At 42.9% G+C, this 132,625-nt stretch overlaps 1 protein-coding gene and 1 pseudogene across 7 annotated transcripts; both read left to right on the forward strand.

Moving 5' to 3' along the window:
• Window positions 1-3,403: 3,403 nt before the first annotated feature.
• Window positions 3,404-12,163, forward strand: LOC117072171 (annotated as a pseudogene).
• An 18,435-nt stretch (window positions 12,164-30,598) lies between these two features.
• SNX10 (sorting nexin 10) lies at window positions 30,599-116,757 on the forward strand. Of its 7 annotated transcripts, none has more exons than XM_033192487.1 (8): window positions 30,599-30,826; window positions 45,780-45,978; window positions 88,342-88,388; window positions 102,739-102,825; window positions 106,236-106,336; window positions 106,748-106,846; window positions 114,187-114,399; window positions 114,857-116,757. In XM_033192487.1, the coding sequence occupies exons 3-8, from the start codon at window positions 88,365-88,367 to the stop codon at window positions 114,936-114,938; spliced, it is 606 nt and encodes a 201-aa protein (XP_033048378.1). In that variant the 5' UTR covers window positions 30,599-30,826; window positions 45,780-45,978; window positions 88,342-88,364; the 3' UTR covers window positions 114,939-116,757. The 7 variants fall into 7 exon arrangements, with proteins under 7 accessions (XP_033048378.1, XP_033048376.1, XP_033048381.1 ...); XM_033192485.1 differs by lacking the exon at window positions 45,780-45,978 and adding an exon at window positions 99,583-99,703; XM_033192488.1 differs by lacking the exons at window positions 30,599-30,826; window positions 45,780-45,978 and adding exons at window positions 72,319-72,328; window positions 83,783-83,785.
• Window positions 116,758-132,625: the final 15,868 nt, after the last annotated feature.

Here is a 132,625-nt window from a genome sequence, read left to right on the forward strand (position 1 = left end):
CATGAGGACAGGGATAATGTCTATTGAAAAAGCTGGCTTGTGGGCTGACACAAAATAGATGCTCAGTAAGTACCTGTTGAATGAATGAACAAACCTTAAGAAGATAAACATAAATAAAAGCAGGGGCTGAGATTATGGTGGTCTATGGTTCTGGATTTACTTTTGTGAACCTCAGAAAATCTGAGATAGGTCTCAGTTAATTTAGAAAGTTTATTTTGCCAAGGTTGAGGATGCGCCTGTGACACAGCCGCAGGAGGTCCTGGCAACATGTGCCCGAGGTGGTTTGGGTGCAGCTTGGTTTTATACATTTTTGGGAGACATGAGTCTTCAATCAAGTACATTTAAGAAATACATTGGTCTGGTCCAGAGAGGCGGGACAACTCAAAGTGAGGTGGGTGGGGGCTTCCAGGCTAAGGTAAATTTCAACATTTTCTGGTTGACAATTAGTTGAGTTTGTCTAAAGCCCTGGGATCAATAGAAAGAAATGTTTGGGTTACAATAAGAAGTTGTGGAGACAGATGAAGCTTTTAGCTAGCAGGCTTCAGAGAGAACAGGCTGTAAAAAGCTTCTTATCAGACTGAAAGTCTGTGTTGATCTTAATGGCGGAGGTATAATGAGGCATGTCTGACCCCCACTTCCCTTCATGGCCTGAACCAGTCTTTCATGTTACATTTTAACAGCCCTGGCTGAGGAGCAAGTTCATTTAGATGGTTGGGAGGCCTTAGAATTTTATTTTTGGTTTATGCTTTGATGGCTTTTCTTACACAGAAATAATTGTGGAGAAAAAATAACAAGCCGTTTCAATTATTGATTTAAAAACAAGTAGGTATGGATGCTTTAAAAACAAGTAGGTTTTGTTATACAGCTGAAGTACATTCATTCCTGTACAGAAAACATACTCCAGGGCAGCTCATGACTGGCTTCGTTTGGTTCACACTAACTTCCAAGAAAAGTGAATCACAGATAGTGAGACTGTCCAGATGAGCCACGGGAACAGGATGGACTGTAATTCACTTTGTCTTATTGTTGCCTCACACAATTAAATGCTACTTGGTATTGATTACAAAGGAATGGAATGTTTCCTTTTTGTTGTTATTATTGTTGTTTTTGTTTTTGAGACAGGATCTCCCTTTGTCACCCAGATTGGAATGCAGTGGTGTGAACATGGCTCACTGCAGCCTTGAGCCCCTCCTGGGCCCAAGTGATCCTCCCACCCCTCCCACCTCAGTCTCCTGAGTAGCTGGGATTACAAGCACAGGACACCACACCCAGTTAATCTTTGTAGTTTTTGTAGAGACGGGGTTTCGCCATGTTGCCTGGACTGGTCTCTGTAAGAGTTTAAGAAAGAGGAAAGAAACACGAAAAGTGGCTCAATAGTTAAAGACAGGTTTATTTTGGAGAATAAACCTGAGAGGGGTTTCTGGTCGATTTCAGTCAGGAGCACTCTCTCTTACAGACTAAGAGTATTTAAGGGTTTTAAGGTGAGAGAGTTTATTACAGGCTTGGAATGTTTCTGTGTGGAGGAGAAGTTTATTGGGAGGTTGGAATGTCTCTGGTTGGAGGGGAGGTTACCTTGGGGGTGGCACATCTCTGGTTGGGGAGGGGGTTTATCTTAGGGTTGGAATGTTTCTGGTCAGAGATGTCATTTGTGGTTTATGCTTATGCTGACATTGGCTATTAGGCTGATGCCCTTTGGATTTAGGCAGTTTTTGATCAAGGGGAACTTTAAAATGGCGGTGCTTGTCCAAGATGGCGATGCTCTTGCTATGTCACTCTTGAACTCCTGGGCTCAAGTGATCCATCTGCCTCTGCCTCCCAAAGTGCTGGGACTGCAGGTGTAAGCAACCGCACCTAGCCTAGGAATGGAATGTTTCTATTGTTAATTTCATTGTCACCTGGAAACTGAAAGTCTCTCTTGATAGTAAAATTTTAAAAATTTCAGAATCAAGGTATAATCTCTTTAGGGCTTCACCAAGCTGTATCTAGGGAAAAAAAGAAGAGATACCTCTATTCGGATGCTTGAAGCAAAGATATGGGCTGTTTTTTTCTCCTAATATTTGTCTTTGCAAGTTTCCTTTTGCTTTATGAAATAGATATTACAGGGGAAATCTATGTATCCTCTTTCTCTTCTCCACACAATTTTGTTATTTAGTTGGGGATTTATTTCTACAGAGGAAAAGTTGGAGCCAGGTGTGGTGGCTCACACTTGTAATCCCAGCACTTTGAGAGGCTGAGGCAGGGAGATCGCTTGAGCCCAGGAGTTTGAGACCAGCCTGGGCAACATGGTGAAACTACGTCTCTACAAAAAATATGAAAATTAGCTGGATGTGGTGGCATGTGCCTGTAGTCCCAGCTGCTAGCAAGGCTAAGGTGGGAGGATTGCTTGAGCCTAGGAGGTCAAGGCTTCGGTGAGCTGTGATTGGGCCACTGCACTCCAGCCTGGGCAACAGGGCAAGACCCTGTCTTAAAAAAAGAAGGAAAGGAAAAGAAAAAAGTTGCCCTTAGGATTAGCCAATAGGGACATTTTGGTAAGGGTTTTTTCAAGAATGTTCTTTTCAGTTTGCTTTCTGCTTTCTTTCCTTCCCCTCCCATCCTTATGACTTTATTGAGGACCTAGAGCCTGTGTTCGGGTCCGTATCTGGAACTTCAGGAGTCTACAGGCAGCACAGTTCCTGCCTTCAGGAAGCCCATAGTCTGATGAGGAAGATGGACATCAGCCTTGCAGTGGTGTTGGGATTTAGGGGATCTTTTCAGACTTGCTTTTCAAAAAGTTTTTCTCTTTCATTTCCGATATCATGATGCCTACCCTGAACATGTCCTGTCCCCCTTCTGTTTTATGGCCTACCAGAAAGTCCAGAATTGCAGTAAATAAGAGGAAAAGAGGTCTAACTATGAGTTTTAAGGGTCTTCCTACATGTGAAGTGTTGGATTTTAGTAATGGGTTTTAGTGTTGGGTCTTATAATAATCATGACTATGAACTTTGTTGTAGACAGTCATACTGGCTAGAATCCTCTAGGTGAGCAGGAGTGTTATTCTTTTTTTTTTTTTTAATCTTTTTTTTTTTTTTTTTTGGAGGCGGAGTCTCGCTCTGTCGCCCGGACTGGAGTGCAGTGGCCGGATCTCAGCTCACTGCAAGCTCCGCCTCCCGGGTTCACACCATTCTCCTGCCTCAGCCTCCCGAGCAGCTGGACTACAGGCGCCCGGCACCTCGCCCGGCTAGTTTTTTTTTTGTATTTTTAGTAGAGACGGGGTTTCACCGTGTTAGCCAGGATGGTCTCGATCTCCTGACCTCGTGATCCGCCCGTCTCGGCCTCCCAAAGTGCTGGGATTACAGGCTTGAGCCACCGCGCCCGGCCTTTTTTTAATCTTATCTAAAAATGTGTAACATTTTATTCTCCAACGATGTCAAACAAATGGGTTATGGCAGGGGTAAAGTAACATATAACAAGGAATGCCTATATTTTCCCCTACTAAATATTTTGTACTTTGGTCCCTTGCATGGCAGGGGTATTGAAGGATTAAGTAAGATGATAAGAATAATGCCTGGGACATGGGACATGACAGCTGTTATCAGAACTGATGCATTTTCTCAGCAACACCTTCTCTCACTGTGGGCCAGACCTGTGGCTACCTGAAGAATCCTCTGAGGCTGGGCGTGATGGCTCACACCTATAATCCCAACACTCTGGGAAGCTGAGGTGGGAAGATTGCTTGAGCCCAGGTTTTTGAGGTCAGTTTGGGCAACATAGTGAGATCCCATCTCTACCAAAAAAACCCAAAAACAAACAAAATATACATTTAGCTGGGCATAGTGGCACATACCTGTGATCCCAGCTACTTGGGAGGCTGAGGTAGGAAGATTGCTGGAGCCCAGGAATTTGAGGCCGCAGGCAGCTATGATTGTGCCACTGCCCTCCAACCTGGTCAAAAAAGCGAGACCCTGTCTCTAAATAAATAAATGAATAAATAAATGGAATCCTTTGAGAGGAACTTGTTGCTTCCAGTTTTCATATTTTTATGGTTCCTGCTTTACCAGATTTCTGGGTTCGTTTGTTTGTTTGTCTGTCTGTTTCTTTGTAGAGACTGGTTCTGGCTCTGTCCCCAGGCTGGAGTGCAGTGGCCATCAGAGCTTACTTCAGCCTCAAACTCTTGGGCTGAAATGATCCTTCTGTCTCAGCCTCCTGAGTAGCTGGGACTACAGGCACGCAACACCACACTTGGCTAATTTTTAAAATATTTTGTAGGGACAGAGTCTCACTATGGTGCCCACGCTGGCAGATTTCTGGTTTTTATCCTTTGAATATATATGCTACACAAATTCAACTAACGTCATTGTGAAAAACATGGGAAGAAAAGTTTAGCACCTGATAACATCTCTATGCACTTGCCTTTTCTAGACATTTTATATAGATTGAATCATATAATATGTGGTCTTTGTGACTGGCTTCTTTCATTTAGCATAATGTTTTTATTTTTGTTTTTTTGAGATGGAGTCTCACTCTGTGGCCCAGGCTGGAGTGCAGTGGTATGATCTCGGCTCACTGCAAGCTCCGCCTCCCAGGTTCACGCCATTCTCCTGCCTCAGCCTCCCGAGTAGCTGGGACTATAGGCGCCCACCACCACGCCCGGCTAATTTTTTTTTTTTGTATTTTTAGTAGAGACAGGGTTTCACCGTGTTAGCCAGGATGATCTTGATCTCCTGACCTGTTGATCTGCCCGCCTTGGCCTCCCAAAGTGCTGGGATTACAGGCCTGAGCCACCGCGCCCAGCGGAAGAATTTTTTTTTTTAATTGGAGTCAATTCTTTCAAACCTTGCCACTGCTTTATCACGTTGATGGAATATTCTAAATCTTTTGTTGTCATTTCAGCAATATTCACGTCATCTTCACCAGGAGTACATTCCTGGTTTCTCAAAACACCACTTTCTTTGCTCATCCATAAGAAGCAACTGCACATCCATTCAAGTTTGATCATGAGATTACAGCAATTCAATCACATCTCCAGGCTCCATTTCTAATTCCAGTTCTCTTGCTATTTCCACCACGTCTGCAGTGACTTCCTCACTGAAATCTTGAGCCCTTCCAAGTCAGCCATGAGGGTTGGAATCAACTCATTCCAAACTCCTGTGAATGTTGGCATTTTTACTTCCTCCACAAATGTTCTTAATGGCATTCAGAATGGTGGATCCTTTCCAGAAGGTTTTCAGTGTATTTTGCCCAGATCCATCAGAGGAACCATCTACAGCAACTATAGCTTTACAAAGTGTATTTCTTTTTCTTTCTTTCTTTCTTCCTTCCTTCCTTCCTTCCTTCCTTCCTTCCTTCCTTCCTTCCTCCCTCCCTCCCTCCCTTCCTTCCTTTCTCTCTCTCTCTCTTTCTTTCTTTTCCTTCCTTCTTCCTTCCTTCCTTCCTTCCTTCCTTCTTTATTTGAGAAGGAGTCTTGCTCTGTCACCCAGGCTGGAGTGCAGTGGCACCATCTAGGCTAACTGTAACCTCCACCTCCCAGGTTCATGCAATTCTCTTGCCTCAGCCTCCCAAGTAGCTGGGATTACAGGTGCCTACCACCATGCCTAGCTAATTTTTTTGTATTTTTAATAAAGGTGGGGTTTCACCATGTTGGCCAGGCTGGTCTTGAACTCCCGACCGCAGATGATCCACCCATTTCGGCCTCGCAAAGTACTGGGATTATAGGCGTGAGCCACCGTACCCTGCTGTACCTTACCTTTTCATTTTACAATCATGAAAATTCCTCAAGTCAACTGATAGAGTGCTAATTAATTAGTCTGAATGGCTGTAAAATATTTCATGGTGTGGATAAAATGCAACCTATGCAGGCATTCTGTGTTGATAGGAGTTCTTTTTATTTTTTTATTTTTTGGTTCTTGGTTCCTATAAACAATCACCATCCTTTAGTAAAATTTCCTTATAAAGTTCTTTTTATATAGATTCTAAGAAGTGAACTTTTGGGTTTGAAGGATGTATGTACTTTTAATTGTAGTAAATGTTGCTAAATTGCTTTTTTCTTTTTTCTTTTCTTTTTTTTTTTTTTTTGAGACGGAGTCTCACTCTGTCACCCAGGCTGGAGTGCGGTGGCGCCATCTCGGCTCACTGCAAGCTCTGCCTCCCGGGTTCATGCCATTCTCCTGCCTCAGCCTCCTGAATAACTGGGACTACAGGCGCCCGCCACCACGCCCGGCTAATTTTTTTTGTATTTTAGTAGAGACGGGGTTTTACCATGTTAGCCGGGATGGTCTCAATCTCCTGACCTTGTGATCCTCCCGTCTCGGCCTCCCAAAGTGCTGGGATTACAGGTGTGAGCCACCGTGCCCGGCTGATAAATTGCTTTTTCAAAAGATGCTATAACACTCCACATTTTCAAGAACAATGTGGAAATACCCTTTCCCCTACATACCTGCCAGCAATAGCTATTACAAAACTTTTATATATGCATGTATATATATATATCGGTTCACTGCAACCTCCACCTCCCGGGTTCAAGCAATTCTCCTGCCTCAGCCTCCCGAGTGACTGGGAACACAGGTGCCCGCCACCATGCCCGGCTAATTTTTTGTATTTTTAGTAGAGATGGGGTTTCACCATGTTAGCCAGGATGGTCTGGATCTCCTGACCTTGTGATCTGCCTGCCTCAGCCTCCCAAAGTGCTGGGATTACAGGCGTGAGCCACCGCGCCTGACCCATGTGGGGCTGTTTTTAAACCTTGGTGCATCTGTAGTGCATTTGTGTAAATTAATTACCTAAGAATTTGAGATAAATGACATTTGCTAAGGGTATAGTTATGGCCACTGAGAAGAAATGGTATGGGCCCCTACTTAAAATGTGGTTGCAGCTGGGCGAGGTGGCACACGCCTGTAATCCCAGCACTTTGGGAGACCAAGGTGGGCAGATCACTTGAGGTCAGGGGTTCAAGACCAGCCTGGCCAACATGGCGAAACCCCGTCTCTACTAAAGAATACAAAAATTAGCTGGACGTGGTGGCGGGCACCTGTCATCCCAGCTACTTGGGAGGCTGAGGCAGGAGAATCGCTTGAACCCAGGAGGTAGAGGTTGCAGTGAGCCGAGATCCTGCCACTGCACTCCAGCCTGGGTGAGAGAGTGAGACTGTTTCCAAAAACAAACAAACAAACAAACAAACGTGATTGGGATGTTGAAGCTAAAAATGTCACACACACCCTACAAGGCATGAAAAGATTTATTATTTATATAATGAGACTTTCTGTGGAGAGTAGGGTGGCACCCAAGCAGGTCCAAAAATAGATAGAGAGGGTAGCAAAAAGAGACTGGCCTGGGAGTATTAGGATATTTGGAGGTAGGGACAGGTGAGAGTTCCATGTGTGTTTGGACTTCCTGATGGTGCCAAATGGTGAACTAGCTTTTATCAGCTTGCCCAGGTGTGAGACAGAGGCGAAGAGGAAGGTGTGAGACTTAAAAGCTATCAGCAGCCAAACATGAAAAAAAGACTATACGTTGTCTGTTATTATAGTATGTGACCCAAAGATGACAATTTTTTTGATCCCAGCTAGTTGCAGCTGATATTGATGTTTCAACATGACATATTTTTATACAGACAAAATATCAAACTATTACATTCGAATTTCCTTTTTTCAAAAAGGACTGAGTCATATACACAAAAGACATTCTCACTATATCCCACCCAATTCCCAAGTCTTGTTCCATTCTACATTATTTTCCTTTTGATCAGTTTCAAAAAGGTGCGCCCACTGCTGCCCCTAGTAATAATAAATGAATAATAATGATGATACCTCCATAACCAACAGTAGGGTATCATCAATTGTGTCTCTGGATCAGAGGCCAGGGTGGCTTGGCAGAAGCTCAAGAAACTGCATACAAGATGGTGTTCAATGAGAAAAATGCACTGTGCAGTAATTAATGTAATAGTCGCATCTAGTTGGGATGGCAGAAAATTTACTCATGAAGGCCATTTGTTCCACTTTGATGGAGTCAGTCACATAAAATCATTTATTGTTGTCTCAAGCATGCTTTACAGGGCTGTAAAGTCAGTTCATGCTGGCCCAGGGAAAAGTCCACTTATGGTGAATGAAAACCCTCATGGAAGTCATATTGCTCAAATTTGTGCTGTAGTTCATGCTGATGTAAATGTTGAGCAGGGAAATCCTTGAAGCTCCATGTGTATTTTCCAGTGATACTTGAGAGGCAGTGAAAAGAAACTTGCCAAACAGTGAAGCAATGAAAGCATAATCTCATGCAGGGAGGCTAAGACCATTGTCAGGTCTAGCAGAACCACAGACTGAACCTCAGTGGTGATTCTAGGGAGTTCTGCCTGTTTTGTATTTTATATACTCTTTGGCATTTGGCTTCTTTCACTAAACATCATGCTTATGAGTCATCCATATTGTTGTGCACAGCAGTTGGTGTAAGTTCACTCCTAGTGTTGTGTGAATATTCCATAATTTACTTCTCTCTTCTGATATTGATGGTCATTTGCGTCACTGATAGTTTGGGGATATTAATGCATATTGTTGCTAGGAACATTCTTATACATGCTATTTAGAAATATATGCGTGCAGGTGCATTTCTCCTGGTTATACATCGAGAAGTGCATTCACTGGTCCATAGGGGATGTGTATGTTCAACTGTAGTAAATAATACCAAATGATTTTCCAAAGTGAATTATGAGGCCGGGCGCGGTGGCTCATACCTGTAATTCCAGCACTTTGGGAGGCCGAGGCAGGTGGTTCACCTGAGGTCAGGAGTTCAAGACTAGCCTGGTCAACTTCAAGACTAGCCTGGTCACTGGTCTACATGATGAAACCCCATCTCTACTAAAAATAACAACAAATTAGCCAGGTGTGGTGGCAGGTGGCTGTAATCCCAGCTACTCAGGAGGCTGAGACAGGAGAATTGTTTGAACCTGGAAGGTGGAGGTTGCAGTGAGCCGAGATCACGCCACTGCACTCCAGCCTGGGCAGAAAGAGTGAAACTCTGTCTCAAAAACAAAACAAAGAAACAAAAAACCCAAAAGTGAATTATGAGAGTTCTAGTTGCTCCACATCCTCAGCAAAATTTAGTATTACTAGTTTTATTCTGGTCAGTGTTTTTTGTTTGTTTGTTTTCTGTTTCTTGAGACAGTTTCTTCTCTGTCACCGTGGCTGGAGTGCAGTGGTGTGAATACAGCTCACTGCTGCCTTGGCCTCCTGGGCTCAAGAAATCTTCCCACGTCAGCTTCTTGAGTAGCTGGGATCATAGGTGTGCACCACCATGCCCAGCTAATTTTTTAACTTTTTTGTAGAGAGGGTGTCTCTTCATGTTGGCCAGGCTGGTCTCAAAATCCTGGGCTTAAGTAATCTTGCTTCAGTGTCCTGAAGTGCTGAGATTATAGGCATGAGCCACAGTGCCCGGCTGTGTCAGTGGTTTTAATGTATATTTCACTGTTAACTAACAAAATTGAACATTGTTTTATATGTTTATATATTTCTTGTTTATTTGGATATCTTATGGGAAATTCAAGACTTGGCCCATTTTTCTTTTGAGTTTTCTGGCTTTTTTTTTTTGAGACGAAGTCTTGCTCTGTCACCCAGGCTGAGGTGCAGTGGCCAGATCTCAGCTCACTGCAAGCTCCGCCTCCCGGGTTCACGCCATTCTCCTGCCTCAGCCTCCCAAGTAGCTGGGACTACAGGTGCCCGCCACCTCGCCCGGCTAGTTTTTTGTATTTTTAGTAGAGACGGGGTTTCACTGTGTTAGCCAGGATGGTCTCGATCTCCTGACCTCGTGATCCGCCCGTCTCAGCCTCCCAAAGTGCTGGGATTACAGGCTTGAGCCACCGCGCCCGGCTTCTGGCTTTTTAAAACAATTGATTTTAAGGAGTTGTTTATATGTTCTAGATACAAATAGCTTGTCAGATGTATATATTGAAAATATTTCTCCCACTCTTAATTTTTTCACTCTCTTAATGTGTCCTGATGAACAAAACTACTTACTTTTAATGTAATCCAATTTATCAGATTTTCCTGATGTTTAATGCTTTGTATGCCATTTTAAAAACTTTTTTGCCTATATTCAGCAAACAGCATTCTAATTTCTCAACTAAAAGACAGTTTTACCTTTCATATTTAGATCTATGATGTATCTTGAAATGATATTTATCATGTGATATTAAAAAATATATATGTATATATTCATAAATGTGCCCCTAACATTTATAGGTCCTGGGCCAAATGTAAAATGGAGAGATGCATTTCTTTTTCTTTTATTTTTATATTTATTTTTTTGAGATGGAGTCTCATTCTGTCGCCCACGCTGGAGTGCAGTGGCATGATCTTGGCTCGCTGCAACCTCTGCCTCCCGGGTTCAAGCGATTCTCCTGCCTCAGCCTCCTGAGTAGCTGAGACTTCAGGCACATGCCACCACGCTGGGCTAATTTTTTGATTTTTCATACAGATGGGGTTTTGCCATGTTGGCGAGGATGGTCTCGAACTCCTGGTCTCAAGTGACCCATCTGCCTCGGCCTCCCCAAGTGCTGGGATTCTAGGCATGAGCCACTATACCTGGCATGAGAGTTGTATTTCTTTTTTTTTTGAGACAGAGTCTCGCTCTGTCACCCAGGCTGGAATGCAGTGGGGTGATCTCGGCTCACTGCAACCTCCACCTCCCAGGTTCAATCAATTCTCCTGCCTCAGCCTCCCAAGTAGCTGGGATTACAGGCGCCCATCACCACGCCCAGCTAATTTTGGATATTTTCAGTAGAGACAGGGTTTCACCGTGTTGGCCAGGCTGGTCTCGAACTCCTGACCTCAGGTGGTCCACTCACCTCGGCCTCCCAAAGTGCTGGATTACAGGCATGAGCCACCACACCCGGCCGAGAGTTGTATTTCAAATGACTAAATATTTACAAGATATAAATCAAACTGACAAACTGTGAAGTGAAATATATTCTATTCCCCTACTTTGACAGATCTAGCTTCACAATGTCAAAATTGAAAAATACATTCATATTCGTGTTTTTATGTTTGGAAAAATATCAAAGATTACAGAGTTTCTTTATTATTGGGCATGTCTGGGTGTTCTGTTGATGGACTGGTGTTTTTACAAGAGTGGTGAATTCATTCGTAATTCAAAATTATTATATATTTATTCCATAAAGTTATTTTTCTTAATTTTATTTTGTCTAAATCATTAATTTTGTTATCAAGATTTTGACATAATTTGTCTTCTATCAACAGTAAATATCTAAAGTGTTAAAAATAAGATGTAGCTATAGTCAAATGAACAAAATTTGAATATATTTTAATCAAAAGTTCCATATGCGTTATCCAAGTTACTCATCTTCTAACACATTCAATATCACCTATCAAAATTAAAATGCCAGGTGGAGCATGGAGGCTCACACCTGTAATCCCAGTGCTTCGGGAGGTCAAAGTGGGATGATTGCATGAGCCCAGGAGTTTGAGACCAGCTTGGCAACATGGCAATACCTTCAACTCTACCAAAAAAAAAAAAAAATTAACTTAGGCGTGGTGGTGCACGTCTGTGGTCCCAGCTACTCAAGAGGCTGAGGTGGAAGGATTGCTTGAGCCCAGGAGGTGAAGGCTGCAGTGAACTGTGTTTGAGCTACTGCACTCCAGCCTGGGAGACAGAGCAAGACCCTGATTTTAAAAAAAGATAAGTCAATTGCCTTTTTCCTTCTTTCTGGCGTTCAAGACGTCGAAGCGAGGATGTGATGAGTCCTCTGGTGCGAAATTCTGGATTTCCTCGGGTCTTCTGGTAGGATCCCTGCTCAACTGTGCTGAGAACACAGGAGCCAAAAATCTGTATATCATCTCCGTGAAGAGGATCAGGGACGGATGAACAGACTTCCCTGCCAGTATGGGTGACATGGGGATGGCCACAGTCAAGAAGGACAAACCAGAGCTCAGAAAAAAGGTACATCCAGCAGTGGTCATTTGACAATGAAAGTCATATGGAGAAAAGATGGAGTGTTTATTTTGAAGATAATGCAGGGGTCATAATAAAAAATAAAGACGAGATGAAAGGTTCTGCCATTACAGGACTAGTAGCAAAGGAGTGTGCAGACTTGTGGCCCCGGATTGGGTTCAATACTGGCAGCATTGCATGATTATCTGTTATGTTTGTAAAAAAAAAAAATCTTAAAACCCATTAACAAGTATTTGTCCTCTGCCCCCTCAAAAATAAATAAATAAATAAATTTAATTAAAACATGAAGGCAGAGGTGTGTTTCTTGAGAAAAAATTAAAAAGCAAAAACAAATCTTATTTAATAGACTTTTCTTTCTTTTTTTTTTTGTGAGACGGAGTCTTGCTCTGTCGCCTAGGCTGGAGGGCGGTGGTGTGATCTCAGCTCACTGCAACCTCTGCCTCCTGGATTCAAGCGATTCTCCTGCCTCAGCCTCCCGAGTATCTGGGATTACAGGCATCCGCCATCATGCCCGGCTAATTTTTGTATTTTTGTAGAGACAGGGTTTCATCATGTTGGCCAGGCTGGTCTTGAACTCCTTACCTCAGGTGATCCACCAGCCTCGGTTTCCCAAAGTGCTGGGATTATAGGAGTGAGCTACCATGCCTCGCCAGATTTCTTTTTTCTTTTCTTTTCTTTTTTCTTTCTTTCTTTCTTTCTTTGTTTTTTTTTTTGAGATGAAGTTTTGCTCTTGTAGCCCAGGTTGGAGTGCAGTGGTGAGATCCTGGCTCATTGCAACCTCTGCCTCCCAGGTTCAAGCGATTCTCCTGTCTCAGCCTCCCGAGTAGCTGGAACTACAGGCGTGTGCCACCAACCCGGCTAATTTTTTTGTATTTTTAGTAGAGATGGGGTTTCATCATGTTGGCCAGGCCGGTCTCAAACTCCTGACTTCAGGCAATCTGCCCACCTTGGCCTCCCAAAGTGCTGGGATTACAGGCACGAGCCACCGTGCCCAGCCTAAACATGAAATATTGAAAATAAATTATTTAGGGCCAGGCACAGTGGCTCACGCCTGTAATCCCAGCACTTTGGAAGACCAAGGCAGGAGGATCACCTGAGGTCAGTATTTCGAGACTGGACTGGCCAACATGGTGAAACCCTGTCTTTACTAAAAATACAAAAAATTAGCTGGGCATGGTGGTGGGCGCCTGTAATCCCAGCCACTAGGGAGGCTGAGGTGGAAGAATCGCTTGAGCCCAGAGGCGGAGGCTGCAGTGAGCCAAGATGGCGCATTGCACTCCAGCCTGGGTAACAAGAGTGAAACTCCATCTCAAAAAAAAAAAAAAAAAAGAAAAAAGAAAAGCAAATAAATTATTTATTTATTTATTTATTTGTTGTTATTATTATTATTTTTTGAGCCAGAGTTTTACTCTGTTGCCCAGGCTGGAGTGCAACAAAGTACTGGGATTATAGGCTTGAGCCACCATGCCTGGCTGATGTTTTAAAAACTTAATGAAATATTATTTTTTAATTTTTTGAGCAGTCTTGTTCTGTCACCCAGGTTGGAGTGCAGTGGCACAATCACAACTCACTGCAGCCTCAACCTCCTGGGCACTAGTGAGCCTCCCACCTCAGCCTCCCAAGTAGCTGGGACTGCAGGCATATGCCACCATGCGCAGCTAATGTTTTTAATTTTTGTAGAGATGGAGTCTTACTATGTTGCTCAGGTTGATCTCGAACACCTGGGCTCAAATGCTCTTCCTGCATTGGCCTTCCAAAGTGCTGGGATTACAGGTGTGAGCCACCAGGCCTGGTTACTTAATATTTTTTAGTGCACAGGAAACTTCACCTCCAAATGTGGCTCCCTGGTATAATGAATATTTTGAATTAAAGTCCTGTAGAGATCAATAGATGCTAGAAGAGACTTTTCCCCTATCTACATGAAGATCTGAAGGACCAACCAAGGAGAACAATTGTTCCCCACCCCCACTGCTTCCTCCCCCTGCCACAGTCTCTCAATCCTCTATCCCTCCCAAAGGCAGGATGAAGTTGTTCTCTGAAATTCCTTTATCTGCCTAGAGTTCAGATCTGCCAAAGAAGAAAACAATGACCTCTGGTCCATCTCTGATTTTTCATTAACTGAACTCTTATCACAGGAAGAAAGACTAAAGTCTCTCAACAAACCGAGGCAGACTGTTGTCACAAAGCATTTTTTGCCCTGTGGACCCAACAGACTTTGTCCTAGGCCATTGTATGTTCTTCATGCCCATTGAGTGTTCCTAAAAATCATTTAGTAGCCCCCTAAAATAGCCCACACTTTTCCTTCTCCTCATTCCCTTCTAAAAATAAGGCTATATAAGGCTGGGCGAGGTGGCTCATGCCTGTAATCTCAGCACTTTGGGATGCCCAGGCGGGTGGATCACCTGAGGTCAGAAGTTTGAGAGCAGCCTGGCCAATATGGCAAAACCCCGTCTCTAATAAAAATACAAAAATTAGCCCAGTGTAGTGGCGGGCACCTGTAATCCCAGCTACTTGGGAGGCTGAACCAGGGATAATTGTTTGAACCCAGAAGATGGAGCTTGCAGATATCACGCCACTGCCCTCCAGCCTAGGTGACACAGCCAGACTCTGTCTCAAAAAAAGAAGAAGAAGAAGAAGAAGGAGGAGGAGGAGGAGGAGGAGGAGGAAGAGGAGGAGGAGGAGGAGGAGGAAGAGGAGGAGGAGGAGGAGGAGGAGGAGGAGGAGGAAGAAGAAGAAGAAGAAGAAGAAGAAGAAGAAGAAGAAGAAGAAGAAGAAGAAGAAGAGGAGGAGGAGGAGGAGGAGGAGGAGGAGGAGGAAGAGGGAGGAGGAAACTATATAAGTATTTGGGCCCCATTGGGATACTAGGCAATCGCTTTGTGCTTCTCACCTGTATATACAATAATACATTTGTATGCCTTTACTCCAGTTTCTGCCCTTTTTTTTTTTTTTTTTTTTTTTAAGAGCTGGTGAGAGGTGAAGACAGCTGGACTTCCTGGGTCTAGTGGGAACTTGGAGAACTTTTCTGTCTTACAAGAGGATTGTAAAACACACCAATCAGTGCTCTGTAGCTAGCAAGAGAGATTGTAAAATGCACCAATCAGAAAACACACCAATCAGTGCTCTGTAGCTAGCAAGAGGATTGTAAAATGCACCAATCAGAGCTCTGTAAAACACACCAATCAGCACTCTGTAAAACGCACCAATCAGCACTCTGTAAAATGCACCAATCAGCAGGATTCTAAAAGTAGCCAATCACAGGGAGGATTGAAAAAAGGGCACTTTGATAGGACAGAAATGGAACATGGGCGGGGCCAATAAGGGAATAAAAGCTGGCCCCCCACCCCCACTCCCTCCCTCCCCACCAAGCCAGCAGTGGCAACCTGCTTGGGTCCTCTTCCGTGCTGTACAAGCTTTGTTCTTTAGCTTTTCATAATAAGCCTTGCTACTGCTCACTCTTTGGGTCTGTGCCATTTTTGAGAGCTGTAACACTCATCATGAAGGTCCGCAGCTTCATTTTTTTTGTGTTTTTTGAGACGGAGTTTCACTCTTGTTGCCCAGCCTGGAGTGCAATGGCACGATCTCGGCTCACTGCAACTTCCGCCTCCTGGGTTCATGCAATTATCCTGCCTCACCTTCCCGAGTAGTTGGGATTACAGGCATGCAGCGCCACAACCGGCTAATTTTTTATTTTTAGTAGAGACGGGGTTTCTCCATCTTGGTCAAGCTGATCTCGAACTCCCAACCTCAGGTGATCCGCCTGCCTTGGCCTCCCCAAGTGCAGAGATTACAGGCATGAGCCCCCGTGCCCGGCCTGTGGCTTCATTCTTGAAGTCAGTGAGACCATGAACCCTCTGGAAGGAACCAACTCTGGACACAAGAATGGGGTCTGAAAAAATAAAAATAACAATAATAAACACTTTGTTGCCCAAGCTGGCGTGCAGTGGTATGGTCATAGCTCACTGTAACCTCAAACTCCTGGGCTCTTCTGCTTCAGCCTCCTGAGTAGCTGGGACCAAGGCATGTGCCATCAAGCCTGGAAAATTTTTAAAAATTTCTTGTAGAGAAGAGGGCTCACTATGTTGCCCAAGCTGGCCTTGAACTCCTGGCCTGAAGGGATCCTCCCACCTCAGCCTCCCAAAGTGCTAGCATGATAGGTGTGAGTCACCACACCTGGCCTAATCTGTTTTTTGTGAGTTGAGTTTTCAGTGAACTTTCTAAGGATGAAGAGGAAGTTTTCCTTTTGCCCTTATATTTTCATACAAATAAAATTATTCACAATTTGAACATTGTTTAAAAAAAACTTCAGCTGAATTAAATTTAAAGGAGTTTAATTGAGCAATGAATGATTTGCGAATTGGGCAGCCCCCAGAATCACAGCAGATTCAGAGACTCCAGGGATGCCTTGTGGCCAGAACAAATTTATAGACAAAAAAGGAAAGTGATGTACACAAATTGGAGGTGAGGTACAGAAACAGCTGAATTGGTTACAGCTTAGCATTTGCCTTATTTAAACATAGTTTGAACACTCAACAGCGATGAGTAGTTAAAGTACAGGTGCTGGGATTGGCCAAGACTCAGCTACATTGTTACAGGTGCGTACTGCTAAGTTAGGTTTTCAATCTTGTCTACCTATTAAGGTAGGTTATGGTGTGTCCATAAGGACTCAAATATAGAAGTAGAGTCCTGGCCAAGCATAGTGGCTCACGCTTGTAATCCCAGCACTTTGGGAGGCCGAGGTGGGTAGATCACCTGAGATCAGGAGTTAGAAACCAGCCTGGCCAACATGGTGAAACCTGTCTCTACTAAAAATACAAAAATTAGCCAGGTGTGCTGGCGGGTGCCTGTAATCCCAGCTACTCGGGAGGCTGAAGCGGGAAAATTGCTTGAACCGGGGAGGTGGAGGTTGTAGTGAGCTGAGATTGCACCACTGCACTCCAGCCTGGGTGAGAAGAGCAAAACTCTGTCTCAAAAAAAAAAAAAAAAGACAGAGTCCTTCTCAGGCCATGTTTACTTTGCTTTAACAATATAAAAATCAGTATCACATTTCATTGGTGTTATGTCTAAACTCACATATATAGAAATTGAATGGTAATTTGAATTGCTTAATATTTCAAAAATATTGTAAACTGCCAGAAGCAATTGCTGCAACTACTTTACCAATTCTTCCTCCCTCCAAAACATGATTTGAAACATGAAGAAAACGGACACCGGGTACTGAGAAATACTTTATTATGCAAGAATATACTGCATTCCTGCTATTCGAAAGGAAGGACCTGAGAGGTAACTTGTCTTGTTTAGTACCCAGTTGTTGCTGCTCAATCCTCCCTGCACTTGGAAGTAGTGAGTCTCTGATTTTGCCAGTGACATAACCCACAATTTAACCCATGATACTCACCTCTCCAAAACTTAGCTGCTTTTGTACGTAGTAATGTTACAAAATAAATTTTAACACATTGAAAGCTAGTGTTCATCCATGTGGTCAAATTGACTTATTTTGTATAGACCTCAGAATAAAACTTGATCTCAGTCTCAAGGAACATCCTCTAAGGCCACAGACTGTGTGCAAGTTGTGCCATGAGCAACCCTAGGGGTCACTATTCACAGGGTAGTACATTTGACATTTTTAAATGATAATTTTCCAGCAGATGGCAGTAAATTGTCTGGAAGAAAGGTAACCGTTAAAAAATTATCACAAAGGTATTATATAGGCTACCAGCTATGTTGGATCATTCTTCTCCCCAGAGGTAATCTCTTATAAAAGTTTGAAGTTGTCCTTCTAGACCATATATTCACATACCATAAATATATGTACATAGAAAAATAGAAGTTTTATTATTTTAAAACTTTAGAGAGGCTGAGGCAGGAAGATCACGAGGCCAGGAGTTCGAGACCAGCAGGGCAATGTAGTGAGATGCCACCATCTCTACAAAAAAAAAAAAAAAAAAAAAAATTAGAAACAAAATAAAATAATAGGTAAATAAATAAATGAAAAAAAAACTTTAAACATATAAAGAGTAGTGGGGCAAAATAGGGTCTGGAGGCAGGGAACCTAAGGCCAATTCATGCTGACTTTCTAGAACTAAAAAGGAAAACCCCAACTTTCAACACTTAAGTATCAAAAGGACCAAAGGCTACTCCCTTTGCAAACCGCCCCTGCCCCCCACTTTCTGCCTGGCAGATGGAAAATTGAAAGTACCTCTGATTGGTTGCTTTGTGCAACCAATGAAATGTTTGCATAGGAGTGTAACTTTGTAATTTCACTTTAGCCTTTGATTGGTTGCTTTTTGTAACCAATCAGACTGATCATTGGCCACTATTTTATTTGCATGAGGTATCCACCAAATGGCCAATGGAGAACCTCTGGAGGGTATTTGGACCCCAGAAGATCCCGCAATGAGGGCCCTTGAGTCATTGCTCCAGCTACTCCTACCCTGTGACGTGTACTTTCATTTCCAATAAATCTCTGCTTTCCTTGCTTAACTCTTTCCTTGCTTTGCTGTGCATTTTGTCCAATTCTCTGTTCAAAACGCCAAGAACCTGACAATTTGCAGTAAAGACCCTGCACCCTTAACAAGTAGCACACTATATTTTCTATCTCGCCTTTCTCAGTATGCCTTAAAGATCTTTCAATGCAATGTAACCATATGTAACCCTGGAACTGTACCATCTGGTTCAACTTTGTCAGCAACAAATGTAACAAAATGATGAGTGGTTTTTCAGCTCCTAAGGACCCCCAGGTTGCAAGTCACCTAACCTGAGTATGGCCAGAAGAATCAAGCAGGCTCAGGTCCTGACCTCAGAGCCAGCTGGAATGAAAAAGCCAACCACAGGCAGAATTTAAGTGCTTGGACCAAGCAACAGAGACCAGATTAAAAAGCAAGGGTTGCCCTGTTTGGTTGGAGTATGGACTTTTCTAAAAGCTGAGGACCCAACATCACCTCACTGCATGATCTCACCAGACCACTGCTTCTTCGCATGAACCCAATCAGGTCACACCTTATGTCATCTTCCTATATCCTCCATTGTTCCCCTTTGCCCATAAAACCTGCCCCAGACCCCAGCTTGAGAGAGAGATTTGAGAATTGACTCCTGTCTCCTTGCCAGTCAAGTTGCAATGAAGCTTTTTCTTTTCTCAAAAGTCAATGTCATATCGGCTTCTATGTGTGTTGAATAGCTAGCCCTTGCTAATTTTAAAATCTGATGTATAATATTCCACACTATGAATATACTATGGATTATTTAAACATTTCCGTATTGGTGAACATTTAACTTGCTTCCAGTTTTTTGCTGTTACCAACTATGCTGCAGTGTCCACTCTTGTACCTATTGTCTCAGGCACATGTGTGAGGGTTTCTGTAGGAGAGATACTGAGGTAATATTGCTGGGCCATAAGGCACATATGAGTTTAGTTTTGATAGTGAGGTAGGAGGTGGGACTCAACTCTGGAGGAAGGGCTTGGACACCAGACCAAATTGAGGACTAGCTTAAACAGGGCCAGGGTGGAAGCAGCTTTCCATAAGATATGCCCACCAGTGTGCCATGTCAGTTTACCATTGCCATGGCAACACTCAGAAGTTACCATCCCTTTCCATAGCAATGACTCAATGACCTGGAAGTTACCATGCTTTTCCTAGAAATTTCTGCACCAACTCCCCCTTAATTTGCATGTAATTAAAAGCGGGTATAACTGTGACCGCTGAACTACCTCTGAGCTGCTATTCTGGGCACACTGCCTATGGGGTAGCCCTGCTCCACAACTGCAGTACCTCTGCTGCTGCTGTACACTGCTGCTTCAATAAAAATTGCTATTTAACACCACCAGCTCATCCTTGAATTCTTTCCTGGGTAAAGCCAAGAACCCTCCCAGGCTAAGCCCCAGTTTTGGGGCTTGCCTGTCCTTTCAGTAGGACATTGCTAAATTGCTCTCTAAAATTGCTTTTCCAGGCTGGGCACAGTGCCTCACATCTGTAATCCCAGCACTTTTGGAGGCTGAGGCAGGCAGATCACCTGAGGTCAGGTGTTCAAGACCAGCCTGGCCTGCATGGCGAATCCCTGTCTCTACTAAAAATACAAAAATTAGCTGGGCGTGGTGGCCCATGCCTGTAATCCCAGCTACTTGGGCGGCTGAGGCAGGAGAATCGCTTGAACCTGGAAGGTGGAGGTTGCAGTGAGTCGAGATCACACCATTGCACTCCAGGCTGGGTGACAGAGCGAGATTTTGTCTCAAAAAATAAAATAATAATAAATAAATTTTTAAAATTGGTTTTCCAATTTATACTCTCATGAGCAAAGCATGAAACTCTCTGTTGTCAATATGTGATATTCTCAATGCAAAGATTTTTTGACTTGGCTGGGTGTGGTGGCTCATGCCTGTAATGCCAGTGCTTTGGGAGGCTGAAGTGGAAAGATTGCTTGAAGCCAGGGGTTCGAGACCAGCCTGGGCAACATAGTGAGACTCTATCTCTATAAAAAAATAAAAAATAAAAGTTAAAACAAATTTTTTGGGCTGGAGTCAGTGGCTCACACTGTAATCTTGGCATTTTGGGAGGCTGAAGTGAGCAGACTGCTTGAGCCCAGGAGTTTAAGATTAGCCTGGGCAACATGATAAAACCCCATCTCTATGAAAAATCCAAAAAATTAGCCAGGTGTGGTGGGGTGCACCTGTAGTTCCAGCTACCCAGGAGACACATGGGAGAGTCACCTGAACCTGGGAGGTTGAGGTTGCAGTGAGCCATCATCACACCACTGCACTACAGCCTGGGCAACAGAGACACAGTGAGACCCTGTCTCAAATTTTTTTTTTTTTTTTACTAACCTGTTGAGAAATGGATTTTCCTTATATGTTTATTAGTTATTGGTACTGTCTCTTTTGTGAGTTGTCTATTTATATTGAAGGGGTTAAGAATATGACACCCCTGGCTGGGTGTGGTGGCTCATGCCTGTGATTAATCCAAGCACTTTGGGAGGTAGAGGCTGGAGGATCATTTGAACTCAGGAGTTCAAGACCAGCCAGGGCAACACATGGCAAGACCTTATCGCTACAAAAAGAAAAAAAAAAAAGGCCGGGCGCCGTGGCTCACGCCTTTAATCCCAGCACTTTGGGAGGCTGAGGCAGGATAATCACTTGAGATCAGGAGTTCAAGACCAGCCTGGCCAACATGGTGAAACCCTGTCTCTACTAAAAATACAAAAATTAGCTGGGTGTGGTGGCAGGCACCGGTAATCCCAGCTACTCAGGAGGCTGAGGCAGGAGAATCGCTTGAACCTGGGAGGCGGAGGTTGCAGTGAGCTGAGATTGTGCCATTGCACTCCAGTCTGGGCAGCAGATCAAGACTCTGTCTCAAAAAGAAACAAAACAAAATTATCCAGGCATGGTGGTTTGTGCCTGTAGTCCCAGCAACTTGGGAGGCTAAGGTGGGAGGATCACTTGAGCCTGGGAGGGGTCAAGGTTGCAGTGAGCCATAATTGTGCCACTGCACTCTAGTCTGAGTGACAGAGAAAAAGACCCTGTCTCAAAGAAAAAAAAGAAAAAAAGAATGTGACCTTCATTCTGTTTCTTAAAAGCAGGAGATGAACTTCTCATGTGAAAGATGCAGTATTTTTTTGGGAGGCTGAGGTGGGAGGATCGTTTGAGTCCAGCCTGGGGAACACAGCAAGATCTTGTCTCTAAACAAACAAACAAACAAACCCCCTAAAACCCCCATAGCATTTTTTTTTTTTTTTTTTTTTTGAGACGGAGTCTGCCTCTGTCACCCAGGCTGGAGTGCAGTGGCGTGATCTTGGCTCACTGCAAGCTCTGCATCCTGGGTTCACACCATTCTCCTGCCTCAGCCTCCCAAGTGTCTGAGTCTACAGGTGCCCGCCACCACACCCGGCTAATTTGTTTGTATATTTAGTAGAGAGGGGGTTTCACCGTGTTAGCCAGGATCGTCTTGATCTCCTGACCTCACGATCCGCCCGCCTCAGCCTCCCAAAGTGCTGGGACCACAGGTGTGAGCCACTGTGCCCGGCCACACCCACAGCATTCTTATCAAGGATGGAAAGTTGAGACTGAGAAACTTCTGTACAGACCTTGTTAAAATAACTCTAACTGCTTCTGGGTCTTCATTTCCTTATAGGGGCTCCCACACCATTTAACACTTGTATTAAATAAACTTGCATGCTTTTCTCCTGTTAATCTGTCTTATGTTAATTTAATGCTCCGGCCCAGGCTAAAAGAGGACAGAGGTGGAGTTTTGCTGCCCCTACAATACCTTCAGTGTTTGTCTCTTTGTGTATGCAGAGATATATATTTATGTATATAAATAAAATATTTATAAATATTTATTCACTATACTCTATTTTCTATATAAATATATAGAAAAATATATCTTATAAATATATACATAAATATATTTATATATCTTATAAATATATACAAAATATATTTATATATTTATAGTGTATATAGAGAAATATATATAGTATATATAAATATATATATAGTTTTTTTTGTGTGTGTGTGTATATATATTATTATTATTTTTGACAGGGTCTTACTCTGTCACCCAGGCTGGAGTGCAGTGGCATGATCACAGCTCACTGCAGCCTCTGCCTCCTGGGTTCAAGCAATCCTCTCAACTCAGCCTCCTGAGAAGCTACGACCACAGGTGTGCACCACCGTGCTTGGCTATTTTTTTTTTAAATTTATTTTTTGCAGAGATAAGGTCTTACTATGTTGCCCAAGCTAGCCTTGGATTCCTGGGTTCAGGCCTCCGACCTTGGCCTCCCAAAGTGCTGGGATTACAGGCATGAGCCACCACGCCTGGCCTGTTTATACACTGTTGAATGCACTCTACATAATATTTGAATGGTTCAAAAGGATATAGATTAAAAAGCAATCTTCCTCTCATGTTTGCCCCCACTTCGTTATTTCTCCTCACCAAAGTTTATCCTTTCAGAGGAATTTCATACATATACATAGGTTGGTTGTTAAAAAAAATTTAGTCCTGTCTCTGTCCATTCACAGAAAATTGTATAAACGAGTATAAGCATACTTTCTTCTGCAAAAGTTGTCATAATGAGATTTGGATATTATGAGACTATTTATTTAGGAAAGATGAGATGTGCACTAAAAACAACAACATCAAAATCACGTTTATGAAGCTCTTTCCTACTCTGTTGCAGTCCTGGACTTAGTAATTTATATTCGTAATTTATATCTATTATTTCCTAATGATAACCCTGTTGGATAGGTACTATTTCACAGATGAGAAAACTGAGGCTTAGAGACATGAAGTAACTTGCCTAAAGAATTTGGGGATTAGGGCCGGGCGCGGTGGCTCAAGCCTGTAATCCCAGCACTTTGGGAGGCCGAGACGGGCGGATCACGAGGTCAGGAGATTGAGACCATCCTGGCTAACATGGTGAAACTCCGTCTCTACTAAAAAATACAAAAAACTAGCCGGGCGAGGTGGCAGGCGCCTGTAGTCCCAGCTATTCGGGAGGCTGAGGCAGGAGAATGGCGTAAACCCGGGAGGCGGAGCTTGCAGTGAGCCGAGATCTGGCCACTGCACTCCAGCCTGGGCGACAGAGCAAGACTCCGTCTCAAAAAAAAAAAAAAAAAAAAAAGAATTTGGGGATTAGAAGGAAGCTTTTTGGCGCTGGAGCCTGAGCCTTAACCACTGTACTCTACTACCTCCACATGGTTATAGACTATAACGCACCCAATATCCAGAACTAGTACCACGTGTACAGGTACTAAAGACCACATAGCACATGCAGAACACTAAAGAAAACCAAACCCGCCCAAAACAAAAAACCCCAGCTCCTCAGAAAATGGCTTCTCTACTGGTTTCTTGTTCTTTGATTGAGGGTTGGTGCCAATTATACCATACTGCCATTTATATCAAAGGCTTAAAAATTAGATGATTGGGAATGGATTTATGTTTGATATGCTCAGTAATAGCTAAAGGTTTGTTTCGTTTTTTGTCAGTTTTAATCAACCAATTTATTTTTAGTTCATAATAATAAAATAAAATTCACCATTGAAACCAATGCTTTTAAAATGCAGCTTTTTTTTTCTTTTCTTTTTCTTTCTTTTTTTTTTTTGAGACGGAGTCACACTCTCATCCAGGCTGGAATGCAGGGACTGATCTCAGCTAACTGCAACCTCTGCCTCACGGGTTCAAGTGAGTCTCTTGCCTCACCTGCCCCAGTAGCAGGGACTATAGGTGTGCACCACCACACCTGGCTAATTTTTGTATTTTTCAGTAAAGATGGGGGTTCACCATGTTGGCCAGGCTGGTCTCGAACTCCTGGTTTCAAGTGATCTGCCCACCTCAGCCTCCCAAAGTGCTGGGATTATGGGCATGAGCCACCGCGTCAGGCCTTAAAATGTAGCTTTTGATAATGCAAGGGCTTTTTCGCTTTTGTTTTCTCTTTCCCAGGAGTGAAGTTACTTTGGTAGAGCGGAATGAGCAAGACATCACTGCAGAGCATCCCTTGGTGGTTCTGGGGAATACTGGGCAACGTGCCTACCTCTGCTTGGGTGTGTGCTCCTGTCAGTTATGTAAAGCCATATGAACATATAGCAAGTCATGTGGTGATAATTCCCATTATAGATACTTTAGCATTTACAGTAAGGATTGGTCTTCTTACTTGCAACTTCTGTAAGTGATAAAATGTGAGGATGTGAGATGCCCTTAGTACTTCAACTTTGAAACAAAAATTTCAACTACTCCTTTTTCAAATGTCTGAATTGTTTCCATTTGCAAATATTTTTCTGAGTAGATTGGAATCTTGTTAATATTGAGCAATCAAATAGAGGGGAAAAATGGGATGTTAACACTGATAGGAGATTCCAACGATCTTTCACAAATCCCTAATTTCAAATCTTGGTGTTCAACAAAACAGCTTCCGATGGTCATTGATTTCTTTATAATTAGCAAATGCTACAAAATTGAATTCATCAAATAAATGTATAGTAATGGAATTGTGTTTTTCTTTGTTTTATAAATGGAGTTCACTTGAAAAAAGGGTTCTGTTGCTAAAGGTGTTTGAAAAACCAGTAAATTGGATCGCTGTAGAGAGGCTACTGTAGGATTCTGAGAGTTGAGCGAGTAGAACACAGAAGGTGAGTTCCACCGTGATCTGGCCAAGATGAAATGTATGGATCTTGGACCTGAGTAGATCACAGGAAGGGATTGGGTCAAAGCAAGTGCCAAAGTTAGCACGTTTGGGGTGTTAACTGGGAGAAGAGTAGTCCACTAACAAGAATAAGGAGGTGGGTGGATGGATGAGAAGTTAAACCCCTTCGTCTTACAAACAGGTAAGGTCGCTCAAAAGGTTTTTCTAGTCTTTTTTGGAGAGGCGTGCATAGGTTAAATATTTTGAAAAACTGTATAAGATTGATATTTAAGAGTGGTTATTTTATTCACCATTAATCTGTATTTCATTGTTTTGAAAAAACAGTAATTATAATCACAGTATCAGAAATCAAAATCCAAATTGTCATTTGTTTAAATTTTTTCTTATATCCCATTATTAGTTGTTTGATGAAAGATAAAAACCACCTTCCCTACATCGCAAATATTTCCTGTGGCAGTGTTTCCCAAGAAGGCAGAACCATTCATGTAAATGTAAAGTGTTTTTGAATACAATGTTAAGTATATATTATCAGTTAATTATAATTTCTTAACATCAAGTCCAGGCAACTTCCATTTTCACTCTGTGGATTTTGCAATTTTCCTAAGAGAGGTGGAAGGACAGGGGGTGGAGGTGGCTTTCCTTACCGTGTGTAACTAAGTGCACTTAGCTTGGAGACAGGAGAGATTGGAGAAGAGGATCAAGTTATAATAACAGCTACAATTTACTGAACACTTACTGTTTACTCGGCACAAGAGCTTTACCTGGGTTATTTCATTTAAACTCCACAACAGCCCTATGAAGCTGGTGTAGTAGTACATCTACCACAAATATAAGAAAGTCAAGTTTCTCAAATGCTCCCATTACAGCGCTAAATACAAAGAACTGAGAAGATATTCCATGAGACACAGAATAAAATATCTTTCCCCAGCATAAGGATATTATACCAAGAGAGGCAGAAATGGTTATAATTGTTTTTTTGTTTTTGTTTTTGAGATAGAGTCTCACTCTGTTGCCCAGGCTGGAGTGCAGTAGTGTGATCTCGGCTCATTGAAAACTTCCCCCTCTATGTTGAAGCAATTCTCCTGCCTCAGCCTCCCAAGCAGCTGGGATTACAGGTATGTGCCACCACGCCTGGCTAATTTTTTGTATTTTTAGTAGAGATGGGTTTTCACCATGTTGGCCAGGTTGGTTTCAGAACTGACCTCAGGCGATCTGTCCGCCTTGGCCTCCCAAAGTGCTGGGATTACAGGCATGAGCCACCATGCCTGGCCTGGTCATAATTGTTTATGTGTTTTGTGTGTGTGTGTGTGCCTCCAAGAGTAGTTCTTGTGCACAGAAAATATTGTTTTGATGTTATTTTTAGGATATTTGATTTGTTAAAGTTACAAGTTTAAGAGTATAATTATTCCTTAGTTTTTAAAGTTTTCCTAACTGCGTGGAAAAAGTTTTTCCTCTGCTCTCACTCCACAGTCAACATGGAAGGCTTCTGTGACCAAAGGTGTGGAGGTTTCTCCCCACACACCAAGCAACCAGTTAATTCTGCAGCTGCCACCAGCTGGGTGTTCTCTACTACAGTTCAATTCCTCTTTTTTTTTGTTTTGAGATGGAGTCTCACTGTCGCCCAGGCTGGAGTGCAGTGGCACAATCTTGGCTCACTGCCACCTCCACCTCCCGAGTAGCTGGGATTACAGGCGTGGGCCACCATGCCCAGCTAAGTTTTATATTTTTAGTAGAGATGGGGTTTCACCATGTTGGCCAGATTGGTCTCGAACTACTGACCTCAAGTGATCCAGCCTCCCAAAGTGCTGGGATCACAGGCATGAGCCACAGCGCCCCGCCCCAGTTCAATTCTGACACCACCTACCTGGAGACAGTGTCACATCCAACAGGTTGAGGGCTCAGTCCCACAAGATTGCCTCCTCCCACTTCTGATGACAATTGCAAGCTCCGCCCAGGCTGTTTTACCTGTGTTTCTGACTGATCGGCTATAAATTGGGGATCCCATGACCCCCTCCTTAAGTTCAAATAATTTACTAGAGTGGCTCGCAGAACTGTGGGAAACACATTTATCAGAAAGATAGTACAAAGGATACAGATGAAGTGATGCATAGAGGGAGGCATGGGGGAAGGGGCATGGAGCTTCCATGCCCTTCTCAGGTGGACCACCCTCCATACACCTGCACATGTTCAGCTATCCTGAAGCTCTCTGAACCCTGTCCTCTTGTGTGTTTATGGAGGCTTCATTATGTAGGCATGATTGATTAAACCATTGTTCATTGGTGATCAACTCAGTGTTAAGCTGTTCCCCACCCCACAGAAATTGGGGAATGGGGCTGGAAGTACTGATCCTCTAATCAGGGTGTGGTCTTTCCAGTGACCAGCCCCTTCCTGAAGCTACTTTGGGGCTGCCAGCCACCAGTCAACTCATTAGCATACAAAAAAACATCATGTTGGAGATTCTAAGGATTTTAAGAGCTTTATACTAGGAAATGGGGATGATGGCCAAATATATATTTTATAATGTCACACTTAATCTTATTCCATTTATAACTCTAGCAAACTTTAACAACCAAAAAGGCATTTGATTAATGTTTGATCCCATTAACTTAATTACCTCTAAATATTTTAAACTTCATTCGTGAATTTAATATATTTGTTTCCCTTGTAAAGGGCTTTAATTGTGTGATTAACAAGTAACTCAACATCTAATAAATTAAATTTATAAATGTGGTAAATCTTAAACTGTAGTGAGTGTTCCAATACTGTTTATTAAGTTCATAAGACCATCTTCAACTCATTCGTATCCAGCTATTAAATTACACATTTTAAAACTTAACGTACAAGGCAAATGGTTACTTCAGTAGGCCAAGTTCTCTTACACATTAACACATACATAGAATTCCAAATATGCCCAGATTCCTTAAAACAAAATATTAATATTACAGGCTTGAATCTTTTACACGTCTCATACTCAATTTTCAGTCTTCCCAGGGTTAAAATGCTCATCTATTAAGAATTTTGATGTTTGTTTTTAAAAGTAATGTTTATGGTGATCTTTTCAGTAGGTGGCTGGCCTTCCTTCCTTCCTTCCTTCCTTCCCTCCCTCCCTCCCCCCTTCCTCCCTCCCTCCTTTCTTTCCTTCCTTCCTTTTTTTTTTTTTTTTGAGAATCTCACTCTGTCACCCAGGCTGGAGTGCAGTAGCGCGATCCTGGCGGGATCCTGGCTCACAGCAATCTCCGCCTCCTGGTGTAAGCGATTCTCCTCTCTCAGCCTCCCAAGAAGCTGGGATTACAGGCATGCACCACCATGCCTGGCTAATTTTTGTATTTTAGTAGAGATGGGGGTTTCACTATGTTGGACAGGCTGGTCTCAGGCTCCTGACGATCCACCTGCCTCGGCCTCCCAAAGTGCTGGGATTAAAGGCGTGAGCCACCACGCCTGGACAGCAAGCAAGGTTTCTTTCTCTCTCTCTTTGTTTATTTTTTTTTGAGACGGAGTCTCGCCCTGTCACCCAGGCGGGAGTGCAGTGGCGCGATCTCGGCTCACTGCAAGCTCCACCACCTGGGTTCACGCCATTCTCCTGCCTCAGCCTCCTGAGTAGCTGGGACTACAGGTGCCCGCCACCACTCCCAGCTAATTTTTTTTGTATTCTTAGTAGAGACGGGGTTTCACCGTGTTAGCTGGGATGGTCTTGATCTCCTGACCTTGTGATCTGCCTGCCTTGGCCTCCCAAAGTGCCGGGATTACAGGCATGAGCCACCACATCGGGCCAGCAAGCTTTCTTAACCACTGTAGAGTCTCAGTTTTTACCCAACCTCACTGATGGTATAATAAAAATGCCACAACCTAAAAAAGGTGACCATCACTTAAGTTTCCTGGATTCAGGTTGCAATTTACCATTCCTAATAGGGTCATAATTCTAACAGATATTCAAATGACTTTCAGTAGACTCCAAGGGGTGGTTGCTGCTTTGTCTACAGCTGTAAAGTCATGCTCTTGACAATAAGTTCGGAAAGATTTTAATTTTACAGACTCTCTTAGGATCTTAGATACATGCTGCATTTTGTTTTCTACTCAATGTTTTTCTTTGTGGAGCATAGGGACAAGAATATAAAAAATACACTTTAATTTGATTTTCTTTCTTTTTTTTTTGAGACAGAATCTCGCCCTGTCGCCCAGGCTGAAGTGCAATGGCATGATCTCTGCTCACTGCAACCTCCACCTCCCGGGTTCAAGCGATTGTCCTGCCTCAGCCTCCCGAGTAGCTGGGATTACAGGCGCACACCACGACGCCCAGCTGAGTTTTTCTATTTTTAGTAGAGACGGCGTTTCACCATGTTAGCCAGGATACTCTGGATCTCCTGACCTTGTTATCCACCCGCCTTGGCCTCCCAGAGTGCTGGGATTACAGGCGTGAGCCACCGCACCGGCCTAATTTGATTTTCAAAAGTGATCATGGTTGCATTCACTTGTGTGTCATCACTTGGGTGCAATTTTAGGAAATTAAATACCAATGACTGAGGGTTCAGCAATACAGCTTCAAGATCCAAGATGTTAAGACACAACATTGCATATTTATACGTTTTGTTAGGGAGTTAATGTAGGTGTGGTGAACAGATGCATTTTCAGGTGAGCCTGGAATGGTCCCTGGAGGATGATCAGCGACAGGCTATGTCTAATGGGAAAATTCATGCTTGGAAAATGAAATATTAGGCTACTTTTATTATTCTGTGTCATTCAGTCACTTATTAGCAGTTTAAGTGATGGCTGCGGTTTCCCATGCAAACAGGTGTGGGGACCCAGTCTCAGGTGCCATTTGGGAAATGGTTTCCTCAGTCAGGTCCCTTGGCAGATCTCATTAGATTTCCCCCCAAATGTTTTATTATTTATTATTTATTATTTTTTTGAGACGGAGTCTCACTCTGTCGCCCAGGCTGGAGTGCAGTGGCTGGATCTCAGCTCACTGCAAGCTCCGCCTCCCGGGTTCACGCCATTCTCCTGCCTCAGCCTCCCGAGTAGCTGGGACTACAGGCGCCTGCCACCACGCCCGGCTAGTTTTTTGTATTTTTTAGTAGAGACGGGGTTTCACCATGTTAGCCAGGATGGTCTCGATCTCCTGACCTTGTGATCCGCCCGTCTCGGCCTCCCAAAATGCTGGGATTACAGGCTTGAGCCACCGCGCCCGGCCCCAAATGTTTTATTAAGAGACATTTCAAATAGACAAAAATTGAAGTAATTTTATATAAACACTCATAAGCCCACCACCTAGATGCTACGAACATTCTGCCATTCTTGTTTATCACATTATTTATCCGTTCCCCTCCCCATCGGCAATCCTCCCCATAACTGTGGGGTCGGGGTTAGGAAGCTTAAGGTGACTCAGGTGGCGAATTCCGAAGCGTGCTGCTGGATCACCTTCAGCCTCAGCGTCCCGGCTAATGGGGGCATTTCCTCCCTAACTCAATGTCAGGAAGCAGGAGGCTAGCTAGAACAGGGCGGGGGCGCACCTGGGCTGGGCTGCGCGGGGGCGGCGGAAGCACTAGGCGCGGCGGCAGCACTAGGCGCGGCGGCCACAGGCCGACTGCTGGCGCCGAGCGCGGGCGCGGGGCCGCTACGTGCGCGGGGAGCGCGGGGCTGCGCTCGTGTGCGCTCCTGGGCGCTCGCCGCCGCTGCCGCCGCCGCCGACGCCGCGCGCCTTTGAGTCAGCAAACTCCGCTGCCCGCGAGCCCGGCCCGGCCCTGGTCTGCTCTGCCCGGAGGAGAAGCCCGTAAGTGACAAGAGACCCGCTGACGGGCCGCCGCTGCACCGCCCTTGTGGGGACGGCGGCCCTTCTTTCCAGAGGCGCTGGCCCTTCCCGCTGCGCCCAGGTGCCCGCACCCTTGCGGGTTGGAAAGAGGTTTGGGTCCCTTGGGCTTGGAGTGGAGGCGCCGCCTCCTTTTCTGCCGAGGTGTGCCGGGTGCCGGGCAGGAAGAAATGATCAGCTGGTTTGGTAGAGCGGGGAGATGGAGCGTGTGGATCCAGGGATTCCTGCCTAAAAAGACAGCCCGGGGAGAGGGTGGTGCAGAGGTGGATTCTAGATTACGGAAGAAGTGCTGTGGCACCTTACACCAGGCCGGGTAGAAGGGGGTGGGGAGGTTTTTTTTTGTTTTTTTTTAAATTCATGAACGGGTAGCTTTGAGTTGAGGAATTGGGAGGGGTAGGCAGGTTTATTCGTGGGATTGTGGGATTAAGGGAGAAGGCCCGAGGGAAAACCCATATTATTGACTGATTATCAGATTTGGTTACCAGGAAAGCTACAGCCTGTTTTTCATTTCCGATGCATCATACTTTTCTCAGATTACACGGATTATTGAGGGGGATCGTCATGAAATGGGGAGCAACATGTCCTGCTGAACGGAAGGGCTTCTATCTCTGCAAGACACGTTAAAAATGATGGTGTCAGAAAATTAGAACGAGGAGGAGGCTTGCACATGATCTCCATCAAACCTTTCATTTTACAGACAGGGAAGCTAAGGCCGAGGGAGGCCGAGTGTTGTGACAGGAATCATTCAGCCAGATGGGAGCAGAACCAGGCCTACAACCTGGCGGGCTTCTGACTTCCACCCCGGAGACGTCCACTTCTGGGGCCTGGGAACTGGTTTTGGATTGCATAAACTCCCCTCCTCTCCCGGGAGGGGGCTGGGCTGGAGGCTGAGGCCTTCACCGGGAAGAAGCAGGGACTGCTTGGATAGTTGACCAGCTTCTGCAGGGGCTTCTCAGTGAGAGAATGGAGGTGAGGTCAGGGACTCCTGCCTTGCCTCTGCCATCACTTCGCAGTGATGCCTGTTCCTAAGGTAGGTACATAGTTGGACCTTCATTATTCTTAATATTATTTACTTTTTTTCTTTTTCTTTTGAGACAAGGTCTTACTCTGTCACCCAGGCTGGATTGCAGAGGTGCGATCTTGGCTCACTGCAAGCTCCGCCTCCCTGGCTTAAGTGATCCTCCCACCTCAGCCTCCCGAGTAGCTGGAACCACAGATGCGGGCCACCACAGCCCTGGCTAACTTCTGTGTTTTTTTGTAGAGACAGGGTTTTGCCATATTGCCCCAGGCAGGTCTAGAACTCCTGAGCTCAAGCAATCCACCTGCCTAGGATTACAGGGGTTTTTTATTACTGATTTTTAAAGGAAGGGTAGACTTGAGATTGACTGATAGGGCAGTTTTTAATAAAAATACAAAAATAAAATGCATTTAGAAGAAACTGTGAAAAGATGTGAAATATCAGTGGTTAGCGTGGACTCGACTGGTCGTCCTGTTTCTTCTGCCAGTCCATTTCATTTTCACTTTTGATTACCATTTAACTGGGGAGGACATCAGTGTTGACAGTGGGACTTGCTTAGTCTGACACTGTGCCCCACCAGGGAGTCTCCCCTACAGGCTGGTACACACTTCCTCTTATTTTACTAATGGGAAGTACCCCTGAGTTAGGTAACCTAAAATAATAGAAATAAGCACGTTCATTAAAAAAAAAATAAAAGTATGTTAATCAAAGAGTAACGTTAGTGTTTTACAGCAATTCTGCTTGGCTTTGGAGCAATGGATATCTTTTCTCAGCCCTAGGATCACTACTTTAATTTTAAGTCTTCATTTTGCTCGTTAAGCTACTGAGGAAAATGACTTCTTTTTTCCATTTTTGGTGACAGGGCTGTGGTTTCACAACCACTTGGCGAAAGGCAGACAACTGGTTGAGAACAGGGTTCAGTCTATGCAGATTTTCATTTCCCAGCATGGCGGAGAAGGGCTTTTGGCCAAGCTCGTGGTTGATTCTGTGGGGACTCCACCAAATTTAGCACTGTTATCTCCAAACATCTTTCTCTTAGTAAACTAGTAGGTATGAATTAGCTCTTCTGTTCTCTAAGTCCTGTTCAAAGAGGAAGGTATACAGTATAGTGATTAGAACTTGTGATTCCAGACCTATCTGAGTTGAAATCTTGGTATAATATTTTTCTAAGTATAGTTTTGTTGGCAGGGCACTTAACACTCTCTGAGTTGTCTATTATTCAGAATTAAAAAAGGGTGATGGTAATCTTTGCCTCCCAGAACTGTTAATACAACAGCTGACATTTATTGAGCACTTACTATATTCCAGGCATTGTCACGTTATCGAGCACTTATGGGCCAGGCATTGTGGAAGAGTTTTTATGTGGCAGTCTCATTAAGCATCACAACAGACTTATGAAGCAGATTCTTTTATTGTCTTCGGTTTACATCTGGGGAAACTAAGGCATCAAAGTATTTATGATTTCTCTAAACTCCTCAGCTTACAGTTTTAACTACCCAACAAATGTGTGTCAGATTTCTATTATAAGCTAATAGTTATCTAGGGCTTACCGTGTGGCAGACCCTGTTACAAGTGTCCTAAGTACGTGAACAACCCTTGAGATAGGTATTGTTTTTCTCCCCTTCTTATTTTTTTTTACAGATGTGGAAACTGAGGCACAAAGCCCCAGATCAAACAACTAGTAATGCTAGAGCCAAAATTTGAACTAGGAGCTTGGGTCTGGAATCAGTAGTAACTCTCAGCCACCCACCTGCGAATTTAAAGGGCTTAGCCAGGCTTCAATCAAGGGCAACTTCTGTTGATACTTACATATATTTTCCCCTAAGTAACTACTCCTTGCCCCCAGTTTCTGCAGAATAGGTGCTTTTAGTTCTATAAGTGATTCAACTTTACTCAAGGCTTTGTGGTTCTGTATGTATTTCTATCGTAGTCTCTGTTATTTTTAAAAGCTTGTGCTAGGCCTCAGTGATTTTGCCTCTGGGGATAGGGAAATAGTCTTTATCAGATCTGTGAACCCCTTTCAAATATATTATTTCATTTTTACTTTTTTTTTTTTTTTGATACTTTTGTAGAGATGGGGTTTTGCCATATTGCCCAGGCTGGTTTTGAACTCCTGAGCTCAAGCAGTCTACCCACCTCAGCCTCCCAAAGTGCTGGGATTACAGGTGTGAGCTACTGCGGCCAGCCTGATTTCATATTCATTTGCAAAAGTGCATTATTCTGGGGGAGAGAATCTGTAGCTTTCTTCAGATTCTTTAGTGGTCACCCATGGTGGAAAGAAAGTCATTACTCGATGAAGGGGTGGCCTGCCCCTCCACACCTGTGGGCGTTTCTCGTTAGGTGGAATGAGAGACTTGAGAAAAGAAATGAGACACAGAGACAAAGTATAGAGAAAGAAAAAGTGGGCCCAGGGTACCGGCGCTCAGCATACAGAGGACCCATGCTGGCACCGGTCTCTGAGTTCCCTTAGTATTTATTGATAATTATCTTTACCATCTTGCAAAAGACACATCCTGCACAGCCCAAAATCCATTAAACCTTGAGTCACCACAGTACATGTCTCTTGCAAGGACAAGGTTGGGGGTAGGGTCACAGATTAACAGCATCTCAAATACATAACAAAATGGAGTCTCTTATGTCTGCTTCCTCCTATGTAGACACAGTAACGGGCTGATCTCTCTTTTCCCCATACTCACCATTGTATTCTAATAATCTCATTTTACAAATGAGGCTACCAAGGCCCAATGGAGACGCAGAATAACTTAATCTGAACTACACAGCTAATTAGAGGTAAAAAGGGGACTCAAACTCAGGTCCCTGAACTTCCAGTCTCATATTCTTTCCATTATAGCCTGATAGTTCCCTGTGGATTAAGGGGTGCCAGATCAATAAATTATAAATTGCCAGAGACCCCCAGCTCTCTCACCAGACTGTCCAATGTATGAGGCCAGCAAAGCTGCCTGGAAGTACCTGTCAAAATACGACATCGTTTGGCATGTGGTCCTGTGCTGAGCCACTTTACTCTGATTTGGTATGGGAATATACAACTCGGAGAGATGTGAGCCAGGAAAAGAAAAGCTGTTTGGGGAGAAGAGGAGGAATGTTGCAGACATACATTGGTTGAGGCACAGGCAGCCTTTCAGACCTCTTGGTAGAATTGTTGTGTTGGAAAGTTTTTGCTAAGAGATGTAGAAATTGAAACAAAATTCCCTGGGCTGGGTGTGGTAGCGCATGCCTGTAGTCCCAGCTACTCAAGAGGCTGAGGTGGGAGGATCGCTTGAGCCCAGGAGGTTGAGGCTGCAGTGAGCTATGATTGCACCATTGTACTGCAGCCTGCACAACAGAATTAGGCTCTGTCTCATAAATAAATAAATACAAATAAACCCAAAATTCCCTGATGTCTGAGATTTCTGCATAGTATGTGGCTCACTGGGAAGTAAGTCATCGCCTGGCTGAAGGTTGATGCTCCAATGACAAAAGAAGACGAAAAGAGTTGGGGTATGGTGGCTCACACCTGTAATCTCAGTGACTGAGGATGCTGAGGTGGGAGGATTGCTTGAGGTCAGGACTTCGAGACCAGCTTGGGCAAAAGCTGGGTGTGGTGGCACACACCTTTAGTCCTAGCTTCTTGAGAGGTTGAGGTAGGAGGATCACTTGGGCTTAGGAGCTGGAGGCTGCAGTGAGCCATGATCTCACTACTATACTCCAGCCTGGGTGACAGAGACCCCAACTCTAAAAAGAAATAATAATAAGAAAAATAAGAAAAACCTAAGAAGTCATGAGACCTTTAATAGTTTAGGCCAGCCTTTTAATACGACGTAAATTTTACAAACTGATAATAATAAAGCTTACCTGGAAAATAGATTTGTACTAGCAGGCAATACATTTTTGGAAAAGAATATTGAGGAGAGGCTTGTTCAGCTAGCTATCAAAATATATCACCTGGAGGTAGGACGCGGTGGCTCACGTGTGTAATCTTAGTGCTTTGGGAGGCTGAAGTGGAGGATTGCTTGAGGCCAAGAGTTCAAGACAAGCCTGGGCAACATAGACCCCATGTCTAAAATAAATTTTTAAAAATATATATCACCTGGGACTAGGAATAGAAAGTCGACAAATGGTTCCATTGTAAAGACAGCAATTGAGGGTATAATAGAATGGACTGTTATTAAGTCTGTTGGGAATGAGGGTATGATAGAATGGACTGTTATTAAGTCTTTTGGGAAAATTGCCTCTCAATTTGGAAAAGATTAGATCCCTGCCTCATACCATTCACAAAAGTAAATTCCATTTAAAGATTAAATGTCAAAACCAAAATTATAAATATTAAAATATATGTAAATATGGAAGATGGTTTTAAATAGCTTTTTGTTGTTGTTATTTTGAGACGGAGTCTCGCTCTGTCGCCCAAGCTGGAGTGCAGTGGCACGATCTCAGCTCACTGCAAGCTCTGCCTACTGGGTTCAAGAAGTTCCCTGCATCAGCCTCCCGAGTAGCTGGGGTTGTAGACGCCCACCACCACGCCTGGCTAATTTTTTTACTTTTAGTAGATACAGAGTTTCACCATCTTGGCCAGGCTGGTCTTGAACTCCTGACCTCATGATCCACCCATCTCGGCCTCCCAGAGTGCTGGGATTAAAGGCATGAGGCACCGCGGCTAGCCAGAAGATGGTTTTTAGAAATAACTTTGGCGTAGGAAAGACCTCAAGTTTAATACAACTCAGAAACCATAAAGGAAAATATTGATAGACCTAATTTCATGAAAGATTATACTTCATGTCTAGTAGTTTATTTGAACATGACCTTTGGCTACATTTCCTATCTTCACAGCTCAGGCACCCCAAATCTGTCCTTCCCCACTGCAGACTGGCAGGTGGGATTCCCCCCAGGTCACCCTCCTTCATTCTTTCCTCACATCTTTCTTCCTCTGTAGGAAACAGATTTTTCAGGGCCTTCCATACCTGCTACTTTCTTTGTCTCTCCTTTGTTATAAGTAATATTTTTAGAAATACATGTAAAATTTCAAGCAATAATGGCTGCACCTCTGCCACCTCTCTGTCACCTCTTATTTCATAAAGCTGGCTCTAAATGTTGCTTTACATGCTTCAGTATATATTTATGGAGATTATACATAACACATTTTTTATGTATATATTATAGATATATACGTAACACATTTTTTAAAAAGGAAGAATATATTAATACCATAAACAAAGTTAAAAGGCAGATGACAGGGCTGGGCGCGGTGGCTCATGCCTGTAATCCCAGCACTTTGGGAGGCCGAGGAGGGCGGATCATTTGAGGTCAGGAGTTTGAGACCAGCCTAGCCAACATGGTGAAACCCTATCTCTACTAAAAATGCAAAAATTAGCCTGGCACGGTGAGTTACTGAGGCAGGAGAATCACTTGAACTTGGGAGGTGGAGGTTGCAGTGAGCCGAGATCGTGCCATTGCACTCCAGTTTGGGCGACAGAGTAAGACTCAGTCTCAAAAAAAAAAACAAAGGCAGATGACAAAGGAGTAAAGCAAATGGTTGCAATATCTATAACAGGCATGAACTCTTAGAAATCAATAGGAAAAATAATCCAGTAGGAATATGGGCAAAGGCTATCAATAGGTAATTCACATATATATGTAAAAATGCTTAGTCTCATTAATAATCATACATGTGGATTAGAAACCATGAAACCATTTTTGCTTAGGTTTGTAATATCCAGTGTTGATGAAGGTGTGGGAAAATAGATTGTCACTGTATATGGCGGAGAGTGTAAATTGGTACCATCTCTTGGAAAGGCATGTCAGCAGTGTTTATGACATTTTAAAGTTTGCATACTTTTTGATTAGTACTTCCACTTCTAGGACCTTATCCCTCTGAAATACTTGCCTACTTGAAAAAAGGAAGTTGCTCCGAATGAGCCAAAATGGAAAATGTTCATTATGCATTATATTAGTCAGTTTGGGCTGCCATAACAAAATGCCATAGACTGGCTGGCTTAAACAACAGAATTTTATTTCTTAGGGTTTTGGATGCTGGGAAATGCAGTCTGATTTGGTTCCTAGTGAGAGTTCTCTTCCTGGCTTGTAGACTGCTGCCTTCCTGCTGTGTCCTTACATGGTGGAAAAGGAGAGAAAGAGAACAACCTCTTGGTGTCTCTGCTTGGTGTCTCACCAGTGCCATTGGGAGGGCCCCACCCTTTTAACCTCATCTAAACCTAATCATCCCTCAGAGCCCCTGTTTCCAAATATCAACACACTGGGGGTTAGGGCTTTACTATATGAATTTTGGCAGGACACAATTCAACCTGTACTGTATATTAAGTAATGAAAGCAAAGTACAGGAACAGTGGGAGAAATGCAATCTCATTTTTTGAAAAAAATCTGGAAGGATGATATGCCCCTAATTGTAGACAGTCATTACCTGTAGAGGGTGAGATTAGAAAGGGAAAGGGAATGGCATTATGGAGGATTTCAGCAGTATATTCCAATTTTTTTTTTTTTTTTTTTGAGATGGAGTCTCGCTCTGTTGCCCAGGCTGGAGTGCAGTGGTGTGATCTTGGCTCACTGCAACTTCTGCCTCCTGGGTTCAAGCGATTCTTCTGCCTCACCCTCCTGAGTAGCTGGGATTACAGGCGTGCGCCACCATGCTTGGCTAATTTTTGTATTTTTAGTAGAGACAGGGTCTCACCATGTTGGTCAGGCTGGTCTTGAACTTCTGACCTGGTGATCCATCCGCCTTGGCCTCCCAAAGTGCTGGGATTACAGGCGTGAGCCACCACGCCTGGCCTGCAATTTTTTTTTTTTTCAGCTCACTGCAACCTCGGCCTCCAGAGTTCAAGCGGTTCTTCTGCCTTAGCCTCCCCAGTAGCTGGGATTACAGGTGCGCACCACCATACCCAGATCGTTTTTGTATTTTTAGTAGAGACAGGGTTTCACCATATTGGCCAGGCTGGTCTCGAACTCCTGACCTCGTGATCTGGCCACCTTGGCCTCCCAAAGTGCTGGGATTACAGGTGTGAGCCACCGTGTATGGCCTATATTTCTATTTTTTTAGCCCAAACTTTGAAATAATTTTAAACTTATAAAAAGTGCAGGCTGGGTGTAGTGGCTCACACCTGTAATCCCAGCCCTTTGGAGGCTGAGGTGGGAGGATTGCTTGAGCCCAGGAATTTGAGATCAGCCTAGGCAACATAGTGAGACCTTGTCTCTGTTTTCAAAAAAACTTTTAGAATGGAGAAGCTGGGCATGGTGGCTCACGTCTATAATTCCAGCACTTTGGGAGGCCGAGGTGGGTGAATCTCCTGAGGTCAGGAGTTCAAGACCAGGCTGGCCAACATGGTAAAACCCTATCTTTACTAAAAATGCAAAAATTAGCCGGGCATGGTGGTGCATGCCTGTAATCCCAGCCACTGGGGAGGCTGAGGCAGGAGAATTGCTTAAACCTGGGAGGCGGAGGTTGCAGTGAGCAGAGATTATGCCACTGCACTCCAGCCTGGGCAACAGAGCGAGAGTCTGTTTCAGAAAAGTAAATAAGTAAATACAAATAAAATAAAATAAAGTGCCAAAATAATAAACTTTTTTTTGGCTCAGGCGATTAGAGACTATGTCTTGCTGTGTTGCCCAGGCTGGTCTCAAACTCCTGGTCTCAAGTGATTCTGCTGCCTTGGCTCCCAAAGGGCTTAGGATTACAGGCATGAGCCACCACATCTAGCCCTAAATCTTTTATTTTTAAAGCTAATGAGTATGTTTTGCTGAAATAAAATAATACTTAAAACCTGTGGAAAAAAATAACAAAATGATTTGAAGTATTAACAGGGCCCTCCTGCCTAGAGCCTTCCAGCTGAACTGCCTGGGGAGGGGGTGGTCTCTGCTAGAATGGAAGACCTGGTCCTCTGGATTTCCAGGTGAGTGTTCCCAGTTGCTTTTTCTGCTACTTATTTTAAAAGGTTTATCCCAGCCTCCATCTCTGAAGGCAGGAGTTGTACGCAGCAAGAGTATTGCTTACTTCAGAAGGGTGATTACCCTGGATTTCATGGTCTTTAAGTACTTTAAAAGAATTAGGCTGAGTGCCGTATCTCTCACTGTAATCTCAGCATTTTGGGAGGCTAAGGTGGGCGAATCACTTGAGCTCAGGAATTCGAGACCAGCCTGGCCAACATGGTGAAACTCCGTCTCTACTAAAAATACAAAAATTAGCCGGGTGTGGTGGTGAGCACCTATAGTCCCAGCTACGTGGGAGGCTGCGATGGGAGAATCACTTGAGCCTGGGAGGCGGAGGTGGCAGTGAGCCGAGATTGGACCACTGCACTCCAGCCTGGGTGACAGAGTGATACTCTGTCTCAATAAAACAAACAAACAAACAAACAAAATTAGCAATTTTGGTTGTGTTTCCTGGGTATACCTTAAAAGTAGTTCTGTTACTTCATTATTGGTATTCATTGGTGTTTTCTCAGCATCACTATCCCTTCCCAAATTCCCCCAAAAACCACACACAGAGTGTATGTCTAACCAGGCTTTCTGCCATTAACAGGGCCAGATCTTATGTTACTCATTTGTTTTTTTTTTTATTTTTTTTATTTTTTTGAGACGGAGTCTCGTTCTGTCGCCCAGGCTGGAATGCAGTGGCCGGATCTCAGCTCACTGCAAGCTCCGCCTCCTGGGTTCACGCCATTCTCCTGCCTCAGCCTCCCCAGTAGCTGGGACCACAGGCGCCTGCCACCTCGCCCGGCTAGTTTTTTGTATTTTTTAGTAGAGACGGGGTTTCACCGTGTTAGCCAGGATGGTCTTGATCTCCTGACCTTGTGATCCGCCCATCTTGGCCTCCCAAAGTGCTGGGATTACAGGCTTGAGCCACCGTGCCCGGCCTATGTTACTCATTTGTATAGTTAAATGTGTATATTCTCTTGTGCTCAAGAGAGCTGGCTGGTAAGGCAGAATTTACAATGAACTACAAATGTCATGTCCTTGATTTTTTTTTTTTTTTTTTTTTTTGAGGCGGAGTCTCGCTCTGCCGCCCGGGCTGGAGTGCAGTGACGCAATCTCGGCTCACTGCAAGCTCCGCCTCCCGGGTTCACGCCATTGCCATTCTCCTGCCTCAGCCTCCTGCGTAGCTGGGACTACAGGCGCCCGCCGCCGCGCCCGGCTAATTTTTTTGTATTTTTAATAGAGACGGGGTTTCACCGTGGTCTCGATCTCCTGACCTTGTGATTCGCCCGCCTCGGCCTCCCAAAGTGCTGGGATTACAGGCGTGAGCCACCGCGCCCGGCCGTCCTTGATTTTTTTCTTTTCCCCATGTGGTCTGAATCCCTTAGGAAGATATGAAAGGGAAGTCTTGAGCCCCTTTTCAGATTCAGGCTGGAAATGCCTAATAAATTCCTAATAGCTTCCAAGGTGCTGTGCATTAAGAAGCTTTGGATTCTTGGGGATGGGAGAACAAAAAAGAGGGTGAGGGGGAACCAAAGGGGGCACCAAAGGCCAAAGACAGACTTCACCCAGGACAAGTCCTGTGTCCAAGGAGTATGACAAGACTTTCTGACACGCTTCCAGGAACATATTGTGTTTATTTGGCATGGCATGTTTTAGGAAAGAGATGGAAACATCTATTCAGTACTCACATGTACCACACACTGTCCTGGGTACTTCAGTTTACATTATGTCATTTAATCCTGTGATACAGGAGTTGCTACAGCCATTTTCGATGATTCAGAGATATTTCATGACTTGAACAAGTGGAGGAGACAGGATTTGAACCAACAGCTGTTCCCATACCCATTTTTTTTCAGTACTTTATTTTAAGAGTCCCACCCCTGGGTTTGCTTTTTAGAGCCAAGATGCACTCTCTCTGATTTAAAAGTTTTTTTATTAAGGGAAAAGTTTAAAAGTCATACTGGTACATCATTAGGCATAGGACTCTGAGGTTTCCACTTCTGATCCTCACACATAATCCATGTAGATTATAAAAGGCTGTAACTTGGGGACTGGGTCATACATTTTTTCACTTATATCATAGACAACCAGGGTTTTGTAAAATACCTCAGAGCATTTTAACTTTGTATCAGTGGTGTGAGGTTATTTTCGTCTCTTTTTTTCCCCAACCTCCTTTCCCATTTTCCATCTCAGGTGTGCATTTTCCTTCTTTGTACCTTTTTATGCTTCCTTGATTCTGCAAAGTCCCCTTTAGCATGTGGCCAGAGTTCTCTGGGTATCAGAGAAACAGAAAGACCCATCTCAAGCTGTGTGGGCCCAGAATCTTATACAACTCTCATGGTTATAGGGCACTTGCCCTGATGTGACCTTGAGAGCCAACTCCTTTGCAGGCAGGAGATGGATGCTACCCAGCCTGGCACCAACAGTGACAATGGGGGCCACCTCTGCAGCCCCAAGACAACCCCACCTCAGCACTGTGTTTCCATTCATGTGGTCTTCCTCTGTGTGCAGCAAGCTTCCTCTTTCACATTTTTGTACAGCTTCTCTCTTAAGTACAGTGCACCTCAACCTGGCCTACGTATAGCCCAGGACCCTCGGGTAATGTCTTACTCATCTTGTGTGTTGTGTGCTCTTATCCTTCGCTTTCACTAGCGTGGCTGCTTTCTGCCGGGTGCACCCTCGATTTCTGTTCCTCCCTGCTCCCTGGTTCCTGTGACCACTTTTGCTGCATACCCACAAAGGCTGGGCTTGGAGTCCTGACCCCAGTTTTGCCATCTCTAGACAAAATATATTTCTGGCCTGGTAGGGTGGCTCACGCTTGTAATCCTATCACTTTGGGAGGCCGAGGCGAGTGGATCACTTGAGGCCAGGAGTTTGAGACCAGCAGGGCCAACATGGCGGGAGGGAGACAGAGGCTGCAGTGAGCCGAAATCGCACTGCACTCCAGCCTGGGCACGGGGTGAGACTTCTTCTCAAAAAAAAAAAATAAATAAAATCTGTTTCTGATAGTCTCAGAAATGAGAGAGAGAGAGAAGAGAGAGAGAGAGAGAGGACCCTAAAGGAAGGGAGATCAGAGGTAACACATGGATTGAGAATCCTCCTCAGCTAAAATCAGCTACTGAGAATTAGAATGCATTAGCTTCAACTCTGTTGGTGGCAGATCCCCTAAAGTCTTCGAAAGACTTTGTCGTGATTCTTTCAAGATTTGCAATATTCTTGCAGATTCATCCCTTTGTACTTCAGCTGTTGCTGGTTTTAAAGAAGAGAAACTTTCCTATGTTAGCATTGGGAGTTGGGGTCTTAATATAAGGATACTACAGACAACTCAAAGGCACCTTGCTTGGAACTGGAAAGTCAAAAACTGAAGTTGCACTTCACTCCTCTTGCAAGGGTCCAAGGCCTCTAACTCCGTCTCCCTGTTTCTCTGGCTGGGGATTCTCCACCTGCACGTGGTTCAGTGTGGCCTGCCTGGCCCTGCCTGCACGTGGCTTCCCATCCAAGGGCTCGCTGCCCTCTGATGCAGTCTCTCAGGCTCCTCCGACCCTCTTAGTACATTTTTGCCTTCATCATGCTGAACTCCTCAACTTTCCTCTATTCATCTGGCCACTCTGCTCCATTCCCTTGCTTGTTCCTCTGCTTTCTCTGATTCCTCCATTTGACAACTCCTTGGGGCCTGTTCTGAGCCCTCTTCTTTTCTCTATGTTTCCTCCCTAGATCTGTGGTTTTCCAACATTTTTGTGCATAGGAATTATCTGGGAAACTTGTTAAGGCAGATTTCTGGGTCTCAGTATTCCAATTCAGTAGTTCTAGGATGAGACCTAGGAACTTCTATCTTATTCCTGGGTGATCTAGAGGCTGTGACACACTCAAGACAAGCTGGTTTCATTCTATGACTTTAAGTGTCGTTGATAAATTACCGGTTCCCTGGTGTGGATATCTAGCTCTCTTGAGAGCTCCAGGTGTAGATATTTAACGTAGAATTTGACTGTGGCTTCTTGGGTTTGTCACAGACATCTCAAATTAACTTGCCCAACACTTGATCCTCTCCCCAGTTTTGTAAGGGCCTAACACTTACATAGTTTGGGGTCCTTTGTAAGAAAAGGAACACAGAATTGAGAATACAAAATGAGGCTGAGCGCAGTGGCTGAAGCCTATAATCCCAGCACTTTGGGAGGCCGAGACGGGCGGATCACGAGGTCAGGAGATCGAGACCATCCTGGCTAACACGGTGAAACCCCGTCTCTACTAAAAAATACAAAAAAAAACTAGCCGGGCGAGGTGGCGGGCGCCTGTAGTCCCAGCTACTCGGGAGGCTGAGGCAGGAGAATGGCGTGAACCCGGGAGGCGGAGCTTGCAGTGAGCTGAGATCCAGCCACTGCACTCCAGCCTGGGCGACAGAGCAAGACTCCATCTCAAAAAAAAAAAAAAAAAAAAAAGAGAATACAAAATGAGATGTGGGAACGTAGTGGTGCACTGTGCAGATTAGGGTTTGGAAACTTGGCTTCTGTAGCCTTGGGTCATTCCTCCTCTGCTTTCCTACTCACCCCAACACTGCCTCCTCCAGCCTTCCCCATCTGAATAAAGGCCTATGCCTTCCATTTGTCAAACGACCAGAAACCTAGGAGCCGTTTGTCATCTTCAGCCCACTTCTGAGCCCTCTGAAGGTCTTGCTTGATTCTCCAATTCAGTACCCCCTTGCCCCAAATCTCAGGATGCCATTGTTACTTTCCTATTAGCTTCTGATTGAGTCTTTCTGGTTCCACTTTGCTCCCTTCCAGTCCAATTTTCCATTGGCAGACAGAGCAGTCTTTTAAAGTACATCAGAACATGTCATTCCAGTCCTGCCATGCGCATAGAAATGGCTGAGCCTGGTGGCAGGGCCAGGGTGTGGGCAGATGGGAGAGGGTCAGGTGGGATCACACCACACAAGCTTGACCGTCCCGGAACCTTGAAAGAAGTGGGGGTGTGTCTGGGGAGGTATACAAGAATTATCAACTACACTTGTTTGTTTCAGTCCCACTTCACCACATTTCATTGGAAGAACTTGAGCTGTATAAGTAAGGCTTGTGAACACAAATGGGGATAGGTACTCCCTAATTCTTTGCTTTTCAGTACATTCCTGTGGTGTTTGATGCTAAATAGTGCAATCAAACTGTGTTTAATTACTTTTGGGGAAGAATCACACATTCTCTTTTAACCCCAGTGTCATCTTTTAGCGCTGAGTTCCTGTTCCTTAGAGAGCTGATTAAACTTGGTGAGAACCCACAAGTCCATGGCCCAGGGAAATCCAAAGCCCTGCCCACGTTTTCTGTGAATTCCTGGGGAGGTGGATGGGGGAGGCCTCCTGTGCTTTCTTTTTTACCTTGGTGTTAGCCCCGACACAAACTCAGCCTCTTCCCTCATGGATGGAGAAATCTACCACCCCTACCATGTGTTTTCTTAGTTGAGTGGACTTTTGGGTTAGTGGAGAAGTCACCCTGTGGGGCTCCTGACCTTGCATAGTCTCCTGGGTCCCTCTTTTCTCCTCTCATCCCTACCCCTCACTCCATCCCGCTCACTTGTCCTTAAGCTCTAGTCTTCTTCCTCTGTAACTATGGATACTCCCTAGTTCCTGTCTTCAACTTACAAACCCAAGTCAAAGTATAGGGCAGAACAAAGGACTTTATATGTAGGGAACCAGCACTGCTTAGAGGTTATAAATACAAACACACCCAAAAGAGTTTTCTATCACACTGTAATTATCTTCCCCTTTCTCACTGATATAGCAGCTCTTACTGTAGAGTGGCATTTGGAAGAGCTGGGGGGAAGATGTGCTCTTCCTGCCGACCCCAAAGGTCACTGTCTGGGTTAGGGGGCAGCCAGTGTTACTGTAGCTCTGGGTTCTGGACTCTCACAGCAGACAACTTGGAGTCTCTTCATCAGTTTGTCTGCAGATGATCAGACCCTGAGAAACTGAGCTCTTTCTGTCTAAACACACAGGAAACTTCCTATGCTGAGAAATCAGCTTAAAGATTTACAACCAGGCGCAGACCGGATGCTGCGATTTGCTAGTCACCTCGCTTTGCTAGTGGTTGGGAAACTGAAAAACGGTGGCGTCTATTTTGAGGACTTTGCCAAACTGAGTCTGTAGACAGACACATGTCAAATGCCCTTGGATTACAGTCATTATTGCCAGCAGGTAAGAGTTTAAGAATAATAACTTTGGCATTTCACCCACTTCTATTATTTGTTAAATTATTTATTTATTTTAGACAGTCTCTCTCTGTTGCCCAGGCTGGAGTGCGGTGGCGCAATCGTGAGTCACTGCAACCTCTGCCTCCCAGGGTTAAACGATTCTCATGCCTCAACCTCCTGAGCAGTTGGGACTACAGGCATGAGCCACCACACCTGGCTAATTTTTTTGTATTTTTTTTTGTAGAGACAGGGTTTTGCCAGATTGGCCAGGCTGATCTCGAACTCCTGGGCTGAAGCGATCCGCCCACCTTGGCCTCCCAAAGTGCTGGGATTTTAGATGTGACCCACTGTACCCAGCCACATTTCACCCACTTTTTTTTTTTTTGAGTCGGAGTCTCGCTGTGTCACCCAGACTGGAATGCAGTGGCGCGATGTCAGCTCACTGCAAGCTCTGCCTCCCGGGTTCACGCCATTCTCTTGCCTTAGCCTCCTGAGTAGCCGGGACTACAGGCGCCCGCCACTACACCCGGCTAAGTTTTGTATTTTTTTTTTTTTTAGTAGAGACGGGGTTTCACTGTGTTAGCCGTGATGATCTCGATCTCCTGACCTTGTGATCCTCCCGCCTCGGCCTCCCAAAGTGCTAGGATTATAGGCGTGAGCCACCGCGCCTGGCCTCACCAACTTTTTAAAAGGACTTTCTTGTATTACTTATCTTAGCCTTCTTAGATCAAGGCCAGGCATTGGACATCATGGGTAAATGATCCAACTCTTGCGGGGAGTGGCCACAGTGTGACTGAGTTTCAGAGCATTTAGATTTAAAATATTCTGCTCCCTAAATATTATTATCCCATCTGACAAAAAAGATACTTGAAGAGAATTTATTCTTTGAGACAGGGTCTTGTTTTGTCACTCAGGCTGGAGTGTAGTGATAAGATCATGGCTCACTGCAGCTTCCTGAGCTCAGATGATCCTCCTACCTCAGCCTCCTGAGTGACTGAGACTACAGGCACGCACCACCACACCTGGCTAATGTTTTTGTATTTTTGTAGAGATAGGTTTCGTCATGTTGCCCAGGTCTCGAACTCCTGGGCTCAAGCGATCCACCAACCTCAGCTTCCCGAAGCACTGGGATTACAGGCATGAGCCACTGTGCCCAGACAGAAAATTTTTGTAAAGGAACAAATGCTCTGTGATCATGAGGAAGGCACCTCAGCATTTTTCATGTTGTGGGTCCTAGGAAAGTCTGAGAATGAACAGTGACTGCAGCTGGCAGAGTCGGAGCCAGGCACAGGCCTCCATGCTTGCTCATTTGATCTTTACAGTAGATCATGAAGCAGGTAGTTATCTCCTCTTACAGATGAGAACACTGAAGCACAGAGAGGAAGTAATTTGGCAAAGGGCAGAATGTGAATTCACAACCAGGTGGTCTGGAGTCAAATGTCTCACACTTACTTTTACCACTCACTGTGCCCCTCCTGCTCACTTTAGGGGGGCATTCCCCCCTAAACTGCTCCTCAGCAGTGGGTCTTCATGACAGAGGCACCGTGAAGGAAAGAGGGTTATTTCCAGTGTGTTGCAATGCTTTTCCTTTAGAAAAGAGAATTTCTCTCTCTGTTTAAAAGCAGAATATTAAACATTGAATTTTTTTCTCTCATCTGCATCCCTGTATCCTTTCCTTATCTCAGCCGCAAGCTGCTCTCCAGCTGCCTAAAGACTGTCCCGTCTGGACATCCCCAACACCCTAACATGTTCTAGTTGAACTCAGTTTCTTTCTTACCTCTCAAAACAGCTCCCCTTTTCCAACTTCCCCATTCTGGGAACACCAGTCTTCTTCCAGTCACCCGGCTTGTGAGTCATCCTTGACTCCCTTTTCTCCATCATGCCCTGTGTCCAAGTTTTTTCTTGTTGTTCATTCATTTATTTGTATTTTTTGAGACAGGATCTCACTCTGTCCCCCAGACTGGAGTGTAGTGGCGCGATCTCGGCTCACTGCAACCTCCGCCTCCCAGGCTCAAGCCATCTTCCAACCTCAGCCTCCTGAGAGCTGGGACTATGGGTGCGTGCCATGAAACCCAGCTAATTTTTGCATTTTTTTTTTTGTTTTTGTTCCAGAGATGGGGTTTTGCCATGTTGGCCAGGCTGGCATTCTTTTTTTTTTTTTTTTAAATAGTCTTTATTTTTTTAGAGCAGTTTTAGGTTCATAGCAAAAAGGAAAGTATAGAGCTTCCCTGCTCCCCATAACTCACCTCTCCCATTATCATCATCAGCACCGTGGGAGTACATTGGTAACAGTTGATGAACCTGCATTGATACATTATCGTCACCCAAAGTGAACGTCTGTAGTTTGCCTTAGGGTTCATTCTTGGTGGTGTATGTTCTATGGGTTTTGACAAATGTGCAATGCCATGTATCTGCCATTGTAGTATCACATCGAATTACTTCACTGCCCAGAAAACCTCGGCTCTGCTTCTTGTTGTTTTTCAGTGTGCTTCTCCATTTTTCCTGCCCGCCTGAGTCCATGAGCTCTTCCTCTGGCTGGCGCATTCCATCAGTCTCCTGATGAAGCTCTTGGCTTGTAATTTCTCTCCCTGGCAATCCTTCCAACACCCATCCCAGATGAATCACTGCCATCATGTCAAGCTTCCACTTACTCCATCCCTGCCTTCCAACAGGATAGAAGTCCAAATTCCTCCTCTTGTTCTTCAGGGACTTCCCAATCCTAGAATGCTTACCACAGCCTGTGATATTGTGTTATATATGTTGGTTTTGCCCACAGTTCCTGGCCCATAAATCCCATAGCCCTTGTTACAGTGTTTGGGTGTTTTAGGCCTCAGAAGCAGGCCTCAGAAAACAGGACCTTTTGCTGACCTTCTCCTGTTCTCCCTTCAGCCTGCTCCTTTTTGTCCCCAAGGCTAATCTTCCCCTGTGTTTCCATAAAGAAATGATCAGACTTACCTTGTGTGATTGTAGATCATAAGACCCTCTTTTCAGGAGGAGTCCTGCCCTTTACCCTGCAGGAAGCAATGTTGCGCCAAGAGGCCTAGAAGAATCTGAACAGACAGGCCTTTCTGGGTTCCCCACTCAGTGTGTTAGTATAGGGTCACACCCTTTTTGTCCAATCACATTTCTGCATGGCTGCCCATGCTTCAGTCATGCCTGTTCAATGAAGTCTCTGTAAAAGGCCCAAGAGGACAGGGTTTGGAGGGCTTCTGGAAGGCTGAACACGTGGAGGTTCCTTGGGGGTGGTGCACCCAGGGAGGTATAGGAGCTCCATACCCATAGCTTGTCCTGTGCGTCTCCATCTGTGTCCTTTGTACTATCCTTTATAATAAACCAGTAATGAGCTTTGTGAACCACTCTAGCAAATTAATCAAACCCAAGGAGTAGGTCGTGGGATCCCCCGTTTATAGCCAGTGAGTCAGAAGTACAAGTGAAACTGGGGCTTGAAATTGGCACGTTAAGTGGGGGCAGTCATTTGGGTCTGAGCCTCAACCTCTGGGATCTGATAATGTCCCCAGGTAGTTAGGGTCAGAATTGAACTGGGTTGGAGGACACCCGGCTGGTGTCTACCACAGAATTGATTGCTTGCCTGTTGGTGGGAAGAAGTCCCCACACACTTGGTCACAGAAATCTTCTATATTGATTGATTGTCTTTGAGTAAGAGAGTTAAAAAAAATGCTTTGAGTCTGAGTTTCTCAGACAGCTCTTCAGACAAACCTCCTTGTGATAATTCTGCCAGCATAGCCCTCCATGGGAGACTGGGCCCCTCACTTCTCCCAAACTCATTACTGCCTCTTAATCACCGCAGGCTGGTTCTGTTTTCTCTGCTTGTCCTAATGTGAGCATCAAGACCTAGTCAAGCCCTGCCTTCTCCATGAAGCCTCCCCCTGCATTCTTCCCGTTAGCCCTGCTACCAGTGCAGTTTCTTCTGGCACATCACAGTGAGCATTGCGTTAGAAGTGGCCTGTTTCATATCTGAGTCTTGACATCTTTAGGTATTAGAACTCAAGGAGTGTTACTTAATCATCCAAAAACAAAAAAATATCCCTCACCAGGACCAAACCTGGAACTTTCACCCAGTCGGCTCTCAGTGATTATATATTGGACTGACTTGCCACTGTGCTCTGCTTAGCCTTAGGTGGCCCTTCATAGCTAGTGACCCTAACCAGGTCTGCCGAGTGAATGCACTGCACTTTTCTCAGTATTACCTCTTTTTGGAAGATAAGTATTATGTCTTTTCAGGTATCCTGCTGTTGGCTTCTCCCAGGTTCATGTATGGGAAGAAATCTACCCCCAACCCTCATCCCTAAAGCATTTGAGCCGTTAATAACTCAGTTCATCAACTGAGTTACTACTTCTAAGTCATTTATTTCTAAGGGGGATGTTTGGATGCCCTGTTGGATGTAGGGGTACCTTGTGGTGAGGGTGAGGGCTCCTCTGAGTCTGGCTGCCTGGACCCAGATCCTGGCTTGTTCACTTGATCAGCTGCACAGCCTTAGGTGCCTTTTCCTTATTTGCAAAATTGGAGTAATGATGATACCTGGCTTCTGGGGCCCTTACCAGGATTAGATGAGGTAATTCATGTTGCAAGCTTTGCATGGTATCTGGGACATAGTAAACAATTTTTTTTTGGTCTTACTGCTATTTTGCATTTTTAATGGCATAATTTTAACATTATTCCCCAGTCTCATCCTCCGCAGTCCAGTGGAGTTAGTTCAGGAGGAAAGACAGAAAACAGAGACCATTTCACTCTGCGTTGTTGCTGGCTAAACGCCTTCTTTCCTCACAAGATGAATGATTAACCATGAGTGGGCTCACAAGTGGGCTGGCGGGAGAGGCGGGGGCTGTCGTTCTTGTACCCATCTTCCCTTTCCAGGTGGTTGGGCTGCTTAGAAACTTGATGGAGATGCAGAAGTGGAGAAAGTCAGCTGGAACTCGTTCAGTCACATTTAATTTACTGCATGTTTTCTGGGCACTGACAGTATGCCAGGCACTGTGCTAAGTGCTAAAGTTATAAAGCATAAATAATTTGGACAAGGTCCCTGCCCTCAAGGGACTTTACAGAGGACATATAATCCTCAAGAAAATAGATTAATAGATAAATAATAAATTAATATGGACTGCGACAAAGTCCGAGGAGAAAATGAAAGGATAGAGTTCCTGGGGGAGTCTGCGTTAGTGGGTGGTCAGGGAACCCTCTCTGGGGAGGTGGTCTTTAAACCAAGATCTGAAGCTGGGAAGGAGCCATCTTGGTGAGTTGGGGGTGGGGAGGTGGAAAGGGGAGAATGTGGAGAGAACAGCAGCAGGAGGGGCCTGAGAGAGGAAGCTGAGGAACTTTTTTTTTTTTTTTTTTTTTTTGAGACGGAGTCTTGCTCTTTCGCCCGGGCTGGAGTGCAGTGGCTGGATCTCAGCTCACTGCAAGCTCCGCCTCCCGGGTTTTACGCCATTCTCCTGCCTCAGCCTCCAGAGTAGCTGGGGCTACAGGCGCCCGCCACCTCGCCCGGCTAGTTTTTTGTGTTTTTAGTAGAGACGGGGTTTCACCGTGTTAGCCAGGATGGTCTCGATCTCCTGACCTCGTGATCCGCCCGTCTCGGCCTCCCAAAGTGCTGGGATTACAGGCTTGAGCCACCGCGCCCGGCCTTTTTTTTTTTTTTTTTTTTTTTTTGAGACGGAGTCTCGCGCTGTCTCAAAGCGATCTCGGCTCTGCAAGCTCCGCCTCCCAGGTTCACGCCATTCTGCTGCCCCAGCCTCCCGAGTAGCTGGGACTACAGGTGGCAGCCACCATGCCTGGCTAATTGTTTTTTGTATTTTTAGTAGAGACGGGGTTTGACTGTGTTAGCCAGGATGGTCTCGATCTCTGGACCTCCTGTTCTGCACACCTTGGCCTCCCAAAGTGCGGGGATTACAGGCGTGAGCCACCGCTCCCCGCCAAGCCGAGGAACTGTTAATAGTCTGGTCACTGTGAAAAGATACCTGGAGTGTGCAGAAGAGCTTGGCTGAGGGGGTGACCAGGGAACCGAAGAGGCGAGGCTTATAGGGATTGTGTAAGTGCATACCCCGTTAATCTGGAACAGTGGTTTAACATTTTTAAATTAAATTATTTTTATTTTTATTTTTGAGACAGGGTCTCATTCTGTCGCCCAGACTGGAATGTAATGGCACGATCTTGGCTCAGTACAACCTCCGCCTCTCGGGTTCAAGGATTCTCATGCCTCAGCCTCCCAAGTAGTTGGGACTACAGGCATGCGCCACTACACCCGGCTAATCTTTATATTTTTAGTGGAGACGGGGTTTCACTGTATTGCCCAGGCTGGTCTGGAACCCCTGGGCTCAAGCGATTCTCCTACCTCGGCCTCCAAAAGTGCTGGGATTAGAGGTGTGAGCCACTGCACCTGGCCAGTGACTTAAAATTTTTTTCTATCATTGATATAATTGAGAAGGCGTAAGATACTCTTCTAGTGTGGGGTTGTTGCACTGGGAGGAGGGGATTGTCAGGGTGTGTGGGGTTGAAAAGAGGCCATGGTGATTTGGACATACCTTGCTTTCCATCTCTTCAAATTGAGAAACACAGCTCTTCAAAACCCACTCAGAATCCTTGGGCATCTGGGAACATTTACATCTCTTACTTTTCAATTAAATTTTGAAGGGTTATAGAGGCACACTATAGGAACATGGAATTCTGTCAATTGTTGAGAACATTGGCTCAGACCTCTGAGGCTGAGTCACTGTTTAATTGGATTACTGTGTGGCCCACTTAAATAAATACTGTTTTTGAATAGAAAAGTTATTTTCTTTTGAAATTGTATGAACAAGACTTTGGAGACATCCTTTAAGATTTTCACGCACATGTATATTGCCCTTTTGCTGAGAGAGGCAGTGTCGAGGGGATAAGAGAACAGCTGGCATTGCATTTGTGTCTGCACCAGGCTCTGTGGCTTTGGGCAGTGATTTAACTTCTCTGGTAAATGGGACAAATCAGTCTTGCACTGCCTGCCTCATCAGCTGTCATGGAACCGTGCTTTTTAAATTACACAATATCAGAAGACAAAAGTTACTTCAAAAAAATTAAATTTAGTTTCTGTACATTATGGCCCATAGCACATTACGGCCATAAATTACACAATATCAGAAGACAAAAGTTACTTCAAAAAAATTAAATTTAGTTTCTGTACATTATGACCCATAGCACATTACAGCCAGGATGTAATTCATGACTGTGGAACAGAACTTTTCACCTTTCACAGATGACTGGTATTGGGAGAACCTATTCCTGATGGTTAACATGGGTTCTTTTCTATTTCCTAGGTGTCTCGACTGGTTTGAGAAATAAATGGAAAGAGTACAAGAGAGATAAATTTAAAGCTGGGTGTCCAGGGGAGACATCACATGGCAGGATCCGTGATGTTCTCTGAGCAGTAAAACCAGCAAGTTTTTATTAGCGATTTTCAAAAGGGGAGGGAGTGCACGAATAAGGTGTGGGTCACAGAGATCACGTACTTCACAAGGTAATAAAATATCACAAAGCAAGTGGAGGCAAGGCAAGATCACAGGACCACAGGACAGGGCGAAATTAAAATTGCTAATGAAGTTTCCGCTCGTATTGTCATTGATAACATCTTACCCGGAAACGGGGTTTGAGAGCAGACAACCTGTCTGACCAAAATTGATTAGGCGGGAATTTCCCTCATCCTAATAAGCCTGGGAGCACTACAGGGGACCAGCCGTTCATAGGCCTGCCCTCAGGGGCGCATTCTCTTTCTCAGGGATGTTCCTTGCTGAGAAAAAGAATTCAGCGATGTTTCTCCTATTGGCTTTTGAAAAAGGAGAAATATGGCTTTGTTCCGTCCGGCTCACTGGCGGCCAGCTCAAAGTTACCTCCCTTGTTCCCTGAACATCGCTGTTATCCTATTCTTTTTTCAAGATGCCCAGATTTCATATTGTTCAAACACACATGCTCTTCAAACAATTTGTGCAGTTAACACAGGCTCCTGAGGCGACATTCATCCTCCTCAGCTTAAGAAGAAGATGACAAGATTAAGAGATTAAAGTAAAGACAGGCATAGGAAAACACAAGGGTATTGATTGGGGAAGTGATAAGTGTCCATGAAATCTTCACAGTTTATGTTCAGAGATTGCAGTAAAGACAGGCATAAGAAATTATAAAAGTATTAATTTGGGGAACTAATAAATGTCCACAAAATCTTCATAATTTATGTTCTTCTGCCGCGGCTTCAGCCCGTCCCTCCGTTCAGGGTCCTTGACTTCCCCCAACAACTGGTCTCTAGAAAAATCTAAAGGATAGTATTTTTATAACTTTGGAGTAGGAGTGGTTTTTGTAAGGATGGTGCAAAGCCTAGAAGCCATAAGGAAAACCTTCGTAAAAGTCATTATCTAATAAAACCACCATAAGCAACCACCATAAGCAAAACAAACAGATTACAGACCAGAAAAATGTATTTGAACTTTATGTTATATATTAGGGATTAACTTTCCTAATACAAAAATAACTCCTATGAACCAATAAGGAAAAGAACAGGAACTCTGTAAGAAAATAATGGAAAGACATAAACAATTTGTATAAAAGAAAATAGTGGCACCAGGCACTGTGGCTCAAGCCTGTAATCCCAGCACTTTGGGAGACTGAGGCTGGTGGATCACAAGGTCAGGTGTTCGAGACCAGCCTGGCCAACATGGTGAAATCCCGTCTCTCCTAAAAATACAAAAATTAGCCAGGCATGGTAGCGCTTGCTTGTAATCCCAGCTACTTAAGAGGCTGAGGCAGGAGAATCGCTTGAACCCGGGAAGCGGAGGTTGCAGTGAGCCAAGATCGTGCCACTGCACTCCAGCCTGGGTGACAGAGTGAGACTCCGTCTCAAAAAAAAAAAAAAAAAAAATAGTGGTACCAAACACATGGAAAATGCTTGCTCTTATGCATAATTGAAAAAAATACTAATTAAATCACATTGAAATTAACCATTTTTCGCCTATCTAGGATTGACAAAGATAAAACATTTTGCAGACGGATCATGTTAGGGAAGATACAGGAAAACAACCCACTCACTTGTAAATATGTTGCTTTGCCAATATCTTAATGATTCAGATGATCTTGCTTGATCCAACAATTCCACTTAAAGAAATTTATCCTTAGCTGTACTCATGCAGGTAGGTATTCACTGCGTACTTGTTCATAGTAGCATGAGAATGTCTTACCTGTGGGTGCTGTTGAAATGAAGTGTATTGCATTCACATCGTGGAATAGTACACAGCCACAAAAAGAGAACGAGGCTAACTAAAAACCATTTAGCAGATACCTGTCCCCCCCCCCTTTTAAAAAAAGAACATTTCATTGTGATTAGAATACTCACCAGGAGACCTACCCTCTTAACAAACTTTCCAGTGTATAATACAGTATTGTTAGCCATAGGTACAATGTGGTACAGCAGATCTTTAGAGCTGCTTCATTTATCTAGTGGACTCCTGATCTCGTTAGAACCTGTAAACTGAAGTCTTTCTTCCCAAGGCTACTGCTTCACTTCACCTGATGCACCTTTCTTGGCTGAGTTTGCTTAACTGAGCTTTTTGTGATTGTTTTGCCAGCATGGGAGGACCTACTATGTTTGGGACTCTATGCAAAGAATATTCAGAGGAATTATATGCCTTTAAAGGCTGCCTGTTAACAAAGGGTTAAATAATTTAGGCATTAGATGAATTGGGGGCCCTGCCAAACAAGTGTGGCTAAAGTCTGTCCTTTTCCTGGACATTCATGTAACAAAACCCCACCTCCTGTTTGTCCTCACATTCTCTCTCAAGGATCATTGTTCGCTTGTGGCATAATAATAATAATAAAAAAAAAGTGAAAGTGAGCCGTCATCAGACAGGTAATGAAATCCTGAGTGCTGAAGAACCTGAATTTCTTTTCTTTTCTTTCTTTCTTTCTTTCTTTTTTTTCTGAGACAGAGTCTCACTGTGTTGCCAGGCTGGAGTGCAGTGGAGGCACGATCTCGGCTCACTGCAACCTCTGCCTCCTGGGTTCAAACAATTCTCCTGTCTCAGCCTCCCGAGTAGCTGGGGAGGCTACAGGCACATGCCACCACACCACCTAATTTTTGTATTTTTAGTAGAGATGGGATTTCCCCGTGTTGGCCAGGCTGGTCTCGAACTCCTGACCTCAGGTAATCCTCCCACCTCGGTCTCCTTTCAAAGTGCTGGGATTACAGGTGTGAGCCACCACGCCTGGCCCAAGAACCTGACTTTTTGACAGGTAACAAATACCATTTTCTTTTTTAAAAAGTTACTCCTTTTTAATTTTGTTAGACTGAAATGGCTTGTCTGTCAATGTATTTTCAAAGGGTAGTTCATTCTTGTAAAGGACATAATGAGTCTACTGTTCAATTTTTCTTTTTTTTGAGATGAAGTCTTACTCTGTTACCCAGGCTGGAGTGTAGTGGTGTTATCTCAGCTCACTGCAACCTCTGCTTTCGTTCAAATAATTCTCCTGCCTCAGCCTCCTGAGTAGCTGGGTCAAGCATGTGCCACCATGCTTGGCTTAATTTTTTGTATTTTTAGTAGACGAGGTTTCACCATGTTAGCCAGGCTGGCAATATTTTTATATTATGACTAAGTATAATATGGGTCCTGTGTGGCTTGTTTGAAATACATTGCTCTGAAACCCTTGGGCATTTAGTTGTTACATTGAATTGTGAATTTGCTGAGATTTAGCAACTATTTCCGTAGTATATGCAGTTCCCTTTTTTTCTAGTGGCTTTCAGTTTCATAGGTGAGTGTCAAGAACATAGCCTGTGAACTGCATGGGATTCTGCCTAAAGTATTTTAAGAAAAAAGAACAGGTTGGGCGTGGTGGCTCATGCCTGTAATCCCAGTACTTTGGGAGGCTGAGGCGGGCGGATCACTTGAAGTCAGAGTTTGAGACCAGCCTGGCCAATAGGTAAAACCCTGTCTCTACTGAAAATACAGAAATTAGCCGTGTGTAGTGGCACATGCCTGTAGTCCCAGCTACTCGGGAAATTGAGGCATGAGAATCACTTGAACCCGGAAGGCGGAGGTTGCAGTGAATTGAGATCGCGCCACTGCACTTCAGCCTGAGTGACCAAGTGAGAGTCTGTCTCAAAAAAAAAAAAAAAAAAGATAACCAAGGAAGGGACTAGAAAGCAGATTACAATAGCAGGAAAAAGAATAAAAATAGAAGCCATCTGTAGTGAAAATAGTCCAGCAAAATGAATTAGAAAAGCAATTTTAAACAAAATGTATTAATTGGGTTGGTCAGGAGTAAATAATGAATTTGTATGTTTGGGTGCACAGAAAACCCTATAGATGTGATCATAGGAATATTTGTTTAAAGTTGAACCTAGGAACAAAGGCATTTTTCTAGATAACTATAATGCCATTATCATACCCTGGAAATTTAACTTTATACAGTACATTATCTAATAAACAGGGTCACATTAATGTATCCCCATTTGTCCCAAAAGTGTTACAGCTTTTTAAAAAATCACAAAATATGGCCGAGTGTGGTGGCTCACGCCTGTAATCCCAGCTACTCAAGAGGCTGAGGCAGGAGAATGATGTGAACCTGGGAGGCGGAAGTTGCAGTGAGCTGAGGTTGTGCCACTGCACTTCCAGCCTGGGCGACAGAGCGAGGCTCCATCTCAAAAAAAAAAAAAAAAATTACAAAATACTTGATAATGTTTTAAAACTGCAAAATAGTTAATATAATACAAAATCAAATGAATTTATATTTTCTATTAGAAAAGCAGTTTCAAAGGGGGTGCTTTCTTTTATGTAAATAAAATTGAAGCTGACAAATTTGAGATTTTTATATTTTTATCAAATTTATATTTAGAAGGTGTCTTTTGCAACTTATTTGCTTAAAATTATACGTGGAGTTGGCCGGGCGCGGTGGCTCACGCCTGTAATCCCAGCACTTTGGGAGGCTGAGGCAGGCGGGTCACGAGGTCAGGAGATTGAGACCATCCTGGCTAACACCCCGTCTCTACTAAACAAAACACAAAAATTAGCCGGGTGTGGTGGCAGGCACCTGTAGTCCCAGCTACTTGGGAGGCTGAGGCAGGAGAATGACGTGAACCCGGGAGGTGGAGCTTGCGGTGAGCTGAGATCGCGCCACTGCACTACAGCCTGGGCGGCAGAGCGAGACTCTGTCTCAAAAAAAAAAAAAAAAAAAAAAGAAATTATACCTAGAGTAAAAAAAAAAGGGGGGATCTCATTTCAATGCAGCAGATGACAGTTTTGGATTCTTGGTCTAGCTTAATTAGTAAGTTGGCTTAGAATCACATGATTTCAGACCTGAAAGCAACCCAGGATTTTCCAGAAACCCAGGGTTATGGATGGGAACAATGAATCATTGGTGTGATTACATTATCCTTTAACCGTAATGGGTTTGCCTTGCATTAAGTGACCAGAGGGAAAGAAAGCACCTGTTCCTTAACTCTTGTGGCATTTCAACAGTCATCTTCACTGGGCTTGTGCCAGTGGGGAAAACAGATGACAAACCGTAGTCCTTTTTTTTGGTTTTAAGCCTAATAATAATAATTAATGGCAGCAATTACTATGTGCTTGTTATGAGCCAGGCTTTAGGCCAGGTGTTTTATACATATTAACTTCTTTGTACCTTGTAATAATTATATAGAATTAGGTTCTGTTGTTGATAACTGTTTTATAGATGAGGATACCGAGGTGCACAGAGGGTAAGCAGGTGGACCAGGGTCACTTAGCCGGATTTGAGCCCAGGGTGGATGAACACTGGGCAGCCCGTGCTTCATCAGTGCAGTGCCCTAAGCTGCTGAGTATTTCTGGGCACTTCTTTTCTCCATTTATTCATGCCGTCTGTGCGAATGTGTATGGAAAACCCATTTTGTGCCTGATACTACTAAGATTGAGGCCAGAGATGCTAAATAAACAAGAATAGTGAGGAGCCATGCCATTTGTAATTTACGGTTTGGTGTACAGGCATTAATTCGGTATTTACCTGAATAAGAGCAGTGATATTTTTATTCTCAGAATAATCTTTCATTGTTATGATCAGAGTTACAGAGGAAGATGATGGTACAAGGGAAGCTACCTAGGGAGAGCTGACCTTGTTGGAGGGAGTGAGGGCAAGTGCCCTGGGTAGTGAGATTGTAACTAAGATCTGAAAAGTGAGTAGTGTTAACTAGTGACAGATGGATTTGAAATCTAGCATTGCCCTTGAGCACGTTGGTCACTTTGCGGTGATGACCTTGAACAGGTTACTTTACCTCTCTAAGCCTTACTATCTTCATCTGTAAAATGGGTGATTGTGAGAATTAAGAACATACAACATACTTAGCACAAGGCCGACACGTAGTCATCAGTAGTTTCAGTTTTTATGACCGTTTGTATTTTCTGTTCATTTTACTGGGAACTTAGAAGAGACACTTATTTAAGTCTCTTACTCTATAGCAAGGGTCACTAAATACCTGGGAATAATTAACTTGGAAAATGGAAGCCTGAATGAATATTTAATAGTGATCTTCTTTTTTTTTAGACAGAGTCTTGCTCTGTTGCCCCAGCTGGAGTGCAGTGGCACGATCTCGGCTCACTGGAAGCTCTGTCTCCTGGGTTCAAGCGATTCTCCTGCCTCAGCCTCCTGCATAGCTTTGAGATTAAAGGTGCACACCACCATGCCCAGCTAATTTTTGTATTTTTAGTAGAGACAGGGTTTCACCATGTTGGCCAGGCTGGTCTCAAACTCCTGACCTTGTGATCTGCCTGCCTCGGCCTCTCAAAGTGCTGGGATTACAGGCGTGAGCCACCACGCCCGGCTTTCATCGTGATCTTCTAATAGGCCAAATGTCCTCAGTGTCTAGGATATGGGAAAGGCCTTTATGCGACTGTTGATTTGAAGACACATTCAGAGTAGAGCTTACTTGAAAACAATTGGAGTATGTCCGGAATATACTAGAATTTTAAGACGCAAGTGTTAGATCACATCTTCTACATTTCTGATGGTGGTCAATCTTGAATAGCCAGGCTAATGCATATTTCCTGTGCCAATAGCCATAGACTACTTGCCCAGTGATTTTTTTTTGCCACAGTGTTTGCAGGTGTATGTGGTTATTTCTTATAGCTAAGTGTGCAGGGATCCTTGTGCATCCTTTGAGAAAGGCGAGTCTTGCTTTTGTCTCTCTGGTCTGTGAAGATGTACGTGTATATGCAGATATCCAGTCCAGCTTTTTTATTGGAATAATACTGTTTTTTTGCACCTTCTGTTGTTCTTATATTTTGAAGAAAAAAGTACCACAATTCAGCCAGTGGTCATCCTTATTTATTATTGTTGTTGTTATTATTATTATTATTATTATTTGAGAGAGGGTTTCACTCTGTTGCCCAGGTTGGAGTGCAATGGTGAGATCATGGCGCGCTGCAATCTCTGCCTCCTGGGCTCAAGCAGTCTTCCCATCTCAGCCTCCCAGGTAGCTGGGACTACAGATGCCTGCCAAAAAAATACTTGGCTAATTTTTGTGTTTTTTGTAGATACGGGGTTTTGCCATGTTGCCCAGGCTGGTTTTGAACTTCAGAGCTCAAGTGATCTGTTCGCTTTGTCCTCCCAAAGTGCTGGGATTACAGGCATGAGCCACTGTGCCCAATCCATACTTAATTTTTCTTGTATACTTGCTAAGTGGTTTAAGTACATTATCTGATTTAATCCTTCTAGTAGCCCTATGAAAGAGGCACTTTTTCTCCATGTAAGATCCCTTTATCTCTACGAGAAAATTGAAGCTCTCTCAGAAAGGTTAAGTAACTTGTTCAAGGTCACACAGCCATGAGTGGCACATTTGGGGATTTGATCCCAGATATGAATGACTCCAAACGTGAACTCTAAACACTTTGATACTGCCTTTCAAGCTAGTTATTGAAGATGATCAAACCCCTGTGTCAGTGGAGGAAGGGTAGTTTATGTCAAGAGATTTATTATACTTCTGTGGTCGTAAGAGTGGCTTATAAACGATGTCATGTCTGAAAAGCATTGGGAAGCTTGTTGAATTTAGATTAGATTTATTCACTGAATCAGTAGATGTAGATATTTTAGTAGTGTCTTTCTAGGCTATTGTCTCCTCCTTGAGGAACTCTGGTATATAACAACTGAAAATTAAATATGCTTATGGAATATTAGGAGTTTATGTTTAAAATAGCATTTTTACTTCTTCCTCATTCGTGCCATTTGTCTTCCTCAGCTTCTGTGTTAACAGCTTTGCCATTTTCAGGTCAACTACTGTTTGTTGCCTTAAATCTATCTGGGAGCTGCTTCAAATCCATTTGGAAGCAAGGGGAGGATACATTATAAATAAATGATATGTTCAGAGATGGGTGGAGTTGGAAAGACGTATCAGTGAGACCGAAGGCCAGTAAAGCTTTTGTCTGTCAGCATCTGATATCACCACAAACATATTGGGCTGGGCTTAGCTTGCTTCTAGACCATCTGGATTTATCTTCAGCTGAGCTAAACCTAGGAAAAAAGAAAAAAAAAATTTGGATTTGCTCTGCAGTTCTTATTTTGTTTTTCTTCTAATGCAAACCCTGCTTCAAAAATTAAGTGTTGATTTTGACTGATGATAACTAAACAGAAAGACAACCTGATGCGCTAGCTAAGGCGGGGGGAAATGACAAAAGCCTCAGAGAGAAGGAGCCAAGTATTCACTTCTCCAGGGCGTTTCCTTCTCTAGTATTGGTTTTTCCTAATTGAGCAAAAGAGGAAGAAAGGAGTGTGGGGCTCTTCTTTATTTTATATATCTATATGTATATGTTACTTGTATTTATATATTTGTTTATATTTTTAATTAATTAATTAATTTTGAGACAGAGTCTTGCTCTGTTGCCCAGGCTGGAGTGCAATGACACAGTCTTGGCTCACTGCAACCTCTACCTCCCGGGTTCAAGTGATTCTCCTGCCTTAGCCTCTCGAGTAGCTGGGATTACAGGTGCCGGCCAGCACAACCGACTAGTTTTCGTATTTCTAGTAGAGACAGGGTTTCACCTTGTTGGCCAGGCTGGTCCTGAACTCTTGACCTCAAGTGATCTGCCCGCCTCGCCCTCCCAAAGTGTTGAGATTACAGGTGTGAGCCACTGCTCTCGGCCTATATTTTTAAATCACAAAAATAATATATACAAAAAAGTTGTTAATCCTGGAATGTACAAAGTGAAAAAAATGAAAGTCCCCCTCCCCCATCCCACTTCTGTTTACCTTGGCATATATTTTCTGGAGTCTTCTTCTTTTTTTAAATTTATTTTATTTTATTTTTTGAGATGAAGTCTCACTCTGTTGCCCAGGCTGGATGCAATGGTACGATCTTGGCTCACTGCAACCTCTGCTTCCCAGGTCCAAGTGATTCTCCTGCCTCAGTCTCCCGAGTAGCTGGGACTACAGGCGCCTGCCACCATGCCTAGCTAATTTTTGTGTTTTCACTAGAGACGGGGGTTTCACCATATTGGCCAGGCTGATCTTGAACTCCTGACCTTGTGATCCGCCTGCCTCGGCCTCCCAAGGTGTTGGGATTATAGGCGTGAGCCACCGCGCCCAGCCTGGAATCATCTATGCATACAAGCGTGTATACACATATATACACACTTAATGGAATCATGCTGCATGTTGTTCAGCCATTTGCTGTTTCCTGTTTGTGCATCATGGACATCTCTCTATCTCAGCATTTACAGATTCACCTCTTTCCTTTGAACTACAAGGTATTCCATGACTACATCCTACTTTATTTAATCGTTTCCTTACTAATGGACATTTGGGTTATCTCACCTCTTCCAGTTATAAACATGGCTCAGTGAGCAGCTGACACATGTGGCTTTGCCTCTGGGTGCTGATCTTTCTGAAGGATACCTGCCTGGAGGTAGGGATGCTGAACCAAAGGTTATGTGAACTCTGGACTTGTCATTAGCCCTGCGTTCGGATCAGGGTGAAAGTGTGAACACTGGCCTGTTTCAGATGGAGTCATTTATTCTTGTGGCCATTTTCTGTTTCCACAAGGCATGGAGCTCACAGCCCCATGTGTAGGCAGAGTTATTTGATGGGGATGACAATTTCTGCCTATTTCATCCTTTTGAAATGTATAAAGGTAAAAGCTTTTTCTCTTGAATCGTGCTTCATTCCAGATGTACTCACAGAGAACTCTAATATGTTAAGTCTGCTCCTGGAATAAAGCCAGTCTTGGTTTTCCTTCCCACTCCCCAAGTTCATTCGTTTTCCTTCTGGATATTTTGTTCGTCTTTGGACTTTGATTTACTGACAGGATCACAAGATTAGCTTTCTTTGAAGAAGGCTCCTGCTGGCTTTGTTTAATTTGGTCAGTGTTGAGCCCTTCCCACTGAGCTCCTTCCTGGCCTGCCTGCCTTGGCCACGTGTTCCTTTCCAGGTTAGGTGCACTGCAGACCCTGGATGTAATGACTTGAGCACTGACAGCTGCCCAAAGTTTTCTTCAGGCAGGAAATGAATCACGTACCAGGAGGGAGTGAATGAACCCCTGCTGACTGCTGGACACCCTCCTTACTTCATTATCTTCTCCATCAGGGACTGAGCAAATCATTAAATTTTTTCATTTTACCAGTTTTTTTTTTTTTCCTTAAGAGTTGGGTTGGGGTCTTGCTGTGTTGCCCAGGCTGGCCTCAAACTCCTGGCCTCAAGATATCCTCCTGAATCTCAGCCTCCTGAGTAGCTGGAACTATAGGCACATGCCACTGTGCCTGGCTCCCAAATGGTTTTAACATTGGGCTATGATACATATTAGGCCACAGCTTACCTTTGTCAGCTGCATTGCTCGTGCCACTCTCCCATGCCTTTATCCCCCAAGTCCTTACTACCTTCCTTCCCACCATGGCAGACATCACTAATTGATCATGTTCTTTTGAACATGATCCAGTGAGCCAGACAAGCCCTTGGGATCTTTCTTGATACCCCAGGCAGCCCGTCCTACCAGGTTGGAGTTGGTACAACTAAGGGCCTGGGAAAACCCTTCCAGGGTTCATACTTGAGAGGGTTTTTGGGGAATGCTGAGTAGTACCCAGATTTGTGGAATTCTTGGATTACTAAAATGTAAAAAAGAATGTTGGGAGTCTTGCACAGGATTGCTAGCTTTTTGCTCTTTATATAAAAGGCATTGACACCTCCCCAAACCTGTCAGATCTACTCTCTGCCATTTTATAAAAGAAGGAATATTTTGTCACCTTCCCAAAATAAGAAAGACATAATCTCAGGATAAAGGGGAGTCCTTTAAATTGAGAGATTCTAGCTACATAAAAAGTCCAGTGCATCGTCTTTCTTTTTCCCAATTTGTTATTAAACAATTGGTTATAGACCTAAGTACCATTTAGGAACCCATGTCGTAAGTTTCAGACTGCCAGAGGTGGTGGCTCATGACTGTAATCTCAGCACTTTGGGAGTTCAAGGCAGAAGGATCACTTGGGCCCAGGAGTTCAGGACTAGCCTGGGCAACATAGTGAGATCTTGTCTCTACAAAAAATAACAAAAATTAGCCAGGTGTGGTGGTGTGAGCCTATAGTCCCAGCTACTTGGGAGGCTGAGGTGGGAGGATCACTTGAGCCTGGGAGGTGGAGGTTGCAGTGAGCCAGGATCACGCCACTGTACTCCAGTCTGGGTGATAGAGTGAGATCCTGTCTCAAAACAAAATAAAAATAAATAAAGTAGTGTAATTGGAAAGAGAGTGAATTAGGGGAAAAACGAGTTATGGTATTGCAGCAAAGGTGACTTTGGAAACATGAGCTGAGGACACAGCCAGAAAAAAGTCTAGGGAAAAAGTATTCCAAGAAGAGGGCATAGTAGATGCGAAGGCCCTGTCATGAGATGCGCTTGGCGTGTGTGAGGGACAGAGAGAAGCTGTGGCAGCAGAACATAGAGGAGAGGAGGAGAGTGGATGGAGGTGCCCAGGAGGCGGCAGGAGTGGTGGGGGAAGCAGGGCCTTGTTAGTCATGGCAGGGGATTTACTGTTTATTTCTTTTGCAGTGGGAAGCCATTGGAGGGCTTTATGTAGGAAGGGGTTTTGATCTGAATTTTACATTGAGAAGATCACTCTAAGTGCATGGTGAATGGATTGTGTGAGACAAGACTGCAGAGTCATTAGCAGACTGTCTTGGCAGTCTGGCTATGGATGGTGGTCACCAGGAGTAGGGTTTCAGCAATAAAGTTGGCGATGAGATTTAGGATACATTTGGACGTAGTGCCAACAGGACATGTATCTCCAGATAGCACCTACCATGGTGCGTGAAGCGAATGAGCTTCATAAATACGGGCTGAATGAGGGAATCCAGTTGGTCTAGAATGTAACAGAGGACTGCTCTGTTCATGAAAGGAATTTGTAAAATTTCCTCCTAATAGTAATCATTTTTTTGTCACACCCTCACTTAGGTTGAAATTTCTCTTAAAGTTTATATACTGGTACTGTAGGTACCTCACAAATACACTTTCTCTAAAATTTCCCAAGTCCTTACTACCCTCCTTCCCACCATGGCAGACCTGAATGCTCAACAATACAGGTAAGGTAACATCCGCTCCGTCGAATAAGATAACCCCTTATCCAGAAACATGGATATTTTTGTTGTAATGAGATTGAAGAAGAGAAAATGTAGGCTTGTGAAAACACTTATGATTATATCAATAAAAAATATGTGTGTGAGAAAAACACTGTAAGGAAGTAAAACAAAATTGTGATAATGATTGTTTATTGTGGTGGTTTACGGTTAAGGTGACCAGGAATAATTTATTATGGAAATAATGACACGTTGTTTGTTTCTGAGGCAGGGTCTTGCACTGTCACCCAGGCTGGAATGCAGTGGTGTGATTATGGCTCACTGTAGCCTCAATCTTCTGTCTCACGTGATCTTCCCACCTCAGCCTCCCAAGTAACTGGGACTACAGGTGCACATACCACACCTAGATAATTTTTAAATTGTTTTTGTAGAGATGAGGCCTCACTATGTTGCCCAGGCTGGTCTTGAACTCCTGGCCTCAAGTGATCCTCCTGCCTCGGCCTCCCAACATCCTGGGATTACAGGTGTGAGCCACCATGCCTGGTCTCAGTCATAGCACTTCTGAGCACAGTTCAAATGACTGAGTGCGGAATGAAGGTACTATGAATAATTATACATACTGTGATGACAAGAGAAAACCAAGACTGTCCCGAGCAACCCGGGCCATATGGTCACCCTAGTTATGGGCAATATTTTACTTCTCTGTTTTTCAAACTTCCTGAATTATATTATTTAAACATTAATTTAAATTTAAAAATACGTAAAAAGAATGATCTTGCTTTAGAATATTTGCTTTCAGAGGTCACAGAACATTTCTTTGGCTCTTTCACCAAGCACTTAAATGTCTCTTGCCTTTTGAAGTGGTAGGGATACATGGAGACATTAGTCTCAGAGAATGGGTGGTCTCAGAGGACGGGGATAATCCAGCTGGGAGGCTTTGAAGCTGTGATCACCCCCTCTGCCCTCTACCATTCTCATGAAAGAAGGGCCTAGCATAGCACTTACAGACTCCAAGATGACCTTTTTCTGTGATTAATAAGATGAGGATCCTAGTAGGTTCAAAATGACCTAAGGGTTTGCTTAGATCACTTAACAGGCCTGTTCTCCTTTGCCTTTCCCAAAGCAGTGTTACAGTTAAAGGTTAGTTTGTGGGATCTGGCTTTGAATTTTTTTCTCCTGAAGTTTGCCAAATATAATTTTTTTTGTTTGTTTTTTTTGAGATGGAGTCTCGCTCTGTCACCCAGGCAGGAGTGCAGTGGCACGATCTTGGCTCACCGCAATCTCCGCCTCCCAGGTTCAAGCAATTCTCCTGCCTCAGCCTGCTGAGTAGCTGGGACTACAGGTGCACACCACCATGCGCAGGTGATTTTTTTGTATTTTTGGTAGAGACGGGGTTTCACCATGTTGGCCAGGCTGGTCTTGAACTCCTGACTTCAAGTGATCCGCCCGCCTTGGCCTCCCAAAGTGCTGGGGTTATAGGCGTGAGCCACAGCATCTAGCCATCAAATATAAATTTATATTTGATGGATTTGTGTGTAGCTTCATGGTAATGGGGCATACAAGTGATAGTTTTATTGGCTCACGTTTGAAGTATATGAAACAAAATTAGAGATTTTTTTTTTTTTTTTTTTGAGATAGAGTCTAGCTGTATTGCCCAGGCTGGGGTGCAATGGTACGATCTCAGCTCACTGCAACTTCTGCATCCTGGGTTCCAGCGATTCTCATGCCTCAACCTCCCAAGTAGTTGGCACTACAGGTATGCACCACCACACCCGGCTAGTTTTTATATTTTTAGTAGAGACAGGGTTTTGCCATGTTGGCCAGGCTGGTCTTGAACTCCTGACCTCAGGTGATCCACCCGCCTTGGCCCCCCAAAGTGATGGGATTACAGGCATGAGCCACCATGCCTGGCCAAAATTAGAGATTTTAAAAATATGTTATGAATAGTCTTTTACAACTAAAACTGTATTAAAAGTAAATACCAAGGGGTTAGGGTGCCGATACTTGTCTCTATGGACTGTGGGGCAGGTTATGCCATTTAGTTAACGATAAGACATTGAACAAATTAGTTCTTCCCTTGCTTTTTTAGTTTTTCTACCTTCAAAATGGAGAGAACTAAATACCTTGGCTAAGAAAACAGTGAACACTTCCTTGTAACTGTTCACTACCTTGTGAAAGATAGAGGCATTTTAAATCTCAAATAAGTCAATCATGTGGTCCTGGAATAGGTGCAGGAATTCTCATGTCTGAGTCCATCATTTCTCTGGAGCCTCATTTTCCTCTACCCTGCCCATCCCAGTCCAGTGAATCACCTCCTGATCCCACACATTGCTTGCACCTTCTTGCCTCCCTATATGGGTCATATTGTACTCTGCACCTGGAACCCATGCCTCCCATATTACCTTCTTCATTCATGCAATGAAAAGGTTTAGTGATGGCCAACTGGGACACCAAAGCAAGGCTGCCTGCCTGGGTTCAAGTCCAAATTCTGTCACTTAATAGCTATGTGACCTTTGACACATTTACCTGTTAACTTTTCCATTTCTCTGTTTGCTTAACTGTGAAATGGGGATAATATTAGTACCTATCATTTTTGTTTTTGTTTTTTAAATTTCATTTTATTTGTGTATATTTTTTGAAAGAGATGAGGTCTCGCTATGTTACCCAGGCTGGCCTTGAACTCCTCAGTTTAAGTGATCCTCCTGCCTCAGCCTCCCAAAGTTCTGGGATTACAGGCGTGAGCTACTGTGCCCAGATGAACTGACTATTTTTATAAGGATATATGTAAAGTGCTTAGAACAGCGGTTATCCTTTATAAGCACTTTCTGTGTGTTATCTTTTTTTTTTATTATTTATTTATTTATTTTTTTTTGAGACGGAGTCGCACTCTGTCGGCCAGGCTGTAGTGCAGAGGTGTGATCTCAGCTCACTGCAACCTCCGCCTCCTGGATTCAAGCAGTTCTTGTGCCTCATCCTCCAGAGTAGCTGGGATTACAGGTATGCACCACCATCCCTGGCTAATTTTTGTATTTTTAGTAGAGATGGGGTTTTGCCATGTTGGCTAGGCTAGTCTCAAACTCCTTACCTCAGGTGATCCACCTGCCTTGACCTCCCAAAGTGCTGGGATTACGGGTGTGAACCACTGCGCCTGGCTCCTGTTAATTATCTTTTGAAGTGCGACCCTTCCAGTAAGCAAATGTCCACTAGCCAACACAGGATTTGTGGCCTACTGACCTAGGTTTGAGTCTGAACCCTGCTACTTTGTGTTAGATGACGTGGGACAGTTATTCTACTTCTTTGAATGTTAGTGTCTTCATCTGGAGTGCAAGAAGTACGCTGTTTATGAAGTGCCTGGTTTAGTGCTTGACAACTGGTAGATGCTCAGCAAATGTTAGTTTCCTTGATTTACATCTGCCTCCCTTTGTAACACCGTGTTTGTTGCCTGATGCTTGTACCTGCTTGGTTGCATCTCCTCCATTAGGCTGAATATGTTTTAATTTTCTTTGTCTCTGCACATAAAAATTTGTTTTTTGGTTTATTCGTTGATTTCATCACTCATTTCTTCATTTTATTCAATTATGCTTTCTTTTTTTTTTTTTTTTTTCCTGAGACGGAGTCTCACTGTATCCCCCAGGCTGGAGTGCAGTGGCGTGATCTCGGCTCACTGCAAGCTCTGCCTCCCAAGTTCACACCATTCTCCTGCCTCAGCCTCCCAATTAGCTAGGACTGCAGGCGCCTGCCACCATGCCCGGCTAATTTTTTTGTATTTTTAGTAGAGACGGGGTTTCACCGTGTTAGCCAGGATGGTCTTGATTTCCTGACCTTGTGATCCGCCCACCTTGGCCTCTCAAAGTGCTGGGATTACAGACGTAAGCCACCACGCCCGGCCACATTCTTTTTCTTGTTTATTCAAAAATCATTTAGGTGAGCCACTTGCTAAGTATGTTGGGCCCTACCAACGGAATGTACCCTTCTCAGCTAGAGTCAAGAGTAAAACTGATGAGAGCTTGAACTAGGCCGGTGACACTGGAGGTTGAGAGACAGGAATGGACTTAGGAGGTATTTAGAGAGAGGACTATAAGGGCTGGCTGACCACCTGGGTTTGGAAAGGAATCAGTGACAGTTTCCAAGATTCCCACTTGAGCTACCATGTGGATGCTGACATCATTAATGAAAATGGGCAACATAGAAGATAGTAGAATTGTCTAGGGTGTAGAAGGGCAGGGAGAAGGTATCTTGTGTCCACCAGCCTGGTTTGGACACAGTAAGTTTGAGTTATGTGCAGAGTGTCCACATGAAGAGACCACTAGGAGGTGGCTGGTCCACCCTCAAAGGCAGTTCTGATTCTGGACACCTTTACACATGATATGGGAATGGAAGTAGCCAAACCAGAGAATAAGTGTAGAGTGGAAGGAAGAGGGCTGCCAGTGGCCCACTGGGGAAGTGCCCTGATTAAAGTGGAAGGAGACAGGGAGGCTGTGGCTTCTGCTGGGAAGCCACATGTGACGCCTCACCACTGAAACTGCCCATGTGCCCCACCAAGAATATGCCACTGTCTGTGCACATCAAAGCCAGCCCTTGGGTAGGCAGTACAGAAGTGAGGAGAATGCCTTCTGTCCCATCATGGGCCTCGTTGCAGGCCCCAGGCTGCATGGAATGTCTGTCTCCTTCTCCTGCAACACGTCTCACAAAGAATTCTTCTTGAATACATGCTATGGTTCCTCTCTCCTTGTAGCTGCCCATCCTCATTTTTCTTCCCTCCACTGGATAAGCATAAGTGAGGAAACACACCAATACCTCCTTCCCCTTGTACACACATCCACTGCTGCTTCGCTGTCTGGACCTCCATCACCTCTGGCCTGCACCATTAGTCATCTCCAAACAGGTCTCCCTGTTTCTACTTTGGCCCCCCTAAAGTCCATTCCACACCCAGCAGCCAGAGGGATCCTGTTAAAACATAAGTCAGGTTAGGCCACGCACCTGCTGAAAGTGCCCCAGTGGCTTCCAGATTCCTCACTGTGGTCCACAGGCCTCTCTTTCTCTGAGATCCTCTCCCTCATCCCTCACACTCCAGCACACTAGCTTCCTTCTGTTCTCCAGATGTGCCAGGCTCTTTTGGCCTTGGCTTTGGCACACACTGCCCACTCTTCCTGCAGTGTTTCTTCCCCAGACTGTTTTGTCCCTGGTTTTCTTTCTTCTGTCAGGTTTCAGCTCAAAAGTCACCTCCTCTGAGAAACCTTCCCTGACCACCCACATATGAAGTAGTCCTCACCAAGTCCTGGTAGTCACTCTCAAAAACATCACCCAGTTTTGTTTTTCTCATTAAGCTTGTTCATTATCTAGTTCCTTTATTTGCTTACATGTTTACTTTGTGTTCTCTCACTATTATGTAAGTGAAGACTGGTACTCAACAAATACTGGTTGAGTGAATTCGCCAGGGCTGTCGTCAGCACTGACATCAGAGGAGCCTGAGCTTGTTTGTTGGGAAAGGAAGAAGGGCCTAGTGAAAAGGAAGAGGTTGGAGTAAGGGCTGGGATAATTGATGGACCAAGGCCTTGGAAGAGGTAGGGGAAAAGATCCTGAAGATGGGGGAGTTTGGTGCTTTGAGACTAAGGGAAAGTGGGTGAATATATGGGTGGATTACGAGGAGGCAGAGGACCACGATAAAGAACTACACCTGCTGGTCTTACTGTTTTGATGAAGTGGAAGGTACGGTTGTCAGCTGACTGAGGGAATAGAGAGTAGGGGGTAGGCAGAGGTGAGAGGCTGGAGGGCGGAGTAAAGGTCTGAAGCTGCTGAGATGAGTCTGCTGGGATCTTATCTCCTGAACCCTGGATTCCCACTCAACAAGTGTTAGTTTGCTTAGTTTGCATCCTCCTCCCTTTGTAATGTGGTGTTTGTTGCCTGCTTGAGGAACAAGGCATCAGGCAATAAACGCAGCATTACAAAGGGAGGAGGATGCAAACAGTAACCTGGTCATGGAGCCAGTCACAGAAGTGGTGGGATTTTTCTTCAGTGGTGGGTGGCACAGGAGAGAAAATGGGGGAGACAAATGTTAGGTTGATCCAGGTTCAGGGCCCTGAGATACAAGTTGCTGGTCTGGCATTGGGACAGGGAGCTGAGGGTGCAGAGGGAGGGAATGTGACACAGTGGAAGGACGGGAGGTCCAGAGGGAGATGGGATGGGTGGGTGAGGGCTCTAGTGGTTTCATTCAAGTGGAATAGCCGATTGGGTGAGAATGAGGAAGTGAGATCAGGAAGGGCAGGCCCTGGTGGTCAGAGGGAACTTCTAGCTTTACATTTCATGGCCAGGGCTGTGGCCACATGGGGGTTGATAGACAGAGGGTTAGGTAACAGGAATGAAAGAGGTAGGCTAAGGAAAGAGCCCAGAATGTTAGGGCTTTACTCATAATCAAGGCCCTCCTCGTAGGAGGTCAGGAAAAAGTGGGGAAGTCAGTGTGGAGGGGTCAGCAAAGCCACAGGCAGGAGGAGCAGGAAGCTGGAGAGAAGCAGGTCTTGCCAGGAAATAAGAGGAGGAGGTTGGTTTCATTTCTAGGTTCTAGGTACTTCTTGGTAGGTTATTGTCTGGAGATAACAGTGACCAGGACAATTTGGTTTTCTCCTGGTCCTGGGATAGAGGGGAGCACATGAGGACTGAGCAGCTGGTTCTTGGGAGAGTTATCAGGGAGGGGCAGGTGGAGAAGCCGGGGTGCAGTTAAGATGAAGTTGCTGAAATGGGTTTGAATTGGGGCATTTGCAGCCCTGACTTGAGTTCCCGAGACATAGTGGAAGGAAGGGTTAGAGGAGGAGAGGGTGAGCCGGGCCAGGCACAGTGGCTCACGTCTGTAATCCCAGCACTTTGGGAGGCCAAGGCGGGCGGATCATGAGGTCAGGATATAGAGACCATCATAGCTAATATAGAGACCATTGTGGCTAACACAGTGAAAACCCATCTCTACTGAAAATATAAAAAATTAGCCGGGCGTGGTGACGGGCGCCTGTAGTCCCAGCTACTTGGGAGGCTGAGGCAGGAGAGAATGGCGTGAACCCGGGAGGCGGAGCTGGCAGTGAGCCGAGATTGAGCCACTGCCCTCCAGCCTGGGTGACAGAGCACTCCCCCACAACCCCCCCCCCCAAAAAAAAAGAGGAGAGGGTGGAGGAAGGATGGAGTCAGATCCAGGTAGAGATGAGAGAACCCCAGAGGATGGATATTGTTGGAGGCCCTTCAGTTTGGGCAGACATTGTGGCTCATAGTAGGAGGGTGTTTTGGACATGAGGGTTGTGAATGAAATGGGTTAGGCCAGGCATAGTGGCATGCACCTGTAGTCTCAGCTACTTGGGAGGCTGAGGCAGGAGAATCGCTTGAGCCCTGGAGTTCCAGACCAGGCTGGGCAACATAGCAAGACCTTTCTCTAAAAAACAGAACTAAGCTGAGCGTGGCGGCTCACATCTATAATCCCAGTACTTTGGTAGGTCAAGGCAGGAGGATCACTTGAGCCCTGAAATTCAAGACCAGCCTGGACAACAGAGCAAAACCTCGTCTCTACAAAAAAACTTAAAAATTATCTGGTCGTAGTAGCATGCACTGGTAGTCCCAGCTACTTGGAAGGCTGAGGTGGGAGGATTGCTTGAGCCTGGGAGGTTGAGGCTGCAGTGAGCTGTGATCACACCACTGCACTGAAGCCTGTGTGTGGCAGAATGAGACCTGTCTCCAATAAAAAAAGAGAACTGAAAGAAAAAGATTTATTAACATAAAGAAATGGGTTAGGCTTTGGGTTTCAGGTAGCATGTTTACAAAACAGCTTTATTGATATATGATCCACATACAGTACATTTACCCTTTTAAAATGTGCATACAGGCCGGGCTCAGTGGCTCACTCCTGTAATCTCAGCACTTCACCAGGCCAAGGCAGATGCATCACTTGAGCCCAGGAGTTCCAGACCAGTGTGGGCAACATGGTGAAACCCTGCCTCTACAAAAAATACAAAAATTAGCTAGGCATGGTGGCCCATGCCTGTAGTCCCCCCAACATGAGGGACTGTGGTAGGAGGATCACTTGGGCCTGGGAGGTTGAGGCTGCTGTGAGCTGTGTTCGTGACACTGCACTGCAGCTTGGGTGACAAAGCTAGACCGTGTCTCAAAAAAATAAATAAAATATAAATAAAATGCATATAACTCAGTGGTTTTCGGTATATTCACCGATACGTGCACCTATCACCACAGTCACTTTTAGAGTATTTTCATGACTTCAAAAAGCAACAACTCGGCCGGGCGCGGTGGCTCAAGCCTGTAATCCCAGCACTTTGGGAGGCTGAGACGGGCGGATCACGAGGTCAGGAGATCGAGACCATCCTGGCTAACATGGTGAAACCCCATCTCTACTAAAAATACAAAAAACTAGCCAGGCGAGGTGGCGGGCGCCTGTAGTCCCAGCTACTCGGGAGGCTGAGGCAGGAGAATGGCGTGAACCCGGGAGGCGGAGCTTGCAGTGAGCAGAGATTGCGCCACTGCACTCCAGTCTGGGCGACAGAGCGAGACTCCGCCTCAAAAAAAAAAAAAAAAAAAAAAGCAACAACTCTGTACCCTTTGGCTGTCTCTCCCCTACCCACTAAGTTCTTCCTCCAGTCCCAGTCCTAGCCCCAACTGCAAGCAACCAGTAGTCTATGTTCCATCTCTGTAAAAGTTTCTGTTCTGGACTTTCATGTGAATGGAGTCATATGATATGTGGACTATTGTGACTGGCTTCTTTCACTTATTGTAATGTTTTCAGGGTTTATCCAAGTTGTAACATGTATCAGAACTTCATTCCTTTATATTGTTGACTAGCAACTCCACTGAGTAGATATACCACATTTTGTTTGCCTGTTGATAAGCATTTGGACTGTTACTACTTTTTCACTGTTATTAATTAAGATGCTATGAATAGTCATGTACAAGTTTTTATTTCTCTTGGATATATACCTCGGAGTAGAATTGCCAAGTCATAAGGTGACTATATGTTTAATTGTTTGAGAAACTGCCAGACTTTTCCTAAGGGCCTGCATGATTTTTTATTTCCCCCAGTAGTGTATGAAGGTTCTGATTTCTTTACCTTCTTGCCAGCATTTTTTATTATTTGACTTTTTAATTCTAACCAGACTAGTAGGAGTAGAGTGGTATCTTACCATGGTTTAGATTTGAATTTCTCTGGTGACTAATTATATCAGGCATCTTTTCATTTGCTTCTTCACCATTTGTATATCCTTGGAGAAATTGTTCAGGATCCTTTGCTTGTTATTGAGTGGGGTAATTCGTGTTTTTATTATTAAGTCGTAAGAGTTCTTTATATAGTTTAGACACAGTCCCTTAGATATATGATATGCAAATGTTTTCTCATTCTGTGGGTTGTCTCTGATGGTGGCATTTGAAGCACAAAAGTTTTAAATTTTTATGAAGTCTAATTTACCTATTTTTTTGTTGTTGCTCATGCTTTTGGTGCCATATCAAAGAATCCTTTGCCAAATCCAAGGCCATGGAGACTAACTGCTGTGTTTTCTTCTATGAGTTTTATAGTTTTTTGCTCTTACGAAATGGTATTTGATCCATTTTCAGTTAATTTTTGTATGTGGTATAAGGTAGGAGCTCAACTTCATTTTTTTGCCTGTGGCTATCTACTTGTCCCAGCACCATTTGTTGAAAGGATGATTCTTTCCCCATTGAGTGGTTTTGGTGCCCTTATTGGGGAAATCAGTTGACTACCTATAGGTTTATTTCTGGACTCTCAATTCTGTTCCTTTGATCTGTTTGTTTATACTTATGCCAGTATCACAATGCCTTGAGTGCCGTTGCTTTGTAGTAAGTTTTGAAATTGGGAAGTGGGAGTCCTCCTACTTTATTCTTCTTTTTCAGGATTGTTTTGGCTATTTGAAGCCTCTTGCAATTCCTGTGAGTTTTAAAATCAGCTGGTCAGTTTGTACAAAGAAGTCATCTGGGATTCTGATAGTGATCGTGCTTGAATCCATAGATCACTTTGGGCAGTACTGCCATTTTAATATGTTAGATTGTCTTCCAGTTCATGAACATGGTATGTTTTTCTGTTTATTTTAATCTCTTAATTTTTTCCAACAATGTTTTGTGGTTTTCAGAGTATGTATTTTGTACTTTTGTTAAATGTAATCCTAGGTATTTTATTCTTTTGATGCTATATTTAGGTAGTACTTTGATGGGAAGTCATCATAGTACTTCTTACTCTTATCAGGTGAAGGGGTAGAGTGAGTAGAATTGAAAAAACATTTTGTTGGCAGGAGAGAGGGCAGGGCATTTTCTGCTGTTATTCAGGAGGTTGTGTTCTCAGGTTTTTCACAATCCTGGGGCAAGGCATCGAGGAATACATCAGCTTTCAAAGAATTCCATGCACCCAGCTACCAATGATTTCCCCCTTTTCCCATCCTAATCAAAACCCTGTGTGGTGGTAAGGGATGACTGATGAGTGAGTAACCGAAGATAGCTCTTGGTCAATAGAAAGGCAATCTGATTGGACTAATTAACACTAATATTTAAATCACGAATACCACTCCCCCAGCTTCTGAGATTTATCTGATGTTCCAAAAGATCTTGGTAAAAGTGGGAAGTGGGAAAAATGCTTTTGGATTTGGCTTGGGAGGTCAAGGCAGTTTTTTGGTTTTTGTCTTTTTAAACTTGCTATATCATAGTTATATGTATTTTTGAGGTATATGTGGCATTTTGATACATCTGTACAATGTGTAATGATCAGATCAGAGTAACTGGGATATCCATCGCCTCAAACATTTAAGGGCAGTTTTTGAAGAGAGAGGATGTCACAGTATGAGTTAGGAAGCACCTATGCCAGTGGTCATTTCGCTTCTTTCATGTGTCATTTTTCACAGCTTCTTTCCTTTTATTCTGTTTAGTAACTGGGATACTTCTTAGTGTGAGTACAAAGGGAGGTGGAGGTCAGGGCCGACATGCATATGCAGGTATGTTCTCAGTGTCTGTGTCTCAGGTAGCACTTTTCCAAAATGACATTCAAATAATTGTGAGGTTAAACTTCAGTTTTTTTTTTTTGTTTCTTTCTTGGATTTTAAACCCTAAATTTGGCCTACTATCAAGTTCATGACCATAAATGGAATTTCTGTGTCATAGAGATGAGCAAGTTAGTGGTTTCTTTGATTTATGTCCTATGAACCAGTATTTTTTGATTGCTAATAAACTTTAAAAAAAGATGTGTTGTCATATCTTCTTTTTTTTCTTTTGTGATGAATGGTGGAAAAACTTAAATGCAATTTTATTTGTGTTTCTAACTTTAACTGAGTATCAGAGTTCTGCTGTTTTTCCATCTTGGTTTGCCTTTTCTAGTTCTAATCTGGGACTGAGGGAGACAGTTTGGGCCTGGTTTGCAGATGGTTCTGCTGGCTCTGTGGGCCCTCCCTGAAAGTGTACGGCTGCCTGCCTTCAGCCCAGCTTTCATGTTTTGGTGCAGCTCTAATTTCTTTTTCTTTTTGTTCGAGTTCCTTTGATTGCCCAAACTGGGGTCACCTTCAAGCCACTTTGAGTAAAGGGGTGCTTATGCTAAGGACACTGTGCAAAGGGAACCTCAGAGATGCTGGACACTGAAGCCACTGGGAAAGTGGCCCCAGGCAGCCCTGCAGATTTTAGCAACAGAAGCTGGCTCCTGTGATTCAGCTTGCTTGGTGGCCAATTTCTGTGGCCTTCAGTATCTTTTATGTACATCATGGCTCATATCTACCTGTGTTATACGAGGATAATACAAGAAACTCTGGTCCCTCAGAACCCCAGCTGTGATGTCATTATCTCTCCAGTTTCTCTTTCATCGCTTTCCAGGCTCCATTCTTTTTTTTTTTTTTTTTTTTTTTGAGACGGAATTTCGCTGTGTCGCCCAGGCTGGAGTGCAGTGGCACGATCTCGGCTCACTGCAAGCTCCGCCTCCTGGGTTCCCGCCATTCTCCCGCCTCAGCCTCCGAGTAGCTGGGACTACAGGCGCCCGCCACCTCGCCGGGTTAGTTTTTTGTATTTTTAGTAGAGACGGGGTTTCACCGTGTTAGCCAGGAGGGTCTCGATCTCCTGACCTCGTGATCCACCCGCCTCGGCCTCCCAAAGTGCTGGGATTACAGGCTTGAGCCACCGCGCCCGGCCTGCAGGCTCCATTCTTAAAGAACCACCAAATGTAGTAATATTTCCTAGTTCAAGTACTAGGAGGGAGCCATTGCCCAGCGCTTTTTTCTTTTTGTGCCAGGCTGTGCCCTAGGCACCCTCTAACCTGTGGACTGGCTTCTTTCGAGTATGACATCCATTCCATCCCTGATCCTCCCTACTGTGTCTGGGGAGGGTCATGAAAGCTGGCAACCGGTAGATCTGCCCTAGGAGCAGGACCTTGGTAGGCTCTTCCTCAGCAAATCTGGGAGGGCCCTGGCACCACCACAGATGTGTCCAGTGCAGAGCCAAGGGCATAGGTAATATTGAGAGCAGATACGGGAAAACTTGGCATATAACATTGAATTTAAAATAACCTCACAGATGGAATATTCTTAAGAGATGAAAGTAAGGAGTCAGTGATTTTTTTATTTGAATAGAAAAATAGCTGAACATGTGGGAGGAAATGAAACACAGTGAAATTAACTTGATTGCTGTTTGTTTTTTGTGGGGAGGGAATAATAAAAGTAACAGAGCACATTAGGTTTTACTTTCTTTTGAAAAACCTGTTTTGTTCTTAAACTCTAAAAGTAACAAATGCACTGTAATCTTTTGGGGAAATACAGAAAAAAAAAAGGAAGTAAAAATCAGTCATAATCCTACCACCCAGAAATGACCACTGTTAATTTTTAACTTTGTTGTGTATAAGCTCCAGTTCTTAAATAAATAAGAAAAATATATATGTACTTTAAAAAATCACTTAATATTACTGTTTGAGGCCGGGCATAGTGGCTCACGCCTTTAATGCCAACACTTTGAGAGGCTGAAGTGGGTGGATGACTTGAGGTCAAGAGTTCAAGACCAGCCTGGCCAATATGGTGAAACTCCGTCTCTACTAAAAATATTTAAAAAATTAGCCAGGCTTGGTGTGCACGCCTGTAGTCCCACCTACTGGGGAGGCTGAGGCAGGAAAATTCCTTGAACCTAGGAGGTGGAGGTTAGAGTGAGCTGGGATTGTGCCACAGCACTCCAGCCTGGGCGACAGAGCGAGACTGTCTCAAAAAATAACAACAACAAAAAATCAACAATACTGTTTGAACAGCCCAAATCATTTAATATTCTTTTATAACAATTTATAATGGCTATGAGGTAGTCTGTTATGCAGATGGAACATAATTCATTTTTTTTGACTCTGCTTATGGATGTTTAGGTTTCCATTTTCTTTGATTGTTTCTTAAAAAACTACATTTTGAACATTCTTTGCTGTACAAATATTTTGCGCATGTAGCACTGATTTTTTTAGGTTGAGTTATCAGAGGTCAAATTATTGAGTTAAAGAATATAAACAATTTATATTGTTTGCTTTTGAAATACATGACCAAATTATCTTTCAGAAATATTGAAATAGCTCACATGCCTACCAACAGTAGTTAGTTCCCATTTCTCATGATCCTTGCCAGCAGTGGATATTATTAAATAAATTTCTAATTTTAAAGAAAAAAACACAGCACTTGTTTTTATTTGCACTTCTGTTAATAGCAAGATTAAACATTTAAGTAGATTATTGACCTTCTTTCAAAAACTTTATTTTTAATTGTGGTAAGAAACACATGAAATTTGCAGTCTTACCCATTTTTATTATTTTTTCACATGGTACTAGTGTATAGATTTTACCAGTTTTTAAATGTACACTTCAGTAGCGTTAAGCGTGTTCACATTGTTGTACAACAGATCTCTAGATCTTTTTCATTCACAAACTGAAACTGTATCAGTACACAAGAATGTTCTATTTCTCCCTTAAATGTTCCATTTCCCCTTTCCTCTAGCCCTTGGCAACCACCATGCTACTTTCTGACTCTATGAATTTAATTTCCTTGAAAACCTCATGTAAGTGGAATAATAAAGGATTTGTCTTTTTATGATTGGATTATTTCATTTAGCATAATGTCCTTAAGGTTCATCCTCCTTTGTAGCATGTGGCATGTGGCAGAATTTCCTTCCTTTTTAACGTTGAATGGGACCCATTGTATGGAGAGACCACGTTTTGCTCATCCATTACATTTCATTGATGGACACTTAGGTTACTTCCACCTCTTGGCTATTGTGAGTAATACTGCTGTGGATGTGGACCCACAAATAGCTCTTTGAGAGCCTGCTTTCCGTTCTTTTGGATGGATATCTGGAAGTAGGATTCCTGGATCATGTGGTAGTTTTCTGTTTGTAATTTTTTGATGAACGGCTATACTGTTTTCTATAGCAGCTGCACCATTTTACATTGCTGCCAACAGAAGCATTCTGATTTCTCCACATCCTCATCAGTGCTTTTTGTTTGTTTGTTTGTTTCTTGGATGTATCCTCGTGTAGCTATCCTAATGGGTGTGAGTTGATTTCTCATTGTGGATTAGTGATGTTGAGCATGTTTTCATATGTTTATTGGCCATTTGCATGTCATCTTTGGAGAAATGTCTATCAATTTCTTTGTACTTTTTTTCTTTTTTTTTTTGGTGAGACAGAGTCTCACTCTGTCACCCAGGCTGGAGTGCAGTGGCATGATCTTGGCTCACTGCAACCTCTGCCTCCCTGGCCCAAGCAGCTCTCCCACACCAGCCTCCCAAGTGGCTGAGACTTCAGGCACGTGTTACTATGTCTGGCTAATTTTTGTGTATTTTGTAGAGGTGGAATTGTAACCTCCCAATGAGTTCACCTTGCCTGCTGCCTAGACAGAGCCAGTTTATCAAGACGGGAATTGCAGTGGCAAAAGAGTAATTTACACAGACCCCGCTGTGTGGGAGACCAGAGTTGTTGTTTTATTTCTTTTTTTTTTTTTTTTGAGACTGAGTCTCGCTCTGTTGTCCAGGCTGGAGTGCAGTGGTGCAATCTCGGTTCATGCCATTCTCCTGCCTCAGCCTCTTGAGTAGCTGGGACTACAGGCACCCACCACCACACCTGGCTAATTTTTTGTATTTTTAGTAGAGACGGGGTTTCACCATGTTAGCCAGGATGGTTTCGATCTCTGACCTCGTGATCTGCCCGCCTCGGCCTCCCAAAGTGCTGGGATTACAGGCGTGAGCCACCGCTCCCGGCTGGATCAGAGTTTTTAAAGACAATTTGGTGGGTAGGAGCTTAGGAAGTAGGGAGTGCTGATTGGTCAGGTCGGAGATGGAATCATATCAGGGTCAAAATGAGGTTTTCTTGCTGTCTTCTGTGCCTGAGTGGGATGGCAGAACTGGTTGAGCCAGATTACTGCTCTGGGTGGTATCAGCTGATCCTTCGAGTGCAGTTGCAGGGTCTGCTAAATATCTAAAGCACGGATCTTAGGTTTTACAATAACTGTATTATCCCCAGGAGCAATTTGGGAAGGTTCAGACCCTTGGAGCCAGAGACTACATGACCCCTAACTTGTAATTTCTAATCTTGTAGCTAGTTTGTTAGTCCTGCCAAGGCAGACTGGATCCCAGGCAAGAAAGGGGTCTTTTCGGGAAAGAGCTGTTACCAATTTTATTTCAGAGTCAAACCATGAATTGATTTCCTTCCCAAAGTTAGTTCAGCTTTATGCCCAGGAATGAACAAGGACATCTTAAGGATTAGAAGCAAGATGGAGTCAGTTAGGTCTGATTTCTTTCACTGCCATAATTTCCTCAGTTATAATTTTACAGAGTCAGTTTCAGGATTTCACCATGCTGCCCAGATTGGTCTCAAACTTTGAGCTCAAGTGATCCTCCCACCTCAGCATCCCAAAGTGCTGGGATTACAGGCATGTGCCTGGTCTTGCATATTTTTTAAATCAGATTTTTTATTTGTACAAATTTGTGGGGTTCAAGTGCAATTATGTTACATGCCAGGTTGCACAGTGGTGAAGTCAGGCATTTAGGGTACAGGTAGTTTTCATTGTTGTTGTTGAGCTTGATCTTTTTTTTTTTTGATGGAGTGTCATTCTGTCACCCAGTCTGGAGTGCAGTGGCACGATCTCAGCTCACTGCAACCTCTGCCTCCCAGCTTTAAGTGATTCTACTGCCTCAGCCTCCTGAGTAGCTGGGATTACAGGTGCCCACCACCATGCCTGGCTACTTTTTGTATTTTTAGTAGAAACAGGGTTTCACCATATTGGCCAGGCTGGTGTCAGACTCCTGACCTTGTGATCTACCTGCCTCAGCCTCCCAAAGTACTGGGATTACAGGCATGAGCCACCGCACCTGGCCGATTTTTTTTTTTTTTTTTTTAATAAACAGTTGGTTCTAAGATTTTGATCCTGTCAAAAGAAAAAGTTACAAAAAATTTTGTTTAAAAATTAAATTGGCTTTTATTAGTGATTCATGAATCAGGGAGCACCTGATCTAAAGATTTAGAAAAAGTCTTTGCCATTTTTATTTTAAATTATGATGTAAACCATACTTGTTATTTCTTATTTCATCATTTGAAAAAATATGTGATCCTTTCTCTTCACCTAGATAGTCCACAAACTTTTGGTCAGTAGTTTACTTATCAGTAAGATCTCCCATAGGCATATAGACCAAGCCTGCTATTGCAAATGTTTTGGCCTGTTGACCTCAGAAAGGTATTATTAAGGTATAGTATGTAAGTGTTGAAGGCACAGTAATGGCTTGCTCTGTAGTGGGGGTCTGCAAACTACTGCCACCAGTTTTTGTTGATAAAGTTTAACTGGAACCCAACCATGTTCATTCAGTTAGGCATCTGTGAGTGCCTTTTCGCTATGCACTGCAGACTTGAGTAAGAGGTGCAGAGACCCTGTAGCTTTCAAAGCCTCAAATATTTACTGTCTGACCCTCTACACAAAAAGATTGCCCAGTGGTGCTTTATAGAATTTTATCTTTGCTTCATAGACATTTTACATTTTATAGAAAAAACATTCCTGGGTAGAAAATAGAAGAAGCTTTCTCCTCGAGTTTTTGGTTTGGGCAGATCTGTGTACCATGCTTTCAGGGCAGTGGGGTTGTGAAGAGACACACTAGTCTCTTAGATGAGTCTTCAGAACTGCCATGTTTCCCAGGAAGGGGATAACCCACGTGTCTGCTGCCTGTGTGTATCCAGCTGTAATGTCGCCAGCAGGTTTGAGAAATCATTCCTGTTGTTTGATATGGTTGTGAGATTTTATCTTTTTTTGTTTATTTTAGAGACAGAGTCTCGCTGTGTTGTCTAGGCTGGAGTGTAGTGGTGCAAATAGCTCACTGCAGCCTAACCTGGGCTGAAGGGATCCTCCCACCTCAGCCTCCTGAGTCGTTAGGAGTGTGTGCACCACCATCCCTGGATGATTTTTTGTTTTTAAATGAAAAATTCAAATAATGCGGAAACCAAGCCACACCCAACTTGACAGTGAGATTTAATAATTCTTGGAATGGGCTGGGTGCGGTGACTCACACCTGTTATGGAGCACTTTGGGAGGCTGAGGCAGGAGGATGGCTTGAGGCCAGGAGTTTGAGACCAGCCTGGGCAACATGGGGATATCCTGTCTCTACAAAAATGTAAAAAATTAAGCAAGGTGGCTTGTTCCTGTAGTCTCAGCTGCTAGGGAGGCTGAGGTGGGAGGATCACTTGAGCCTAGGAATCTGAGGCAATAGTGAGCTATAATTGTGCCACTGCACACCAGCCTGGGTGACAATGAGACCCGGTCTCTAAAAAAAATGAAATAAAATGAAAATAATAATTCTTACAATGAAGGTAAGAGAGAAGGAGAATGGGTGGCCATCTAGGTGTGATGGGGGTTCTTCATGGTGGAGGAGAGACAGAATACTCTGGAGACAGCCTATCACCGGAAGGCAGATATCCAGACTTGGCATAACAGTCTTTCAGTGAGACAAGAATTCTCTATGTGCATTTTTTTTTTTTTTGAGATGGAGTCTCGCTCTGTCATCCAGGCGGGAGTGCAGTGGCATGATCTTGGCTCACTGCAACCTTGGCTTCCCGAGTTCAAGCAGTTCTCCTGTCTCAGCCTCCCAAGTAGCTGTGTATGCCACCATGCCCGGCTAATTTTTGTATTTTCAGTAGAAACAGGGTTTCACCATATTGGTCAGGCTGGTCTTGAACTCCTGACCTCAAATGATCCACCTACTTCAACCTCCCGAAGTGCTGGGAATATAGGCATGGGCCACCACACCCAGCCCGTTATGTGCATTATTATGACAGACACATAAGCTAGTCTGGGGAGTTTGGAAATCTATCTATACAAATCTAAAATTTTCCAACTTACCTAAAGGGCATAGTTTTGTCAGGGAGCAATTTCTTTCTTTTCTTTCTTTCTTCCTCCCTCCCTCCCTTCCTTCCTTCCTTCCTTTTGATGCAGTCTCGCTCTTGTTGCCCCGGCTGGAGTGCAATGGCACGATCTTGGCTCACTGCAACCTCCACCTCCCAAGTTCAAGTGATTCTCCTGCCTCAGCCTCCCGAGTAGCTGGGATTACAGGCATGCGCCACCACACCTGGCTGATTTTTGTATTTTTAGTAGAGACGGGATTTCACCATGTTTGCCAGGCTGGTCTCAAACTCCTGACTTAAGGTGATCTGGCCACCTCAGCCTCCCAAAGTGTTGGGATTACAGGAGTGAGCCACTGCGCCTGGCCTCAGGGAGCAATTTCTGATTGGCAGCTTTGGTTTGCTAAATTATAGACAGTTGCCCTTTTATCTCAAACCATACAATTGTGCTATCATTGAATTTCCTTCTCCCCACCAGTAAATGCCATGGCAAGGTCTAGTACCAAATGATACTTTCTCTTGTGTTATAAAGGTAGCATCTCTTAATACATTTGAATTTGCTATTTATTTTACATGAAATAAAAATAATTTATGTCAAAATTATTATTTATTCTGAGAGCATTATGCTATTTACTGTATTTAAAATAATTATTACTTTAAAAAGTTTAATGTGTTACTAGAAAAATTCAGACAATATGGAAGTGTATAGAGCTTAGAAAATGAAATGATCTCCCCCTGCCCATCACCATTTTCACTGTACAGATTTACAGTATTAGAGGTTGACCATGATAGTTCACTGTGATGTTTTGGAATAACTTGTTGAAACTGGTTAAAACTGCTTTCAACTTTCCCAAGTTTCCTATTTTCTTTTTAAATTTATTTTACTTTTATATTTTGAGACAGGGTCTCACTGTCACCTAGGCTGGAGTGCAGTGGCATGATCATGGCTCACCACAGCCTTGACCTCCCGGGCTCAAGCAGTCCTCCCACCTCAGCCTCCCAAGTAGCTGGGACCACAGGCGCATGCTACCATGCCCAGCCAATTTTTGTATTTTTTGTAGAGACAGGGTTTTGCCATGTTATCCAGGCTGGTCTTGAATTCCTTGGCTCAAGCGATTTGCCCACCTCATCCTCCCAAAGTGCTGAGATTACAGGTGTGAGCCACTGGGGCCAGTTTCCTATTTCATAGTTGGACTTGGTCTGTAGCATCTGAAAGTGGCCAATTATCAGACTCCTATTAGATAGAAGTGCAAAGTTCTGCCTGGCTGGGAAAAGCTCAAGCCCTTTGGGGAAAATTAAGACCCCAACTTTGAACCATTTGTTCACATTACAGAGTCATGGAGGCAGCCTGTGGCATTGGAAGGCCACCCTGGGGAAGCAGACTGGCTTTGGTTGCAGTGGAACTTGAGCTTTCACACTCTTTCATAGTATGACCTTGGGCAACTTAACCCCTCTGACCTTCTGCTTTCTTACTTGGAAAGTGGGGATATTCAAATCCTCACAGGACAGTTGTGGAGTTTAATTACACAAGGAAACACAGCTATACCCTGTTGGAGAAATTCAGTCAAATAGGAGAGACAGGGTATCTAAACATCATGATGCAAGCGAGGTTAATGGCACCAGGGGACTGCATAGCACGCAGTTGTGTAACGGGGCAGAGAGCCTGGGAAGTGATTTCCTTGTAGAATCCTGGCAGAGGAGCGGGAGTTTACTGGTGGCTGGAAAGGGTGAAAGTATGAGGGCAGAGGTTTAGCCGTGTGGAGCATGCGATGTGTGCGGGAAGCGTGACCAGATCCTGAGATGGTGGAACCCACCAGCTCACTTGGCTCTGGTGCAGGAATCCCATGATAACTGAACTTGAACCACTCCTCCTCCTGGCCTCCTCCCCTTGGCACGACACAGGCCTTCTGTGTAGAGGGCCTTTTTCCTTTTGCTTTCATGGCTATCTCACACCATCCTTTAGGCCTCAGCGGAAGTGCCATTTTCTCAGTAAACTCTCCCCACCCCCACTTAGTCCCTCCATTCTTTAAAATTTTGTTTTAAGTTGTAAAAAACACATGACCTAAAATGTACCATCTGGTCCATTTCTAGGTGTACAGTTCAGTGGCGTGAAGGATGCTCACATTGTTGTGCAGTTGATCTCCTGAACTCTTTTCATCTTGCACAACTGAAACTCTGTACTCACTCAGCTGCCCACCACCCCCTCTCCCTCCCATACTTGGCAGCCACCCTTCTACTTTCTGTCTCTGAATTTTTTTTTTTTGAGATGGGGTCTCTCACTCAAGCTGGAGTACAGTAGCACAATCTCAGCTAACTGCAACTTTTGCCTCCCAGGCTCAAGTGATCCTTCTACCTCAGCCTCCTGAGGAGCTGGGACCATGGGCGTGCCACCATACCCAGATAGTTTTTGTTTTTGGTAGAGATGGGGTTTTGCCCTGTTGGCCGGGCTGGTGGTCTTGAACTCCTGACCTCAGGTAGGGGATCTGCTTGCCTTGGCTGACCAAAGTGCTGGGATTACAGGTGTGAGCCACCGCACCCGGCCTTTGCCTCTGAATGTGACTGCCCTTGGTACTTCATACAAGTGGAATCATATGGTTGCTGTCTTTATGTGACTGACTTATTTCATTTGGCCTATGTCCTCCAGGTTTAGCCCTGTTGTGTGTTTTTCCATTCCTATCACACGGTGTCCTTTCCTGTCATTTCTACGTTATAATTAGGAAGTCGCCTCAAAAGCTCCGAGCCTGCTGTGTACTCTACCGTGTGTCCCGCTTCCACCCCAGCTCATGGCACGTAGCAGGAGCTCCACGAAGAGTGACTGAACAGAATCTCCAGTTCCAACCCCAGTCTGTCTTTCCAACCTAATGTCCACCAGTCCCCTCTTGACTAGCTTCTTACAGCTGTGGCAATAAATTATCACAAACTTGATATTTGGAACCTCTTACAATTTGGGATGCTGGAAGTCCAAAATCCGGGTGGCAGCAGAGCCGTGCTCCCCTGCAGAGGCCCTAGGGGAGAATCCTGCCTTGCTTCTTCCAGCCCCAGGGGCTCTGTGGCTGGGGGCTGCATCCCTCTCCCTCCTCCGTCTTTGTCTTCGCATGTTCTTCTGTGTGTGTGTCTCCTGTCTTTGTCTTATATAGGCACTTGCCATCAGATTTAGGGTTCACTCCAGTCATCCAGGATGATCTTTCCTTGAGATTCTTAACTATTATATCTGCAAAGACCCTTTTTTCAAATACAGTCACATTCACAGGTTCTGTGGATCGGGACATGGACATATCTTTATGGCAGCCACGATTCCACGCGACTGCACCCTCTGAGAACCCTGTCCCCCAGCTGATCTGGCCTGGTCACGATCTCTGGGCCATAGGGCACGCTTTTCACCAGGCTCTCTGGGTGGTGGTGTTGCTCCCCTGGAGGTCCTGCTTTTTTTCCTTGAACACTGAGATCCCCTGGTCTCTCCTTCCCTCTCATGTCTCCTCTGACTGCTCCAGGGGAAAGGGACGCCCTTCTTGGAAAGCTTCCTGCTGCTGCCTGGGTGCGGCTCACTCTCCCGTTCCAGAGGCTCTGTGGAGTCTCTCGTCTGTACCTCCACAGGGCCCTGGAGGCAGAGCTTGTGTTCCTGCTTCCCTGTGTTCCCTATGGTGCCAGAAACAAGAGTATAGAGACTCTGGAAATACGTGTGGGGGATAATACGGACCCGGAAAGTGGGTTCAGACACATACTAATATTATCAAAGTGAAGACAAATAGTAGACCTGCAGTCATAGTCACCCTCAGTTGTAAGAATACGTATGTGTGGATATAGGCAGGGGATTTAAATTTGCCTTTTGTTTTTGGCAGGGAGCAGGTGTTAAATCTAATGAGCTTACATACCAAGTGGGTTGAAAGAACAATTGACAACCCCAGAGACATGCAGGGCCTGGTATCAAACGACAGGCTGGCTGCACTGCTCAGAAGGTCAGAGTCAAGGTCCTGACTTTCCCCCGCTGAGGGCCATGCCATCTCTTGTGTGACCTCTGGAATAATTTAAATGTCACAGAAAGGGCCTGGTCCCAGAAGGTTTGAGCTTCCAGTAAAAGCGTCAGGGCTGCCTCTGGTGGTGGATCTCTCTGGGCATCTTTTCCAGCCAGCATCTCCCCGTGCATGGCTTCTGCTCCCCGGCATCTCTAGCTTCCTTCCTGATTTGTTAAGGCTCCAGCCTCCGCCTGACTGGCTGGCCTTGCAGTTTGAAGGTCTGTTGTCATCCAGCTGCCTTGGACTTGTTGGGGTCCAGACTCCTCATCCCTGGTGTGGACTGATGTGCACCTTGGTCCTGCCAGCAGGAGAGGGCAGCGTGGGAGGAGCAGAGGCTCATGTGTCAGGGACTGTGGGCTGGGGGCTCTGTCAGGGGATTTGGGTGGGAGGCCATGAGTGGCGGATCCACTCCAGTTTGGAGGTTGCAAATCACCCATTGTGGATATCTTATTTTTCAGATTGATTGTGTCCTGTGCTGAAGATGTTTCCGGAACAACAGAAAGAGGTATGTCATCACAAATCCAAAAATAAATAACCCACATGTTTTGACTCACACGGGTTAGTTCTTCATTCGTGAACCATAAACCCATGGGTTGCTAGAGGAGGTTTCATGAAAGAACAAAGGCCCACCCTCCTGTACCTGCTCCTCCACTCCCACCACTGGTGCCTGCATGGCCTTCATTTTGGGTTCCAGTGACTCAGCTGTGGAGCACATTCCCACCCACAGCTCGTGACTCAGAATTCGCCCAGGCTCTGCCTCCCACCCCTTGCTTGGAGCCGTCTCCATCCAGTCTGCCTTCCTGCTTTTCTACTCCATTGACTCATCCCTGAATTCTCCTCCCTTCAGGTAGCAGCCCAGGGGAATTTCTGCCATTAGTTTCAGGTTTGCCCCACTTGTTGCCTGGGCTTGGTTTCATGCAACACAGGCAAGATTGGCCCTTCTGCCTGCAGCCTGGCTTTCCAGGCCTCCATGCTAGCCCCCTGAGCCTCTCTCCCTGACTGGGAGGAGGGTAGGACAGCCATCATGCCAGCCCCAGCTGAGTGTCCCTCCTTTGGCAGTACCTGTTGCCCTGCCTGCTGTGGTGCAGTGCACATTATCACTTGGTGAGGCTGATGAAGTGGAGCAGCAGCACAGGGGCCTGTCTAGGGAGTGTGCACCCACACACACTTGCACACACTTGCACACGAGTCACACATTCACACAGTCACATGGTCCCAGCTCACTGTGCCCAAGTTGAATGCACGAAACAATTTATTTCAGAGAATCTTTCCAGAAAGTCCTTTGCTAGCTCTCACATCTTTAATTTCAGCCCTATCTTTGGCTTCAGGTTCTTCTCAGCAGTCCAGCCTGCTTGCATCCCTTAACTCTAGGCTGGGCTTCCCCGTTTTCAAAGGCAGTGTTTTGGTTTGTTTTTTAACTTTTAAAAATTGGCTAGACAGGCATGGTGGCCTGTGCCTGTGGTCCTACGTACTCAGGAGGCTGAGGTGGGAGGATCCCTTGAGCCTGGGAGCCAGAGATTGCAGTGAGCCAAGATCACGCCTCCGCACTTCAGCCCCGGCGACAGAGCGAGACCCTGTCTCAAACCAAAAACCAAAAACCAAAATAATTGGCTGGGCACCATGACTCATGCCTGTAATCCCAGCACTTTGGGAGGCTGAGGTGGTTGGATTACTTGAGGTCAGGAGTTCGAGAGCAGCCTGTCCAACATGGGGAAACCCCATCTCTACTAAAAATACCAGAATTAGCTGGGCATAGTGGCACGTGTCTGTAGTTCCAGCTACTTGGGAGGCTGAGGCACAAGAATCTCTTGAACCTGGGAGGTGGAGGTTGCAATGAGCTGAGATCATGCCACTGCACTCCAGCCTGGGTGACAAAGCGAGACTCTGTCTCAGAAAAAACACACAAAAAACGAAAAAAAACTGGGCTATAATATGTACAGTAAAATGCATAAAGTGTCCCAATCTTATGTATGTAGCTCAATGGATTTTTGTTTTTTTTGTTTTAATAGAGACAGGGTCTCTCTTTGTTGCCTAGATTGGTCTCGGACTTCTGGCTTCAAGTGATCCTCCTGCCTCAGCCTCCCAAAGAGCTGGGATTATAGGCATGAGCCACTGAGCATGGCCTAAATGGATTTTTATATACCTGTGTAACTACCACTCAGATCAAAGTATAGATGTTTCTTGCTCCCCAGAAGGTACTCTGTGCCCCTTTCCAGTCAGTCCCCCTCACTTCCACCCCTAGAGGTGACCTTACACAATATCTATACCAGGCATGCTTTTTTCCATCTCATTTTAAGTAATACTGAGACCAAGCTGCTTGCTCTGGGAAATACCCGCCCATGAAGTTAATGAAACTGCAAGGTTAAGGGCATAGTTCCCTCAGGATTGCCCTCGCCTCCAACACCAGTTGCAAGTTTGAGGCTTTCGTGAACCACCTTCAAGTTTAATAATTCACAAGAAAAACTCACAGAACTCAAGAGCTGTTATCCTCACAGATGCTGCTTGTTATAGAGAAAGAACACAAATGAGAACCAGCCAAAGCAAGAGCTGGATGCACGGGCAGTCAGGTGGGGTCCAAGGGCAGAGCTTCTGGTCATCCTCCTGAAGGAGTCATGGGCGGAGTTGTCCTCCCAGCACCCATGTGTGACAGTGTGCAGAGTCACTTGGTGTAGCTAGAATGATCTCCTGGCTTCAAATCCATTGCTCTTAGAACAAAGTCAAAACACCTGCATGTGGTCTCTAGCACTCTGCAGGATCCAAACCTTTCTCCAGACTTCTTTCCTGTGCCCCACCTGCCACTCCAGTGCACTTCTTGTTCCTTATTTCAGAGCTTATTTTAGAGCCTTGAATGTTCCATGCACTCTGACCCCCATGGACTTTTACAGATGTTTTTTTCCACTGTCTGGAATGATCTCTTCCCCTAGCCTTCATACTGTGTTGACTGGCTAACTTCTCCTTATCCTTCAGGCATCAGCTTAGAAGTCAAGAAGAAGCTTTCTAAACCTTTAACTGTAAAAGATATTTTTATCTAATCACCTCCCCAGCAGTATCCTGTAGTCAATGCCAGTTAGAAATAGAGAAGGTTTAGGTCAAGCCTTTCAGTATGCTAGTGTCTGGTTGTTTAGTGGAAAGTAATTCAGGTTCCACCTAATCGAGTATGTAAGGACCAAATGCAGTATGACTGATTGTTTTGGAATCTAGACCAAGGGTACACTGAGTATGGAAGCACTTTCCTCTCAGCACCTACTGCAAACATTACTAATTAATATGAGATTGGCACTGAATTGAGATTTATTTACCATTCTTGAAACAAGATTCATACAGCCTGGGAGTGACATCTTGGTTCTATCTAAATAGTAGTACTGACCTTAAATTTTAGTTTTTTTAACACATTTTGGGGGTGAGGAATCAAATGTAGTCTCTCTTGTTAAAACAGCTTTATGACTGTAATAAATCTAGAAAGAGGAGAAAAGGGAGTGAGAATCTCCCTTGTTAGTTAAACATGTTCCATTTGCACAGTGGTTTGAGTTCCCAGGAGAGCAGTATCCGAGCTGATGGATCTTCTCCATAAAAAGGCCTTGGCATTGGGCCATTGTGAAATTAAAATGAATTCAGATTCATTCATGCATGCAACTTTAATTTACAATTAAAATATTATGGTTACATATTTTAATAAGAATAATTAGATGGACCCAACTGAATCAACTCTTCTGTTTAATGAGACAGAACCCAGACTCCAAATGGAAAGGCAGGTGGCTGTGACAGGAAACGCATTTCAGACAGTGTCTTTTGTGGAGCTAGGCATTTTTGTTCTTTTTATATTCGAATGTCCAGAGTAAGCTGTTTGATTTTTCTGTACTACTCAGGATGCTTGCCTCAGCCTTGCTGAACTCATCTTGTCGGGTGTATGAGTGAGCATTTGATCCAGCTGCACACAGTCCCTTTCATGGAGTCGGACATTCTTGCCCAAGCACCTGCTCCCTCCTCCATAAGGGCACTGGGCTCTTTCCTTGGCACAGAGCTCAGTTGGTGTAACTAGACTGTTCCTCCCTGTGTGATGTGACCTGAAGTGTGGGCTAAAACAACCCTTTTGAATGTATGTGTGTATGCATGCATATCTCCCCTGCTTTCCTGGATCATGATGGCTGCATTCTACTTTTAGAGATTTATCCCTTTAGAATAAGTGCTTTTCCCCTTCCCAAATGCACATACTTCATACTAGGTATAACAGCAGCTTCTAGACAACTACCAGTTATTGACATTTTAGCGATGATACATCCATCAGTTCTTTGGCAGGGAATATCCTGAGTAAGGCAGGCCGAAGTGGGCCCTGGAGAGTTGCACAAACCATGAGGACTTCACCACTGAGGGAGGAGCTGGGGCGCTATGGGGAGAGCCGGCAGGGAGGGATGTGTTGCCATTTTGGATGAGCAGCCCCTAAGGTTAATATTAATATGTCCAAGATATGCTTATGCTGACCCATGGTCATATTCTGGACTTGCTCTAGGAAAGCGTGTTTTTGATATTGGGAAACTGACTGGAAACTGACTGGGCTGGAACTGATGATATCATTAACAAATAAATAATATTATCTAGGATCCTGTGATGCTGGGTACTTTGATGGGAAGCAACAAGACAAAACATTTTCCCACTCCCCAATACCTAAATTTGTTGTTCCTCTCTCCCTTGTTTCTTCTTTCTCCCTTTTTTCCCCTCCCATCCCCCGCCTCCATTTTTCTGAGTCTCTGTTATACTCAGTTATTAAGTGTTCCTATTTGAAAAAATAGTTAGGTTTCCATAAGAGGCAATTTACAGTCTTCTGTAAGCAAAGACAAGCGCTGGGAATATTGTCTTCACACATACACACCAGATTTCAGAGAAGGCTGCTATCATTCTGAGCACTACATTTGTGTTATAGTTACTGTGAGGACTCTGGTATTTTTTTCTGAGCCTGTCCCAGAGAAAGATCTTCCTTCCTTTTTTTTTTTTTTTTTCTTAACTCTTCTTCCAGATTTTAAAATAATTTTTCACTGCAGAACATTTTTGGAAAAGTATACAGGAAAAAATAAAACTTTGAGCTATTTCTTTCTAGTCTTTTTCTATACGTATGTATATGTCATTTTTAGAAAATTGAGATCATACAGAATTTATAGTTTAATATCTCACTCTTCCAGCTTAGTGTTCTAACACATTTCAAGAAATACTTCACCAGCTCTGTTTAAATTAGAAGTGACTTAGAAAAGGAAAGAATTAGTAAACATAAATTCATCTTCACATTTGTTAAGAAATGGAAAAAGAGTAACTTTACAGTGGAGAAATCTGACAAACACTTCCTCAGCCAGGTGATCACTGTTAACACTCACAGTGATATTATGTTGATAGCATGTACCCTGGAAATGATAAAAATGGCATTTTTACCTTTTGAAATAGGTAGCCTTCCTTCTGAAAACCTATAACACCAATCTAATCATGAGACAAACATCAGACAAATCCCAATTAGAGACATTCTGCAAAATACCTACCAGGGCTTCTCAAATTGTCAAGGTCATGAAAAACAAGGAACGCCTGAGAAACTGTCACAGCCAAGAGGAGCCCAAGGAAACACAATGACTAAATATAATGTATCTCAGGTGGGATCTTGGAACAGATAAATGACATTAGGTGAAAATTAAATCAATCTTTTTTTTTTTTTTTTTTTTGAGAACGAGTCTTGCCGTGTCGCCCAGTCTAGAGTGCAGTGGCGCAATCTGGGCTCACTGCAAGCGCCGCCTCCCGGGTTCATGCCATTCTCCTGCCTCAGCCTCCTGAGTAGCTGGGACTACAGGCGCCTGCCACCACGCCCGGCTAATTTTTTGTATTTTTAGTAGAGACGGGGTTTCACTGTGTTAGCCAGAATGGTCATGATCTCCTGACCTCGTGAGTGATCCGCCCACCTCAACTTCCCAAAGTGCTGGGATTACAGGCGTGAGCCACCATGCCCGACCAGCAATCTTAATGAAGTATGGACTTCAGTTAATAATAACATGTCAATATTGATTAATGAATTGTTACAAATGCAGCATGCTAATATAAAATGTTAATAATAGGGGAAGCTGGGTGTGGGATGTGTAGGACCACTCTGTACTATTTTCATAATTTCTCTATATCTAAAACTGTTTAAAATAAAAGGTTTATATTAAAACAAGTATCATTGACATATATATGCTCACATAAAAAGATTTCTGGAAGATTATACAGTGAATAAACCAATAAACAAAATAGTATTTATAAATGTAGGTTACGCTCCTATTTGTGTTAAAAAATTGCACAAAGCTTGGTGTGTTGGTGCATGCATGTAATTCCAGCTACTTGGCCAAGGCGGGAAGATCACTTGAGCCCAGGAGTTCGAGGCTGCAGTGAGTGATCGTGAATAACCACTGCATTCCACCCTGTGCAACGGAGTGAGACCTCGCCTCTTAAATCCCCGAAACAAAAAAATACACAAGGTAGAGATGATAATAGAATGAACCCCCATGTATGTACCTACCAACCAGCTTCAACAGTTTCCTAACTCATTATTAACTCATAACCAAGCTGTATCCCCACCCCACCTATTTCCTCCTACTACCACAGTCAATTATTTGGAAATAAATTCTAGATGTTATATAATTTCATCTGTAAATATTTCAGTATGCATTTCTTTTGGAAATAAATTCTAGATGTTATATAATTTCATCTGTAAATATTTCAGTATGCATTTCTAACAAATGACCTTTTTAAAAAATGAACCATATTATCACATGTTAAATAATTAATTCCTTCATATCATCAAATATTCAGTGTGCAAATTACCTTGATTATTTTGAAAAAAATTATATACTTGGTTGTTCTAATTCTCTATTTAATTAGGATTCAGATAAGGACCACACGTTGCATTTGGTTGATACATTGTTTAAAGTCTTTAATTCTCTCTTTTCCCCATTTTGCAATTTATTTGTGGAAGAAATTGCATATTTTGCCTTGTAAAGGTTTTCACATTCTAGATTTTGCTGATTGTATCCTTGTGGATGCCAATTATTTCTTATTGCAGAAGAGGAGGTTTTTTGTTTTTTGTTTTTTTTCCTGCACTTTTCCTAATGTGTTACAGGATATGAAAAGATAACTCTCACTGATTTGGGATACCACTTGTGTAAAGAAACTTGAAACATTGTGAACTATTATAAGTCATGTAAAAGGCACATCTAGCTAAATCTCTCCACAGTTGTTTATCCTGAAATAATAAAAGCTTTTCAAAAAATCATCATTCAGTACCACCAGAGGATGGTATTTAAACATACTCCATGCTGTAGAGTGGCAAGTAATATCCCTTGTCATATGTCTCTTAAGTTATTTGTTACAGTTGTTATTAGGAAATAAAGGAAGGTTACTTGATATATTCCTTCTGCCTTTCTATTTTGTTATTTGTAAAGAATATAGTATATGAAATGTGCTAGATTTTAGTTGTGAGATTGTTATATGGGGGTCCTGAATAGCGCTCTGGTGATTAACACACTGGTAAATTCTTTTTTTTGTTTTGTTTTGTTTTTGAGTTAGAGTCTTGCTCTGTCGGCCAGGCTGGAGTGCCGTGGCACGATCTTGGCTCACTGCAACCTCCGCCTCCCAGACTCAAGCAATTCTCCTGCCTCAGTCTCCCAAGTAGCTGGGATTACAGGTGTGTGCCACCACACTTGGCTAATTTTTGTATTTTTAGTAGAGACGGTGTTTCACCATGTTGGCCAGGCTGGTCTCAAACTCCTGACCTCAGATAATTCACCTGCCGTGGCCTCCCAAAGTGCTGGGATTACAGGCGTGAGCCACCACACCCAGCCCACACTGGTAAATTCTATAATCATTAGTTCTATGGAAAAGTACCTAGTGCATTGTTGGTACACAATATATTTTAAGTGAATGAATGAATGAGTATCCAGTTTAAATACATGAACGTGTAAAACATTACTTTGAAATGGGAAAAAAATGTCCCAAGAAGGAAGAACAAACTGAGACAAGTTTGCATTTTTATGGTAGAAAATTCTCATCAAAGCTATGAAAAATTAATATTCACTTAACGCCTAGACGTTCTGCTTTATTAGCTTTCGTCTTTTGTGATCCTTCTGTAATCTAAGTAAATATTTTTACAGTTAACACCTACTCATCTTTACTGTGCTACAAAGATTCAAACTAAGCTATGATGGAAAATTTTAAAAAACACACCTATCACAATGGCTAAAATAAAAAATAGTGGTAATCCCCCTAGAAACTGTAATAGGTATGTATGATATATCATTGTGGGGTTAATTGTATTTCCCTAGTAGTTAATGATGTTGAACATCTTTCCTCGTGCTTGTTTGCCATCTGAATGCCCTATTTGGGTGAAATGCCTCTTCATGTCTTTTGCCTGTTTTCTAATTAAATTCTATTTTTTAAATATTGAGTTTTTAGAGTGAGTAAATGAGTGTTTTGAGACAGGGTCTCTCCTGCTGAGGCTGGAGTGCAGTGGTGCAATCTCAGCTCACTGCAACCTCCCACCCATCCACCAGGCTCAAGCAATCCTCCCACCTCAGCTTCCTGAGTAGCTGGGACTACAGGTGTGAGCCAGTACACTCAGCTAATTTTTAAATAATTTTTAAATGTTTCATAGAGACAGGGTTTCACTATGTTGCCCAGGCTGGTCTTGAACTCCTGAGCTCAGGTGATCCTCCCACCTTGGCCTCCCAAAGTGCTGGGATTACAGGAGAGAGCCACCTCACCTGTCTGAGAGGTTTTTTTTTTTGTTTTTAATGTATTCTAGATGCAAGTCCTTTATGGGATGTGTAATTTGCAAATATTTCTTCAGTCTGTAATTTGCTCTTTTAACGTTTTTCACAGTGTCTTTTGCAGAGCAAAGATTTTTAGCTTGGTGAAGCCTAATTGATCACTTTTTCCTTATGTGGATTGCCCTTTTGAGATCAAGTCTAAGAACTCTTCTCCTGGTCCTAGGCTGAAAGGTTTTTTTTTTTTTTTAAGACGGATTCTCACCCTGTTGCCCAGGCTGGAGTGCAGTGGCGTGATTTCGGCTCACTGCAAGCTCTGCCTCCTGGGTTCACGCCATTCTCCTGCCTCAGCCTCCCGAGTAGCTGGGACTACACGCCTGGCTAATTTTTTGTATTTTTTAGTAGAGATGGGGTATCACCGTGTTAGTCAGGATGGTTTCGATCTCCTGACCTCATGATCCGCCCGCCTCGGCCTCCCAAAGTGCTGGGATTGCAGGCGTGAACCACTGTGCCCAGCCTGATGTTTTTTTTTTTTTCTAAACGTTTTTCTAAAAGTTTTCTCTGATGTTTTATGTTTGACATTTACATCTGTGGTTTGGTTAGTGTTGATTTTTGTATGAGGTACAAGCTTTAGGTTGAGGTTCATCTCTTGGCCTATGCATGTCCAGTTGTTCCATAACCATTTCTTGAGAGGCTTTTCCTTCTCCTTTGAATTGTTTTTGCACCTTTGTCAAAAATCAGGTGGGCATATTTGTGTAGGTCTCTCTCTGGGTTTTCTGTTCTCTTTCATTGATCTACTGTGTCTGTCCCTCTCTAGGACTCCATTGTCTTGCTACTGTAGCCTTAACATTGGGAAGAAGGCTTCCTCCCACTTTACTCTTTTTCAAAAAATTCTTGGCTATTCTAAGACATTTCCCTTTCCATATAAATTTTAGAATAAGCCCATTTATGTCTTCAAAAAAATCTTGCTGATATTTTTTATAGGAATTGTGTTAAACCTACAGATCAATTTTGGGCCAATTTATCTCTTAATTATGTTGGGTCTTCCAATTTGTGAACATAATATGTCTCTGCTTTGATTCCTTTCAATAGCATCTTACGATTTTCAGCATAGAGGACCTCTGCCTTTTAAAAAAATCTTATTTGTAAATCAGTTGGTTAATTCTGAAACATTTAATATGCACTTAGTGGCCGGGCGCGGTGGCTCAAGCCTGTAATCCCAGCACTTTGGGAGGCCGAGACGGGCGGATCACGAGGTCAGGAGTTCGAGACCATCCTGGCTAACACGGTGAAACCCTGTCTCTACTAAAACATACAAAAAAAGCTAGCCGGGCGAGGTGGCTGGCGCCTGTAGTCCCAGCTACTTGGGAGGCTGAGGCAGGAGAATGGCGTAAACCCGGGAGGCGGAGCTTGCAGTGAGCTGAGATCCGGCCACTGCACTCCAGCCCGGGCGACAGAGCGAGACTCCGTCTCAAAAAAAAAAAAAAAAATATGCACTTAGTATGTGCTAGTACCGTGCTTGGTGCTAGAAATACAAAAATGAAATACAAAGCTTTAAGAAGCCAGAAGGACAGAGTTTGAGAAGAGCATGTTGTCTGAACTGGTAGTTTAGCTAATAAAAGTAGAAAAAACTTCCCCCTCCAAAACAATTACAGTGAAGTTGGAAATTGCCTAATATTTATTATTACTAAAAGAGTCACTAGATAGAACATGTTTTAGAGTACAGTCTTTGGAACAAGGCAGATGTGAGTTTGCAACTTAGCTCAGACTGGTCATTTGACTTTGGGCCAGTTGCTTACGCTTTAGAAGCCTCATTTAAAAAATCCATAGAGTAGGATGAGAATATACTGAGCTCTGAGGGTTGTTGTAAAGATTGAAGAAAACATTTGTGAAACAGTACAAAGCCTGCCACATGTCGAGTGCCCTGGTACAATACAATACAGTTATTTTTATTATTAGTTTCATCTCACATAAGGGCTAAGGAAAAAAAAAAAGACAGGGTAGAAGTGGATAATGGTCAAACCTGGGGTGTGGGGATGGGGGAAAAACAGGGAACATTGAAATCAAAGGGTGATTATTATAGGATAACACAGGAATTAGATCTTCAAAGAGTCTAGGAGTCTGTCTTTCTTTAGAAGTCTGTTTTCACATGGAGAACAGTAGGGACAGTTAGTCTAAATTTTTAATTCCACTCTGCCTGGCTTTTTCCTACTACATATAGTCGTTAGGCCCAAGAAGTCATTAAAGTGTTTAATAAGGTTATTAAATTGACTAACTGCAGCTGCTGAAGCAATTTTCCTAGGAAATCCATATGATTCTAGGTAAGGGGCTGTGGAACTGTCCTCTGTGGCTGACAGCCTGTCAACATTCCTTTGAAGGATGGCGGGCAATGTCATGAGGGATGCGTCTAATTAAGAGATTAGAGGTGAACCTTGGCTTCCTGGGTGTGCTATTTGTAGCTGAGAGTATGGGGAAACTTCACTAATTCCTACTAATGGCAGAGTGGGGGAGGAGGAGACCCATGTGAATTATAGAATATTTTGAAATAAATGTACTTTTATTACTTTCAAGTACATATTTTAGCTCCAACTAGGCTAACAAATTGTTGCCTGGTACAAGTCTTAGGGGACTAAGTTATTGAAGCTATCAGAAGGATTTTCAATTATTTCTATGTAAAATAGGTGCTTCTGGGTTCTTTAGGGTGCTAGAAAACAGTTTGTTCTGCCAGATCTTAAACATTGCTCTTGTATCCTTATGCTGTTAATTGGCACATCCTTAGAGGAACGGGTTTGTTAAATAAAATAAACTTTAGACCAGCTGCTAAATAACTTATCATTAATTCATGGAGCCCAAGAATCCAAGTAGATGAGGTTTTAATTTTAAGTGAAGTTTGATATTCCTTTCCTGAAGGCAGTTTGTTTATTCCTGCAGGCATTTATTTATTCATTAAATGATACTAATGGAATGCATTGGATGTATCAGGCATTCAAGTCTTACAAGACAGCCTAAGCTGCCCTACAGGAGCTTAGCATCTGCTAGAGGAGGCCTACAGGTAATTACAATACAGCACAGTAGGTCGTGGTGAGTAGGGACTATGCCCAAGGCAATCCCAGAGATGTTAGGGGCTCAGAGGAGGGTCAAATAAGTCCGACTGGTGAATCCGAGAAGGGTTCCCAGAAAAAGTGGGGACCAAGTTGCATTTGAAAAATGAATTGGAGTTGGCAAAAAACAGTAGAAGAAAAGAGAAGATTAAAAAAAAAGAGAGAGAAGATTAAAAAAAAAAAAAAAAAAAAAGACAGTAGGGTGGCCTAGCAGTCCAGGCAGAGAGAACAGCTTGGTCAAAGGCTGGAAGTGTGAAGTGGCGTGTTGCTTATGGGGACCTATGCTTAGCCTTTGAAAATAAGCATAATGAAAATCATGAAAGGCTGTATTGTGCTAGTTAGGAGTTTGAACTTGAAGGTTATGGGGCAGCCTTTGAAGGATTTTCAGCAGGAAAGCAACATCATCAGATATGTGTTTTGGAGCCATTCTTGTCTTCATGTGGGGAATGCATTGGATATGGGCCCAGATATAAATTAGCAGTTCTTACATTAATGTTGAGCTAGAGGTCCTTAAACCAAGGCAGTAGCAGAGGGAATAGTTGTGAATGGTTCCAAGGAGAATGACTCTGAAGGACTTGGTCTGTGTGGATTTGGGGAATGAGTCAAACAGAGGGGTCTGGGAGAACTGGATTTCTAGCTGGCGTTGGTGGGCGATGCTCTTCACTGAGAAAGGGAGCAGGATGATGTGGGAAGGGTATGGGCACGGCGTGCTCAAGGGACTTCTAGGTGGATCAGGCTAGAGGCTAGATCCATGGGAGAGGTGCCTGGACTGGGATAGAGCTTTGGGTGGGGACCACCAGTCCATGCGAGGGGGTTGAATGTGTTTGAATGAGGTCACCCTAGAATTGCAATAGTGTGCAAAGAACAACAGCCTGGGATGGCACTCAGGCATAGAAACATTTCAGGGAGCAGAGAAGGAAGAAGTTTGCCATCCACAAGAGAATAGTGATATTTAGCACTCCAACCAAGTTAAATATTTTCAGGATTGAAAAAATATGTGGAGTCTTAGTGCTGCAATAAATTTTGAGTGTGCATTTAAAATTTTAAGAGACACACATGCATACACAGTGACAAGAGATGGAGGTGAAAAGCATAGACCAAGAGCAAAGTATCTGGATTTTTGCTTCTGTTTCCATCCCTGGGCAGAATCTGCTTTATCACACTGTGATTAGGGGATATTATGGATACTTTGGTTTAAAAATGGTTTTGTAGTCCCTCTTGTAATTTAGAATGTGCTTTTAAGAAATGATGGTTGTCTCTTAATGCACATGAAAATAAATAAATAAATAAAGAAATAGAGAAGAAGAAATATTGGCCAGGGCACAGTGGCTCATACCTATAATCCTAGCACTTTGGGAGGCTGAGGCAGGAGTGTTGCTTGAGCCTAGGAATTTGGAATCAGCCTGGGCAACATAACGAGACCCTGTCTCTACAAAAAATTAAAAAAATTAAAAAATTAGCTGGGCATAGTGGCACCCGCCTATAGTCCAGCTACTGGGGGTGAGATTGGCTAAGGTAGGAGGATCATTTTAGCCCTGGAGCTTGAGGCTGCAGTGAGCCAAGATCGTACCACTGCACTGCAGTCTGGGTGACAGAGTGAGACCCTATCTCAAAAATCAGAAAAAAGAAAAGAAATAATGGCCAAAGAGCATCACTATAGGGTTATCTTGTTCTTTTTTTTTTTTTTTTTTTTTTTGAGACGGAGTCTTGCTCTGTCGCCAGACTGGAGTACAGTGATGCAATATCGATTCACTGCAACTTCTGCATCCTGGGTTCAAGTGATTCTCCTGCCTCAGCCTCATGAGTAGCTGGGACTACAGGCACGCGCCACCACACCCAGCTAATTTTTGTAGTTTGAGTAGAGATGGGGTTTCACCATGTTGGCCAGGATGGTCTCAATCTCTTGACCTTGTGATCCACCCGCCTTGGCCTCCCAAAGTGCTGGGATTACAGGCATGAGCCACTGCACCCGGCCTATTGTTTTAAATTTTACCCCATGTTTTCTATTCTTATTATCTTTATAAAAGAACAAAATTATCTACTGTATATGACTTTTAATATCCCTAATTTCTATGTATAACACAAAGATTATGAAGATGAAATGATTTAACATAGGGGAAATGTATTTTAAAAATAGAAAAGTATTATGTAAAAGAAAATGTTCCTCTTTCTGTTAATAAGTTGTTATTGCTTATTCTCATGTGGCTGGGATGTATGCACAAAGTCAACTTCAACCCTCTTTGCTTACTTTTCCCATGACCTTTGGTATCCTTTCTTTTTCTTCTTTTGAGACAGGGTCTCGCTCTTTTGCCCAGACTGGGATGCAGGGGCACAATCAAGGCTCACTGCAGCCTTGACCTCCTGGGCTCAAGTGATCCACCCTCCTCAGCCTCCTGAGTAGCTGGGACTACAGGCGTGCACCAGCGCGCCTAAGTTTGTATTTTTTGTAGAGATGGGGTTTCGCCATGTTGCCCAGGCTGGTCTCAAACTCCTGGGCTCAAGAGATCCTTCCAAAGTGCTGGGATTATAGGTGTGAGCCGCCATGCCTGGCCTGGTGCCCTTTCTTATTTGTGTCCTAGTAAGCAGCTTACCCAGAAGGGCCCATTGTTTCAGTTTGGAGAGATGAAGAAAGTAAGAAATGATCACTTTTTAAATTCGAAAAAAACCTGGACCAATTTTTTATGATTACAAATTAAAAGTCAGTTTTACAGTATATTTTGTCTTCAGATAACCAGTAAAACTATCCAGAAGTGCTCCCACCTCAGTCTTGCATTATTTAAAAAATTCCATTATGTGGCAAAAGTGTTTTCTGGATTTGCTCGTGGTGCCTGATTCATTCACTTTACTTCTTGTTTTTTAAAGTATTACAAGTACCATATTGGTTAAAGCTCATTTCCGTTTTGTTTTAGTGCAGTCATTTGCTCAGTTCTTTCCAGTCCTACTTGCACTTCTGAAGGATCATTCTTTGTTTATGATGCCATTACAGGAATTTGTAAGTGTCTGGGTTCGAGATCCTAGGATTCAGAAGGAGGACTTCTGGCATTCTTACATTGACTATGAGATATGTATTCATGTAAGTATGAAGTCAGTAGAAATAGTAATCTTGAGGGACTTTTATGGGATACATTTTATGGGATAAAGTTGACACTTATAAAAGTTTTTCTGATTCAAAAAACTGAATTTGAATGATTACAACTAATGCTTTTATCTTACATGAACTAGTAAGATGGTTCCTAAAGTTGAAAAATTACTTATTTGAATCTCTTATTGTTCCTTTGTTAATATTAATATTTTAATGTTTATTGCCTGCACATATGAAGATGCGCATGTATCTAAAATGCATGGGTAACGAGTACTTATAGCTCATTAATGGCACTTCTTATGATCTGCTATAGCATATTTCTGAATAATATAATGCCTGATAACCTTCAAGTTTGAGAGGATATAGAGTTCTTTGGAAAAAGAGATGGGTGGTGTTTTATATATAGAATCAGAAGGTGGGAAATGGATATGTGCAATTATTGTGATTAATTTGTCTAGAATCTGAGTAATTAATGTAATGAGTAAGCAACTAGAAATGATGTGCCTTGTGTGGATCCTACTGTGTTACAATCTCTTAAACAATGTTGTGTGGTGTGTGGCCCTCTGTGACCATCTTAAATAAGGGTAAGCAAACTTTTTCTGTAAAGGTAGTAAATATCTTCGGTTTGTGGGCCATACAGTTTCTATCGAGACTACTTATTTCTGCTGTTGCAGGTGAAAAGCAGCCACAGACAGTGCATAAATGAATGAGCATAATTGTATTCCAATAAAACTTTATGTGCAAAGACAGGTCTCAGACTAGATTTGGCCCTCAGGCTATAGTTTATTGGCCCCGATTTTGAGGATAATACTTTTTGCCTCTAAATCAGATGCATATCAGATGCAAACTAAATTAGTTCAAACGGGGAGCATAGAAGCTGACCCAGATTGTATCCGTGACTTCATAGCACAAGTGAAGTAACCATTATTTAATCTTCCCATTGTAAATAGCTAACTTGGTATATTGGACACCCAAACACCCGCCATATAACTTTTCTTTTTTAAAATTCTCCTTTCTTCCCTTTTTTCTCTGAAGTTTCCCCAACTTCAAAAAATAAAAGAAAAACCCAGAATTGCTTTTTTGATTGTGTTGTAAAGCCATTCTAGGATATGCCATGGATTTTGATTCTGTTTTGGTTTTACTTATAAGCTCACACTGGAGTTGCATTCTGTGTGGAAAATTGTGACTATATAAGAATAAGCATTTGAAGTAAAATGAAATATTTTTAGTTGCCTTCTAACGTTCTCTAAAAAAAATGTGTGTCCTTATCACGCACTTCATGATGGGCATGAAATTTAATTATTCCCAGGAATGAATGAAAGTATAGATTTTTCTCTGCTCTATAAGTAGCCTGATGTAAATTCAGAAATCTCCATCTGGAGCCAGAAATGATGGGTTCCACAAATAGTATTTGATGGTGTCCTGGCACTTCTCTGAAACACTAATAAATTGACAATGGATAAGCCTTGGATTGGTGGACAGCAAAAACAAGCAAATAGATTTAGAGGAACTTAATCAGTTAGCGATCTCAGTAGCCTCTAATCTTGAAGAGACTTCCACCTGTCATACAATTAAAAGTGGATGGCAGAGCTAGGGAGTTCTGGTTGGCTTCTCTTAGTTGTGAACCCATAGAGCTTTGAGGTAGAGAAGCTGGTCTTACAACTTGTTTAAATTAACCTCAAGGAAGATGATGTCACACAACTCTGGGATCTTAACGTTTACTTGGAATTTTAAACTAGTAGACCCTAGAACTGGGTAGCCATCATAAATACTCCCTTGAACCTGCGACGCAAATGAAGGACTTATGCGTGGACCTCAGTCTGGTGTAGGTACCAGCTGGATTTTTAGTTATTGACAGCCATGGTGTTTGTGAGCAGAGAAATTAAAGGGAGTTTAAATGGACCCAGCCTGTGTCTGAGATGTCAGGAATCCCTGTAGTGGTCAGGGATTCTTTAGGGAGAGGGTACTGGGAAGATACCTGCTCAAGCCTCGTTAGGGCACTAGTTCTGGTATAACATGGTCTGCAAACCTAGTCCCCAAAGAGCACATTAGAGTGAGGCCCTGGTGTGCTCTAAGTCCACCCACAGAATGTTATTTGCCACAAACTCCTTCCAGCGGGTTTTGCTGCCATATCGTTAAAGATAATGGGATTTAGACCAGTGGCTACCTTGGAGGTGAGCCTCTTAACCTGTCTACATTCTGAAGTTTTCTGAACTTTACAAAGTGTAAGAATACCAGGAACCATGTCATATATTTCATGAGAACAGTTTAAGAGCTAATGCACATAATTACTTAGATTTCCCAAGGAAAATAATCGCTGGGCATATGAAGTGGTAGAATAATAATTTTTGAAATAGTACTCATCTTGGGGGTAAAAAAATGTTTCTCATTTAGATTAGAAAATCAGATTTTGACATACAGAGAATAGAGATACTCGTATTTTCAAAAACCAGGAGAAACAAATATTTTGCTAGGTTTTACTCAAAGGAGAATATTTACTCTCGTCTTACGTTTACCCAAAGGAGAAGCATTGTGGCTGAGCTTAGCATGGGGACGCCATCGGTGGCTTTTTCCAAGTCTGCCTTAGGGTAGCTGGAAGGAAAACAACACTTAGTAACTAATGGTAATATTAATAGATAACATTGGCCAAGTGCTTATTATCAATCCTCACAACCACCCTGTGAATTAGATATGTACTAGTTCATCCCATTTTAGCACTCAGGAAACTGAAATTTGAGTGACTTGCCCTGTAGCAGAACCAGGACTGGAAATCCGGTTGGCCTGTCCTCCATGCCAGATGCTCATCCCCCACGCACTACGGCCGTTCTCTGGCTTGGATGGACATACTGTCTCTCACATACAGTAGAGAAGGGAAGGCTGTTCTCTAGTTTAAAAGTGATTTCAGGATTCCTGGTGATTTGTGTGATCTGCAGGGTGGCCATGTCAAGGAGATGAAGATTTCTGCAATGTCTCATAAAGGGTCGTGAGGAGGTATCTCTAAGCCCCAGAGGCCTCTCCAGCTTACGTGGATGGTGGTAAAATGCAATGGATGAATCTGAGCTCCTACCTGTCATTTATATGTTAGGATTTATTTTTTCTTATTTATTCTTGAAAGCAGTGCTCATAGGTGAGTAGGAGGCTCCTTCAGGATGCAGGGAGTGGCCAGGTCATACCTCGCCCTGGGGCAGCACTGCTTATTTCCGTCATCCCGGCTGTCTTCAGGGCTGTTATGTTCCTGGGTTATGTGCAAGATTTCAGAGTACTGGCATAAATACAAATATATGTTTGGTGGTTTAAATCCTATTTAGAATGAATATTGGGATCATATTGTGAATTATAGATACAAGAAATGCATTTGTTTTTCCTCAGGTGAGACTCATTTTTCTACTTTTTCTGTACAGACTAATAGCATGTGTTTTACAATGAAAACATCCTGTGTACGAAGAAGATACAGAGAATTCGTGTGGCTGAGGCAGAGACTCCAAAGTAATGCGTTGCTGGTGTAAGTGATTTAGAGTATATTGAGGAGACTTTGTCATTATATTGAATATTTGAAATTGATGTTCATTAAGATATATGTAAGATATGAAGGATTTTTATAGGCTTTTGCCTTGATTACCATATGGAGGTTTAGTTTGTTAGCTACTGCATCTGAATTTAAAATTTATCACTTAAATTTTACCAACTTTGATAGGTATAGTCCATGGAAGGCCTCAGAAATGTTTAAAGACGGGTTTTTCTTAAGCTGACTTCTTCATACCCTTATTATATAACTATATAATATGTAATCATAATTATAGAATAATTGTGTGATAATAATCATCATACATAATTTGCCTTCACTTTGAGGGATTTCTGTAACAGAAGCACCTTGAATTAATCATCTAAAAACATTTTTTTTCTTTCTCCTAAGACAACTTCCAGAACTTCCATCTAAAAACCTGTTTTTCAACATGAACAATCGCCAGCATGTGGATCAGCGTCGCCAGGGTCTGGAAGATTTCCTCAGAAAGTGAGTGTCCAGACACTTCTGTGACCAGACAAGGAGTGTGAGCAAGTGCTTTGCAAGAGCTGCATGGTGATGTGGGGAAGAATGTTCCTGTTTCTGAAATGCGAATAATCTGCACTAGAGCAAAACCCACTGGTCCATTTCCTATATTAGAGCACCATCTTGTGGCTCACATCATGTGGTACATATTTGGGACCAAGTCTTCCAGGAAGAAAACAATGAACGAATTCAATTAGATAACAAATACATGGTCCTTTAAGCTGTCAGGCAGATCCAAATTACATGGTAGTTTAGCTGACAAAAGTAAAAATTTGCCAGGAAACAAATATGCCTACTTATCAAATGGTGCTTCTTAAAAACTGTCTTTGTTTACAATGCTTAGAATTTACAGACCACCAAAATCAGCTCAATAATGGGCTGCTAATATCCTTCTGGGTTCCTCTAATGGTTTAATGCTGATCTTTGAAGGGAATGTTTATAAAGGAGTATTTGGTGGCGTGTGAACAGTCTCAGTGAGTTATTAACTCTGGATTACTCTATGATGGTGGGCATTGCAGTTAAAGCTGCCTGAGTTCACACTACCAGTGATTTCCCCCCGCCCCTCCCCGGTCACTCTTTGGAATGCTGGAATACCCAGAATGCTAGAGGCCATATAGCACACTGATTTACACCTAGACTCCGAGGCCAGGCTACCTGGTTTCAGATCCTCACTCTGCCACTTACTAGCTGGGGGCTTGGGCAGATCATTTACCTCCTCTGCCTGTGTCTTCCCATCTGTAAAATGGGGTAATCATAGTACCTACCTCATAGGGTTGTTGAGAAGATAGACGAGTTAGTGACTGTAAAGCACTCATGACAGTGTCTGGCATGCAGTGTGTGCTGTCTTCATGTTGGCTGTTAGTATCTTAATGTACTTAGACATGAGACAGCTTTTGCTTTTCTAATTTCAAATTTTGTAGATAAGGAAATAGGCTGAGTCATATGACTGCTAGTTACTGACAGGATCCAATCTCCTGAACTGTTTCTTTTTCTAGTAGTTTCAGGATCTGAAGTCATCTCCTTTGGGGTTCACTAAATAGGATCTTAGAGCTAGCCTGAAATAATATACTGCCTCCTCCCCATTTGGCTGTCTCATAAAGGGTTTGGATATTAAGTATGCACATTAATATTAATATTTATTTCTATTAGATTGACTTAGTGCCTTTCCTTTGAAGGTGTCCTAGAGACATACAGAAAGATCCACGATTATAAATTGAGGGAGAGTGGGCAAATGAAGAGAAGCCAGAGGATTAAACATGGCAAGAGACCAGAAGAACAGATTAGCAGAGCCAAGTCCTCCAAAAACATTTCATTGTATTTTTGGGGGGTATCACAGGCATGGCAGAACAGAGACCTGGCCAAGTTTTTCCTGTCCTTTCCCCTAGAGGAGGCCTCTGATTTTAATTGTTGTCTCTATGAAGCCAAGGTGGCTGATGGCCTCTCCCTTGAGATGTGGTCCCCGCCACACAATTCTACAGAGTTGCCTGTCACTCTAGTGTGGATGTTGTTCTGGGGGAGCTGGGGCAGCTTGTCTTCTATAGGGAAGTCTTATTTCAGGTCAGAAGACAGCACATGCCTCTGAATTATATAGCTAGTTAAGTGCAGGGTATATATTTTTGACCAGGAATTACTTTGTTGTTTTAAACACAACCTTTCTATCCAAAGTTGATCTACCCAAATGAATGGCCCTGTGAGTGTCATTCAGCCATAGTGGGGTTATGCTTGTGCCAGGTTATTTTTGCATAGTGCATGGTTTGACTGTTTGCTGGTTGTATTTGATGCAGATGTCATAGTAGAAAGTGTCCTGGTTCAGGAACTCAAGGAGCTGGGTGTCTAGGTCTCCCATAATCATGGTTCCTGGGTTTTTTTTGTAGCTGCATGTGAGCCTTGGAGCAGTCACTTCATTCCTTTTAAGCCTTTGTTTGCTATAGAGTGGGGTAATACTACCCCCCCCCCCCATAGCCAACCTCACTGGGTGGTTGTGTCCTACAGATGAAAAGGACTTGAAAAAACCTCCAAAAACCATGCAGCGATCCTTCATTCAACAGAGGTTTATTAAGTGAATGCTTAGTCCTGTGTGCCGCAGACATAGGACTGCACAGAATGAACAAGTTCTTGTCCTCCTGACACTTCCATTCTAGTGGGGAGCACTGTGTACATATCCAGGGCTACGGCTAGATTCATTAACGCTGAATCTGGATTGTCATCCGATTGGGTTGTCAAATCATGGAGTTGGCAGGGGGTTCTCTTGTGATGCCATTTGTTCCACTGTGGTATGTGAACATTTGCCTACAAGTTAATATTTCACTTTAAAAATGAAAGCTGGTGCTTCTACACAGCCTAAACCTGAAGGAAGTGAGGAGTCAAATACCACAGGGCTGGCTTCAGGCCTGACCTGAGCTCTGCGGTCCCTGCTGACCCTCCCCAGCCTCCCTTCTGTGTCCTTCAGATCTGTGCTTGCCTGGGTTATGTAAGGCAGCGCCCTTGATGTCTTTGCCCCTGGTGCACTCTACCCTCACCCAACCCAGGTCCACTTTAGGAAACTGGATGTGTTGTATACCTTGGCACTGTGTCTTGGCCCCAGTCTGACATCCTCTGAACCCCCATTGGTTACCTAAATAGGGCCAGCCATCAATAGCCTGTACCTTGTTCATAGAGGAATTTTAGAAACCACAGCATTAAAACATGGAAACATGCTTGTATTGTAGGTTTTTAGCATGTATTTTTAAAGCCTGGTTTTCATGTAAGTTTTGAAGTTATGAACCAGAAGCACTAAATATGTTCAAACCTTTTGAAACCACAATGTCTTTGTATATGTGTATATATACCTATTTTTCTTTAAGGTCATTTATGAAATGATACATATTTAATAAGAAAGTACTGATCTTTGTAGAGGAATTAGAAAATTGTTTCTTTGACTAGGTGCCAAATAAGAATAATTTCTACCATTTATCGAACACTTTCTACGTGTTTGGCATTTTACATGTTTTAGTCTCAGTATTTACAAAATTCTTAGGAGTTGGATATTATCTGTTTTATAGATAAAGAAATTATAGGAAAGGTGGATGTACTATATGAATCCCAGGACCTGGCAAGTTTAAAATTAGCAGTACTCTTAAATGCTGGCGAAATTTGGTATGATTGTGAGATTTTTCAAATATACTCATTTTTTTCAGTCTTAACTATAATCTCCCTTTTTTATTCTTGCCCCTGAATAATTATAAACGTAAAGTCACTTCTAATAGTTACGAAAAGTAAGTTATAGGCTAAAAAATATAAACTCAGTAAGTCTCCAACTATGGAAAATGGAATTCCTACTAATTTTTAGGTTTGAATGGGATTTTCAATTTAGGTTTGAACAGATTTATTCATGAGTGGGAGCCGCTTTCCTTCTTTACTGAATTCATCCCATTAATACAACTACATTTACCCTACAGTTTAGACTTTAGTATCATGGTTTCGTATTTCTTCAAATATTAAGGAATATTAAAGTTTTTTTTACAAAAGGCTAGTGTTGAACTATGACAGCTGGTTTTACATACACACAATTTTTATGTCTTTGTATTCAATAGAGGGCACCACAGCACAGATCATGAATGTCTTCAATGAAGATTTGTAGGTTTTATTTTTTCTTATAGTAAGAGCTAAACAGGCTGAGCTAATTTTTTTTCCTACATCAAACTGCTAATCTTCCATGTACTATACAGATGTGTATATATATCATTGTATTGGGTTCAGTAGACCCAGGACATCCTTAGTTAGGATGAAATGATTTTGCCTAGCTATATATTGTTCTTAGCTAAACCATCATATAATACATCTAATAAAATCATGTTGAGGAAAACTGTGCTTTTCAACTGTGTCCAATTTAGGGAAAAAAACAGATTTTGCTTTGTTTAGTCTAAAATTGTTATGAGGAAAGGAATAACTTCTGATTTGCACTATAAATATCTTTTTAGAAATTATTTTAAAATCCTAGAGGCTATTTTTTATTCCTTTTATAAAGATTTGAAAATAATACACTTTTTTTTTTTTTTTGAGACGGAGTCTCGCTCTGTCGCCCAGGCTGGAGTGCAGTGGCCGGATCTCAGCTCACTGCAAGCTCCGCCTCCCGGGTTTACGCCATTCTCCTGCCTCAGCCTCCCAAGTAGCTGGGACTACAGGCGCCAGCCACCTCGCCCGGCTAGCTTTTTTTGTATGTTTTAGTAGAGACAGGGTTTCACCGTGTTACCCAGGATGGTCTCGAACTCCTGACCTCGTGATCCGCCCGTCTCGGCCTCCCAAAGTCCTGGGATTACAGGCTTGAGCCACCGCGCCCGGCCAAAATAATACACTTTTTAAATGGAAGTTTCTACAAAGACATTTTATTGACTGTTTTACAAAGTACTCTTTATATTAGGTTTGAAATTGATTTTCTGCTATTAGATTTGTTTGTGGAAAATATGGCACAAACATGACTAAGGAAAAAGTAGGATTTAATATTATGGTGGCAGTCACAGCCCTCTCTGATAGTAAGCCAAATAGTACTCAGAATAAATTAATTATGCTCAACTAACCAGATGGGAAAACACTCTCAAAGACTTTCATTTTAAATTTCAGAATGAACTGACTATAAAATAAAAAGCATATATATACATTTAAAAATTATTTTTGCTTATTTAAAACTCATACTCATGGAGTATGGTGGCATGAATTTAGCCAGAGAAACAGAGGAGATTCCAAAGACCAGAACTGTCTAGCCGACTGACGGGTCTGAACTCTAGGCCTGGGGAAGTGTTCAGATGTCCCCTCCTCAGCCACATCTTTATCCCTCTTTGGAATTGGGAGCTGGGTGAGCCTGGCTCCTTCTCTTTTCATCTGTGTGTCCTCCAGATGGCAGTATTGAGCAGAAAAAGAAAACACTGGGAAATAATGAGTCTAATGTACAGTAAAATTGGAAATTGAATTATAGCTCAAGAAAAAGGACAGTAGCCTTGAGGTCCCGATCAACCTGGACTCTGATCATTTTTGTTTGCTGTACCCATGTGTTAAGTTACTAGCAAGTTAATAACAACACGTGAGCGGTTCAAGGCTCAGTGGAATTGCTTCAGACATGAAATAAAGCTAAAATGAATTTGTGTCCAATATCGTTGGCATTAGTGCTCATTACTTTTGTGGTGTAATGCCTCAAACCATCTAAAATCAATTTTAAAGGTTACCCATTATTTTATAAAGAAAATAAAACACATTGCTAACAGAAGCAAAGCTGTGAGTACAATCCCATGAACAGTTCCTTGTACTTATGGCAGGCAGGAAACCGCTGACAGAGGCCACAGGAAACACTCTCCTCACTTCGCAGACTTCACGATCTAAGTTCATATTAATGGATTGTTGCTCTGTAACTCTTCTCTTAATCTGAAGTATTTAAAACCAGAATGGTAAACATTTGTAAATGTAGAAAATAAATCTCAAAGAGTAAAGAGGGATTTACTACTTAGCTACTTGTACTTGGTAAATTAATCATTATCATGTGACATGGTCATCTTCTGGGAGGACCCAGGGCTGAGGACACAGAGGGAAAAGGAAGGATTTAGCTGTTTTGCTTGAGGTTTTGCCTTTTAAAAAGCACCAACGTTTTACTTTTCCTTCTAATAGACCAGTAAAGCATATTTTCTCAAACTGTAAACCTGCTGAAGCAAAGGGACAGCTAGATTTTGCTTTTAATACTGTGCATTTTTAGGCATTTTTGCCTTTGTTGAGAAATCATTGTTTTATTTTGTAGAAAAGGACTTGTTATTATAATGACCTTGGATTTTCACTAAACTGATATTAATGGCCAAAAGATATTTACTTTCCTTATTACTTGTTTAAACAAGCAGAATATAAGGTAAGGTTCATTTGGTCTGAAATACATGATCTATTTTTCACAGATTGTTATACTGGAAATGTCTTATGTTGAACAAAACTCTACTTGGTTTTAGTGTTTTAGTTTTGTCCCCTATATCTGGTCTTAGTGTCTCCTCTTACATAATTATTGAACTATTATTCGTAGAGACTAAATTATCATATGTCAACGTCTTTGCTAAAAGATAAATCAGTTTTTATTTAATATGAAGGTATACTTTGATTTGATTTCATATTCTAAGATGTGCATTTCAGAGAAAACACATTCACTGATAGGAATTTGAGCATCTATAGATTTTGCTACAGAATATATATATATATATATATATATATATTTTTTTTTTTTTTGAGACGGAGTCTTGCTCTGTCGCCCGGGCTGGAGTGCAGTGGCCGGATCTCAGCTCACTGCAAGCTCCGCCTCCCGGGTTTACGCCATTCTCCTGCCTCAGCCTCCGGAGTAGCTGGGACTACAGGCGCCCGCCACCTCGCCCGGCTAATTTTTTGTATTTTTAGTAGAGACGGGGTTTCACTGTGTTAGTCAGGATGGTCTCGATCTCCTGACCTCGTGATCCGCCCGTCTCAGCCTCCCAAAGTGCTGGGATTACAGGCTTGAGCCACCGCGCCCAGCTACAGAATAGTTTTTAATCTGCCATGTAGTTCTGATGCCCTGGTTGAAATCTGTTCTGTCTTTGTAAACTTTGATCTTGAATGTGGGAAGAGCAGTATGTACTCATCACAACATTATCATATTTTAATTATATATATGGTAAAGTTGGCTGGGATCAATTTTATTTGGTTGCTTATTTTGACAACACACAGATTCAGTGCTCCTAAAGATTTTGGAGAAATTTATAGTTAACCTTAAGTATTAAAAAAAGCCATCTCTCTCATGAGCTGTTGTAAACATGCACTCAAGTATATAACTATACTTGTAAAGTTTTAAAATGTAAAATATGCTGAGAATTGTATCGACTTCTTCATATAGTTTTTAATAGTAGTTGAAAGTTTTGATGTTTCATGACAGCCTATCCCATAAAGATCACTGAGTTGACATGCTGTTGGCAGTAAATTTTTTAAAGTAGAATAAATTTCTATGACTATTTAAGCAAAATATTTCCATAATTAATCCACATGGTAATAACAGATGGGTAAATTGAAGACATGTCCTTGAAGTTATTCTTTTAACAGATGTTCTTAACTATTAGCTTCATGTTTTTACCCACCTAAATTTCCAAATAATTGAATAAAAGTTAACATATGCTTTCCTCCCCTTAATGGGCAGAGCCCATAATTGATACAAAGTTTACCACAGGAGAGAAATTACCTTCAGTGGTACATTTTCTAATGTTTTTCTTTCTTCTACCCTATCACTGACCATCCTGTTCACCAATTATTTTTCCTTTTTTTCTATTTTAATACAGAGTCCTACAGAATGCACTTTTGCTTTCAGATAGCAGCCTTCACCTCTTCTTACAGAGCCATCTGAATTCAGAAGACATTGAGGCCTGTGTTTCTGGGCAGACTAAGTATTCTGTGGAAGAAGCAATTCACAAGTTTGCCTTGATGAACAGACGTTTCCCTGAAGAAGATGAAGAAGGAAAAAAAGAAAATGATATAGATTATGATTCAGAAAGGTATTTCCTTGCATTTTGATTTGATGTATATGTATTTATGTAACACATAGTGCACATATGCATGTGTATAGATATATATATACACACTTCACTTTTTTGTTGATGTAATACTAAGATAATGAAAAAATTAATTGACTGAGATTTTATTGAGCTGTGACAGCTCATCATAGTAGTCTTCACACACACCTCCACACTGAATTAATGAATGCAGTAGAAATTCAATTATTTGCATTCTGATTATGTGACTTTCATTTAGTCAGACTTGAATTATTCGCGTTTAAATTATCTAGCTAAAAAAATATCCAACTGCACTCCAAATGGCTAATTAAAAGTCCAAATTTCCTGTCTCTCTTTGTGACTGGAGATAATTAAAGTTCTCCTCTGTTACTCAGGCTTTGAGTGTGTTGTGAAAACCAATTTCCTCTTTTTATTATTTTCCCCCTCTCTTCTTTTCCAGTTCATCCTCTGGGCTTGGACACAGTAGTGATGACAGCAGTTCACATGGATGTAAAGTAAATACAGCTCCGCAGGAATCCTGAAAAATAATTCTAATGTTACTATCTTAGGAATAGCAAATTATGTCCAGTCATAGAGAAGAAAGCTTCGTAATAATACATTCTTACCTAAAGCTCACTGTCATGATGTTAGGTATTTAAATTCTTAAAGCTGTTGGGTTGTTTATTAGTGGTATTTTTATGTTGTCTTATTTTAGGTAGGCTTCTGTGTAAAGCTAAAAATCCTGTGAATGCAATACTATCCTTTACAGGCAGACATTATTGGTAAACAAGATCTTGCCCTCAAATGAAATGACTTACATGCTTTAAAAAAACCTAGTTGGTTTTATTGAATTTAAAAAGATAGGCAACTAAGTAGCATTTAAAATCAAGATAGAGCATTCCTTCTTGTATCAGTGGGGCAGTGTTACCGTAACAGTAAACAGGGTGTATATGTTGTTAACCCCTATGAAGAGTAACCGTGTAGACCAGACTGCCTCTCTCAGACATGTGGCTGATATTTTGTGGATACCTCCTGTGCACTGGCAAAACACTATATGCTTTTGGGTGTTCGACTGAAATATTTTAAGAGTATTTAACCTTTCCAGTATTCTGTTTCACGCTTAGATGGAAATGTATCTTATGAATAGAGACATATTAAAATAATGTTTACATCTTAGAAAAAACATAGATAGTGCTAGTAATATTACTTATAATTCCACTATATAGATTCAGAAATACATTTTAATTATCCAAAATCAGCTTCAACAAATGGTTTCTGGAGACAAATCATTTTTTTTCATTATCATTGCATAATTAGAACTACAGGTTAATGATTTATTTTTTGACTAAATGTGCAATTTCTTATCACTAGATAACTTTCAGTATCAGTGGTGGTTACTTACTACTTAAATCAGAGGAAGGATTTTATAAAAATTAATAAATTTAATTTTACCAATAAATATTCCCATAATTTAGAAAAGGATGTCGACTTGCTAATTTCAGAAATAATTATTCATTTTTAAAAAACCCCTTCTTTTAAAGCATCTACTTGAAGATTGGTATAATTTTCATAAAATGTCTTTTTTTTTAGTGTCCCAAAGATATCTTAGATAAACTATTTTGAACTTCAGATTTCAGATGAGGCAACATTTTCTTGAGATAATTACCCAAGTTTCTTCCATGTTGAATGGTACAAAATATTTCTGTGAAACTAACAGGAAGATATTTTCAGATAACTAGGATAACTTGTTGCTTTGTCACCCAGCCTAATTGAAGAGTGGCAGAAGCTACTACAAAAAGCAACCTTTTCATTTTCACTAGGAGTTTAAAAGCTATTGTATCATTAAAAAGTCTTTACAATGCTTGTTTCAAAGAACCAACAGAAAAAAAAGCTAACAAAACTAAGAACTAACATTTAAAAACTTAAATTTAGAATGATTTCTTTAATTTGTCCTTTTTTTCTTTGGTCTAAAACATTATTAAATTTTTGTAAATATTTTGATTTAATGTGTCTTAGATCCTCATTATTTTAATACAGGAAAAGAAAAGATTTAGTAATTTCTTTTTTTAAAATTATACTTTATGTTCTAGGGTACATGTGCACAAAATTTAGTAATTTCTTACCATGCTAATATGTAAAGTTTATGCCATCCAGGCATTTAAGAGCAATCCTCATCCCTTCAGCAATATGTATTTGAGTTTACACTATTTCTGTTTTACAGCAGTTTTGAAAAACACATACTATGCCACCAATTGTCATATTATTTTTAGATGATGTAACATAGCCATCAAATTAATATTAATGCCTAATATTTAGTATGTAAATGTCATGAGATCATTTTTACATTAAACGTGAAAAAAATCAGCTTTGCCGGATCACTTATTTTATACAAGAGACTATATTCTGCCTTAGACCAAAACTCAGTGTTTTTTATTTATGAGGAAATTTGGTAAAAACATGCTTTAATATTAACTATAGTTGTACATATTTGAGGCTTTTAGCCTTGGTTCAGTTGTTTCAGTGTCCACACACTGGCTTCTTAAAACTGATGTCTTGCAGCTGAGATATTTAGATGAACTTCGGTTCCCAGTGGTTTTCTTGCTTTGTCTCTTATTTTTCCCTGGCATATTTTTTATAAAGCTTTCTTTAGGAAAAAGAAAATAATTACTGATGTAACTAACTTGAATAGATGTTTATTTAACACTATTTTTTAATGTGACTTAAATATAAATAATTCTAATCCTGGATTCTTTATGGTTACAATACAGCAAAACTGCATTTTCCCTGGCTAATTCTGAAAGGGTAAACTATTCACCTATAAAGCCAACTTACGTGTTTTGTTGTAGAACTAGATTTATATATAACTCAAAGGTGTCAACAGTGAACGTCAACAACCTGTTACTGAGGCTTCTTATAAAGTCTCACTTAGAAGAAAGTTATTTAATTCTTGTTAAAATTTCAAGTTTTAAAAATTACTAGGGACAAGTATTTATTCTTAAGCAGATACTATTCCTTAAGATATTAAGTATCTTGCCAGTTTTTCAAACCTAGTCCACATTTCATTGAATAATTAAATACAAACAAGTTATATGCAGTATAAAGTAAAAGAACAAAATTTCATTTATGACAATTAAGAAGTTAAACAAATTCATTTAGCCTGGCTACAATCACCGTTATATCCAACAGTAAACTAGATGCTGTTTTGAATTTGGTTTGTATTTTTTGGATGCCTTAAGGATTCATTATTATTGAGCTACTGTGGTACAAAAAAGGTTTTCAGTATTTGAGCTACAAAAGACGACCCCTTTTCATTGGAAGCCTCTTAACATTTTAAAACAAAAGTAATAAAGCTTATTCTGTTTCTAAATAGTCTTCCTCTTAATATTTAAGTTATTTAGCTGGTATCCTATGAATACAAAACAACATCTTTTCAATGAAGGAAACAATTTATTTCAGTACAATTTTGTGTTTCTGTTTGGAATATAGACCTTTTCTTAGTTTATTATATATAAACACATTTTCAAATACAAAATACTGTCGGAAATTAGTTACTGCAATTTGACATTCAAAGCATAGAATTTTCTTTGCAAATAAAGGTCATAAGAAATTAATAATTTTAAGAGTGGAGTTCAAAATTTTCAGAAGGATGTAAATAAGCAACATTCTTTAACATTTGCTATATATACAAAGGACTTTGGTTCTATTCTTTGCCATATGCATCTTACAAAAGAGTCACCATTGTCCCTCTTTAGCAGACAGAACTGCGCTTCACTCTTAACTGTCTTAACTGGAAACTTTTCTAGACCATGAGCAGTGCATTGGACACTTAATTTATTTTAGTTGCGCAAACTCTGGTAGTTAATGACCCTTTCTCTTTCTCCAAAATTCCAAAGACGTCTTTTCAAAAGATATAGAGGAAAAGAGAGAAAAAAACCCCAAAACATTAAGCTACAATTTCCTGCTGAATTTACACTCTGGTCTAAAGACACTATGCAAATGGCTTATGCTAAAGAGGAAAATACCCTTTCTCCCCCGACGAGAAGTGTAGATTCATCCAAAACCCCACACCGCTTGTCTTTGCTGCTAGAGGCACACAGCACGGGCATAACTTGTGGTTGTGTTTTTGCTAGTTTCTTACCTCTGGGCCTTCTTTATAGCTTTGCCCCCCACCCCACTGGCGATGGCGCTCCTGCGGCTGCACCCTCGGCCGCCTGTTGGCTGCGGCGCCTCCGCGGCCCGCGCGCATCCCCCGCGCTGCGTCCCACACACGCGCGCTCCCGCCACCTCCCGCCCGGGCCACTCCGCCGGCGGCGGCGACTGGCGGCAGGTAGCGAGCCAGCCGGCCTCGGTCCGGTAACCCATGGCAACCGCCCTGGTAACCCATGGCAACTGCGCGGCGGAAAGGAAAAAAAAGAACCCTGGTGGAGGGGGGCGGCGGGCGGTGAATGGGAACAACGACCGCTAAGAGACTGCTATTTACCGCGCGGGTCTGCGGCTCCCGGCCGCACCTGCTGCAGACCGGCCCGCAAGGCCCGTTCCCGCGCTACCGTGATGACTCTGGCTTCTGGGGAAAAGAGCAATAAGCAGAAAGCGCTCGTGCAGAGGGGCTCCGGGCGGTGCGCTTGGTGTGGGAGGCTGCCTTGAACGCCGATGACCCTCCGGGCCTCCGCGTGTCCCGGCTTCCAGGGCCCCGCCAGGCTGGAGAGCGCGCGTGGAGCGGGCCCTGCAGTCTGGGGACTGGGTGAGGGGCGGCCGCGCCAGGTCCGGGGCTGGACCCCAGGCTTTGTTCTGCAGACGCTCGCGCCCGGCTGGAGGAGGGGCGACACCGTGCTGCCGCGGCCCCGTGGGGCCCAGCCCCCGAGGGTCCCTGCGAGCGGACGCGGTGGCGCCGGGCAAACTCTACGTGCCCTAAATTTTGTCATCTGCACACGCATCGCACACATTAGTTAACCCCTTTCCCTTCTAGGTCCCCAAGAGCCTAACCTACCCGGCGGGCTCGCGGCTGCGTTAACCTGCCCCCTCCCGTCTGGAGAGGGAGGGGACAGTCGCGCCTGGTGGTAAGACTGGGCTACTGGAGAAGGAGTGCGTGTCTCCAGGTCCAGAAATGCGCCTGTCAGGGTGCTCTGTGTGTGTGTGGGGGGGGGGACGGTGACACAAGTTTTCCACCCGCTTTAGGCTGAGGCCCTGTAAGCGGGACTGTGTTCTAGTTCCCGGAAAAAGCGCGCGGCCTGTGACACATCAGGTGCCAGGCCGCCGGAGGACAGAAGGGGGCGCTGCCGGGCCAATGCGGAGGCTGCCGCCGCCCTCTGCAGAATGCACCCTTGGTTGGGTCTGGCGAGCTGCCCGCGTAGTGGAGTAGTGTTAGGGGTCCCAAGTAGAAAGAACCTACTCCCTACGTAGGTGTCGGTTGTACTTAAGAGCATCATTTGGTCGCTGGTGTATTCGCAGAACCCCTAACCCACAATAAGGTGGTTCAGGAAACGCAACCGGAACCGGTTCCATTCGGTATCCAGCAACTACGTGCATACAAGTCCGCAGAGGCATGTAGTGGAGTGGAGGGACCACGCTAGGAATCTGGAGGTCACACATCCAGGTCAAGTTTTAACTAGCTGTGATTCCAGGTACATTGTGATGTTATAAAAAGGAAAAGATTTAGCCTGGATGATTATGTAAGTGTGTTACAGTGTAACACACTCTCTGTAGGTGTGTTAAAGTGACAAATCCAAATAACAAAGCCATCTGGAATATCTCTCTTTTTTTTGGAGGCAAAGGCCTATGCAAATATAATATGCACACGCTTCTGAAAGGTGACTAAATCGACAGTGTTTAAGATATCCAGTATTTTTACTGGTAGACAAGGGAAGCTGGTTATGTAGAAAATCCTATTTTAATCCTTTCATAAAGATAAGAATCTTAGATCTTAGGGAAACTTGGCTTATTTTCACAAATATGCACATTCTGGGTTCCACTGCTTATAGAGGACCCGGTACTGGGAGCATGTGCTGTTAGAGGTAGAACACAGGTGCTGACCTGCCCTGGGATCCCTGCAGTACAATCCCAGCTCTCTGCATAGCAGTGCACTGGGAGCCCTGTGCTTTCGTTTAATTTTTTTTTTAAACAAAAGCAATTACAGAAAAGTGCAAATTTAACGTGTGACATTTAACATTTTGCCGTGGCAGGCAGCCTCCACTTAAATGGGGCCTTTCTGCAAAACAACAGGAGCCAAAAGGCCTTGTGTCATGGAGTAATGTAAGACACAATCTGGGCTGCAGACGCACAATGAATCGGGAAGGATTTATGTAATTAATTGACCAGTCTTAACCTGTTATCGTGATGTAAGGAATTTGGAACTCATTAATTTGGGCTCTGACAGATTTCATATTAGAGCTGGCAAATATGGATTGAGCCTCTTATTCTTGTAGCAGCTGGAATTTCCACGACAGTGAGGCTTAGTGAAGAAGACCTATTGCTGGAGTCAAACTGCCTCTTGCTAATCAGTAGCCCTGCTCTGTATTAAAGGGATAATGAAAGAAAAAAAAAAAAAAAAAGGAAAAAGCCTGTTACCTAGGTCGGGGAGTGGAAGGGACTTGTGTTCATTCTGCTAGTATGTGAGTTGAGCTCAAGCATTTGTAGCTGAACCAAACATTAATTGCAATCATAGAGTTAGGTGATTTCTCAATACCTTGAGAGAAGAGAAGGTAGAATGGTGTCAGGGTCAGGTTTGATATTATCCAAGTTAAAGAGGGATTAAAAGACAGAGCCTCTGAATTTCATCTGTGTGTACATAGAGACCGTATGAAGAAGGAGGTAGAAGTCTTACGAGGGGCAAATGGGAGTTTTTTTGGTAATGCCATATTCATAAATGAGCAGTTCAGAGCCCTGAGGAAGAGACTGCCTTTCTCAGGAGCCACTTCCTGACTCCTGGTGAGAGCGCCCTAGTGGACCCCATGAAACCCAGAACTCACATAATGAGCATTTAGTTGATAATTTAATCTGTGTCCTCTTCAAATTTTATGATGCTTACAGAATCACCCATTTGGAAATGTCCAGTTTCTTCTTTGGGATTGTAAATAAACTCAGTAAAAGTTTAACTTTCATTTTTTTTCCACCCTTGACAATCAGAAAATTGCTAGGTTCAAAAAAGGTCCCAGAGATTAAACAAAATGTTTTTTTTTTTTTCCTTCACAATAGTCTTCCCTTATTGCTGTACTATGTGATAAGGTTAATATAACGACTGCCATAAGGATCATTAATACAGGGAGATAAGCAAAGTTGCATGCTGGAAACATTTGCAGGGTATCATTTGCCTTTTCTGCTGATAAAGAAGTCTTCGGTAACAAATACAGATCACAGGCACTGAATATTTAACTTTTTAGACAGAAATTTCAATTGCTCTTTCCTAATATGTTGTTATTCATAAATACTCTTTAAAGTTGGGTACTGACTGCTCTCAAAATACGATTTTAAAAAATTTGTATGTTACCTACCTTTTAAAGTTTACAACCAAACATAATTTACTTTTTTATATGACAAATAGTTATAACTTGCAAAAACAAAGATTTCCACGCCCCTCTCTTCATTCTTATTTTTCTTTTTTGAAAATTGTCTTAATTTCAATCAAATTCCAAAGTAAAGAATTTTCCTTTTAGTTAGTGATAATGGGATTTGATCTATCAATGAAGTGCTCAGTATAAGGATTTGTTTTTGATTATCTTGTTAACAAGTGATTTCTTTAGTTTTGGCTCCATTTAAATGAATGCATAAAGATAAATGTTAGAAATTTGCATCACTGTATTAATGTTATCCTTCACACTCAGAGCAAAAAGGGAGCCAGTATTTGTTATTGGTAGTAGTATTTCAGTGAGAAGGCAATGAGGATAAACAATTGATACCAGCAAGACTTGGCTAACTAGTATAAACCATGACAAGGGCGATTAATAGTGTGTATAAACACACTTCAAGTTTGTATACATGATCTCAGCTCTCACCTAGCGATTTCTTAGTATTTTTTTAAAGGGTGATTTGTAAGTTGGCAGTTACAGGGCCATCAACTCATGTGCTGTGTGTACTGTTTATATATTAGAGGTATGGAATAGACATACTGAAGTGTGATTTACCGGAGAGAGTGTTGATTGGGAAGGATGTCTGGTGAATCAGGTTCTGGCTCTGCGGCTGGCACGTACCCAAAGGCAGTTCCCAACCTCTCTGGACCTCAATTTCCTCATCAGTACAATAAAAAGACTGGATACAGAACTTTCTAAAGGTGTTCTCTATAGCGCTAGTTCTGAAGAATGCTAATAAGTTAAAAAAAAAAAAAAAGCAGGATGGAGGTTTCCATGGCCAGTTACGTTTTGGACATGTCGGGCAAAATAAAGTTTAATATTAATTTTTCTGCAGGACTTCTCAGTGACTTTCATATGGTAATATTCACTGTGAGGCCAGGGCAGTGGCTCACACCTGTAATCCTAGCACTCTGGGAGGCCGAGGCAGGTGGATCGCTGGAGGCTAGGAGTTTGAGACCAGCCTGGGTAAGGTGGCAAAAACCCATCTCTACAAAAAAAAAAAAAAAAATTAGCCGGGTATGGTGGCACATGCCTATGGTCCCAGCTACTTGGAGGGCTGAGGTGGGAGGATCGCCAGAGCCTGGGAGGTCAAGGCTGCAGTGAGCCGTGATCATGGCACTGCACTCTCGCCTGGGCAACAGAGCAAGACCCTCAAGAAAAAAAATTTACTGTGAATCTTTAAGTGTGTGTGTGTGTGTGTGTGTGTGTGTGTGTATGCGTCTGTGTGTAGGGGTACTGTGCACAGTTTTCCTAAACTGATTCGAAAAAAAAGGGTGAACAGTGATCCCTTGAATCCATAGTACTTTAGATTCCTTCTGAAAATGATTAAGGGGCACTTGCATTCACCCTAGGTGTTCTTGAAGCCAGGGTGCAGGGACCATGTGGATATCACTAAATGAGAACAATTCCCCTTCAGAGAACAGGTTCTACAGAGAGGCAGGGAGTATGGTAGTAAGTTTGTTTATTTGTTTGTTTATTTTTGAGACAGGGTCTTGCTCTGTTGCCCAGGCTGGAGTGCGGTGGCACAATCCTGGTTCACTGCAGCCTCCACCTCCCAGCCTCAAGCCGTCCTTCCACCTCAGCCTCCTGAATAGCTGGGACTGCAGGTGTACACCACCACGCCTGGCTAATTTTTAAAATATTTTTGGTAGAGACAGGGTTTTGCCATGTTGCCAAGGCTGGTCTCAAACTGCTGAGCTCAAGCAATCGTGCTGGGATTACAGGCGTGAGCCACCTTGCCTGGCCTCTCAAACTTAAAAGCCTCTGTTTCTTTCTCTCTCTCTTCTCACCTCACCAGATGCTCCTTGACTTATGACAGTATGTCATACTATCATATAATAGTAAACCTATGGTAAGTTGAAAATATTGTAAATCAAAATGCATTCGATGTATCTAACCTACTGAACATCCTAGCTTAGCTTACCTTAAACATATTCAGAACATTTACTTTAGCCTACAGTTGGGCAAGAACATCTAACACAAAGTCTATTTTATAATCTAGTATTGAATACCTCATGTAATTTATTGAATATGATATCGAAAGTGAGAAAGAGCATGGTTGTATGTGAACTTGAAGTACAATTTCTACTGAATGTATATTGATATCATGTCATTGTAAGTCAAAAAGTCATGAGTCAAACCACCCTAGGTTGGGGACCATATGCAGTCATGCATTGCTTAACAATGGGGACACGTTCTGAGAAATGTGTCGTTAAGCAGTTTTGTTGTGTGAACATCACAGAGTTTACTTACACAAACCTAGATGGCATAGCCTACTAAACACTCAGACCACAGCCTAGTGCTCCTAGGCTGCAAACCCGTACAGCATGTAACTGTACTGAACACTGTCGGCAGTTGTAACACAATGGTGAATATATGTGGTCTAAACATAGAAAAGGTACAGTTAAAATACTGTATAAAAGATAAAAAATGGTACACCTGTAGAGGGCAGCTCCATGATACTCATGGGACAACAGTTGCACATGCAGTCTGTTGTTGACTGAGATGTTAACTATGCAGCACATAACAACGTATCTCTCTCTATCCCATTCCTCTTCAGCTTCTTTTCAAACTCCTGACTTTAGCCTCTTTCTGATTTTCCAGACCCAGCCCACACTGGCTCTTGTCTCTCTCACCCTTTTCTTTAACCCTCCAGATCTGTTCCTCGCTGTTCTCCCGGTAGCTCTCAGAGTAAATCTGACACAGCAGTCCCTGGCCCTCTCGGCTCCTCCCCACTCTAATTCCAATCTTTGCAGCCATAGCTTAGGAACTAGTCTGACAAAGATGGGATTCACCTGAGGAGTCTGGGGTGGGGGGAATGAGGGCAGAGAGGGGGGAGGTAGGGGGAGGGAGAGGTAGGGGAGTGGAGGAGGGGAGGGAGAGTGGAGGGTGGGAGCAGGTGGGCACACTGGCTGTCTCAGTGGTGATCAGAGACAAGCCTGCAGTCTAACCCTGTAAAAGGTTTTCCTGAAACTCCTAATTTTGTTTAGTAATCATGAACACCAGCTTGCACCCAGTTTTTGTTTTCCTCTTTGTTGGTCTACCTACCAAGTTTATCCCCTGACCTTCAGGGGACCTAACCCCAAAACCACTGTGTGAAAACCAATCTTATTTCTAAGAATATTTCTAAGGTCTGTGACCTTCTTTGGCAATCCATGATGAGGATTAACCACTCTTTTTAGAAAACCATTTTGTCTACATGCCTCATGCCCCCATTAAGCCCAATCTATGGGCAGATCACAGGCCTCAGAGTAAATGTGTAAGGAGGCCCTTGTGCAAGGCCACCGGGGAGGGAGGAGGCACTAGTGCCCTCTAAGGGCACTGACATTCAAAACTCCTGAAATGCTGTGTGGAACTGTGCTGCATTTGGAGAGGGGAAGATAAAACGTGTCTGTGGGTTGGAGTCAGCTTGCAGGGTTTATAACACAACTGTATTTTATATTTTTTTTGGAAAAAAGTTTTCCTGAACCTTTTATTTTCTAGTTGAAATGTTCTCAACATTAATATTTCATCCTAAGTTTTACTGTAATTTATGGTTCTTTTCTGAATCAAAGGTTTGTTCATAGCTATGTTAAATAATGACCTCCAAACTCAAATGTGAAATTGGTGTAAAGGTTTTGACAGTGAGTTGTATTGTGAGCAGTTTAATTGAAGTTGTCTTAGTGGAATCTAGTTATTTCTGTAGTTGGTGGTTCAGCCTGACCTCAAAACAACAAAAAATGTAAACATAGTAAACATTTCTTGAGCTCTAACATTGTTCTGACCTATAAGAGAGGCAGAAATAAGTAAAGGTTTGGTGAAGGCAGGTAAGATTATACTGTCTGTTAGAGTAGAGGAGATGGTTTGAAATAAAATGGAAATAAATAAGGAGCTAGAGTCACCTGGACAACACTGTAGCTGTAACAAAGACACCCCAGATGGCAATGGCTCCAATGAGGGAGAAATCAATTTCTCTTTCAGGTAACTCTCCAAAGGAGGTAAGCAAGCCCTGCTCCAGGAAGCCGCCCAGGGACCTGGACTGGAGGAGTGGCTCGGCAATCCTCAACACGTGCTTTTCTTTCCAGGATTGCTCCAGTCAGCCCTCTTTCTAACCAGGCTAGGAAAGGAGACAACATAACTGGGGAAAGCACCTTTTAATTTTTTTTTTTTTTTTTTAGATAGGGTCTCACTCTGTCACCTAGGAGTGCAGTGGTGCAGTATCAGCTCATTGCAGCCTCAACCTCTTGGGCTCAAGCAATCCTCCCACCTTAGCCTCCCAAGTACTTTGGACTATAGGTGTACATCACCATGCCTAGCTAATTTTATCTCTTGTAGAGATGGAGGTCTTGCTGTGTTCCCCAGGGTGGTCTCAAACTCCTGGGCTCGAGCATCCTTCCTCCCACCTTAGCCTCTCAAAGAGCTGGAATTACAGGTGTGAGCAATCATGCCTGGCATCATTTATTTTTTCTTTCTTTTTGAGACAGAGTCTTGCTCTGTCGCTCAGACTGGAGTGCAGTGGCGCATCTTGGCTCACTGCAACCTCTGCCTCCCGGGTTCACACTATTCTCCTGCCTCAGCCTCCCGAGTAGCTGGGACTACAGGTGCCCGCCACCACGCTCGGCTAATTTTTTGTATTTTTAGTAGAGACGAGGTTTCACTGTGTTAGCCAGGATGATCTCAATCTCCTGACCTCGTGATCAACCCACCTTGGCCTCCCAAAGTGCTGGGACTACAGGCGTGAGCCACCGTGCCCAGCAGCATAATTTATTGTTCAATAGAAATTTTCAAACATAAACAAATGTAGGGATAATGCAGTATAAGAGATTCCCATGTGCCTGTCACTGAGCTTAAACAGTTACCTTTGTATGGTCAAACTTGTATCATTTATATCCCCCAAATAGGTCCCCCACAGCTTCGCTGCATTATATTTAAAAGCAAATCTTAGACATCTTTAAGAAGATGATCTGGAAGTTGTACACATCACCACATCACTTGGTGAGAACTCAGTTACATGATCACACCAGAGACAAGCAAGCCTGGGACATGTCTCTAGCTGGGCAGCCGTGTACCCAGGAAGAAGGAGAGAATGCCATACTTGGGATTACAGGATTTGAGGAGGTAGCCTTGAAAAAGGCCGTAGAGTTTGAAATCATGTGGCTCAGAGGAAGATCAAGGACATTTCTACACTGTAGTCAAATCCAACTGATGCTCAGTGCATACTGACACCTTGTGAGGGCTGCAGTGCAAGTCTTGAAAATCTTATGCACTCACATTTTCAGCAAATGCAGCATTTGCCAAATAAAAACAGAATAGCAAGATGAAGTGGCTTAGAAAGGCACTACTGCTCTTGCTCTTTTTCTCAACTGTGTAAACTTAGCTGAGTTAATGATTTTAGAGGAGAGAAAGTCAATATATATTGAAATTATGAAGATGGTTTATGTGCTTCTGCTGTTGGAAACCTGTCTTCTAAGGTGTTATAAGGTGTATGTGTATTTTAGACTTTATGTATTTTCCTGTAATAAGAAGAGAACAAGACACCACAGAACTTAAAATATGCAAAAGAAGAAATAGTTTACATTAGTGTAATGAATCAATTCATACTAAAAACATTTATTGAGCATGTACTATATTCCGAAGATTGAGCTGGGTACTCCAGCAGATAGATGATAACAAACCTTCAGCCCCTGTTCTTGGAAGCTCTCAATCTGAGGGCAGACACACATGAAAACATCTAACTACAACGTAAGACAGAATGAATCAGGTGCCGTAACTGGGGGTAGTGGACATCCATTATCTCACCTGCCCAATATCCATTCTCTTCCTGCAAGACTCTTGATATTTCTCAGGGACCACCTCTCTCCACTCTCAGTCCCTGTGGTTTGACTGGAGCTGAGTCAACCTTCATCCCCACAGGGAGTTGTAACCCAAGTCTAGTCAATCAGAGCAATTGTATTTTCCTGGCCCAACTGATGAGGGGTTCATAAGTGGTCACATGCCCAGTCAAAACCAATGACTTTTGTGCTACTGTTGAGAAAAGAAACTCTTTCCTCCTCTGGGATGGCTGAATAGGATGAAAGCCTGGAACTCTGGGAAGCTCATATTGCCACTGCCTGAAAATGGAGCCCACATCAAAGGTAATAGAGCTGAGAGACGAATTGAGTGTGTCCTGATGACATCCTTTAAAACTGTTGGATATTTCCCATGTCAAGCACTGCAGTAAGCATATCATTCACTGATTTATTCATTCATTCGCTCACTTGCTGACTTTACCTGTGCAGTTGCATTTAATCCCTATATAGTAGTTCCCCAAATTGCTTTCTGGGGTCTCAGTTACTGGCCATCCACTGCAGTCTAAAGATCAGTGAATACAGTACAATAAGATATTTTGAGAAAGAGACCATATTCACATAACTTTTATTACAGTAAATCGTTATAACCACTCAATTTTATTATTGTTGTTGTTAATTTCTTAGTGTGCCTAATTTATAAATTAAATGTTATTATAGGTATGCACATATAGGAAAAAACAGTGTATACGTGGTTCAGACTATTTGAGGTTTCAGGCATCCACTGAGGGTCTTGGAATATACCTCACTGGATGGGGGGGACTACTTCAACATTAATAGAAAATGGGTACCATTATTCTCATTGTATAGATGAACCTGCTGCTAATTAATGGAAAAGGTGGGATTGAACACAGAATCAGGTCTGTTTCTAATACCCTATATGGTTTCTCAAGGAGAAAATAGCTGTTATAAAACCAATGTATTCTCTTAGCACCTAGAATACAATAGTGCCTTCACTTAGAAGTGGCCTCTTATATATTTCTTGACTGGGTGCATATTCATGGCGTAAAGAATGGTGGTGCTGTTACTTAGAGTGAGAAGCACAGGAAGAGGTGCAGGAGGAAGAGAAGGGGAGGATGAATTCAGGTGCAGCCAGGATGTGGGTACAGGAAGAGATAATATGCCCAGAGGTGAAAACGTGAGGTTGGAATAGGGCGAGAGGTAGAGAGGAACATTTAGAAATTTTCTGAGAGGAGAATTGATGAAGGACATCTTTCCACAAATATTATCTCAGTGAGGCCTTCCTGGACCCCAAATTGCAATCTCCTTCTTAATTCCCTTTTCCTTACCTTCCACAGCTCTCCTCCCTGCTTTGTATTCTCATAGCATCAATCACCTGTACCTAAGTAGATATCTATTTGTTTTTATCTATGTCCTCTGCATCTCTGTGACAATATAAGCTTTATCTGAGGACGGAGACAGGCTGTTGTTCACGGTGGTGTCCCACATGCCTAGACTAGTGCCTGGCACATAGGATGTGCTCAAAGTCTATTTGTTGAATTAATAAATGAAGGAGTGGAAGTGTGTGAGATTGCTCACTGACGGCAGAGATAGATGAGGGTAGACAGAAGACCTGGGAAGAGGAGACCCTGGAAGTGACTGAGACAATCTAAGAGGCAGAAGACAAATCAAAGAGCAATTCCCAAGAATAAGGAAAGCAGAGGGCTTCCAGAGCAGCACAGCCAGCAGGGTCAAATGTTGCTGAGGGGCAAAATATGGCCGAGGCCATTACATCTTTGGTAATGTTGCACAGCATGATTGGAAGCTCTTGGGATTCAGAGTCAAGCATGAGGGTTTGAATTCCAGTCCTGCCATTTACTAATTTACTAGTTATGTAAATTTGAGTAACTCTCTAAACTTCGGAGCCTTGGTCTGTTTACCTGTAAAACGGGTATAATGCTGACCCTACCTCAAAGCATAATTTTAAGGATGCACTGAATTATTATATGTGAATGACATGTATATATGTGAATTATTACCATTATCACTGATGTGCAGTGGGTAGAATATCTACAAATAAAGGAAGTCATGAAAAATTTTGATAAACCATTACTGTTTGGGAATAATTGATTTCAAGACAAAACAAAATACATGATGATTCTTGCTGTCATTTTCAAACACTATGCATATATATTTGAAAATGAGCACTTGCATTTGTGGGTTTGAATTTGGGGCATTTTCTTTATCAGGACTGTTCCCGGTTTTTTTATACCCCTTCTCACTTAGGCTATTTATGTAAATGCACAACCCCAGACAGACAAGAGGCTACATTTCAGTTCTCTGTCAGTTGGGTTGGAGAGCTGCATGCAACCATTCCCTTCCTTCCCCCACCCCCCTCACAAGCCAATCTTATTTTTTACCCTTTGTAGTCAGAATGTTGCATATCCTAAGTCTTTCTAGAAAATCACTAATTTTATTTATGCATTCGCCGTTTATATTGTAGGTTTTGAGTTAGATTTAGTCCTGGTGACTGAAAGTTCAACATTTTCTGAATATTTTCCTCAAAACCACAACCACATTTGGCAGCAAAGAAGCTGGAGGGATGAATAGACTTCCATGTTGCTTGGTTGTAGATAGGGAGATGCTGGCAGAAATTTGCCAGCATTTGCATATATACAATTGTCTGCGATGTTTGCTTCCACTTGTGCTCTTTCTCTGCCCTCTGTTCTCTTTGTGCAGTGAATTACTAATACAAATACAGATAATGAAATTTCTGATCTCAGACTGCAAAGCAAACGCACATTTTGGAAGGTATCTGGGGAAAATGGATAGGTTCTTTTGATCTTGTTGCTTTAGCCAGACAAGGAAATAAGGAGAAAGTAATTACAGGGACTTGTCTTTGAAGGTAGAATGAGTGGCACTGACAGGGTTTCTTTTCACAGAATCTTGCAGAATTGCTATTTTCTTGTTAATATCAATAGGTATTATTCCTGGAAATAGAGTTTATGTATTAAAATGTGTGTTCAGCAGATGGGACACCATCCACAGGAAGCAGAACAAGCTGTGTCCTTGTGGCTACAGGACAGAGTGGATCTAGGAGTGGGTGAAATTTGTCCCCAGGCTTGAGGCATTCCCCAGGGCAGCCTTGACAGTGCAAGTTCTAGAGGTGGAGTGAAAGTGCATGTGCCCCTGAAAGCATCCTGTGGTAAATCACTGCTCCTGCATATTCAGAAGTCATCAGTTTCATAAGCAGAAGCGTGACTCTGTTGGGCAACTGGAGGTGGTAGCTCAGTGGCTCTGATTATGTGGCAGTGCTATCAGGAATGCTCAGCTTGCCTGACTTCAGAATATATTCCTATTAGCTATCAGAAAGCTCCCTGGAGAAAAGAGCTGAAATGCAACTTTAATTGGCAACATTTTAAGGTAACAAAGAACATTTTCTTATACCTATCCCTGTGGTGGACCTAACGTTAATACATTGGTAAGTGAGCAATTTGAATTAAGTCCATGCTTTCTTAAACAAACAAGTAAACAAAGAAGTTTTAATTGTCAGTGTACTATGTACTTTATGGCACAACAGGATCACCTTTGGTTTAAGAAATGCATATTGGCTGAGCGCACTGGTGCATGCCTGTAGTCTCAGCTACCTGGGAGGCTGAGGTAGGAGGATCGCTTGAGCCCAGGAATTCAAATTCAGCCTGGACAATATAACAAGACCTTGTCTAAAAAAAAGCATGCCAATTCTTTTCTTCTTTTAAAATAATTTTGATTTTACCTATTGTTGACCTTTCATCATATATCATGTGGAAAACACCAATTCTGTTTGTCAGAATAGGTTTCTAAACAACTTAAGCCTGTGCTGACAGCTTGTATAAAAAGAACAAATATTTGTTTTTTATTTCATGCAAATATCGCATGCTGTCAAACAAGATGGGCTTAAAGAGGCTAGGATTTTTGCATCGCTCACTAAGGGACAACTAATCTATAGCAGAAATAATTTTAAATGTAGAAGTGCAGTGTGGAAAATGTAGACCTCCCACTAGTTGAAATGACATTAGTAGAAAAAAAAATTTAGCTGAAAAAGGTTATGAAATGCTTATTTTGTTAGATGCTTAAAATATGTTGGAAATAGAATAAAAAAGAGAGAAAGGGTTTATAAGAACAAAGACTGTTCTAACAGCTATTACTTTATTGGAAATTAGTTTAGTGGCATTAAAACTCTTTAAATAAACATATGAAATGATATAACTTTGCGTTGAAACAAGGTTAAGTAAAAAACTGAAATAGCATTATTGTGGATAAAGTAGAGCTCAAGCCCTTAAATTACGGATATTAAGGAACTCATCAGGCAATCACTGGGTTCTTTGCTTTCTTTCCATTCTTTCTTGGCATATCCTTTATGGCCCATAATGAGGTAGCTAGAGATACACTGTTATGGCCGCAGTTTAGTGGCAGAAAGTGAGTGAAAGAAAATTTCTCTTAAAAATGAAAACAATATTCATCCTAATGATGCTATAGGACTGACCACTATGGAGATTTAAACTAGTACATGAAATTCATTTACAGATATAATGGATACCAATCTAAATATGAAATATTTATATGTATGATATTGCTTCTGTTTGGATTCCTGCTGTCTGCCATCCTAGGTGGGACTGTGGATGGATTTACCCCTCTCACTCGTTTCCTGTTCCACAATGCCTACTGTGCAATATTACTGGGCTATGTCGGCCACCTAGCTACCTTCCTGCTGTGACTGTTGTCCCTACTTTCCTTTATACAGTGAAGAATTAACTGTTCAGGTACTGTCATCTGCCTTATCCAACACACTTTATAACACAGGGGGAGAATTTTAATAAGACCTCCAAGGGGCCTGTTGCCATTTTTAGAGAGAAGGTTTCC

This window comes from Trachypithecus francoisi, unplaced genomic scaffold (assembly GCF_009764315.1).
Source record: "Trachypithecus francoisi isolate TF-2019V2 unplaced genomic scaffold, Tfra_2.0 Lachesis_group4, whole genome shotgun sequence".
Classification (NCBI taxonomy): domain Eukaryota; kingdom Metazoa; phylum Chordata; class Mammalia; order Primates; family Cercopithecidae; genus Trachypithecus; species Trachypithecus francoisi.

What these genes read in the sequence shown, in the direction of transcription:
- SNX10 (XM_033192485.1), top strand. Translation starts at nt 99,602, where the DNA reads ATGATACTAATGGAATGCATTGGATGTATCAGGCATTCAAGTCTTACA. An exon ending in ACTATGAGATATGTATTCAT is followed by an intron (nt 102,826 to 106,235) that starts GTAAGTATGAAG and finishes TTTTCTGTACAG; the next exon opens with ACTAATAGCATGTGTTTTAC. An exon ending in CTGGAAGATTTCCTCAGAAA is followed by an intron (nt 106,847 to 114,186) that starts GTGAGTGTCCAG and finishes ATTTTAATACAG; the next exon opens with AGTCCTACAGAATGCACTTT.